Source organism: Eurosta solidaginis, chromosome 3, assembly GCF_040869045.1.
Source record: "Eurosta solidaginis isolate ZX-2024a chromosome 3, ASM4086904v1, whole genome shotgun sequence".
Classification (NCBI taxonomy): Eukaryota; Metazoa; Arthropoda; class Insecta; order Diptera; family Tephritidae; genus Eurosta; species Eurosta solidaginis.
The window spans coordinates 197927899-198069520 of NC_090321.1; the positions used below are offsets into that span (position 1 = coordinate 197927899).

At 38.6% G+C, this 141622-nt stretch overlaps 1 protein-coding gene and 2 long non-coding RNA genes across 6 annotated transcripts; 2 read left to right on the forward strand and 1 right to left on the reverse strand.

Moving 5' to 3' along the window:
* The first annotated feature begins 9003 nt into the window (after positions 1 to 9003).
* LOC137244864 (uncharacterized) lies at positions 9004 to 13615 on the forward strand. The gene is made up of 2 exons (XR_010951215.1): positions 9004 to 10535; positions 10605 to 13615. It is a non-coding gene; the product is annotated as an uncharacterized lncRNA (long non-coding RNA).
* Nop17l (Nop17 like) lies at positions 12543 to 82165 on the reverse strand. Of its 4 annotated transcripts, XM_067774525.1 has the most exons (7): positions 81910 to 82165; positions 81656 to 81829; positions 57305 to 58200; positions 51748 to 52423; positions 42908 to 44153; positions 31800 to 31920; positions 12543 to 13734 (listed from the first exon to the last, which is right to left on the reverse strand). In XM_067774525.1, exons 3-7 carry the CDS (start codon positions 57896 to 57898, stop codon positions 13489 to 13491), a joined length of 2883 nt encoding a protein of 960 aa, XP_067630626.1. In that variant the 5' UTR covers positions 57899 to 58200; positions 81656 to 81829; positions 81910 to 82165; the 3' UTR covers positions 12543 to 13488. The 4 variants fall into 4 exon arrangements, with proteins under 4 accessions (XP_067630626.1, XP_067630624.1, XP_067630625.1 ...); XM_067774523.1 differs by lacking the exon at positions 81656 to 81829 and having other exon boundaries at positions 81952 to 82165; XM_067774524.1 differs by lacking the exon at positions 81656 to 81829.
* Positions 82166 to 113672: 31507 nt separating this feature from the next.
* On the forward strand, positions 113673 to 118987 carry LOC137246898 (uncharacterized). The gene is made up of 3 exons (XR_010951735.1): positions 113673 to 113806; positions 113887 to 116742; positions 118279 to 118987. It is a non-coding gene; the product is annotated as an uncharacterized lncRNA (long non-coding RNA).
* Positions 118988 to 141622: the final 22635 nt, after the last annotated feature.

Genomic DNA, 141622 nt, shown 5'->3' on the forward strand with positions numbered 1-141622 from the left:
AAGTTAAATTTGTAACATGGAAAAAGTCACCAAAGTCGTTACATAATCATCTCTTGTAAAATCGATTATATCCGTCCCTACTATGGTAATTAATGCCAGAAATATGATTAACTCCATTGCCTGTAATTAATGTTAAGATTTAATGTTATCTTTATGTACTATTCTATTCCTATAATTGATTCTAACTTTATTTCCTAAATCTTCCTTTACCACTTGCTTTTTAAATCTAGGTTTTAGCTTATTTCTCTCCCCTATAATCTTTTCATATATAACATCGCCACGTAGGTTTCTATTTTCCCTATCTAACATTTTATTTTGCGCAGTCAAAAGCTTTGACCGAACTGCATCAAGTGGCACTTTATTAAAAAATATTTGAAATGGTTTTTCTTCTATTACTGAGTGAATCGTTTTATTGTATTGATGCACAGCACGATATATCGACTCAGCAAAACTTATTAAATTATATTCGTGTTTAATGCAACGCGCGATTTCTATTACGGTCGAATGCACTATTGCAACTTGTCCATTAGTTGTGCTATGACCTGGACTACAAAAAATAATTCTTATTCCTAATCTTTGCATTAAAGATTTAAACTGCATTGTAATAAGCCCAGGTTCATTATCAACCGTTATTTTCTTTAACTCAGGAAAACTTTGGATAACTTCCATTACTTTTTCCTCCAAATTAATTTTATCTTCAATTTGCTTTACTACCAAATATTTAGAATATGCATCAATGCAAGTAATACATTTCAAATGTTGAGCATAAAAAATATCAATATGTACTTGTTCTCCCTCTCTTTCCGGTATTGGAACTTCCCCAATTGGAATCTTTTTCGGATGCCTGTCGTATTTATTCTTGTTACATACTTCGCAATTTCTTGAATATTGTTTAAATTGCTTGTACATTTCGGGCCAATAGTACTGATCTTTGATTTGTTTTAAGTTTTCTCTATAATTGCGGTGTGCGCGATTATGAGTTTGTTATATAATAGCCGCTTGGTCCTCCCTATTAGTAATATCATTAGGGAAAGATCTAGAATGCATAAATTTTGTCGATGGGTAAGTTTCTCTTAAGACATGTTTAATTCCATAAATCACCTCTGGTGTGCAGTAAATTGCGGTAACAAATTTTGGATTCAAATATTCTGTCAAAACCGAAGGAATATTTTCAGGTTGACCATATTCGATCAAAAAGCGTTTGTTATTAAATGGAAATATGGTTTCCAAGGCTGTAATTCTAGCACCCTTATCAACAAGTATTTGCTGTTTGAAATGATTTAATGGTTTTTTTGTTGCAGCAATTTGATATTCATCACTACTTTCTGCAGAATGTTGTGTATTAGTTAAAGAGCCGCTTGAGTTACTTTCATCATTTTCCGACTCTGTTACATTATTTAAAATTTGCCGGGATAAAGCATCTGCAACCACTTTTATTGCACCTGGTTTATAAATAATTTTTGGGGAAAACTCCTCAATAAATGCCCTCCATCTTTTCATTTTGATATTTGGATTTCTTTCAGAAATTGTAAATGATAATGGTTGATGGTCGGTGTGAATCTCCAAAACTCTCACCGAATAAAGGTAATTTCGTAAATTCTTCAATGCACACACAATGGCAAATAATTCCTTTTCATTTGTCGCATAGTTTTTTTCAGTCGTTGTTAATGTTTTTGAAATAAAACTCACTGGTCTCCCCTCATGAGATAACACAGCTCCTACGGCTACATTCAATGCATCTGTTGTTAGAACAAATTTTTTTGTAAAATCTGGTTGTATCAATTCTATCTGCTGACACAACGATCCCTTTAGTTTTTCGCAAGCAGCTATTGCCTCTTGGTCTAGATTGACAATAGTTTTTTTTGATTTATATTGGGAGATTTTACCATATTCCCCTTGTAAATATTTTGTAATTGGTTTTGCTATTTTAGCATAACCTTCTATAAATTTCCTATAATATCCCAAACCTAAAAATCCTCTAACTTGACGTAGAGTTCTTGGTATTGGATAATTTTTTATTGCTTATATTTTCTTTGGATCGGTTTTAATGACCTTATGAGATACAATGTATCCCAGAAACTCAACTTCTTGCTGGATAAACCTAGAGTTTTCTAGAGATATTTTCATATGTGCCATTTTTCAGTACTTCTATTACCAATTCTAAATGTTTCAACTGATCCTGCAAATTACGTGAATATACTATAATGTCATCAATGTAGACATGACAAAACTTCCCGATATATTCATGCAAAATATTATTCATAGTCCGTTGGAATATGCTGGGAGCGTTGCGAAGGCCAAAGGGCATCCGCACATACTCATACTTCCCGTTATTAACGGAGAACGCCGTTTTTTCAATATCCTCTTCTCTCATTAATATTTGATGAAATCCAGATTCAAGATCTATCGTTGAAAAATACTTTGATTCCGCCAAATTTGTAAGTATGATCTCTGGATTCGGCATCGGATATCTATCCGGAATAGTTTTTTCATTTATTTTTTTAAAATCAATCACTAAGCGTAACTTAGGACTTCCATCCTTATTAATTGCCTTTTTTGAAACTACCCAACATGGAGAGTTATATGGACTCTTACTTTCCCTTATAATCCCCTTCTGCAATAGACTTTGGACTTCTTCATTAACAAAACTAGATATTAACAGATATTGCATATGGATATTGTTTGGACCAAATGGGTCTTTCCTCATCCATGCGAATTTCTGCTCTGACATCTGTGTTGAATGGTAAATCCAAATCAACATCTTCATGTTCTTTTTTTATAACATCAATTATCTTCTGACGAAGATTCTTTATATTGCCCTCTTTTGGGCTTATTTTATTATTTGGAATTTTGCTGGTACAATCTTCAGCTGGCGCTGTGGAACGTTCTTGTTCCACATTTGTTCTATTTTTTATATTATCTGTACTATTGCCGGTATTATTACCATCGGCTGGCGCTGTGGAACATTTTTGTTCCACAAAATTCACTTTATCAACCTCACTTTCTTTTTCACAACTGTGCTTCATAGCACTCCTTTCCCCAAATTCATAAATTTTTCCAATCCTCTTAACAATTAACTTCTGGTTTTCCAGATCCACTAAAGCGTTGACTTTCCACAATAAATTATAACCTATAAGGAGATCTGACTCCAAGTTATCAATTTCGTAAAAAATCTTCTTAACACCAAACAGATGAATTTCGTGGTAAAATCTTATTATTGTATAACCATTAATGGTTTTTATCCTCTTATAAATATCCCGTTCTTTTGGATTCCTATAAATTCCCTTCCTGATGTAACAGGATATTGCACCTGTATCTACTAAAATTTCAAAATCTTTTTTTATAGCTTAGTCATACAGATATATATATATGGCAAGCTTACTTTTGGCCTAAAAAATGGCCTTCATTAATATTATTTACTCGTTGTACTTTTTCCTGTGGTTACGCACTGACTTGCGCACCTCCAACTCTTTTATTAAAATTGTTGTTTTGCGAATCGTCTCTAACTCCCTGTGGCATATATCTATTACTAGGCCTATTCTCAATTTGCAGGGATGGATCTACATCCATTGGCTCTGTACGGGTTTTTTTTTTATTGTCGCCGAATATTGGACTATTTTTCTGCGGGTACCTCAAATTATTCTGAAACTCCTGACTTCTCTGATTATTATAAGGAAGTCTGTGGGGAGATGAATTAAAACTTTTCTGCGGGTGGCTTTGCGAATATTGCAAAGCAAATTGTGACCTCATTTGATTGGCATTTAACTCTTGAGCCTTTGCAAGGGCATTTGGCAAATCCTTCGGTGCCAAGGTAAACAATATTTGATCTAATGGGTGATTAAGCCCAGTTATAAAGGCCCGCAGAGCAGTGGCTCTGTTTTTAGAGTTTAGCTCTTTAGTTATGGGTGAGTTGTCCCATGAGTCATTATTGTCTTATTTATGAGAAGCGTCAACTTCTCGTTAACCTCATTATAGAAACCTATCAGGGATTTCGATCCCTGTCTCAGGACACTCATCTCCTGTTCGATTATATGACTTGGCCTTTTGTCAGCAAAGGTAAAGTCCAGACGACTTAAGATTGCGTCGAAATTCAAAACTGTTCCGTGATTGGTCAGTATATCATTGGCCTCATGGGTAATTTTATTCCTTAAAATTGTTAACGCCGCGAAATATTTCCTACTTCCCCTTGTGTACAAGGACATGGAATTATTGGCTGCTTCGCGCCAACTTACATAATTATTTATCTTACCCCCAAACTCAGGCAAAGATTTGATAACGTCTAAAGGTTCGTCACAATTTATATTTGAATCTATTTGTTCGGGTACAAACTCGGTCACAGCATCATTGGTGTTGATGGCCTGTATCTGTCGCCTCATTTGCTCTACTTCCGTTTGTAATAATGCCGTACTAGCGGCTATCAATCTAGATATTACATCCATATTAGTGGTACTATTATTACTATTTAATGACATTTTTGTCAAATCTTCTATCAAAGAATCCAGATCTATATACCCTTTTCAAATCTTCTTTCACAATCTTTTAGCACTTCATATAAATTTTATTTTTTAATTTTGCTTTATCTCTTCTTGTTTTGCCTTCACATTATAATCTTCTAATTTATATGTACATACATATAATTATTTATACATACTATGTATTAACATATACCTTAACTATTTTATTAATTAGCTTACGCTTCTTCGTCTTCGGATTCTCGTCCTTATATTTGATCCTTGTTCGCTTTGTGGATGAATGCTGCTGTACATATGTTGGTGGTCCTTTCACTTTCCCGAGCTACGTACTTCGCGTTTTTAGTTTTCTTGTAAGCTGACAAATATTTTTGGCCAATATTGCTTTCACTCAATCTTGTACGAACTTCCGTTTGTATATGCAAATAACATGTGTTGTTTTTTATACATATGCCGTTGTTTTGTATACAAATGCACATTGGTTTTCAGGAAAATAACGATTTTTCTTAATGTCCTTTAATCGAAAAGACACAACAAAAATTTGCTCTTCGGTCATTTTTTTGTTTGTTTTAATTTTAGAGTGTTTCTTTTTCTTTTCTCTCCTTTTTAGAGATACTTGTTTTATTTAAATTTTTACAGTGTTTTTTTTTCACTCTAGAGGACACGCAACCTTTTTACAGGCTATCACTGCGTGTCTCCTGGCAGGATCGCCAATTAAAGTTTAAGTTGGGTAAATTGAGTTTTTAAAAAACTCTTGCACTTTATTTCAATGCCGCTCAAAAAACTGACTAAGCTTTACATTTTACTCTTCTTTATAACTTACAAATAGTTTACAATAGGCATATTGAATATCATGCCTATCTTAATACGATACCTTAGTAATTTTACACCTGGCATTGCATCAGCTGGCTAACGCAATGTCTGTATGTGGGAATGGAATGTTACAATGGTTTTCGTAAATAAATCAAATAGCAACGTTTAAAGAATTTGTTTATATTTGCCTCCTGATTTGAGTGGAGTCATGTTCCTTAACTTGTATGTATTATGTGTTCCAAATATGAGCCAAATCGGACGCAAATACGATTTTTGTGAACATCTCGATCCTTGTCCCACCTAGCGGCGATTTTTCACAGGTCGCTTTCTATTCTTGTATGTATTATGAGTTCCAAATATGAGCCAAATCGGGCCACAAATACGATTTTTGTGAATATATCGATCCTTGCGCCACCTAGCGGCAATTTTTTTCATAGGTCGCTTTCTATTCTTGTATGTATTACGCGTTCCAACTATGAGCCAAATCGGACCACAAATACGATTTTTGTGAATATCTCGACCCTTGCGCCACCTAGCGGCGACTTTTTCTTATTATTGCATTGCCATCGAGTTCTGAACTACATATATTCTAAGTTTCAAGCTTATAGCTTATCGAGAAGTTACTTAAATTTCAATTACAAAATTCGTGCCAGCTAGCCAACCAGCCAGCCAACCAAGTCAAGTAAAACCGTTTAAAAAGGTAATGTTTTACAAGACGGTTCATCACCTAATTTTTAACAAAAATTTTCAAAATTGGTATCAAAAGACACGTTTCGACCTCCGTTCTTAGAATCCGAAAGCAAAAATTAAAAATTTCATTTCTGTCATATCATTTCGATTCAAATTTTCATGTGGTTGTTGTATTTTGCCAGATTTTTTGTACACACCAAAGCAGAAAGGTGTTGGACCCACCCAGGGTTATTTTTACAAATCGCGGCCGAAGGCCTCCAACGCAGAAAGGTGTTCTGTGCAAAAAAACTATGGATCGGGCCTCATATTTCGGACGCTCTCGGGGCCATTTTATGCGTTTTTGTAAATATCTTTCGATAGAAATAAAATCGAAACGTGTCTTTTGATACCACCTTTGATACTTTTTGATTATTATTTAAAAAAAAAAAATAAAAAATGGAAAGCGTTACCTGTTTTAAATTCATTTGAACAATCTTTATGATCAGCAATTTTGTACACATTTATAGAAAAAACAAGTTTTCAACCAAAGATTACATTGAACATCTTTTTGACCTTCTGGAGCGACATCCCGAAGTTGGACGAGGCAGGGCGCAGTTCGGATGCAGCCCAAATAGGTGAAATTATGTGAACGTGAGTGCGGTGCGTGAATGCGGTTTTTGTAACGCTTTGCTCTGGAGTCATTTGGGTTTTAATCCACTTCGCACAAATATGCTCCTCAATATCGTAGATGTTCTCCAGTCCAACACTAAAATCATTTTCACAGCATTTTTGATAGCTGCCTAACTAAGTTGAGTTGTAAACCGTAATAGGGGCATAATTTTCCTTTAAGCTGGAGACATTGGTGCTTTATCGGTAACCTTTTAACAGCTGATTCGACCAACCTTATGAGAATCAATGCAATCGATTATTGGTGCCGCTAAGGTCGTAACCGTATCGTAGCCAACCAATTGGGTTTTGGTTTACCGTCGTAACGATAAACAGCTGATTACGTTAGGGATACGGATACAGCGATACAACATACGGCACCAATGACTCCGGCTTTAAGGACTTAATATACCATTTAATTTTCATGAAAGGTATAATTACTTTTTTACTTCAATTTATATTCATATTTTAAAATCATACAAATGAAATCAGCTGATACTATTTGTCAGCGTTATTTATGACGTTTTTATTTCTGAACAAAATTTTACCTTCATGTTGCAATCTACAATTCTAACATTTGAAGTAGGTAACCTGGCGCCATGCAAAATGACTCTTTTTGTAGGCAATGAGACCCCTTCTCCTATTCAGTGGGAAATATTTTGTGAAAGAAACACACAAACTTAGAAGAAGGCTGAGAAGAGCCAAGAGGATGACACTATCTTCAAAAAAGAAAACGCCATTACTTAATTGGTGCTTAAACATTTAAACGATTTTGGCCAAAAAGGTGCGCCAGTCGTTCACCTCTGCGCTAACTGACGCCAATTGGTGATACCAACTGGTCTTTCCAGTGGAGTGGGGCCGCCCTTTTTTTGTAGAAGGGTTCCGAAAAGAATACTTTCTTAGCCGGATCATCATCTTTTATTCGCACAACATGGCCTAGCCGTCGTTGGACTATGTTAATGTTTGCGTAAAGCTCGCACAGCTCATTATTAAGTCTTTGTAAAAACTGGTCCATGCTTCTGCACCTTATAGTAGGACGGGTACGATAAGTGACTTGTAGAGCATGATCTTCCTTGCCAAGAGCGGGCTTTATTTTTAAATTGCCTACCTAGTCAAAAGTAGCATTTATTGGCAATAGTGATTCTTCGCTAGCTTTTAAAGCTAATGTCGTTGCTTGTGTTAATGCTAGTTCCTAAATAAACGAAGTCTTTTAATATTTCGAAATTATGGCTACCAACAGTGTCGTTATTGCCAATGTGCAAATGCGCTGCTTCTTTGCTTGATGACAGCAAGTACTTGATTTTGTCCTCATTCACCATTAAACCCATCTCTTCGCTTCTTATTCCAGCTTGGAGTAAGCAGAGCTTAAGACGCGGGTGTTCAGGCCGGTCATATCCATGTCGTCAGCAGTAGGTGTTCACCCTGTCTGAAATCTCTCTAATGGCTCTGAGTGAGCTGATGATTTTTCTCAAATGTCAAACCCAATTCAGATATAGCGGCATATAAAGGCAGACCCTTTTGGTGATGTCGAAGGCAACTTTAGAATCGAAGAAGAGGTGATGAGTGTCAGTCGTCTTTTCCAAGATTTGGCGCATAGTAAAAATCTATTTGATGGCAGATTTACCAGGTCTAAATCCGCTCGGTGGGCTTCAATCTTTCGCATAATACGCTTAACAGGACTTTAAATGCGATATTTAGAAGGCTGATTTCCCTACTTTTGGACTGGGCAAAGAACGCTTAGATTCCCATCGTCAGGCAGGCACCCGTCCGACCGTATTTTGCAGAGGCTAATAAATAGCTAAATAGCTTCGCAGGAATCCATAAGCGCCCGCGACCTTATTGTTTTTTAATCTGGTTATTGCTATTCCGACTTCCTCATAGCCGGGTGGGGAGCATTAATGCCATCATCATCGATTGCGGTATCGTGTTCATCATCCCTAGGCGGTACATCGCTGTCTCCATTTAGGAGAGCAGAGAAGTGTACACTCCGTAATCTAAGTACTCTCTGGACATCGGTTACAACATCGCCATTCTTACAGGAGCTGGCCCCGTATTTAAAACCTTCCCTCTGTCTCCGAATGTTTTGGTAAAATTTGCAGGCATTATACCTGGCTCCTCACACGTCTTTCTGTCTCTGCTTTTTGTTCCTGTAAAAGCGGTTCGCTTCCCTTTTCAACTCACGGTAGCTTTCACACACTTTCTTGTTGTGCTTGATTAGACGTAGCCCTGTAGACAGCGTCTTTTCTTTCGGTTGCAACGCGGCATTCTTGATCGTATCAGGTGTTTTTCCGTGGTCGCCGGCAACCAATTTTTATTTGGCGGCGCTACGAAGTGCTTTAGAGATATGCTCCCACTGTGCCTGCTTTCCGTCGGGCTGACTTGTGCTTTCATAGAGCAGCTGTGAGTATAGTTGCGCAATCATTGACAGTCTGTTGCGATTGCAGTCTTTCAAAGTCTAGCTTTCCTCGTGTTTTTTTGGTCCTTGCGTTTAGCAGCGCAGAGGTGGACGCGTATTTTGGCTGCGAAGAGATAGTGATCCGAGTCGATGTAAGGTCATGCGCACATCTCGATCTGATTGCATTTATTTCGATCAGGGGACAGCTAGGTAACTTGATGATGGATAAGACCATATTTCGAGCTCCGGCGAAGTCGATTAGCCACAGTCCATTATCAGGGGTTTCATTGTGTAGACTGAACATTGCAACCCTGGCTACAAAAACACCTTGTTGGCCCAAACTGGCGTTAAAGTCGCCAGGCACGACTTGTATATCATGGCGGGGGCAGCGCTCGTGTGTGCGTTCTAAGATTTCATAGAAACCGTCTTTCACCTCATCGTCTTTCTTCTCTGTCGGTGCATGGGCGCAGATTAATGATATATTAAAATCGCATTGCTAGATCCATATATTATTTTTTATACTCAGCTGAGCAGAGCTCACAGAGTATATTAATTGTGTTCGCATAACAGTAAACGGTAACGGCATAAACTAATCGAGATAGATATAGACTTCTATATATCAAAATGATCTGAGCGAAAAAAGAAATTCATTTAGCCATGTCCGTCCGTCCGTCCGTAAACACGATAACTTGAGTAAATTTTGAGGTATCTTAATGAAATGGTATGTAAGTTACTGTGCACTCATCTCAGATCGCTATTTAACATGAACGAAATCGGACTATAACCACGCCCACTTTTTCGATATCGAAAATTTCAAAAAACCGAAAAAGTGCGATAATTCATTCACCCCTATTCTGCATTTCGATTACGTTCCCGTTCTACGCTCCGCTTTAATCGAAGTTGGGTATTCTGCATTACGACGGAATCGTAACGAGAAGAGGAAGAGCAAATGATTTTTCGAAATCAGCTCTTTGTACGGAATGTGTGAACATTGGAACAAAATAAATTAAAGAAATTTTTTAAAAAACACTGAAAAACGTTTATATTTTATTATCCACGCCATTTTGTACAAAAAAAGCAATAGAATATATTGCCGCAATGTTATATCTTTTTGAGTGAAGTGCTTTCATAATTGTGTGTTTTTGTCGTTCTTTTGGCCAATTCCCTGCCGTGGCCACCAAGTTTTGTTAAAAAGGATTCCTGCACGAATATAGTTGACATTTTCTGAATTTTCCGGATGCTAATTTCATTGCACTGGCCTAAAATACTTTATGGAGATTTATTTATTCTTTCCGCAAGGATTGTTTACGTTTTCGCTTCACCTTCCTCTACTCCAGCAGCTTGCTTTGGCATATAACTGGACCCAACGAACAGACACAAATTATAGCTGTCTATTATACTGGAATCAATAGCCGCGGCATTATTTGTGGAGTTGGAAAGCAACACATACGAAAATGGCCAGGCGAGAATGGAAAGGTAATTTTGCGAGATTTGTGTAATCCATTTGAGATGAGTGACGAATGGTAAGAAATTGAACTTAAAGTGGTAAATTTTAATGACTTATTTTCTTATTTGGGTTCAAAAAACTTTAGACTTAATAAGGATGCTTTTAAGTATGTGTTAGATACTTTTGCGGGGCAAATACGCCCAAGGTCTTCGACATCGACATGTTATTTTTGACCTGGAAACATATAAAAAAACAATCTTCATCAAGCCTTTTACGTTTCTTAACAAGTTTTACTTACATTTTTGTAAAAATTCTGTTATAAATTAATAAAAAACTAAAAAGAAAATATTTTTCCGCCAACAAATTTGCAACTTAGAAAAACTGAAGTAAGATCGAAATGCAGAATACACAAAATCGAACGATTCGAAGTTGGATCGAAAGAGATTGGAACACAGAATACCAAAATTGCCAAATCGAAAAAATTCCAATCCATGTCGAAATGCAGAATAGGACTGATTATCAAAGACGGATAAAGCGATGATGCTTGTGTTAGGTGGGTTGACCTTATGACGCAGAATAGAAAATTAGTACAATTTTGGACAATGGGCGTGGCACCGCCTACTTTTAAAAGAAGGTAATTTAAAAGTTTTCAAGCTGTAATTTGGCAGTCGTAGAAGATATCATGATAAAATTTGGCAGGAAGGTTACTACTATTACTGTATGTGTGTTAAATAAAAATTAGCAAAATCGGATGAAGAACACGCCCACATAAAAAAAAAATTTAAAAGTAAAATTTTAACAAAAAATTGAATATCTTTACAGTATATAAGTAAATTATGTCAACATTCAACTCCAGTAATGATATGGTGCAACAAAATATAAAAATAAAAGTAAAATAAAAATTTCAAAATGGGCCTGGCTCCGCCCTTTTCATTTAATTTGTCTAGAATACTTTTAATGTCATAAGTCGAACAAAAATTTACCAATCCTTGTGAGGGCATAGCTTCTATGCCGGTAACTGTTTTGTGTGAAAATGGGCGAAATCGGTTGAAGCCAGTCCCAGTTTTTATACACAGTCGACCGTCTGACCTTCCTCTTGGCCGTTAACACGATAACTTGAGGAAAAATCGATATATCTTTACTAAACTTAGTTGACGTACTTATCTGAACTCACTTTATCTTGGTATTAAAAATTGGCGAAATACGACTATGACCACGCCCACTTTTTCGATATCGAAAATTACGAAAAATTTAAAAAATGCCGTAATTCTATACCAAATATGAAAAAGTGATGAAACATGGTAATTGGATTGGTTTGCTGGCGCAATATATAACTTCGAAAAAAATTTGTAAAATGGGCGTGACACCTACCATATTAAGTAGAAGAAAATGAAAAAGTTCTGCAGGGCGAAATCAAAAGCCCTTGGAATCTTAGCAGGAATACTGTTCATGCTATTAAATATATAAATAATTAGCGGTACCCGGCAGATGATGTTCTGGGTCACCCTGGTCCACATTTTGGTCGATATCTAGAAAACGCCTTCACACATAAAACTAAGGGCCACTCTCTTTTAAAACCCTCATTAATACCTTTAATTTAATACCCATATCGTACAAACACATTCTATAGTCATTGTAATTGTAATGTGGATCCAACGCCTCTAACACCCTTTTCATTATGGTCCACCCCTGTTGAAACAGCAAGTTTCCATGGACTCCCGTTAGAGGATATTGATGACAATTTGTGATCGGTCGCGGCTGTTAGGTGGGGCGAAGCACTGCTACAACAACAACAACAACAGTCACCCCTGGTCCACCTTTATGGCGATATCTCGAAAAGGCGCCCATCTATAGAACTAAGGATCACTCCCTTTTAAAATACTCATTACCACCTTTCATTTGATATCCATGCCATACAAACACATTCCAGGGTTATCCTAGATTCATTTTCCTAAATGGTGATTTTCCCTTATTTTGTCTCCAAAGCTCTCAGCTGAGTATGTAATGTTCGGTTACACCCGAACTTTGCCTTCCTTACTTGTTTTGTGTGACTGCTTTTAACCAAACCAAAAAAATGCATGAATTTTTATTTTAAAATATTTTATTAAAATTTTTCCAGTTAAGGTTTTCATAGTAGGTGCTCAAAATGTAAGAATATATAAAAACATGCATTATAGCAATTTATATAAAATTTTTAACAATTTGTATATATGTATTTGTATTTAGTATAATTATTAATAACCATAAACGTAAAGAAGTTTTTGTTTGATTTATAATCGAAAAAACGCAAATATGCTGAAACTAGTAGATATAAGTAAGCAGATAAAATTTTGAAGCTAAATAAAATATAATTAAATTTCATTTTATACTATGAATAATTCAACAATTTTTTGACACAAAAATGTGTGAAAGGTAACCGAATTATTCTTAAATGAGATGTACAATTTTGATAACCATTAAAAACTTTACATGCAATGTTAACAAGAGTAGATGCACATATATAGTAAGTGCATATTTGTGGGTGTGGGTGTGTGTGCTTATAATTAGGCTTAAAAGTTCTTTTGCACGTCATACGACAAATGTGTACTTTAAAAAACTAATGCATGCGTTTTTTTTCATATCTGTATAGTTTGTAATATTTTCAAATATTTAATATTCATTTCGTATCAAAGGTAAATATTTTGAGCACACAACTTTTTTAATAGACATTTTACAAGAAGTTCAAACTAAATGCTTTTAATATGCAGTTACGAATATATTTTGAACAGATGATATTTAAAAAATATATATAAGTATTTTATATAGTAGCATAATAATGTATTTATGTAAGTTTTCATGCTTGTATATATTAAGCATGTAGTAGATGTCGCTTTTGCACTGCTAACGCAATGCATTGGAAGATGATGATGGATGATAATTGATTAATAATGTGTGGTGTGGTGGCCTATATATATTTTGCTGAATAATTATTGTGTTTTGTACACTACGATTTTGTTGAGGTTGTTTGCTTAACTTCTAAATTTTTTACACTACATATCCATTTCGAACATCATAGAGTTCTTGTTTGCATCGATATCCGATGATTCCTCTGAATCCAGACGGAGACGTGTAATTTTATTCCCACTTTTAGCGTGAAGCTTCGTTTTGTTGTTAGTGCATTTAGTAGCCTCTGCTTTGTCAGGAGCATATTCCAATTTATTAGTATTATTATCGTTGCAATCACCAATGCTAGACTTTGATTTGAAGTAGTCTGTGTGGGAATCTAGGTTGATGGGCTGAAAAGCGAAAATAAAAACAACATTAGAATTATTTGAAATAAACTCTTTAAGTACTGTGACAAATATTCACATCACTAAGTGATACTAGCATCCCTAATTCGATACTAAACATCAGCCACTTGTATGTACGTAAACAAATCAAACATCATTTACACATGTACCTACAAGGCAGCAGAGAAATACTAACCATCAGCCGAAGTAGTACTCACATATACACATGCATATGGCTATGCGAGAGACTATAAACTACAAATATACATGTACATATATGGTTGGTAACCAAGCATGAAGTTCGCGAAGTTACTAGACCTTAGGAGAAATGGGTGGACGAGGCAACAGAGAGTATAAAAGCAGCGAAAGCTGAGTAGTAAGTAAACATTTTGTTTTAAACACGCAATTAGTTGTGAAAGAAGAGTTATTGTGAAGTACTCTCAAAGTAGTCTAATAAAGCCCATTTTGCATTATTGAATATTGGAGTTATTTATTCAATAGTTTAGCGATTCCAACGTTAGTAGAAGGTTACAAATAAGCAGAATTTCCCTAAATTCGTTACATTACATTTATATATTATGATGAGTTCAATTCGACCGCGCGAAGCATGTTTTTTTGTTGTTATTGTTGTGTTAACAGTCATTCGCCCCATTCAATGGGTGCGACCACTTACAAATTGTATCAAAGTCCTCTTACAGAAGTCCAAGGACATTAGCAGTATCAACAGGGGAGATCCATAAGAAAGTTGCTGTTAGAGACGTAGGTTCCACATTACAATTGAAAAGATGGTTGGTGTCATGTCAACGTAATGTCCCCAACGTTTGTCGAAATTGGGCCAGGGTGACCCGTATTTTCCTTGGTAGTCTGCTTTCTAGTTTAGGAGAGTGTTGTCAACAAATTTTTGTGAAAAATTGGTGGCGGATTAGGCAAAATGCCGCCGTCTGAATGCAAAGAATGCTTGGTAAAACTAGTGCAAATAGACGATGCGATTTCATGTTCGGGTGGATGTGGATTTTTTTCTGCATAAAATGCAGCAACATGAAAAGAACATAAATTAAACTATTGAGTGAAAATGCTAATTTAGAGTGGTTTTGCAATCAATGCTCGGTATGTGATACTAATACCAAATTTATTGAAATAAAACATTTGATACAAAGTTGTGATCAAAATAGACTAGGAAAGACAGAAATGAAGGATATAATTGAAGAAGCATTATTTCACAAAATACAGCAGTTGAAAGTTAGTCTGATGACTGATTTCAATTCACTGCTTGAACATAATGTAGAAATTAAAATTAATCAAATGAGAAAAGATATTCTGTCTGAGTTATCACAAACAATAGAAAATAATAGCGAAAAATTAAATGAAGTTTTGGCGGGTACCAGCCTAAACAACAACACAAATGTAAACAAAAAAATTACATATGCACAAGCAGCCTCACAAAGTGAAAATAGGATTGTTATTAAACGGAAAGACAAAGCAAAGAAAAATAAACACACCAAAGTAGCGCTTAAAACAGTCATCGAACCAACCGAATGTCATGTCACAGCAGTAAAAGAGATCAACAACGGTGGGATAGTAGTGCCATGCAAGAATAAGGAATCATGCGAACTATTGCAGAAAAAGATAGCGGAACAAATTGGGAATGAATACGATATGGAAAAAACAAAAGACAAGAGAGAGATTAAAAAAATATTTAAAGTTATAGGTTTACCTGAGGCTTAGCAGTGAGCGATTGATAGAATGTATTACAACACAAAATAGCATATGTGAGGGTAAACAATTCAAAGTTGTAAAGGTTTTTGAAAATTTCAGTCGAAGAGAAGAATGCTTCAATGCTCTTGTTGAAACAGATATAGAAACATACGAAAATATTATTAAACAAAAGAGAATTAATGTAGAATGGGACTCTTGCATAATTACTGATTATGAAAGAGTATTTAGATGCTTTAAATGTTTGGGATTTAATCACGAGGCGGTTGAATGTATCAATAAAAAAGCATGTAGTAGATGTGGAGGCAATCACGATTTCAGAGATTGTGTATCAAATGTATATAATTGTGTAAGCTGTTGTGAGCTAGTCCAGAAAAAATTTATAGAGACTGATGTACACCATGCTGCGTTTAGTAAGGAATGTCCAGCATATAAAAGATATATTCAAAGCAAATCCAAAACTAGAAAGTAGCAATTAAATAATCTAATTTGTCTTTATCTTAATATAAATAGTATTGTAAGTAATAAAAATGAATTAGAAAGACTGATCGAGATTAAAAATCCAGCGATAGTATTTTGCGCTGAAACATGTACCACAAATGTCGTAACAAATCAAGAGTTGAAAATAGAATCCTACAAATTAGTACGTTGTGACTCCCATAGTAGGCATACTGGTGGCGTTCTTGTTTATGTACATGATTCAGTTCAATACTGCGTTAAACATAATAAAGAAATCGATAAAAACTTGTGGTATATTTTTATCCAATTGAAGCACTTTAACCCAAAAATTCAAGTGGGTGTGAAATATCACTCACCCAGCACAAGCGATTCAGATTTTATAAACTATTTACGTAATGTCTTGGGTATTACTTGTGAAAATTCCGGAAACAATATTCTTGTAGGAGATTTTAGTATTAATTTAAATAATACATCCACATATAGTACACAACTAATTGATCTGTTTAAATCATACTCTATGTATCAAAAAATTGATTTCGATACTCGTATAACGGATATATCTAGAACAAAAATCGATTTACTATTTTCGGATAATAATGCTATTGTTTGCGAAAGGTTAGATGAACATCAAATAACTGATCGTGAAACAATCCAATTTAAAATTAAAAGTAGTCCACAATTAAAAATGAGAAGTATTAGAAAAATAACCTCATGGGAGTATTATAATAATGAATCACTTCTTAACCAACTGCGTCTGTGTGATTTCAGTAATTTTGACCATATTGATTTAGAGAGTAAGGTTTTGCTGATTAATAATAGCATTTTAAATATCATGCAAAATCTTACCAGAGAAAAAGTAGTGCATTTAAAAATACATAATAAATGCTATGACAACGAGCTAGCCAATATGAACAAATTCAAATTTGAACTTTTCAAACTGGCTCAAATCTCAGGAAACTGGGACGAATACCGGTATATAAAAAATAAATACAAACGGTAAAAATTAAAAAAGTTAAGTATATGGAATATAATATAAATAAAAATTGTCATGATAGCAAAATGATGTGGAAATATCTAAAACAGGCCATAAGTATGGGAAAAGAAGATACATCAATAAAGAAGATTGTAATAAACGGTCAAATATACAATGGCGAATCGGAAATTGCTGTCAACTTAAATAAATATTTTGTTGATAGTATTACTGATATTTGTAATAATATAGAGGTATTTGATAGAGAAGTATATATAACTAATCAAAGAAACTGCGTTTTTAAATTTATCAAAGTTTGATCAGATGACATCGCTGAACTTGTCAGTAAGTTCAAAGCTGTAAGAGGTGGAAAAAAATTGTTATCGGATGGTCTGGTGAAAGATGCAACCCCCTATTTAGGCTTCTTCTATTCTCAAGTGGCATAGTGCCTAGTATGTGGAAAACTTCAACAATTGTTCCCATAGAGAAAGTTAAAAATACTATTAAAGCAGAGGAGTTACCGCCCATAAATTCATTGCCCAGCGATGAAAAAATTTTAGAACTTGTGGTAAAGAACCAATTGGTTCAGTACTTAGAAAAAAATAAGATTCTTATACATCAACAATCAGGCTTTAGAAAAAATCATTCCTGTGAAACAGCATTAAATATGGTTTTAGCTGAATGGAAAGATGATCTTAGTAATAAAATGTCGATTTTAGCAGTTTTTGTTGATCTTAAAAGAGCTTTTGAAACCATAGATATAAAAATACTAGTGGAAAAATTATCAGACATAGGCATTCAAGGTTTAGAACTAGACTGGTTTAAAAGTTTTTTAAGAAACCAAAACAAAGAACAATCATTGGCTCATCGTTGTCAGATGAAGTGGATGTTAGGGTTGGGCTTCCACAAGGCTTTGTCCTAGCTCCAATTATATTCAACATTTACATTAATGATATTAGTTCAATAAAATTGTTTGCTGACGATGCATTAATTTGGATAAGTGGTAGAAATGAAAATGATTTAAGAAATAAATTACAAAGTGACTTAAATGCCCTTTATATTTGGTTGTGCGCTAACAAACTTAAACTTAATATCGAAAAAACTAAATACATGTTAATAACTAGAAAGAATGTTTCCGATATTGGTACTCTCAAAATAAATAATTCAGAAATTGAAAACGTAGATTCTATTAAATACCTTGGTATCGTAATAGATTGTAAATTAAAATTCAACGCCCATGTCGCTTAGATAACAAATAAAATAGCAACTAAAATATGGTTTATGCAAAGAACCTGCAAAAACCTAAGTAATTACTATAAAACCAAAGTATATCGATCCGTTGTTGAACCTTACTTTTTATATTGCTCTACAATTTTATTTGTTATGAAAGATTCGCAAATCGATAAATTGCAAAAAATGCAGAATAAAGCTATGCGATTCATTTTAAACAAACAATAAAAGATATGCTACTTAGTTTAAATTGGATGAGCGTGAAGCAACAAATATTTTTCTTTACGATGAAGTTTATATACAATATAAAAACCGGAAATTTACCTGAATACTTAAGAACAAATATTAGATTTAATTATGATGTCCATGGAAGAAATACAAGACAAAGAAATGATTTCAAATTACCTAATTATAAAACAGAATCTGAACAGAATAGTCTTTTTTACAAAGGGTTAAAATGCTTCAATGAACTACCTGAATACATAAAAAATAGTGATAATAACTTTTTTAAAAAAAGGTTATAAACTTACGTCAAATCTATGAGGATAAAATAAATACTAAGATCTGAGCTGGTTTGTGATACGTATTCCTAATTTATATATCTAATTCTAAAATTACAAATGTCCTCGTTTATATATATATATACATATATCTATTTAAACTGATGTACCTATTGTTAAACTACTGTACCTATTGTTAATTAATGCAATAATTTTTTTTTTTAATTGTATAAGCTAGGCTCTTCGAGTCGTAATAAATAAATGAAATGAAAATGTATATTGATAGAGGGGTTTACCGGGAGCGACCTAGCAAAGGTGTTTCCCAATTATGTGTGGGTTAGGCATAGGGCCTCCTTTTGCTTGTATGGATCAAATGGCTGCGAAGAAAGGCGCCGGATATCGTCATAGTGCTTACGGATACTTTTCCTTGTCCCTCTTTAATGTTGAGCAAGCCTGCAGCCTTTTCCACTGTGTGGTTTTATTTGAATGATTAAACGTCATTATATTTATATTGTGGCGAATATTGATATCACTAGGCTGTTAGTAAATAATCACGCAACAATAAAAACATGAAGCAGTCACTCGTATATACATGTACATATTAAAGCTAGCAACACCTATGTATAAGGCAACGAAGAGATCTCTCACACACACACACATGTGGTCATCAGCCGAAGTAGTTGCTCACACATATGACTATGAGAAACGCATAAACTTCAAATATACATGTACCAAGTAGGAGATTCTAGAAGGTGAAACGTCTAGACCTTTAGAGAAATATGCAGACGAGGCAACAGAGAGTATAAAAGCAGCGCAAGCTGAGGAATCAGTAATCAGTTTGATTTAAACACGCTATCAGTTGCGAAGTATAATTGTGAAGTACTACTCCCAAAGTAATCTAAATAAAGACCAGTTTGCAATATTGAATATTGGATTGATTTATTCAAAAGTTTAGCGATTCAAACGTTAGCAGACGGTTTCAAATAAATTCGTTACAATATTATACATTTAATTACATTGTACAGCACTCAGCTGAATATTAAATCAAACATTTGTTTTAGCAGATTGATCTATAAGCAAAAAGGAATTTTGCGGGTTTCGAAGACGCTTCCAAAGATGTTCGATATTAGGTATTGAACCAAACCAAAAGATTGGTCATCACTGGTGAAAATTGCATTATTCTAGGCGATTTTAGTGTCCATCATGATCTGTGGCTATCTGATCTACAAGCAGACAGTAGGGGTAAGATATTGGCGGATCAAATAGAGTACTTGGCGTTCTGCACGAAAAACGGGAGCTCCTAGTCTCAAAAAATGGACTGCAAATTATCTTCAGTTCAGGAATGTAAAATAAAACCACAGAGAAATTAAACAAGAGGTGTCCAGGATGATGTTCTATCCCCACTTTCGTTTAACTTTTATATATCGAAGCTCCTTTCCCCACCAGAATGAGTTATAACTGTGTCCTACGCCGATGACTGCACGATAATGACAACAGGCCCATCCATGACGAGCTAAACTATAAAATCAACTACGATATCCCTAGTCTTTCCAGTTTCTTCACCTCGCGAAATTGGGCACGGTCACCGATCAAATACGCGGCGACCTTATTTACAACGTGGTGACAAATCTCGGCAATATTGGCTATCCACGTCGTTGGCATCACGCTACCGACTGTTCTACATCCAAAATCACTGGTTTTGATGTTCGATCAGAACTTACATTTTGGCAAGCATGCAGCCGCATTGTACCTAAAATCCAGACACTTAATAAAATCCTCAAATCTCTTATCGGCAGCACTTGGGGTAAAGATAAAGAGACGCTCAATACCACATACAAAGCATTTTGCCGGCCGATTGCATGCTACGCGTCCCCGATATGGTCGCTAAGTTTAAAGGTTACTCACTGGAAGAAAATACAGGCCTGCCAAAACACTGCTCTAAGAATCGCCACGGGCAGTATTTTTATGTCCCCAGAACACCAACTACACAGTGAGGGGAGAGTACTCCCCATTTGGGAGAGAAATGAAATGCTGAACAAACAGTTTATATTGAATACCCAGAAACCTGGGCATCCCAACAGACATTTGAGTGGCGAGGCCCGCCTCCCAGGGACTTGAGAAGTAATTTCTGCAAGCATTATGGTGAAATACGGCACCTAAGAACTCAGCCGTATGTAGAAGAAAACACACAAAAAGGTGCTCAGTTATATAAACTGTGTCAGAACGATTTATTTATTAAAACAGCCGAACCCAAGGTTTGTAGTCTGGCAACACTTAAAATGATTTTTCTTCAATTTCCTTTATTGACTACAAAATAAGTTTGTCAAATAAAAAAACACACTGATACACTAACAACATATATTTTTTATTTGTGTCCTCAGTTATATCGACCAAGCGGGAAAGGCGTGGGTTCAAGCGCGGGGCTGTAAAGTGTCGAAGATTATGTGTAGGTCTTACAACCTTAGACTAACAAAGTTGCTTCTATCATTAAAAAGACAGAACTGTAGACTCATGACGGGTATTCTGACTGGACACTGCCTTCTGGCGTCACATGCCTTTAAATCAGGCTTGGTCAGTGATAGCAGATGTAGGAAGTGCGGGTTGGAGGAGAAAACGATCGAGGACGTTCTGTGCTCCTGCCCTGCACTTGCCAGGCTAAGACTCCAGCTATTAGGAGTGATACAGCTGTCAGATCTAGAAGCAGCAAGTGGCTTAAGTCCTAGGAAGCTTCTAGTATTTGCCAAGAGGACGGAGTTATTTTATAACATAGGTCCTGGTTTTTGATAGGGGTTTTTCAGTTTGGTCGTTAAAACAAACTTCTGGTAACACTACGGACTCAATCAGTCTATGTGAGTCCTCATGGACCGGCCAGTTCAACCAAACCTAACCTATATCCACAAAAAGGCGTTGGACCTTTATGCCAGAAATTGCCCGGTGAAGGAGTTTCCCTTCCAATTTGCGTCCTGCTCCTTTTAATTTTCCTTACAAATTGGCGGGACGGGACCTATTTGGAATTAGTGTCATTGACATTAATTCTCTTTCAAAAGCGCATTAATGTCAATTGACGTTAGTTCCATTGACACTATTGCATGTCAACTTCTCTTCAACTGTTTTGAAAATTTTTCATTTTAATAATTGAAGTATTTAGTGCCGAAAAATAATGAAAACAGTAAATAACTTAATAATTTTTGCTGACATTTCTGTGCACGCAGCTGTACACAATTCAGAAATAACACTGCCCCAATTAGCTATTAAATAATGCAGCCCCTGAGGTAATTATTAAGCCAATATTCAAAAAAACACATGTGCCAAAATAAAAAAATCTCTTCGCTCATTTACTCTTGTTTACATACATATATACATATGTAAATATTTTTGTGTACATAAATAGTGAATATTACATCTGCACAGACATAAGTAACACTAAATGTGATTCCTTCTTTTTGAAATAAATTTTACTAAGCAAATTTAGCAAAGGCCATGAGTAATAAAACAAAGAGATAAACAACCAAAAACAAAATGAAACTAAATAAAAGCTTATAAAAAGCGAAAAACTAAAGGCTTGCCCTTTTATTTATTTACAATGCGTACACATTTGCCAGGGCCGCATTAACAAGTAGGCAGAGTAGGTAGTTGCTTCGGGCCCCCAATTTTAGGGGGCCCCCAAAAATGAAAATAAGTCTAAAATTTTCTTACAAACATAAAATTCTAGAAAGTGAAAAAAAATATATAATCAGAACTGAAAATAAATTTTACTCAAAGAAATAAAACTCAATTGACCGCATTCAAAAGGCGACGACCGACAAACTAGACAAGGTTCCTAAAAAGGACATTCCCGACTCATTTGACAAATTGTATGAGCGTGCAAAGAAGTGTATCGAAGTGAAAGGAGAGTCTATTGAATAACAAAAAAGGTTTATAACCTTTCTTCAGTTGGAGGGCCATACTGGTGACAGTCTAGCGAATCAACTAAGACTTTAGTTTAGATATTCAAAATTGTAGAGGACAATAATATGACCACGGTGTGCAAGCAAGAATATTGAGCTTCAATGAGAATGCGATCTATGTTCCCTGTTCCGCGCATTCCCTTTATTTTGGTTGGAGAGCATGCTGTAAAGTGCTGTTTTTATGCAGTAGATTTTTTCGCCATTATGCAGACATTATATATTTTTTTTTGGCTTCCACCTATCGTTGGGGAGTATTAAAAAATAAAATAGACAATGAGAAAACTTTGAAGACATTGTCAACTACACGTTGGGAAGCACATTCGAATGAGACGAATGCAGTTTACGATTCATTTTATATCATATTAGAGGCTCTAGAAATCATTGCTGATGATGAATCACAAAATACTGATACTCTTTGAGGCGACGTGTCTCGCGAATAGAGTGCAAAAATTCGAATTTGGTTTCATGTTAATTTTATGGAACTCTATTTTGACTGTTATGCGTTCAGTGAGTAAGCCATTGCAAAGTGAAAAAGCAGATTTGCAAACGTGTGGTTTTTTGTACGGATTGTTAGAAGAGAGTTTAGTTTCATTCCGTGAAAAGTTCAGTGATTTCGAGGAAAAAAACAAAGCAATTATTACCTGGGGCCTACTCTGTATTGCGATGCGAAAGGCAGTACGATGCGAAAGGTAATTGGAACTCTGTAGCGCTATCGCATCGCCATCAATGTCGCTTTTTTATTTTTCGCTAATTTTTTGCTTGAGTATGCATCACTGACCAAACGTCAAAGAAAGAGAACAAAAGAAACAAGGCGATTACAATTTCGGCAAACGATTAATTTTTGTTGAACAAATTAAAAGTGGATTCTGGAGCATTATGGGACGATTTAAATGAAGAAAGGATTGATAGGAGGATTATAAGAGACAACTCCAACATTATGAGTTTCAGCGATCAAAGGTAATTTAAACGTTACAAAATTACTCATACATATACTATTGCTTTATGTTCTATTCATTAGTTTTGTGCAGAATTTTCGGCTTAATAAGGAAGCCTTTTTGTATGTGCTAAATAGCATTAAAAGTGAGTTGAAAACTCCACGGAGAGCAATGGCAGTTCCTGAAATAATAAAATTTTCTAAAACGTTGAAGTTGTTTTCGCGTTGGGAGTTTTAAGTAACACTTTGGCCAAATCTGGGTGTATTGCCATGAAGTCCACTAGGATTTCAAATTGTTGCTTTTGTTTGTTTTGTTTTTTGAGTTGTCCTATATATTTTTAAACGAATGTACAATGAATATAAAGATATCAATTTATAAAATCATCAATTAATACTTACATATTTGAACAATGCGAATGCCTATTACTTGTAGCATGAAAAATGCGAAAATGAATGCTGTTTGACATTCGCTTCCGCTATACAGAATGCTGGCAATGCGAAAAGGGATTAAATTTGCGAATGAGCAAAATGTGAATGCGAAAGTCAAAATATGCATGCGAGTGTCAAGATACAGAGTACCAATTTTGCGATTTCGCCTATTTTTTCTTTCGCATCGCAATACAGAGTAGGCCCCCTGGTGTAGGTTATACAGAAATCATAAAACGTACTCGTCGTAGAAAAAACCAACCTAATGACGGAAATGCTCTAGAAGTAGAATTTTCGCCTCGCGATGATTTTAGGACAAAAGGTTTCCTCGAAATCATCGACAATCTTTACAGTGAAATCAAACGACGTGCGAAAATGTATATGGAAGTTTCAGAGAGATTTGAATTTCTCATCTACTTTTCTCTAAGCGATGGAGACCTCCACGAAGCTATAAATAACTTAGTTCGTTTTTATTCTAGAGATTTGGAAGAATTTTTCATTGAAATGAAGCAGTTCCAAAGTTACGTGAACTCCAGATAAACTAATGCACAAAAAACTCAGAGTAATTTGTATAAGATTCTAATGGAAGATCAATTAGCTGATGTAATTCCTAACACAGAAATAGCTCTTCGGATTTCTTTAACATTAATGATCACAAATTGTTCTGCCGAATGATTCTTCTCGCAATCAAAAAGAATCAAAGCCACTGAAAGAGCTACAACGCAACAAGAGCGACTCGAGATGTTAGGTATACTTTGCATTGAGTCACATTTATTGAACAAAATCGATATTGATGATATAATTGATGAATTTTCCGAAAACAAATGTAGAAAACGACATGTTTAAAATGTAGATAGTAATTTTATTGATATTATTACATTGTGACAATAAAATTTTTATGAAAGATATGTTTATATTTTTTAATCGAAAAAAGAAGGGAACGGACGTGAAAAAAGGGCCCCAAAATGATGGTTGCCTAGGGCCTCGTTGAGGGTTAATCCGGCCCTGATATTCATATACATACATACATATTGATCTTGTTGCAGAAATTGGACAATGACAACTGGCATAATGCCAATAATATATTCAATTTATTTTTATCATTGTAAATCTTCACAAGTAGCGCAATTAACAGCTGATTGCTGGAAAGTCACACATTCACACGCTCACGCACAACAGACGCGCACTGAAGCAAAACACAGCACGTCCCCTATTACCATTACCACCAAAGAGGTTGAAGAAGCCATCGCATATGCTAAACCATCCAAACCAGGAGGCCGAACGGGATCTTCTAGTTGTATCTGCCCACTTGCGTCATCTCTGAAAAATGGATAATGGCGAGGGTGGTGCCTACTAAAGCCTGGGAAACCAGCTAACGTAGGAGGCTTTTATCGGCTAATATCTCTCCTATCGCCAGAAGCCAAGGCACTTGAAGCTGTCCTGCTTCCTTATTTCATCACAAACCTTCGTATGTCGGACCAGTATGACAGGGAGTGAGACCCGTTCTTAAAGACATATACTCTAAGTTGGCAGTTGAAAATAGTAACCTCCCCAGGAAGACGCGCGTCTCTCTAGCTCAACTTCGATACTGTAATAGGTTAAACTCTTACTTTCCAGAATCAATCCCGACATACCCAATGTATATCCCGGTTGTAATGTGTCGCCACATGACACCAACCATCTTTCCAATTGGAATGTGGAGACAACGCCTCTAAAACTCTTATATGTCTAGTCCAACCCTATTTAAACTGCAAGTTTCCTCGGAATCCCGTTGTGGAACATTGATAAAAATTAGTGAGGTCGCACCTTTTGAATGGGGCGAAGCACTGCTACAACGATAACTATAACAATGTCATGTTTTCCAGAGTGAGATAACAGGTAAATGAAACACCAACTATCTTTAAACTCCTTGAACTCATTGATTTTCTTTGTAACGTGTGAGCAAAATTTATATACCGTCGTGCCGAACAAAAAGTAACGCTTTCAAAATGTTTTACAAAAAATTTATTTCAAAATATCATCTTCGATTTTCTTTAATTTCGAATTGTCCTTCAACAAGTAAAAACCAGACATCTGGACACTCTTGCCAAAATTGTGGCAATTGTAGAAATATTATTTTGCATTGCATTGCGGCGGACGTCGTGGTGTGATGGTAGCGTGCTCCGCCTACCTCACCGAAGATCCTGGGTTCACGCCCCCGTCAAAGCAAAATCCAAATTTTGGAAACAAGTTTTTTCAATTAGAAGAAAATTTTTCTGAGCGGGGTTGCCCCTCGGCAGTGTTTGGCAATCACTCCGAGTGTATTTCTGCCATGAAAAACTCTCAGTGAAAACCCATCTGCTTTGCAGATGCCGTTCGGAGTCGGCATAAAACAAGTAGGTACCGTCACGCCAATTTGTAGAAAAATTAAAAAGAGCATGATGCAAATAGGTAAAGAAGCTCGGCCTAAAATCCCTTTGGAGCTTATCGCGCATTGCTTACATTTTTTTTTATTAATGTTTGAATTTCAGAATTTGTAAAATTACGAGTTCTTGATAGTGAACACATGGCTCAACTATAGGGTTGGCTCATCTCATCAGCTGATTTTATTTTTTTTTTTATTTCAAAGGAGATGGGAAACGTAAAATGTAACCAACTCCTTGACAATAATTTACAGCATTGGTGGTAAATTTTCTGTAAAAACATTGTTTCACATTACTTTGTTATTTTTTCAGTAAATGCATCTAATTTAGCGCATTATTTTCCCCCAACATACAAGAATTGCGAAAGTTTATGTTTTCTCTCCATTCCATTTCCTAACACCAACACCCCGATTTTTATAATCTGAACAAAGGTATGTTGTTGCTGTAGAGATGAGCCAACCATATAAAAAAAAAAAATAAATGTAAGGCGCGATAACCTCCGAAGAGATCTAAGGCCGAGCTTCTCCAACCATATAGCTAGGTGTTAAAATCAAACTGTTTCATTATTCCTCAGCTTGCGCTGCTTTTATACTCTTGGATACCTCGTTCACCCATTTCTCCTAAGGTCTAGACTTTTCGTGAGCAGCTGCTTATTTATGTCTCCTTTATGTATCTGATATTAACGTTTCTCTTCTAGTTATATGCGTGTGTATGTGTGAGTAATAACTTCTGCTCTTAGCTGCCGACTAAATATATGTATGTGAAATATTCTTGCTGTTAGCTTAGCGGTCTACATGTATGTGTAGCTGTTTACTTTGCTGTTGTGCATTTATTTACTAGCAGCACAGTAATGCATTGAAACTGCTAACATTCGCCACAATATGTATATGTGAAAATTATAGTCACATTAACTTTTATGATTTACTAGTTCTGCATTTCAACGTTTATTTTGAGGCTGAATTCGTTGTACAAACGTGCACGTCCTTGTAATCTATTAGCGTTTTCCTATCTGTAGAAAATCTAACCCTCATGTTGCACCCTAACTGTTGAACTAGGTCACTTAGAGCTATGCAAAATGGCTCTAATTGCAGATAATGAGACAGACCCCTTTTCTAATTTAGTGGATAATAGTTTTTAAAAGTAAAACACAAACACACAGGCATTGTGAATCTTACCAAAGTAGCGCAGCTGATCGGTGAAAATTCGCACATTCACACGCACAGTTCTCGACTCAGTTTCAAAAAGTTTCATTTGCACACGCTGTTATATGAACGCAACTGGTAATATTCTTGATAAACTTAATTGTCGATTAGCTGTATTAATGCCAAAAAAATGTTTGATTGTTATGCAAATTAAAAAATGCCAAGATTAAGTGAAAAATCAAAACTAAAACATCTTTACCTACTATGATATTCTTGTAAATGACTTGCTGATGTCGGAGATTTCTGATGAAAAGGACGGCAATTATGTTTGTATGGTTGCATTCCTTTCAGTTTACCGCGTTTACACAATGAAATGTGCGCGTAAATTTATACAAATTGTGTAAATGATTTTTCATACAAAATTTGACAGTTCTTTACGCTCTAGATAAATTTATACGTTTACACACTTTATAAGACATTAAAGGTTAAATGGGTCCCCCTATTATTTAGCTCAAATTTTAAAGTGAGATAATCCTTACGAATTTATGTATCTATAGAATATATAAGGCGCTTTTGTTGTTATTAAAATAATATTTTTATTTATATTAAAGCTTTTATCATTTTTTTTTTTTAACTTTGAAAAAACTCCGAACACCATTCCTTCATTATATATCATTCGACTGCCTATTTCACTGCCTTCTACTATATTCGCAACATAACCTCAATTTAAGCTGCCAAACTATATAGTAAACAATGCTTACAGGAGAGCTGGGAAGAATCAACAGGACAACATTATTTTTAGAAAAGAAAACCATATTATTTTATGACACTTATGTATTTCAGTATATTTGATAGTAAAAAAAAGCGATAAAAATGGTAACTATGCTCGAAAAATTATTTGACGGTTAAAAACCACAAACCACGAACAAGATTTTTTCTGATAAATCCGTTGTTTCCCCAACATCGAACACTTTTCTTTACAGTTTTTTCTTGCCTAAATTATCTGCTCAGTTAGTCTATATTCTGTTATATTTTATTAACTGAGTAATTTTTGAGTCTGTGCAATACACTGCCAGCAAACACGATAACAACCACACAAGGAAAGTACCAAATTATTTACCGAGGAGGCCGAGGACCACGAAAAGAACTCGTATTGGCATAGCGGTTCTCTTCCAATTTGGGTCGTGCTCCTTTTAGTTTTTTTCTACCAATTGGCGGATGTACATGTTTTACGCCGGCTCTGAGCGACATCTGTAACGCAGATGCGTTTTCACCCAGAAGCTTTTCATGGCAGAAATACACTCGGAGTGTTTGTCAAATCATTTCCAAAGGGCGAAGCCGCTTAGAAAAACTTTCTGCTAATTGAAAAAACTTAGTTCTAAATTTCGATGGGCTTTGCCTTGACTTGAACCCAGTCTTCGATGTGGTAGGCGGCGCACGCTACCACCGCACCACTTACTGAACTAAGACTTCAAAATACCTCTGAGGTAAAAAGTGGGAATATGACAGGGCATATGAAGGTAATAAGAAAAATCATAGGAACTCGTATTGAAACCAGAATTTTGAGGTGTCCATTGTGGACAGAACTCTTTGGGGAACAGAAAACAGCGGTCTGATTCATGGATGGATCCAAATTTGATGACAGAAAAAAGGGCGCTGGTATCTATGGGTTTTAGATATACGAAGAAGCTTATTCTTGAGGAGCTTTATGCCAGATAGCCAGGCAGCCTTAAACGCCTTCAGCCTTACACAATTCCTTCTAAGCTAGTGGATGAATGCATATGAGTTGTAAATGATCTGAGAGCCAACAACAAGGTTGTGTTTACGGGCATCAGGGACATGAAGTTAATGAACAAGCAGACTATCTAGCCAAGCAGGGTGCTTTAGCAGCATTTTATGGTCCAGAGCCCCCAGAGGTACGCAATAGGGAACCACAATTAGATTGGAAACAAAGCAGTTCAGACTAAACTGAATTGAATGCCCAGGGCAAAGGCAGTTTATACTCCCAGTAATGAGAGTATCAGCCAAACGCATTAATCTAAGCAAAGAGGAGCTCGAAAATGCGACGGGGTACTATACGGGACACCGATATAACCTAAGTAAAGGGCCTATTACGGTATACAATTCAACTTAGTTGGGTTGTAATTAAAACAACTCAACTTTCAGACAATTCAACTCCTGCTTGGTATTAAGAATTACAACTTATTTCAGTTGAAGTTGAATTGGTGCTGCCAAGCTAAGAAAGTGATGATTTGACAGATAAATGAACAGCTGATCAATTTGTGGCAGAAATTTAAGCATTTTCAAATGTGATTTTTTTATTAATATTATATGAAATCTATTTTATAATGGCGAAAATGTTGGTGATTGACATGTCGCGAATACGGAAAACATTCGCGTGATCATTCCAATCCCTTGGAACTACCAAGCACCAAGTAAGAAAATGTTTAAGTGACAAATAATGAGCTTCATATGAAGTTATTTTGCAGATTTGAAAGGAAGCATTTTACTCAGTACTAAACAAAATTAAGAACCATTTCCGCATACGTGTTCGTATTTTAAAATTATGCGCCACACTCCGATTCCTTGCTGACGGCAGCTATCAAATATGCTGTGGAAATGATTTTGGTGTTGGACTGGTTTTAGATATTATTGAGGAGCGTATTTGTGCGAAGTAGATTAAAACCCAAACAGAAAAAACTGTATTTACTCAAATGGGATTCCCAGGAGTAGTGATTAGTATCAATGGGACTCGCATAATTTCATCTATTTTGGCTGCATCCGAACTGCGACCAGCCTCGTCCAACTATGAAATGCCGCTACATAAAGTTAAAAAGTTATTCAATGTAATTCGTTTAAACGTTGTTTTTTCTAGAAATGTGTACAAAATTGTTGATTATTGTTTGATTAAAAAAGGTTTAACTACCAGCTTTAAATTTTTTGTTTTTTTTTGGTAACGTTTAATAAGCCCGTGCACCATCTAACTCTTATCAAAGGTGGTATCAAAAGACGGGTTTCCATCTCCGGTTTTAGGATTCGAAAGCGGAAATTAAAAATTTTATTTCTTTCGAAAGATATTTACAAAGACCCACAAAATGGCCGGAGAGGGTCCGAAATATGAGGCCCGTTCAACATTTTTTTTGCGCAGAACATCTTTTTGCGTTGGCGGCCGTTGGCCGCGATTCGTAAAAATAATCCTGGTTGGGTCCAACACCTTTCAGCATTGCTGTGTACAAAAAATCTGGCAAAATACAACACCCGCATGAAATTAGATTTTATTAGAAATAAAATTTTTAATTTTTGTGGTAATTCTTTACGACAGCATGACACTGTTAATACGTGTCCAAACATATCGAGAGAGGTATTAAACGACGCGTCTTGACATCAGTATTAATAATCCGAAGGCGGAAAATAAAAATGTTAACTCGTTCAAAAGATATTAAATAAAAACCGAAAAAAGACAACATTACAACAACCACATGAAAATCGCCAACTTCAAGTGAAAATATCTCCGGACAGAGATAAAATGTTTCTTTTCCGCCTTCGGATTATTGTTCTCGAGATTCATACGCGTCTTTTGACACCTCTCTCGATATTTTTGGACGCGAGACGTGTCATGCTGTCGTAAAGAATTACAATTTTTGTTTTCGGTTTCTTAAATCGGAGGTCGAAACGTGTCTTTTGATACCAACTTTGAAAATTTTTGTTTAAAATTAAGAGGTGAACCGTCTTCTAAAACGTAACATTTTCTCAAAACAACTGCAAAATTGTATGAGACAACTGCTAGTAAGCAGTTGTAAGATTTTGACCTCTTTGACAACTACACCAACACAAGGTTGTAAACGGCAATGCCACGAAAAGTTGTAATACTAGACAACTCAACCGAATTTTTTTTGACAGGTTGAGTTGTAATCTGTTATACCAAATTGCGAAATTTCAACCCAACCAGAGTTGAGTTGTAAACGGTAATAGGGGCATAAGTTAAATCTATTCGATACACAAATCTGTCGTTTTTGTGAGCAGGAGGATGAAACGCCGGTTCACATTCTCTGCGAATAGGTCGATCAGGCAAGACTGAGACTCATCCATATAGGTGGCATGACTCTTAACCCCTTCTAATACGGAGTAAAAATAACGGAGGTACTTAAATACATTAAAAGCTTCCACATGCAGTAATAGGCTGAAAGGTCAAGCACATTAGATCTAAATGAAGGTCGCATTGCGTCGTGCACAGTTTGCAATGCAAAGTGAAATCTTCTATTATATTACAACGAGAAATAACTATCACTTGGAAGTTTCGCTTAGGTTAGTGATGGGTTACATAAAAAAAAAGATAATATCTACGTACCTTACTATTTTCATCATAGTCAACAGAATCACCTTCGCTAAGACGACGATGTAAGGCCCGCTGTTTGCGATTACGACGTTTCTGGTTTTTCTTTCGTTGTCCCAAAATGCTAGAATTTAATCTAAAATATTGCATTAGAAAGTATGTATGTATGTATTTCGAAAAATATTTGAGATAAGTAGATAATTTATGTAATAAAATAGATATCAGTAAGACTCTTAGGATAGTGTATTGCGCATCCTGTATATTCCGTCTCGGGGCCATTAACATATTGGGCGCTTTCAGCGAACATAATTTTGTAGAGACTGTGACGAATATTAGTATCACTAAGTGATACTCACATCACTAATCTGTTACTAAGTAAATAAAGGCACAACCACAATAAAGTAAGCTGCCACTCCTATGTCCGTAAACAAACCAATCATCATCTACACACATACATACAAGGCAAAGGAGAGATACTCATAAACACATGTAATCATCAGCGAACTAGTACTCACATATACACACGCATATGGTTATGCGAGAGGCTATAAACTACAAATACACACGCACATAGCTGGTAGTAGATTCTAGAAGGAGAAACGCGAACAAGGCGGCCACCGTAGTGTGATGCTAGTGTGCTCCGCCTACCACACCGAATGCCCTGAGTTCACACCCCGGGCAAAGCAACATCAAAATTTTAGAAATAAGGTTTTTCAATTAGAGAAAATTTTTCTAAGCGGGGTCGTCCCTCGGCAGTGTTTGGCAAGCACTCCGAATGTATTTCTGCCATGAGAAGCTGTCAGTGAAAACTTATCTGCCTCGCAGATGCCGTTCGGAGTCGGCATAAAACATGTAGGTCCCGTCCCGCCAATTTGTAGGAAAAATTAAAAAGGAGCACGACGCAAATTGGAAGAGAAGCTCGGCCTAAAATCTGCTCGGAGATTATCGCGCCTGAAATTTATTTATTTATGCGGGCAAGGCAACAGAGAGTTTAAAAGCAGCGAAAGCTGAGTAGTTGGTAATAAGTTTCATTTAAACTCGCTATTGGTTATGAAGTATAAGTGTTATTGTGAAGTATCTCAAAGTAGTCTAATAAAAACCATTTTGCATTATTGAATACTGGAGTTATTTTTCCACCGGGCAGAGATGGCTAATCCGATCCCGCAATCGATGATGATGGAATATATGTCCCCCCGCCCGATTATGACGAAGTTAGAATAGCAATAACCAGATTGAAAAACAACAAGGCCGAGGCCGCTGATGGATTGCCTGCGGAGCTATTCAAGTACGGCGGCGAGGAGTTGGTAAGGCGCATGCAGCATGCCCGACGATTGGAATCTAAGTGTTCTTTGCCCAGTCCATAAGAAGGGGGATACTGCAAAATTCTCCAAACATCGTGGAATCAGCCTTCTTAATATCGCATATAAGGTCCTTTCAAGTGTATTGTGTGAAAGATTGAAGCCCACCTTGAACCGGCTGATTGGACCTTATCAGTGCGGCTTCAGACCTGGTAAATCTACCATCGACCAAATTTTCACAATGCGCCAAATCTTGGAAAAAAAACCCTTGAAAATAGAATCGACACACATTACCTCTTGGTCGATTTTCAAGCCGCCTTCGACAGCACGAAAAGGAGCTGCCTATATGCCGCTATGTCTGAATTTGGTTTCCCCGCAAAATTTATACGGCTGTGCAAATTGACGTTGAGCAACACCATCAGCTCAGTCAGAATTGGAAAGGACCTCTCCGAGCCGTTCGAAACTAAACGAGCTTTCAGACAGGGTGACCCCCTATCGTGCGATTTCTTTAATTTGATGCTGGAGAAAATTATACTAGCTGCAGAACTTAACCGCACTGGAACAATATTCTATAAAAGCGTGTAATTACTGGCAATTGCTGATGACATTGATATCATCGGCCTAAATACCAGTGCTGTTAGTTCTGCTTACTCCAAACTGGAAAAAGAAGCGGTAAAGATGGGTTTGATGGTGAATGGGGACAAAACGAAGTACCTGCTGTCATCGAGCAAAGAGTCAGCGCATACGCGCCTTGGCAACCACGCTACTGTTGGCAGCCATAATTTCGAAATAGTAAAAGACTTCGTTTATTTGGGAACCAGCATCAACACTAGCAACAACATCAGCACTGAAATCCAGCGAAGAATCAATCTTGCCAATTAGCATCCAATATATTTTGCCAACTGTATATATAGAATACATCTCACAAATTTGTGATTTTTTTAAAGTTATTCCTAATTAATTAAACTTAATAAACTTGATAGGCATGGATGGATTGCTCTTAGTAGTGCATCCATTTTTTAAGAATATATTAATACCACTTAATAAACTTGGTGGGCATGGATAGATTGCTCTCAGTAGTGCATCCATTTTTTTAAGAATTCATTAGTTTTGAAGATCTGTGATTGACTTTCTTTTCAGGCGCGTGAATTTAGTTGGTCTTGCTGACAGGGCTAGAATGAATGGGTTGGGGTGAGTTAGAAGCGTCGTGTTGTATGAAATAGCATACTTTTTGATTTCTTCAGCTATTGTTGGAACCTTTAGATCCCGGTGTAGCTGGTTGTTAGTCACATAGTAGGGTGCGTTTACAATCATTCTAAAAGTTTTCGATTGGAATCTTTGGAGAATTTCTATGTTTGAGTTTGCTGCAGTTCCCCACAGTTGTATTTCATATGTCCAAATGGCTTTTATGATGGCTGAGTAAAGCAGGACTTTGTTATCAACTGATAATTGTGAATTTCGATTCATAAGTCAATACAGATTAGTTTGATACCAAGGGCTCTTCTTTTGTTGAATATGTGGGTCCTCCAGGTTAATTTTCTGTCGAGGTGTATACGAAGGTACTTTGTTTCGTCGCTTTGTGGTATATTAATATCGTTGAGTTTAACGGGTGGGCAAGTGTTACGTCTGGTAGTAAACGTCACTTGAACGGATTTTGATTCATTGGGTTTGATCCTCCATTCTTTCAGCCAAAGGGTAATTGAAAAGTAAAGTCATCTCTCGGCAAACGAAAATCATACTCTACAAGTCACTTATCGTACCCGTCCTGCTATATGAGGCAGAAGCATGGACCATGACAACAGCAGATGAAGCGGCTTTGGCAGTGTTCGAGAGAAAAGTTCTTCGAAAGATTTATGGATCTCTACGCGTTGGCGATGGCGAGTACCGAGGAAGATTTAATGATGAGCTGTACGAGCTATACGCAGACATCCACATAGTCCAGCGAATTAAAACGCAGCGGCTGCGCTGGCTAGGCCATATTATGCGAATGAAAGATGATGCTCCGACCAAGAAAGTGTTTCCATCCGAACCCGACTATGGAAGCAGAGGTAGAGGGCGGCCCCACCCCGTTGGAAGGACCAGGTGGAAAACGATTTAAATTCCCTTGGTGTGACCAATTGGCGCCGGTTGGCGGAGCGAAGGAGCGACTGGCGCGCCTTGTTGGACGCCCATAACCGTTTAGACGGTTAAGCGTCAATTAAGTAAGTTATTTATTCGACAATTTAGCGATTCGAACGTTTGCAGAAGGTTGGAAATAAGCGGAATTTCTCTAAAATCGTTACAATACGTTACAAACATGTTTCCGTCAGTGGAATAATAAAAATTTGTTCTATGAACGGCGCGTTGAACCAACTGCCTAGTGAAATAATTATCCGTAAATTTGCAACTTCACTTTAATGTTATGAGAAAAATTGTATTCACAACCAACACTTTAAAATATCAAAGAACTGACAGACAGCCGGATAAACACGTAGAGCGAATGTAGCGAAAAAATGTATGCTCAGTAATTGGCCATAAAATCCCAGCAGTTGAGTGGATCAAAAATACTCAAAGGTGAGTTTAGAAAGTTATCACTAAATGACTGAGCAACTGTTGTGCTCGCTGAAAGCGCCCATTCAGTGCCTTGTTGTACGTTTTTGGACGACGCCTCATATTTCGTGAGGTGCTACGTCTTACGAAAATGCGCGACAAGGGTAGTTTCACATTTGACTTGTGCATGAAACTTTGTGAACCTTCAGTATACACTGATAATCACAAAATATTTTGTTCTAAGTTTTTATTATAAAAAGTCTGAGACTCGTCCTGACCCAATTAGTATTGTTTAAATGCCACCTTGAACTCGATACCTGTACTCAATTAAAAGGATAGTGGAAAGTAATTGAAATTATGAAGAATTATAGTATCACTAAGTGATACTCGCATCACTAAGCGGTTATTAAATAAAGGCACAACAACAATAAAGCAACCTGCCACTCTTGGTACGTAAACAAATCAATCATCATTTACACACATATGTACATACAAGGCAACGAAGAGATACTCGCAAACACATGTAATCATCAGCCGAAGTAGTACTCACATATACACATGCATATGGCTATGCGAGAGGCTATAAACTACAAATACACACGCATATAGCTGATAACCAAGTAGTAGATTCTAGAAGGAGAAACGTCTAGAAATTTGCGAAATATGCGGACAAGGCAACAGAGTATAAAAGCAGCACAAGCTGAGTAGTCTGTAATCAGTTTGATTTAAACACGCTATTGGTTGTGAAGTATAAGTGTTATTGTGAAGTACCTCAAAGTAGTCTAATAAAGACCATTTTGCATTATTGAATATTATTTATTCAACCGTTTAGCGATTCGAACGTTAGTAGCAGGTTTCAAATAAGTGGACTCCCCCAAATTCGTTACAATATCAAAAAAAAAAATATCGAGTGAAAGTACACAATACGAGCTCGAATTGTTTTCATTAAAAAGCTCAAGAAAACCTATGAAACTTAATCCGTCACCAAACCGTTACTTTCATATTACAACAACGTTGGATTATAATGAGCGTATTAATTGCATTAAAAAAATACGCTAAATTCATGTGCAAACAAATTGGCGAAATGGGACCTACTCCGAACGGCATCGCAAGGCAGAAGGCAATTTTCGCTGAGGGGTTTTTCGTGGCAGATATACACTTGCAAATTTTGTCTAACATCTTCCGAGGCGTGCCCCTTCTAGAAAAACTTTTATAAAGTAAGATATTTTATGGCGTTACCCCCTTTATCCCCAAAATCAAAATCCAAAAATGAAAATCCCCAAAATCTGAGTCCCCAACACGAAATCCGCATTTTCTGTGTGAAATAAATAAAATTAGGTTTAAAATCGCGGCGATGTTAACGTTCACTTCTGAAAGCACTACACACTTCTTCGTACGACAGCCAGTACTGTGGCGAATATTAGAGTTTCGACATGTCACTATTGCGAAGTAAATAAATTCTGCACACCCACAAAAGCAATGTAAGCAGATGAGACAACAAATAGCCACCAGAAACAATTTTAACATAGATATGTTGCAGGGACGAAAAATAGTGTGAAGCAAGCTTCACCAAACTCTAGTAGGTCACATTCACCACATACCACAGCAGAATTTGTTAAACTACCACTGTCTGTACAAATATTTGTAAACTTTTAATTCAGCTAATGTGTTCAGAATTTACATTTTTACACTATGAAACTACAATCAGTGTATTTTGTGTGCTTAAATTATCTTAAAACTTGTGTTAAAGTGTGGTGGAAGTGAACTACTAGAATTTTGTGAAGCTCCGCTTCTTTCCACCGAAGTTTGCGCCTGCAACATCTCTATCTTAAAATTGTCTCTGTAGCCATGCACATATCGCTCATTTACTTCAATAGTGTCATAACTCAAAAAATATTACTTTTGAGTTAATAACATATAAACTTACCTAATATCATGATCTATGTTGCATAAAAAACTTTGTGATCAGTTAAAAATTTACCACGTGCTATAAAAATGAAAATATGCCTTTATATACGCAACATATGGCAGTTAAAATCTTTGAACGGATCTCCTGGAAAATTGTGTTTTTTGAGTTATGACACTATTGAAGTAAATGAGCGATATGTGCACATCAGCTAAGAGCGTATTTGAAAGTACACCCAATAAACAGCGCAGATGAGCGCAACAAGTGAAGTACGCGAATACATTAACCCTCCGATTAGGGGTGAATAAATTCAACACATCTTAGCGTTGTCGTCTGGCCAGACGAAATTTGATACTTTGAACTTTATCCAAAAATATTTAAATTTTGAAGAAAACTCGTCGCACACTGTGATTACCCAGAAATAAGTTTGTATTTTTATTGATAAATTTTGAAATGAATACGAACTATGAGGTCTTATAGGCTTAAAAATATGTGACATAATCAACTTTGGTACAAAAAAAAAGATGAAATAAAAAGAAAAAAATATCGATTTCCGAATTATTATAAAGACTGCCTCTAAACTTAAAAAGTCACTAAAGATTTTTATGATCGGGTGAGTAGCAGTAAAGTTATACACGAAAATAAAGCCTTCTAGTCTGGCCAGACGTCACAATCTATCGGAGGGTTAAATTGTGAAGATCCACAACTATAGTGGGGCTGTTAATGAAGAGCATATAAAGAACAATTGCGTTTATTTATTCAACAGTTCAGTGATTTGTACGATAAGAACGCAGAACTATCGAGAATCTCCTAATATTCGCCACAATACTTATACCACTTTCACAGCGCTTTATAACAAAAAACCTTCTAAGGGGATGCGGTGAGGTTTTTCGTGAAATACGCTTGGTACTCAATATATTAAATAAGGCGTAGTACTGTTACAACAACAGCATATAAACAATACATTATTTTTATTGAATAAACAAATAAACACCGATTCAATTGCTTGTCTAAACTGTTGTCCACGTCACAAAACCTAGTTTGTAAATTGACTAATTAACGTACGAAGATGTGCCAGTATACATATATGTACATCTACGAGTAAAAAATTTGCAGCAAAAATGATTTGCAAATTTTATTTATTATTTCGATGACAGTTAGAAGTTATGAAGCTTTCCGAAACATTTCAAAATTTCTAAAAGTGCTAAGAATAATTTTTTTAATCTTTGAAATTTTTAATTTAAGTATTTAGACATGTGTTTGGATTTCACAGAAAAGTTCGCACATTCGAGAAGTCTTCATGAAATTCTTAATTGGAGTATTCAGAAACTTGTTATGCAGTTTTGCGAGAAATTCGGGAAGTTTTTTAAAACTTTTATGACATTTTAACTAAGAATTTTCAGAAAATGTTTATACAAATTTGTACACTGAAAGAAATGGTGCTAGTAAAATCAACAAATCTGTTCTGTTGTTCTTGACTTGAACGGAGATTCGGTGAAATTGATTGAGTTATGGTTAATTCGACCGAGTTCTTTGTCAAGCGAACAAATTAGTTTATTCATTTCAACAGAACAGAAATTGTCGCTCTTAATTTAACAAAATTCTGTAAAATTGACAGATTCCTAATCCGTCTAACTGATTTTTCTGTTAACACAACTGATCTTACAGGTCTTTTCAACAGCGAACAACAATCAATGCATGAGCAAATTTCAAAGAGAATTTTACGCTCACTGCACTCTCTACTTTGTACTTATGACGATGGTGCCACTTGTTTCAAAAAAAAAACACCAAAATAAGAAAACCAACAAATCGAAAAAACACACAGATTGGGAAAACAACAAAAAATAGTTTTTCAGTTATCAATACAAAAAAAACCTATTTTTGAATCTAATGTGCATAACACTGCAATAAATTATGCGATACCGGGACACCTATTTATCAGGTATAATTTTGCAACTTCTCCTCCAAGCGAAATGCAAAATTGCGCCCTCTTGTTGCAAAAGTTTTGTTTGAACGAACAGGATTTTTCCAAAATTAGTAACATTTTGTTCAAGTTTTTATGAATTTACACTCACGCGAACGAACCCAATAAGATAATAAAAAATATCATTTTTTAATGTTGATATTTCCGACAGCATAAAAGTTTGAGTTGTTTTGGAATAGTTTCAAAATAAAGTGTTACGATAATTAAGCTTGCCGAATTACATGTAAAGTTACTCCAATGGTGAATTACCTTTCAGCGATTTCATTCTTTACTTTTCTAGAGCTTAAAACTTCTCTATTTAAACTGTTATGTCAAACATTTATACTACAAGTTTTGTTCGAAAAAACCACGTGTGGCAACTCTATATGCGAGAGAAGAAATTGAGAATAAGCAGTAAAGTGACGCGCGGAGAAGTTCAAAACTATAACTTAAATAAATTATAAAAAATAAAATTTGGTGAAAGTGCGTTTAATAAAACAAAGTAATAAAGTGTATAATGTTTAATTGTAAAGTTGAAATAAACTTCTTGAAACCGACGCCAATGTGGTTTAACAAACGGTACATGCTCTTATTTTCGCTAGAGCATGTACTAACGCGTGTGTGAATATGTATGTAGCATATATACATATATATATGTAGCAAGCATGCGTATTTATGTATTCACATATTTACGTATATGTATGGCAACATACTTTCGTACAAAGCTTTCGATGGTGATTCGGAACAAGTTTTGTCTATTTGAATTCAGATTTAAGTTATTATTATTTTAATTAATATTACTAAATATAGCAGTAAAATCATTAGAAATCAAATGTACTTCTGTGTTTAAGCGACTTAAACTATGAACATTTTTCGTTCGTTTGTTTCAGTAGCCATTGAGTGTGCTTGTAATTCTCAACTGGTTAGTGAAATATTCTAAAGACATAGTTTGAGTTTTTTAATTAAAAGCGAGGTTCTTCGGATGGTGTGCTTATACATCAGAGCCCAGTGCTCGCCTCCATATCACACTTTGAAGGGGTTCTTCAAATAGAAGATGAGGTGGCTCATTAGAGCGAAACCTCAGAGTGCCCAACTCTCGCCCCAAATTAAATAAATAGAGGTTTTTCTTGTAGAAAATGGGGTGCCAATACCTCAGAGCCGTCCCGTGCTCGCCTCCATATCACATTTTAAAGGGTTCTTCAAATAGAGGATGAGGTGGCTCAGTAGAGCGAAGCCTCAGAGCCCCCCAGTGCTCGCCCCCAAATTAAATAAATAAAGGTGTACTGATGCTATGCATCCTCCCATGACTTAAATACACCAATAACACTAAAACTACCCAACTCAATAAATGGAATACATTAAATCAAAAACCCCATAAACTCAATACAGTCCATTAATAATAATAATTTATAAATTTAAAAAAAGGAATGCTTGGTGGGAGTTGAACGCGCAACCCCGGGCGTTTGGTCGGGTACGTCAGCCACTGTGCCACGACTCATACGCTTACAAGCACATAAAATTACTCATTTATAACTCTTATTAAACTGCTCGCCCTCAATTGCCCAAAGCTTAGACACTTCTGTGTAATTTATACAAATAAAAAGAAACTACGTAAGTTTAAAAATATATTTATCCGTCTTTTATTTTTTTTCCACAGGTATTAATGTCAAAAAACAGAAATATCTGTTATATCAATAGATTTCACTGTCAGTGCCATTTCGACAATAAACACTGTTAATTTAACAGTTTACGCTGGTTATTTCGAATGAACAGAAATCCCTTTCATATTAACAGTTTTCATTGGTATTCTTAGACCGACAGTAATAATTGTTAATTTAACAAAACTATGGGTAAAGTATAATGAAATAACTTTTTTTGTTTATTTGATTATTAATACGATCAACGGCGGCCACCGTGGTGTGATGGTAGCGTGCTCCGCCTATCACACCGTATGCCCTGGGTTCGCACCCGTGCAAAGCAACATCAAAATTTTAGAAATAGGGTTTTTCAATTAGAAGAAAATTTTTCTAAGCGGGGTCGCCCCTTGGCAGTGTTTGGCAAGCGCTCCGGGTGTATTTCTGCCATGAAAAGCTCTCAGTGAAAACTCATCTGCCTTGCAGATGCCGTTCGGAGTCGGCATAAAACATGTAGGTCCCGTCAAGCCAAATTGTAGGGAAAATCAAGAGGAGCACGACGCAAATTGGAAGAGAAGCCCGGCCTTAGATCTCTTCGGAGGTTATCGCGCCTTACATTGTTTTTTTTTTGAACGGTCAATTACGAATCAACGATTTGTGCGCAGTTGATTCAACATCTTGTTGCGATGGATACAAATTTATAGAAATTTCGGTTGAAGAGACCCGTATTTCGGTTGATTTTGCCAGTCTTTTTCTTTCAGTGTAGTTCATTGGATTTTAGTCCAACAAATTACATGTTTGAAATTTTGCTTTGATTTTCTACAAATTTTTACCAAAGGGTGTTTCGAGTTTTCTTTCATATAAAAGATAAAGATTTACACACTATGTGTGGAAGGAAGAACAAAAATGTCAGGAACCAATGTGAAATTCGAGAGACTTCAAACTTGTACTTGGTTAGACAAAACCTAATTGGGTACAAAACATCCCTCGGCATAGTTTTAAATACAGAATTCAGTAAAGTTTTTTTTAAGTTAAAGAAGAAAATTAATAACCGACATTTTGCAAATAAATTTGTTTTTTTTCGCTGCGATTTTTTAGTCTCATAATGTAATTTATATAATTTTGCCGCCAAACACGTTAGTGCTTGTCAAATAGTACTTTAATTTAATTTTTTCTGACTATTCCGTTTTACAACTAATATAAAAGCTACAAGTATATTGTGACGAATATTATCATTACTAAGCGATACTAGTATCACTAAGCCGATACTAAGCAGCAACTCGTATGTACGTAAACAAATCAATCATCATGTACACACATACATACAAGGCAGCAGAGAGATACTCACAAACGCATGCCATCATCAGCCGAAGTAATACTCACATATACACACGCACATGGATACACACTACAAATATACATGTATATGGCTGGTAACCATGCATGAAGTTCACGAAATTATTAGACCTTCGGAGAAATGGGTGAACGAGGAAACCGAGAGTATAAAAGCAGAGCAAGCTGAGTAGTCAGTAATCAGTTTTGATTTAAGCACGCTATTGGTTGTGAAGTTAAGTGTTATTGTGCTCTACTCTCAAAGTAGCCTAATAAAGACCATTTTTCATTATTGAATATTGAATATTATTTATTCAACAGTTTAGCGATTCGAAAGTCAGCAGAAGCTTTGGATTAAGCGGAATTACCCTAAATATTAAAGTATGTACTGACAAAATACTCAGTTTACTTCAATTGATAAAATTGTATGCATGCAATTAAAATATTCGAATTTAGCTCACCTAAATACTTGCTCCTTGATGACTTCATTAAATCTAACAGTCTTTTTACAACTCTCCGAAAGTCCATTGGCGACATTCTCCTCCGGTATGTCGCTAAACGATTGTGAATAGCGTAAACTGCTCCCTACACCCCCATCAACCGAACAAGAAAACGACGAATATTCATCAATCGATGAACAGCTGTCTGATATTGAAGGACGTGGCGCGTAGCGACTGTAGCGTTTCAAAATGCCCTTGAATGAGGGCGGTAAAGTCGAACCAGTGCTACCAACAGCACTATCACCACTTCGACACTCTGAATAGCTGCGTTGTTTTCTTTGTTGCATAATACTTGGTACTGCCATTGATTGCGAAGTTGTAGTTTGGTGTGTTTGAGTTTGCGCCTGTGGCGAAATCGCCATCCTGTCCTCCACACGTTCTGGTGATGAGTTATCATCATTTGGTGAATTTAATGAATTATCCTTCAAACTTTTAATAGCCTCTTTAAGCAATTGTTTTTGATGCGCTTGTTGGTGTTGCTGTTGTTTGTGATACATTTTAATATCATCACACACTGATTCGGAAAGTGAACGACGTTTCTTATTTTTCTTCTTTTGTTTTTTATTAATCTTTTTTGTTGCGGTTTCGTTTGGATGCATGAAATCCTCATCTTCGGTAGTGTTAGCCGTACACGCAGAATGAATTTCGTTAGTAGGCTTGATTTCTATTTCTACTGAGCGTTCGCACTCGGAGTGTTCAACTGAAATATCTAGTGATGACGAAAGTAAAATAGGAGGTGATGGTGGCGATTTTTTACGTGATTGACGTGATTTATTAACCAATTTTAGTTTTCCTTGTATACGATACTCTTTCAAATCGTTGGCATCAATACCGACCAAAAAGTTTTGTATACTTTCACATGAGGCAATCAAATTCACATTTAAAACAACATTGTTTTCCCAGGCCTCAGCCTCAGCCGAAGAAATTTTCGTATCATAGCCTTCAGGCAGACGAAGATAGAAAGCATAATGAGTCGGGAAATAACCGCTACCAATTGATGCAAACTGGAGATGTATATTCTTAGCATTTTTCAGTATGGCTATTGAGTCCGGTTGTACATTGCGCACATGCAATACCAGCGACATAACATTGTCCAAAACATTACAATCAAATTTGGTGGGTAGCTGATACTGAACTGTTTTTTTAAGGAAATTGGTAGCTGAACTTGTTAGTACTAACGGCGATTCTGCTAGAGAACACTCCAGTGCTATATTAATTAATAAAAATGTGCTTACTTAAATTAGGTTCACAACGGAGACATCAAAGAAAAATACAAATTTAAATCAGGAGTTGTAGCTAGGGGTGGGAATCAGGGCCGGATTAACAAGTACGCAGAATGGTCAGTTGCCAATTTTCGGGGGCCCCCGAAGAATGAAAGAGTTCAAAAATTATCTTACAAACATAAAATTCTAGACAGTGAAAGAAAAATATAATCATAACTGAAAATAAATTTTAATTAAAATTAAAATTGACCGCATTCAAAAGGCGACGACCGACGAACTAGACAAGGTTCCTAAAAAGGGCATTTCGGACTCCGTTGACAAATTATATTAGCGTGCAAAGAAGTGTATGAAAGGAGAGTATGTTGAATAATAAAAAAGAATTATCTCAAAATGTACACTGGTTGCTTTTATTAGTCATTGCAAAGTGAAAAGACAGATTTGAAAATGTGTGCTTTTTTGTACGGATCGTTAGAAGCGAGTTTAGTTTCATTCCGTGAAAAGTTCAATGATTTCGAGGAAAAAACAAAACAATTATTACCTGGCCAAGGTTATACAGAAATCGTAAAACGTACTCGTCGTAGAAAAAAACAACCTAATGACTGAAATGCTCCAGAAGTAGAATTTTCGCCTCGCGATGATTTTAGGGCAAAGGGTTTCCTCGAAATCATCGACAATCTTCACAGTGAAAGTATATGGAAGTTTCAGAGAGATTTGTATTTCTCATCAACTTTTCTCTAAGTGATAGAGACATCCACGAAGCTATAAATAACTTAGTTATTTTTTATTCTAGAGACTTGGAAGAATTTTTCATTGAAATCAAACAATTCCAAAGTTCCGTGAACTCCAGATACACCGAAGCACAAAAAACTCATAGTCATTTGTGTAAGATTCTAATGGAAGATCAATTAGCCGATGTATTTCCTAACACAGAAATAGCTCTTCGGATTTTTTTAACATTAATGATCACAAATTGTTCTGCCGAATGATTCTTCTCGCAATCAAAAAGAATCAAAGCCACTGAAAGAGCTACAACGCAACAAGAGCGACTCGAGATGTTAGGTATACTTTGCATTGAGTCACATTTATTGAACAAAAGCGATATTGATGATATAATTGATGAACTTTCCGAAAACAAATGTAGAAAACGACATGTTTAAAATGTAGATAGTAATTTTATTGATATTATTACATTGTGACAATAAAATTTTTATGAAAGATATGTTTATATTTTTTAATCGAAAAAAGAAGGGAACGGACGTGAAAAAAGGGCCCCCAAATTGATGGTTGCCTAGGGCCTCGTTGAGGGTTAATCCGGCCCTGGTGGGACTATTCAAATAAAAAACGCTTTCATTCGACAGGTATTCACAGTTCGAATAATATTTATTTGAATATTTTAATCGTATATTCGAATGCCCTACATCACTATTCGAATACCTTACGCTAGAATAATAATTTGCAAAATAACAACCAATACCACGATCAGCGAATTAGTAAATATACATATAGTATGTACGTACACATATACCCAACAAACATTTATAATAGAGAACGATTAAAAAACGAATCGAATTCTAATGTATTTCGCTAAGGTAAAATATTAGAGCACAATTTGCGAAATTGTCGAGAATTATTCTCGACAAATGGGGGACTTTGTTCTTGATACTGCGTAGAGTTAGAATTTTAATCGAATTCCAACGTCAATTTCTAATTGGTTTCTAATGTGAATTTTCAATTGAAGCGCAATTAATTCAATTTTCATTGTTTTATTCTAACAAAAAACTTGTAATAGGTTATAAGCTTATATACTTGATATTGTGACGAATATTATGATCACTAAGCGATACTACCATCACTAAGCCGATACTAAGCAGCCACTTGTATGTACGTAAACAAACCAATAATCATGTACACACATACATACAATGCAGCAGAGAGATACTCACAAAGACACGCATATGGATACAAACTATAAATATACATGTATACAGCTAGTAACAAAGAAAAGACCTTAGGAGAAATGGGTGAACGAGGAAACCGAGAGTATAAAAGCAGAGCAAGCTCAGGCATGACTAAGCAGTTTGATTTAAACACGCCATCAGTTGCGAAGTGAAGTTTAATTTTGAAGTATAATTGTACTACTCCCAACATAGTCTAATAAAGACCATTTTGCAATACAGAATATTCGAGTGATTTATTCAACAGTTTAGCGATTCGAACGTTAGCAGAAGGTTGCAAATAAGCAGAATGTCACTAAATTCGTTACAATCGTTTCAAAGACTTATTTTTATAATTGAAAGCCTAACCGAAACGAAATTTTCGTTGTCACTTATTTCTTCAGTATTTAGCTCTGCGTTGATTTGAAATATGGATAAGTGCACATTTTCCTCATAATGCCAGTCAAATTGCATGCCAACATTTACGCACTTTCGATCTTTAACTTTTTTTTTTCATTTTCACTTACTAATATTATGCCAATTTCACACAGAAACTTTATGAAATAATTAGCCAAGTTTTCTACATTAAAGCCCTAATCGAACTCAATCTTCCATACAAAACACAAATTCTTAATTATCTCATTATTGCTTTATTGAATGCCTAATCGAGTGAAAAATCCAGTCGGTTTTGCTTGGTGCTTCGAATTTCATTGTCAATGTAACAAATGACAATCAAAAATAAATGATTTTCAATAATTTACGAAAAATCGAAAAACATAAAAAAATTAAAATTTAATTTTCGCTGCATTTTCTGCAAAAGATAATGACTTTTTCGAAAATAGGCACATATTTGGTTAGGTGCAACATCTATGGGTAGTTGCGCATGCATTTTATTTTGATTGTATTTATAGCTAGTATAGTTTTAACTATTTTTTGTCAAAACGAAATATTTTTTTGGGGCTGCTGACAGATGTTCGCTTAATGAAGCAAAAGGTCCTGTATGAAAAGGAAAAGTTAATTATTTCATTAAATAAAAGCGGTATTAACTATCACAAATGAAAACTGATTTTGCAACTACCAATAATTTGGCACAACTTTCCACGATTTTTTAGTCTTTCTCTAATCGAAATCTTACCAATTTTTCTCTACCGTTACAAACTGTGCTTGCTGGGTATGCTTATAAGTACAAGCGACATTCGAATAGAAAAAAAGAATAGCGGTATTCGAATAGAAATAGCGGAATAATTTTTTTTTTTTTATTTATAAAAGCTTATACAATGTTTATCAAATCGAAAAAAATTATACATAGTTCGAATATGTTTTCTAGTGAAATTCTAATGTGAATTGAATTTGCAATAGTTCTTTTATCATTCTCGAGTCGATTACTGGTGTAGTTTTCTAACAATTTTCGCAAGTCGAGATTATACTAGTTATCTAACGTGCCCACATAAAAATTCTCTAAGGTTAGAGACTGTGTTTGCAACAGACACTGAAGTTAGATAAATATTGAAGGAATATTAGATTACTTCCCCTGTTCTCGAATCTCTTATCTTAGAGTACGACTCTGAGAGTGCAGAGGAAGTTAGATAAATATTTAAGGAATATTAGATTACTTCCCCTGTTCTCGAATCTCTTATCTTAGAGTACGACTCTGAGAGTGCAGAGGATGGCGGTAATGCTCACCAGCGGTGTCCTTCCCTCTACTCCCACCAAAGCTCTTGAAACCATATTATTCCTTCTCCCAACTGATCTATATGGTAGATACTGTGCCTCCTGCAACGCGGCGAGTCTCAACGCTATCGAACCATGGAGGGATTGCAGGTTTGGTCACACCCGGATCCTGAAGCAAGTCCCTGAAACCTTCTTGAAATTGGACCATACAACATCGCCCCCTTGCTGGGACAACAAATTTTCCACAAGAATCCCAGAGAGGAACGAGTGGGCAAACGGCGTAGAGCCGGGATCACACGAAATCTCCGTTTTTATAGATGGCTCTAAACTAAACAACAGAGTCGGCAGCGGGATATTCTCGGAGAAGCTCAATCTAAGCGAGAGCTTTCGCCTACCTGATCACTGCAGTGTTTTTCAGGCTGAACTCATAGCTATCTGGGAAGCAGCCCGCTATCTTGCTAACCTGCAGGTAACCAATTCTAATTCAATTTTCTCTGACAGCCAAGCTGCCATAAAATCCCTGCAATGCAGTAACACCTCGTCACTAGTGGCATTGAAGTGCAGAAAAACCCTCAACAAACTAGCTGAAAATTGCAACCTAAGCATAATATGGGTTACTGGCCACTGTGACATCTCAGGAAACTGCGCTGCGGATGAGCTAGCTAGGGAAGGCACCAACTTGCAAACAACAGCCCTCCTCTAAACACTTTCAAATACCACCTGCGATCTCTTTTCACGGATCAGGCAAACGCCAGATGGGCGAGGGAACCTACATGTAGTATATCCAAGCAAATCTGGCCTAAGCTGGATGAAGAGATCGCGATCGGTGATATTATTAAACCGTATCTCTATAAGCCCACTAGTGGGCCTTCTTACAGGTCACTGTCTCATGGGCACTCACGGTGCCTATATGGGCCTGCAGACAAATGACTTCTGCCGCAGCTGTAGGGACGAGGAGGAGATAGAAAGCGTTGAGCACTATCTGTGCCACTGTCCCGCACTGTCAAAAACCAGGTACCAATGCCTCCACAGACACTCTTTTGGGTGCCTTGCGGAGCTTGAATCTATAAACCCAAACGATATCTTGCGTTTCATTAGGCAAACGCGCTGGTTTAGCCTCACTGGGGTCTAAACTGTCCTCTTCTTCGAAAGTAGGGTAATAGGAAATAGGGGCCCCGCGTGGTAGCACAACGGGCCACAACGGCCTACGTGAGTCTCCGCTCGGACAGCGGAGGCAGCCACTCTAACCTAACCTAACCTAGAGTACGACTAGAGAAACAATGGAGAATCATGACATTCTCAAACAAAAAGGAACCAAATTATAAAATCGAGATAAATTACAGTTCTCCAATCAACACCAAATTTATTTTTCTAATGGTATTGTCTTGTGAATTGAATTTGCTATAGTTCTGTTGACATTCTCGAGTCGATTACGGGTGTAGTTTTCTAAAAAATTTTCGAGTTGAGAACGTAACTCTTATGTAGGCGGCATTGCCTTTTACGTATGATTTTTATACTCAGCTGAGCAGAGCTCACAGAGTATATTAATTTTGTTCGCATAACGGTTCCCGTAACGGCATAAACTAATCGAGATAGATATAGACTTCTATATAACAAAATGATCTGGGCGAAACAAGAAATTCATTTAGCTATGTCCGTCCGTCCGTCTGTCTGTCCATAAACACGATCACTTGAGTAAATTTTTGAGGTATCTTAATGAAATTTGGTATGTAAGTTCCTGGGCACTCATCTCAGATCGCTCAGAACGAAATCGGACTATAACCACGCCCACTTTTTCGGTATCGAAAATTTCGAAACACTGAAAAAGTGCGATAATTCATTACCAAAGACGGAAAAGGCTATGAAACTTGGTAGGTGGGTTGACTTTATGACGTAGAATAGAAAATTAGTAAAATTTTGGCGTGGCACCGGCAACTTTTAAAAGAAGGTAATTTAAAAGTTTTGCAAGCTGTAATTTGACAGCTGAGTATGTAATATTCGGTTACACCCGAACTTAGCCTTCCCTACTTGTTTGGTTTGAATTTTGATCAATTGAAGTTATTTACAATACCTGGTTTAAAATAAGCCTAACACAATAAATGTGCTACAACTTGATTTTCCCGTTATAAATTATCATGTTAATAAAAGTTTAAAATCTGCTTGAAATATAAGTCATCGTCGTAGTCTTAGTCGTAAGCGAAAGCCATATCATAAGTATACAAGCGTTATAGAGATGGCGCGTATTAACGTGAGCATAACAGCTCATAAGAATGAAAATATATCAGTGTGGAAGTGCAAATTGGTATTTGCGGACATGCGTTTTGGCATAAATACGTAGTAAGGTATTGCCATAGGAGCATAAAATAACATTTACGTATTCGTAGTTCTAGACGTAGCCATAATGGCAGTTATAAGCGGCAGGTAACAACATAAGCAAGCAAGTGTAATACCGTGAGGCGCTTGAAGTTGAAGCGTATAAATGTAACAGCATATTAGCTTGAAAGCGTAACTAACGTACATGCGTACGTCCTATATAAAACTACAGTCGGAAATATTGGTCGTAAACCAAAAGAGTCACAACTCCAAAAGAAAGTAAAATCGTGTTTTTGGCATAAATTGGTACAAAAAACATCACGAAGTAATTCATATGTATTTTTCCCCTAATATCTTCAACTAAAGTACTGTCATATTTCTTTAAACTCTAGTAATTTTTGAGCTTTACTGAAACATATAAATAGTGAGTGTGCCTGATTTTGACCGCACTTTTTTCGACTACCTGCTTAAATTTATCCTTAAAACACAATTCCATTTTCTGCAATACCTGCTATATTTATCGAAAAATTTAACAGGCAGTCAATCCACCGATAAAATTTGTATTCCACAGCGCCATCCATTGTCATTATACCCAAGAAACAGCTGATTACCACGTGCAATATTTTCATTTCCGGTTTCACGTCACTGTTTCCGGCTTTATATTAAGTTTTTGAATTATTTCACTAACGTTTCAAGAACTATGTATTTCATTCTCTGTTCTAAGCTTTTTAGCTCGTATTGCCTTTTTGTCACAAAATTCAAATAGTTTGCAAGCAAAATATTATTAGTTTACAATTGATTTTGGCAAGCTCTTTTATATCCATTTTCAGCGCTGCCACACTTCTTCTAAAATTTAATAAATATTGTGACGAATATTAGCATCACTAAGCTGCTACTAAATAAATGAACAACAACAATAAAGCAGCCACTCTTAGGAGAAGGCGACGATGAGATATCTCATCTCACACATACAAATATGTAGTCATCAGCCGAAGTAGTTACTCACACATACACACGCATATGGCTACAAACTACAAATATACATGTATATGGCTGGTAACCAAGCATGAATTTCGCGAAATTACTAGACCTTAGGAGAAATGGGTGAACGAGGAAACCGAGAGTATAAAAGCAGCGCAAGCTGAGTAATAAATAATCAGTTTTAATTTAAACACGCTATGGGTGGTGAAGTATAATTGTGAAGTAGTACTCCCAAAGTAATCTAAATAAAGACAGTTTGCAATACTGAATATTGGAGTGATTTATTCAACAGTGTAGCTATTCGAACGTTAGCTGAAGGTTTCAAATAAGCGGAATTTCCCTAAATTCGTTACAATATTTAACAGGGCGTTGAGGAAATGAAATCGAATTTATCATGTCGACAAATATATCTGCCAGTTGGGTAATTCCAACATTAACAAGCAGAGGAGAAAACGGTCTTAAAAGTCTTACTCACACTGCTATTTCTACTGCAACTGCACATTACACTGCTTTTTAACTCTATATGGCCCTGTGCACTATCTCTATTTAAATTTTTTTATTTCGGTTCCGATTATATGATCCCAACTAATTCGCCGCCTAATAAGTTAACTTAAAAAATGCCTTATCTTTTAGTAGTAAGGATTTATTTACTCACAATATTTTTTACTATTAGTCTTACTTTTCTCTAGCACGTCACACAATTCCTCCACAGGTGATTCGCTGCTTAAATGTAAATGACCCTCCTCGCGAATATCACTCTCCACTCCGCTATCCTCACGATTTATTTGCAAAAGTGTATCATGCATAGCGCGTTCTTTTTCCGAATTATTTTGTACAACTGGAAGTGTGATTAACAATTGACGCTTATCAGTATCGAAACGCGCTGAGCCGTGTTTATCATCCACAGTATAAGGAAGTTGTAAATTGAGACGATACTTGGCGCCAGGACGATCGCTTACCAAGTACAATGATTTAGAAGTAACTTCTAAATTGCACTCGGCTGTCGATTTGAGTAGCGGCAATTCGATTTCAATGACCAATTCACGTGGTATTGTCACATTGAGCTTAGCATCCAGTTCATAGGTGTACTCGGTGAGATCAACATCGCGACGATGCTTAATTACATAACGTGGTATGGTGAATTCAGGTTTCTTAACTGCTTTTTGTGCTTCCATTGGTATTATTTTGGGCATGTCAGCATCCCTTGCAGGTTTTGCCGGTGAAATGCTATCAAGAGGATGCGGTTCATTAGCATCTGTCGGTGGATTTTTCGATAATTTTCGTATCACAATTGGGCGTGTCATGCCCTTAAATTGTAGTTTTGGAAATTTTAAGTTCGTTCGATCCAAATTTACCTGAATAGGAAGAGACGTAAGCGATTGCATTCAGATATTAAAAATACTGTGTAAGAGTGATGGAATTTTCGAAACAATCGTACTTTTTAAAAACAATGGCCGCTATAAAATTACTTCAATACGCATACCTCATTTTCGGTACCTTAAAGCCAAGCCACTTAAAGCAATAATTTTTTTTTCACTTTCGAAATGTAAGTGTAGCTCAAATCTTAGGGTTTGTTAAACACGAAACATTGGAAGGAATACTTGCATCACTTTGAACTGGGCGGTACATGGGCAATCGGATGGCCTACGTCATGAAGTGACCTCGTGTGCTCATTAGATCTATAATATATTATCATTTTCATAACTAGTTTGACAGTTTCATGTTTAAAGCTTGAGTGAAATTGGTTTTTGATCAGTGATCGTATAATATGGGTTGGTATTAAATTATATTTTTCTGCAATACGAGTTCATGTTCATTCCTGCTCGAGCGCCATATATATTGTGACGAATATTAGCATCACTAAGTGATACTCATATCACTAATCTGATACTAAGTAAATAAAGTCACAACAACAATACAGTATACACTCTGGTGTACATCAAATCAATCATCATTTACTCACATACATACAAGGCAGCGGAGAAATACATACTCACAAACGCATGTCATCGTCAGCCGATGTAGTACTCACATATACACACGCATATAGCTACAAACTAGTAAAATATTCATGTATATGGTTGGTAACCACACATGCAGTTCACGAAATTGCTAGACCATAGTAGAAATGGGTGAACGAGGAAACCGAGAGTATAAAAGCAGCACAACCTGAGGCATGACCAATCAGTTTTGATCTAAGCACGCTATTGGTTGTGAAGTTAAATGTTATTGTGAAGTACTCTCAAAGTATTCTAATAAAGACGATTACGTTAGCAGAAGGTTTGGTAAGTGGAATTTTCCTAAATTTGTTACAATATAAAAAGATTTGGATGTTTTGGTAGTAATTTTCGAGTTAATATTATTGAGTTCGCTACCATTTCAAGCTTTTTTTTCGATACATCTATTTAAGGTGGAAATTCCATCATTACAATTTACAGCTGTGTGTACAGAAATAGTGGTGGTATTTTATTAATATTGTCACGGATATTAGCATCACTAAGCTATACCATCACAATATTGGAGTTATTTATTCAACAGTTTAGTGATTCGAACTTAGCAGAGGATTGCAAATAAGAGGATTTGCAAGTAAATTCGTTACAATATATTCTTATTTTATTTGTTATACCTTTCATGAAAATGAAATGGTATATTAAGTTTGTTATGAATCTCAAAATTGTAAGTCCTTAAAGGAAAATAGATAGACCCATCAATAACTATACCGAAATGATCAGGATGATGAGCTGAGTTGATTTAGCCATGTCCGTCTGTCTATTAGTATGCAAATTATTCCCTCAATTTTTGAGATATCTTGATAAAATTTGGTGAGCAGGTATATTTAGGTGTCCGATTAGACATTTGTCGGAACAGACCGGGTCGGACCACTATAGCATATATCCCCGTACAACCGATTTTTAAGAAAAGTATTTTTGTCATATCTTCCTCAATTTATCAGACTGAAGCCTCAAAATTCACCATACGCTTTCGTATATTGCACATATGGATGAGATCGGTCGTATAAATAGCATATATCCCCCACAACCGATTGTTTAGTTAAGAAGCTTTTCGTAATTACTATCCCATTGTAACAGCTAGAGGCTTTAAATTTCAACGAATGCTTACGTATAGAGAATTAATTGTTGTCTGAAAAAATTTTATAGATCGGTGGTATATATAGCATATATCCCATACAACCGATTTTTCAGATAAGATACTTTTCGTAATATTTGCCTCATTTTAACAGCTAGAACCTTTCACCATACGCTTGCGTATATAGCATATATTGTTGTCTGAAAAAATCATAAAGATCGGTCGTATATATGGTATGTATCCCACACAACCGATTGTTCATATAAGAAACTTTTCGCAATTTCTACACCATTTTAACAGCTAGAATGCTTACGTATATAGCATATATTGTTGTCTGAACAAATCATAGATATCGGTGGTATATATATTATATACCCCATATAAACTGTCCTTTCTGCCCCTTTTTAACGGCTAGAAGCTTCAAATCTATCTCTGAATTTTTATGGCCCAGCTAATGTCAGAGTGTATTGAATTTAAGCTCAGATAGAGCGTTTTTGAAACAACCGAATTCTGAGACAGGGCGCTTAGCAGCGAGATACTCCACTCAGCAGTAAATTTTGAAACCCTTGCAAACTTCTTGCCAAAACGGGTCCTACAACGTGGAGGAGAGGGTGAAGAAGGCCTCGACGGCACTTTATGCATGTAAAAGAACGCAGGGGTGTACGTGGGGTTTATCGCCCTCTCTTTCTCATTGGGCGATTGTAAACCCTATCTTATACTATGGAGTTCTTGTTTGGTGGAAAGCCCCAAAAAAAAATAGCCAACCTCAAAAATTATAGGGGTTATGCAAGCTATCAATGCCGACAGACATTTTTCTTGTTTTCTCTATTAGATTAATCGAATATTCTAATTATCTGAATGCTTTAATATTCGATTTTTAGAATTTTAGAATTCGTTTAGTTAAATAATTACTATTGTTGTTGTTGTAGCGATAGCTACTATCTCATCCATCTCGGGGACGATTTAGTATGACCACATGAAACCTTCAAGGTCATAATGCCCCCCCCCCCCCCTCCACCACCCCCTAGATCCATGAGGAACTTGGGATTGCCAGAGTTAAGGAAACGGTATATTGAAACTGTTGCGCTACACAACCCCTTAAATCAATTTGGTATTTTTGTCGCCTCTTACGACAGGCGCACCTGCTCCGAGTATATTCTAAGCCCCTAACCCGCTGGGGGGTCGAATAATAACTCGTTGTCGATTATTCGAACAATCGCTGCTGAAAACTCAATATTTTTAATATTAAACCAATGTTTGTATTTGCTACTCCGAGCAGCAGTAGCAACTAAAAAAAATATTCTGCTACTGCTACGGCACTGAAAATTAATCATTTATAGAGTAGAACCATTGCATAAAAAGTGATAGTCATGCACTGGCAGTGCCATGAGCTACGTCGCGTTTTAGAGCGCAGCAAATAGCAAAACAATAACTAGGAATGATATTCTTTTTGTAGCAGAGTTGTGGGATAGGTAAGGCATTGCCTTCCGCTGTCATTTCGGTCACTCCCAGAAGAGTTTAGGGACTATTTCGTTGTCATTTGGCGACGGTTTTCGGCGCCATTCGGGGTCATATCGGAATGATTGAAGGGACTGTAGAAATCGTTTTGGGATTACTTAAGGGTTCTTTCGGGGCGATTTCGGGGTCAGTTCGTGGTCATTTCTTGATGATCTTGGGGATTATTCCAGGGTACTTCCATGGTCATTTATACCCACATAGTACAGCAGCTGCTTTCTCCAACGGCTTAAACATTTTACCTTAATTACTCATTTCATCTCACTTGCAGCATCTCAGGTTTCTTTGGTCATAATATATACATATGAGGTTTCAATTTTGTTCTCTCTTACAAAACGCTGTTGCTGTAATGCTACATGCATGCTAATGCACTAAAGTGTCCGGCTTATCTTGCCACTATTTTTGTTATCATTTAATGATAGTTCAGGACTATTTCTAGAAAGATTTAAGGAATGGCGGAACTGAAATTAGATATTGTAGGGATGGGGTGAGTTAGCACACTTATGGTGTGAGACAAAATTTTAAGAAAAATAATACTCAATTCAAGGAAATTAGTTATTGACTATATCATGTCTATGTTATCTCAATTTTCAGAGGGAAAATTTAGAAACGAGAAAATTTCCAAATGCGATATCTCAGCGAAAAAAAAAATGATATTTGAGCAAACTCAGCGCCATTTGAGAGAAGATTTGTATTTAAAGGTGCCATCCTTTAATTTTGATGAAAGAAAACATCTGCAAGGCTACATAACCTCAAATATGGGTAAAAACGGTGTTTTTTGCAGTTTCAGGTTAGGATATAGAAAACCAGAGCTGATAGAGCAATTCTGAGGCCAGATTTGGATTCAGAGCATCATAAACCTTCGGAAATATATAGTCTGGTTTCTGGGTCTGAATGTTGGTTAAATTTTGTCGGCCTGTGTAATCGACCTATTCGAATATATTCAAGATCAGTCTAAGCCTCTTCCTCTCTTATTTCATCACCGCTCTGCATTTTCTAGTTTACTTTAATTGACTCATTCAATTTCCCTGTGACTCTTGCTCTTTTTCAATTCTAACTTTCACTATTACTCTAAACTTATCCTTATTCCGAATCGTTTTGTTAATCTCTTTTACTACTTTGTCTCAAGCTATTACCCTTATTCTTGCTTTTACTTCCACTCTCCATTTTCCTTTTGTTCTCTTTGCATTTCCGACTTTACTCCAACTTTCTCTACCTTTTCTTCCCATTTCCTCTGTTTTATATCTTTTTTTAATATCCCCGTTTCCGATGTGGAGATATATCGAGTTTGGCTTTTCCGCACATTACCTAACTAAGGTAGAAACAAAGTAGCAAAATATTACAAAAAATGTTCCCTCCATACTACTCTAAAATTCATGACCGGATTTGAGGGCCGTCAAATTTTTGTTGTTGTACTACTGACTTCACCTGTCGATTTTATTGATATGATCAGTACTTATTTTCTTTGTTGTTGATGTTACTAACTCCACTTATTTTCTGGAACTGGGATGAATTCGCTTTGCCATCACCTTGTACAGATTGTTAAAATTTGTTAATCACTTTAGGTGCTATTATCGCGTTCGCAGCTGTGTATTTCTATGTACGCCAAATTTATAGGACAAGCTTTTACTCACCTTGAATTCTCGCTCAACAGCGTCCAGCGCTGTATCTATCAGGCACTTACGAAATGCAGCATCTTGATCCGACAAATATAGTGCATCTGGGTGAAAAATTACATCATATACGCGACAACGCTTACTATGTGCATCCAAGTCGTCACGTGGTGGTGCCTGCGCCAATGGAATTGCCCAATTAAGTCCCCGATTTCCTGTTTCCGGATGAAGGCACACTTCATTCGTTGGGCGTGCCACTTCACTACTTTTTGCCACATTTACAAAACACTTTGTCACACCATCGGCAGAAGTTTTAATCACAAAACCCGGTTCAGGATTAATAAAGCGTACGTCCACACCGCGTTCTGCTTCAAATTGTTTAATTTCTTGTTCGTAAAGTTGCCGATTTTTGGGATCATGAATCTCTTCGCAATAGTCCAAAAATAATTTACGAAATTCTTCTTTTTTAAAAGCATCTTCGATGCGTGCAAATTCATCTTTTGTTATATCAAGATATTCTGTAGTACCGCCGCCATCCTTTTGGCTTTGCTGCCTTGGAGGCGGCGGGCAAAGTTTATTGCGCACTGCGGAGTTTTGAGTCGTAGATTCTGACATTTTTATGACACAGATTTTTTAATTACTTACTTCGTAGTCAATGACTCAATTCTTAGTTGACTAATTTTACAAATGTTATTAAGGTGATATAAAAAAAATAATAATTTTCTTTTATCAGCACTTTGAAATGATTTGGTTATTTGAATTCTATTTTTTGCGTTTTTTAGTGAATTTGCTACAGCAGAATTATGATTATTGGATTAAAGTTTCGAAATTCGTTTAAGCTTTAGTTTTTTTTTCATTTGTACAATACTTGAATTTCACTTACATGCACACTTTTGGTAATGTAAATAAAAATGAATCTGAAATAAGAAAAACCACTCCATTAAAGATATTTATTTATGTATTTATTAGTCTACAAATTTAACAATTAATCAGACTAAATATAACTACGGATTACAGAATAAATTACAGAAGCATACACAGTGAGCAAAATTATATTATAAAATATGTATGTATATCTTATAACTTCAAACGAGCAATTCTTGTATATTCGTATATTTGTATGTTTGAATAGCCGAACCATATATGTAATACTCCTATATTGCTACAAAAGGCTAGGTACATTCCCAAATATCACAGTGCCGATATATTGCTGTTTAAACGTTTTTGTATTCAATAATCGAATGTACCTAAATTAAAATTTTTTCTTTTCACACTTATGCTGCTACAATCACAAAAATTTTATAGGCTGTCTTTTTTTGATTTCGAATTCAAAACACATTGCGAGTATTTTCTATTAGCAATATAGGAGTATTACATACATATATGAGCCGAACGATCTCGGGAACGGCTCAACCGACTTAAATGACATTTGGCACAGCGATAATGTATCATCTTCTAAGACTTTATACCTAGGTGTTGCCACTCAGAATGTTTCATAATGTTGCCACCTGTTCGAAATTAAAAGAAAATTGCATGAGATATGCCGATATGGGTATCAAACGAAAGGTATTTCACTCCGCATTACAATAGGGCATTTAGGAGTAGGGTTGCCATTTAGGGTTGCCACCTATTCGAAATTAAAAAAACTTGCATGTGATATGCCGATATGGGTATCAAACGAAAGGTATTTCACTCCGCATTACAATAGGGGCATTTATTAGTAGGGCTGCCATTACGGGTTGCCACCTATTCGAAATTAAAAAAAAATTGCATGAGATATGCCGATATGGGTATCAAACGAAAGGTATTTCACTCCGCATTACAATAGGGACATTTTTGAGTAGGGTTGCCGCCTATTAGAAATTAAAAAAATTGCACGAGATATGCCGATATGGGTATCAAACGAAAGGTATTTCACTCCGCATTACAATAGGGCATTTAGGAGTAGGGTTGCCATTTAGGGTTGCCACCTATTCGAAATTAAAAAAACGTGCATGCGATATGCCGATATGGGTATCAAACGAAAGGTATTTCACTCCGCATTACAATAGGGGCATTTATTAGTAGGGCTGCCATTAAGGGTTGCCACCTATTCGAAATTAAAAAAAAATTGCATGATATATGCCGATATGGGTATCAAACGAAAGGTATTTCACTCCGCATTACAATAGGGACATTTTTGAGTAAGGTTGCCATTTAGGGTTGCCGCCTATTCGAAATTAAAAAAATTGCACGAGATATGCCGATATGGGTATCAAACGAAAGGTATTTCACTCCGCATTACAATAGGGCATTTAGGAGTAGGGTTGCCATTTAGGGTTGCCACCTATTCGAAATTAAAAAAACTTGCATGTGATATACCGATATGGGTATCAAACGAAAGGTATTTCACTCCGCATTACAATAGGGGCATTTATTAGTAGGGCTGTCATTAAGGGTTGCCACCTATTCGAAATTAAAAAAAAAAATTGCATGAGATATGCCGATATGGGTATCAAACGAAAGGTATTTCACTCCGCATTACAATAGGGACATTTTTGAGTAAGGTTGCCATTTAGGGTTGCCGCCTATTCGAAATTAAAAAAATTGCACGAGATATGCCGATATGGGTATCAAACGAAAGGTATTTCACTCCGCATTACAATAGGGGCATTTTTGAGTAGGTTTGCCATTTAGAGTTGGGGTAGTTAGACGAAATAGTACTCTACTTACTCATATTCTATTAAAGCTTTAAAGGAGAACATTAAAGTTAAAAATCTTCGTAAAAAAATCTTAAACATGATTCGACTTAATTTTCTTAATTTCACATGCGCTAATAAATTTGAAATGCAATATTAAGGCACCGTGGCAAATTCTAGCAAAATATATTTAAATGCATATTTTTGGCAAATATGAAATGAAAAATTGCAATTTCTCACAGATTACTATTACAAAGATTTCTTACCATAGCAAAAAGATATCTCACCATGGTAATTTGCCACCGTTGAACACTAGACGCATATGTTCAATTTGAAAACGACATCTAACCATTTAACTACTTACCAACAGATGGCGCTTAGGGAAGTAAGTTGACATTTAATTAAACTAACTTCGTGAAATTTACAAGTTTTTGGAATGTCATTAAATTGTGAGACTTTCATAGTGTATAACTAAAAAAATGTTTGAAATTAATAATTCGGCGCATGAAGATACTCGACCTAAATAACTTAGTTCTCGATTACACTAATTGTCATAAACCCCTTATACTATAGGCTGGAATTACCCATTTCAAATTTTTCATTCCAGTTCATTTTGTGGTTAGTGTTTGATATGTTTTTGAAATCTATTTTTAAGGAAATCTAATATTGGTAAGTAAAAATATATAATATATGTACATATAAAAAAAGGAGAGTTTGATTAAATATGACATGCAGAACAAAGTATGTTATGCGGCATACTCGAAGATTGCCGAGCAAAGCTCGGCCGCCCAGGTACTATATTATTAAATAAGTTGTCGGGATGGACTGTGAAGCCGAGCAACAGAGTTGATTAAGAGTGCTGTCGGAATGGACGTGATTTCGAGCAGCTGATGTACATTTAACACACAATAAGTAGGGCTGCGATGCGTGGGAGGTTGGAAAGGACGTGATTCCAAGCCACCCACCCGAATCAATTCGTATTTATTTATTAATCTTAAGATTGACAAATCTTATGCTTATCAATCTAAATACAAAAGAATTTGCAAAACAAAAGAAATAACAGATTTAGTTTAACATGTTAATTCTGAAACAGTTATGAGTTCAACACAGTGAGCATATATGTTGGGAAAAATAGCAGGTTCGCTTTTAAAAATTATAAAACTTAAATAAATCTTAAGAACCCAAAATTATGACTGTGTACATATTACGGATTTATCCACTATCTGTTAACACATCGAATTGCTTAACAAAAGTCTGAGCGTCAGTTTGCACAATTGTCCAAAAAGAGGAATATGGAAGTAGACCGTTGAAGTGTGTGAGAATACTGTTGCAACAATATTATGCAGTTGCGGATGAGATCAGTTTCCCAATCCATTTTATTTTTCCCTCTTTTCCTCTTGCTCGTCCTGCTTTCACTTTTATCTTAGCCTTGTTGTTAATCTCTTATTCCTACTTTTTCTCAATCCATAACCCTTATTCTTACCGATTTCACACAGAAACTTAATCGAATTACAAGTTTGTTTAATGAAATAATTAAGTTCTTTTCACACAGGGCCATTTGCTTCATTAAGCTAACATTTGTCGGCAGCACCTAAAAAATATTATGCTTTTAGAAAGTTGTTAAAATTAGTAGGGGAGCCGACTACAAAAAACATGTTACATGTTTTATTTAAATGGGACCAGTATAACTAATTTACTGGTATGTGGGGCAACCTCAAACCGTAGATTTGCCAGATCCTAGCTTGGCAGAATCGTGGTAATTCATCGATGAAAATTCAATTTTTGGCGAAAATATGTTACATAGTGTATTCAAATAAAATTTTCAAATTATGAAAGCTGGTAACACCCCGACCCCAAAAGTACCGACTTCCCACCTTCCATCCTGGAAGAAACCCTTGGCAAGTCGGTTCAAAGGACACGGTATGCTTGAACTATGTTTTATTCCGAAGTCATACTACTCGGATTTTGCGGATTCTTTCTTTGTGAGTTAAATTAAGCTCAGCAATAAATGTATACGAAAATTACCCCGAGCGCTTTTTGAGAAAATTAAATTTTAGTACATCATCATGTAATATGAATTACACTGTTTGGCTGTGAAAATATCCTCTAGGCGATTGTTTTTTGCTCCTGGACTAAATGGATAGCAGCCGTTTCCTCCTTAGCTATTAAGGCAATCAAAATAAAATGCATTTTTGAAACAGCCATATTATCTTTTGCTGCAAACGCAGCGAAAATTATTTTTCTTTTATTTTTTTGGGGTTTTTCTATTTTTCGTGAATTATTCAAAATAATTTATTTTTGATTGTTATTCGTTAAATTGAAAATAAAATCCAAACCAACAAGCAAAACGTTCTAGATTTTTGACTCTATTAGGCATTCAATAAAGCAATAATGATGAATTTCATATCAAAACCGATATGCATTGAACCCGACCCCCTCAGATTTTGATGAAATTTTGCATACAGGTACACTTTACCTATGTGCACAGCCTCATTTTAATAAGTTGCATTTTTTGAAAAATTGTGGGCGTGGCAAAGTGTCAAAGTTGTGAAAAATGCGTGAAATATGACGGTGCGCTGTGATAACTACGGAATGGCTCAACCGATTTCAAAGATCATTGTACCATTGGAAAGGTATTCAGATCGGCTTTCGAAAACATACACTGTAAAAAATTTCTAATACACTGAAACAATTTTTTTTCTATAATAAAATTTTAAACTTGAAAAAACTTCAAAGACCAAGCGTTTTAAAATAAAATATATTTTTTTTAGAAAGGTCTATTTAATATATATAACATATCCAAAAACTAAAATGGCGTATTTTTTCTTTTTTTTTTTATATAAAATTTTGTAAGTAAATTCCAGGGGCTGAAACTGTTATTCCTTTTATAATATAATTCCTTGCAAAACTATTAATTTTGGACTTTAAACATATTTGGATCAAGATAAAAATTATGTATTTTTACAGCTTTTACTTTTATACGACAGTTTTTTGACCAGGACTTTTTCGACTCCGAAAAAAAAAAATTATTATTTTCCGTCCCTGGTAAATTCATCTCTCTATATTTTGATATCATAGTGCTTTTGAGCTGTGATAACTACGGAATTGCTCAACCGATTTCCAAGATCTTGGTACCATTGGAAAGGTATTCTAATCGGCTATCGAAATCGTACATTGAGAAATTTTGTATTACACTGAAAAGCATTTTTTTGTTTTTAAATGCTTATCTTTGTAATTTTTTCCAAGTTTAGTTTAACAAAAAACTAAAAAAAAAAATGGTTTTTCAGCGAAATAAAAATTCTTACAGTATATGTTTTCGAAAGCCTATTTGAATACCTTTCTAATGGTATCAAGATCTTGGAAATCAGTTGAGCCATTCCGTAGTTATCACAGCTCAAAAGTACCTATTACCGTAATTTTGCACAACTTTGACACCTTGCCACGCCCACAATTTTTCAAAAATGCAATTTCTACAAAACAAGGTGGTGTTTGTATAGGTAAAGTGTACCTCTATGCAAAATTTCATCAAAATCTGAGGGGGTCGGGTTCAAAATGTGCCTTTTTTCATAGGCTTTGATATGAAATTCATCAAATGAGATAATTAGGTAATTGTATTTTGTACGGAATATTGAGTTCAATAAGGGCTTTAATGTAGAAAAATTTACTAATTATTTCATTAACCCTCTATGTGAAATTGGCATTATGTTTACTCTCACTCAAACCTTCTCTTCCTCTTGTTCCCTATTACTTTTCCGACTTCCTTCCAACTTTCCCTACCTTTCTCCATATCCTCTTTTCTTTTTTTTCTGGCGCGCCAGTCGCCTTTTCGCTGTGCTAACTGGCGCCAATTGTTAACACCAAGGGAGTTTAAATCGTTTTCCACCTGTTCTTCTAGCGGAGTGGTGACTTTCAGCTTCCGTAGGTGGGTTCTAATAAACAAATACTCACTCGCATAACATGGCCTAGCCAGCGTAGCCGCTGTTTTAATTCGCCGGACTATGTTGATGTCTGCATTAAGCTCGTACAGTTCATCATTAAATCTTCTTCGCCGCCTCATCTGTTGTTCTCCGTGCTTCTGCACCATATAGCAGGAGGGGCATGATAAGTTACTTGTAGAGCAGGATTTCCGTCTGCAGAGAAAAACTTTACTTTTCAATTGCCTACCTAGTCAAAGGTAGCGTTTATTGCCAAGAGTAATTCTTCGCTTTATTTCAAAGCTGAGGTTGTTGCTTGTCTTTGGCTGGTTGCCAAATAAATAAAGTTTTTGCTATTTCGAAGTTTGGCTGATAACAGTCGCGTGATTGCCAAGGCGCAAATGCGCTGACACTTTGCTTGACGACAACAGCAGCAAGTTATAGTCCATTTATTGTTGTATTAACGAATTCATTCTCCAGAGCTTTTGCAGAGTGTTATCGATGCTGATGGTCCTTTGCCGGATATAGATCCGGTACGTTCCGTTAACAAGCACCATTAAGTTTCCCGACCATCTCGGGAATTAATATTGTGACGAATATTAGAAGCACTAAGTGATAGTCACATCACTGATCTGATACTAAGTAAATAAAGCCACAACAACAATAAAGCAAGCTGCCACACTTATATGTACGTAAACAAATTAATCATCATGTACACACATACATACAAGCAGCAGAGAGATACTCACAAACGCATGCCATCATTAGCTACTACTTCGCTCACATATCCACACGCATATGGTTACACACTACAAATGCACGCCCGTACGGCTGATGACAAGGTAGAGGATTCTAGAAGAAGGAACGTTTAGACATTTGGGCAGAGAATTTAAAGCAGCAGAAGCTGAGTAGTCCGTAATCAGTTTGATTTAAGCACGCTATCTGTGGAGAAGTAGAAGTGTTATTGTGAAGGTAGTATAATAAAGACCATTTTGCATTATTGGAGTTATTTATTCAACAGTTTAGTGATTCGAACGTTAGCAGAAGGTTGCAAATAAGCGAAATTTCGCTGCAATTCGTTACAATATGACCGCATTAAATCTTCTAGGATTTCGAAAGCTCCGAAGCCATAAAGCTTTGTATTGCTCTTATTAACCCTTTGAATCCCTTCATGTGCCGTAATTTTCGCTTTGCGACTTTTTTTGACCAATCAAGAAGTCGAGAAGTCTTAACCTTCATAAAGAACCTATGCTTTGCTTTAAAGCTGTTATCAGCATTTTCTTGAAAATAGAAGAAACTACTTCATTGTACACTCTTTATAAGCCATCTTATTAAATTTTTTGCATTTTTTATTACCACTATGATTAGCTTCTGATATTTTCCTTGGAAGTGATCTGCATCCGCTTGAACATTTCTCAAACTTTTCGATAAAAATATTAATTTACAGCTTATTACTCGCCGTGTTGCAAAGGCGCAGAATATAAAAAGAACCCTCGTATTACAAATTACCGCCGTGGTGTGGCGGTAGCGTGCGACCTGCCTACAACACCAAAGGCTCTGGGTTTATGACCCGGCAAAAGCAACATCAAAATTTCTAGATAAAAGTTTTTACAATTAGAAAAGAACTACCAAGCGGGGTAGCGTTCGGCCATAGTTTGGCAAGCACGCCGAGTATATTTCTGCCATGAAAAGCTACTTAGCGAAAATGCATCTGCTGGCAACTGCCGTTCCGAATCTTCAAAAACAGACAGGCCCTGTCCCGCCAGAAAAATATAAAAAGTAGGACGACACAAATTGGAAAAGAAGCTCGGCCTGAATCTCCTCGGAGTCATATCGCGCTTTGTATTTTTTTTATATTATCTTTTTCACATTATACATCCAAAAATTAAAGATCAAGTGAGCGTGTTTGTTTGCAAGATTTTCACATATTTTCAGTGGTTCAGACGTCGATTGGGTGCCAATTCAATAGGTCCGTGGCATACAAATACTGCATTACCTCTTCATTCTATTATTAATTCTCTTCTTAATTAGATGTATCACCCTCAAATATTTAGAACCGTGAATGTTTATCAGCTAATATGTACTTTCAATTCATCGTTTAAAAAAAAGCTAGGTAAGTAAATTTATAAAAAGGTTTTTCTTAAATTCTCAGCAATGTTTTATTTTGGTAACTGAGCAACGAAGTAATTCGAAGGACGTAAATGCGCTCGTATTTAAATATATACATATTTATATAGCTTTATCAATATTTTTGTAGTTGCTTGTTAGCTAAGCCCATAAAATACTAAATTTGTTTCATTTGTAAGAGAACCTCACTAAGGAAACTAGGCTTTTGCTTCACGCGGCTACCCAATTAAGGCGCGACGAAAGTTTCAGATGGAATTCACGCATCGAGGCTGCGTCCATGTGAGGCATGGAATTGATGCATCCGCACAGACAACAAAAATTACGTGCGCGGCTGCTCTGGATCTATTTCGCCAGCCTTAAGCTTATATGTTTATTTATTGTTCTGTGTTTTGTTAAAGGGCCTGGCAAGGTTGACATAGTCATAACACCAAAAAGTTTTTATTTGTTAAGAGTCGTCACTCGATACTTTGGCAAATTACTCGATGTTTTCTCAAGGTAGTCGGTCGCTGTTTTTTTTTTTTTTTTTTTTTTTGTCAGATACTTATATTTATACAAATGGCTTCTATACATTTTCGGTGTGTATTTGATTTAATGATTGCATTAAATTAAATCCTTAATTCTCTTTCCAAAAATTGGATGTAGGCAAATTTCAATCAATTCGTTAGCTACGGTATGGTTATGGCCAGGGCATTATGGTATGGCACCATTGACCAGTTACATTCATTTCCATAAGGTTGGTAGGATCAGCTGTTTTATATTGTGACGAATATTAGTATCACTAAGTGATACTCACATCACTAATCTGATACTAAGTAAATAAAGGCACAACAACAATAAAGTAAGCTGCCAGTATTGGTACGTAAACAAATCAATCATCATTTACACGCATATGTACATACAAGGCAACGAAGAGATACTCGCAAACACATGTAATCATCATCCGAAGTAGTACTCACATATACACATGCTATGCGAGAGACTATAAACTACACATATATAGATGTACATATATGGCTAGTAACCTAGCATGAAGTTCGCGACGCTACTAGACCTTAGTAGAAATGGGTGGCCGAGGTAACAGAGAATATAATAGCAGCGAAAGCTGAGTAGTCAGTAAGCAGTTTGATTTAAGCATGCTATTGCTTGTGAAGTATAAGTGTTATTGTGAAGAACTTTCAAAGTAGTCTAATAAAGACCATTTTGCATTATTGAATATTGGAGTTATTTATTCAACAGTTTAGCGAATCGAAAGTTAGCAGAAGGTTTGGAATAAGCGGAATTTCACTAAATTCCTTACATTATGGATGGACAAGTTTGCCACTGGCTTAAAGGCCAATTAATCGTGATTTATCCATAACCAGGTAAAACAGCTCATCGAACCAACCTTATGGAAATCAATGTAATCGATTAATGGTGCCATACCATAACGTTAAAGCCATAACCATACCATAGCCAACCAATTGGTTTTTGGCTTTTCGCCATAGTCATAACCTAAAAATATTTGAGTTTTACTAAGAGACTTATTTTTTGGGGTATGTGTTTGTAATTTTTTGCGTTTTCTTCATTTTTATGAAATTTTCACGATTTTTAGGTTAGGGCACCAATAACTGATGCCAATTTGATCTGGATAAAATATTGTCACGGATAATAGCATCACTAAGCTATACCATCACTAAGCGATGCTAAGCGATATTTACGTCAATAATCAAATCATGTATACACATATATAAGGCAGCCGAGAGATGTCACACACAGATGCATTTACTTATACGCCTATGTGTGCGCGGGAGACTGTAAACTACAAACATTCACATCAATAATTCAATCTTTATGTATCTACATAAACGAATAAATAATTGCGTCTACACATATGTACCAAGTACGAATACGAGCAGCGGAGAGTCAATGCGCAAACACATGCATATATCTGAGAATTTTGAGAGCTACTGGACTAGTAGATTCTGGAAGCGCCTAAAAGATGTATAAAATTGTGCAATTTTAGTTATAGCTGAGAAGTTTGAGAGCTCATGGACAATGCTAGTAGATTCTAGAAAATGGCGAACGAGGAAACCAAAGAGTATAAAAGGCGACAGATGTAGAGGCGCTGTAATTCAGTTTGAGTTGAGCTATCAATCAGTTTGCTTAAGCACGCGATCTGGCGGCCAATAGTAGAGTTTCATTTGAGTTATCAATCAGTTTGGTTATTAAGCCAGCGAGTAGCAAAGTATAAGTGTTATTGTGAAGTACTTTAATAAAGGCCATTTTTCCATTATTCAATATTGGAGTTATTTATTCAACAGTTTAGTGAAATAAGAGGATTTGCAAGCAAAATTCGTTACAATTGGTGTCAGAAGAGGAATTGTTGAATAAATTCCAGAGGACAACAAGGACATGGCAAAGTTCAATGAATTGAAGATCCAGCAACTAAAGAAGGAGTTGGAGAGCGGCGTTAAACTTGAACTTCAGGCACGGCTACGAGAGGCAATGGAAGCGGAAGGAATTGATGTGGAAGAGTATGACTTTCATCTTGATGGCGAGGAAGTAACAAAAATTGAAGAGAAAAACGAAACATCGCAGACAGTTACGAGCACAGACTTGAACATGATTTTGGCTGCAATATCTGCTCAAGCATCGACAATGTCATCACAGATGGAATCCCAAGAGACACGAATAACATCGAAAATTGAAGCACAAGAAACGCATATGTCAGAAATGTCGACACAGATAACATCCAAGATTGAAGCACAAGAAACGCGTATGTCAGAAATGTCGACACAGATTACATCGAAGATTGAAGCACAAGAAACGCGTATGTCAGAAATGTCGACACAGATTACATCGAAGATTGAAGCACAAGAAACGCGTATGGCAGAAATGTCGACATAGATTACATCAAAGATGGAGACACAACTGAAAGAACAAGAGGCACGCATAACAGTACAACTCGAAGCGCAAGAGGCGCGTATATCATCAAAACTCGAAGCACGTATGGACGAGAAAATAACGCAGTTTGAGGAAAAAATCGAAGCCGAGGTGGATGCTTTGAGAGGTCGTATACAAGAGTTGCAATTAAACTACGCAGCTGTTTCAGCAAGCAATACAAAGGTAAAAACACCATCCTTTGACGGTTCTGTTCCTTTCCAGGTCTTTAAGCTACAGTTTGAGAAGACCGCAGCAGTGAACAACTGGAATGCGGAAGATAAAGTTGCTGCACTATTCGTGGCATTGAAGGGGCCAGCAGCGGAAATTCTACAGACGATTCCCGAAGGAGAGCGGAACAATTATGAAGCATTGATGGCTGCTGTAGAATGATGTTATGGAAGCGAGCATAGAAAACAGATATTCCAAATTAAGTTGCAAAACCGCTACCAAAAAGCAAATGAGACATTGCAGGAGTTCGCTTCAGATATTGAAAGATTGGCTCATCTTGCAAATGCGGACGCACCCGTGGAATACACTGAAAGGGTAAAAATCCAGATTTTCATAAATGGCATACGGGACGTGGAAACGAAGCGAGCTACATACGCAAACCCAAAGCTGACATTTGCTGAAACGGTATCACATGCATTGACTCAGGAAACGGCTTCACTATTGAGTAAACCAGCATACAAAGCTCATCGTGTGGAAGTGGAAAGACCAGATTGGGTAGACACTATTTTGGAAGCACTGAAGGGATCACAACAGAAAAATTCCGGAGTTATTAAATGTTTCAAGTGCGGCAACCCAGGTCATATTGCACGACATTGCGGCAGCGGTCCCAATAGCTCCAACAATGTGGGTGGTCATAAACGCAGAGCAGAAGGTGATGAGCAAATCTCCAAGACCACTCAATCGTTAAACTAAATCGAGTCAGCCGCAAGGGGCGACAGCTGGCTCCCGCAATTGAATGCCCCATAATCTCTATCTCGCAGATTGGAAGTAGATCGAGCAATCTTACTGTTGGAGGACATGTGGACGGAAAGGAACGGTTACTGACTGTAGATACGGGTGCATCTCATTCCATCATTCGAGCGGATTTAGTCAACAAAAATATAAGACCATTGCTTGGAGCAAGATTACGTACAGCCACGGGAGAGGACACCCAGGTAATTGGAGAAGTAGAATGTGAAGTCGCAATTGGGAACGTCACGGTAGTACACAATTTTATAGTGGCAGAAATTGTTGATGAAATCATAATTGGAGTGAACTTCTTAATCGACCAGGGCATCAAGATCGACATGCAAAGCATGACGATGCGATATAAAAACATGGATGTACCACTTAATTTCGGCTACGAGAGAGGCTACAGCAGTAAACGAGTGCTGGTGGAAGAGAGCAAATACCACCAAAATCCGAAGCAGTCATCTGGGCAAAGGTTGATGGAGATTGTGGGACAAACAAATTGTGGGTTGTCGAAGCAGCAAACAAATCAGCACTAAACATACTTGTAGGAAAAATCATGGCTATGACAAAACAAGATGGACGTATTCCGGTAAGAGTACTCAATGAGTTCAAGTCACCACTCAAACTGACTAAAGGAGCTATTTTGGGAAGATGCCAAGAGGCTGAAGTAGTTATTAACTGTGAACAGCTCCAGGAACACGTTTCAGCTAGTAATACTGATCTTTCAAATGACATCACGGCATGGATGCAGGGGCTAGAGGAAGCATATCAGAGTAAGGCAAAACAACTGCTCCTAAAGTACGCGAACATATTTGACCAGGATACTTCTAAACCAGGCCGCACCAACGTTGTGAAACATCAAATTGACACTGGAGATGCGAGGCCGATCCGTCAAGCTCCACGTAGTGTTCCACTGGCGAAGCGGGAAGTTGTGAGTCAAATCATTCAAGAAATGAGCGACAGCGGCGTCATCGAACCATCAGCTAGTCCATGGAGCTCACCGGTAGTACTTGTAAAAAAGAAGGATGGAAAAATGAGGTTTTGCGTGGACTACCGGAAGTTGAATGACGTAACGAAAAAGGATATCTACCCATTACCAAGAATTGACGACACTCTGGACTCGCTATCTGGTACGAAATGGTTTTCCACGCTGGACTTGAAAAGCGGTTACAGGCAAGTGGAGGTGAAGGAGGAAGATAAAGAGAAAACAGCCTTCAGTGTCGGTGATGGTCTTTGGCAATTTACAGTGATGCTTTTTGGACTTTGTAATGCACCATCTACTTTTGAGAGACTCATGGACCAGGTACTGAAAGGACTACATTGGAAAACATGCTTGGTGTACCTGGACGACATCATCGTATTGGGCAAGAACTTTGATTAACATCTTAAGAACTTGGAGGAAGTTTTCCAGAGAATAGCTGGCGCTGGTCTGAAGTTAAGTCCCAAAAAGTGTGCGCTGTTTAAAAAGGAAGTCAATTATTTGGGTCACAAGGTAACGACAGAGGGCAACTGCACTGCGAACGAAAAAATAGAGGCTGTAAAGGATTGGCCAAGACCACAGAACCTACATGAATTGAGAAGTTTTCTTGGGCTGTGCACATATTACCGCCGATTTGTACCAAATTTTTCCAGCGTAGCCCATAGCCTCCATGAGCTTACAAGAAAAAACAAAGCTTTTGAATGGAAGAAGGAGCAAGAAGTGGCTTTCCAAACATTGAAGGAGCGTTTGTGCACTGCCCCAATGTTAGCATATCCGATTCCAGGAGCAACATTTATTCTAGATACAGATGCGAGTGGATATGCTATTGGAGGCGTTTTATCACAACTGGTCGATGGACAGGAGAAGGTAGTTGCATATTACAGCCGTTCGATTGGAAAACCAGAGAGGAACTACTGTGTTACGCGGAGGGAGCTGTTGGCATTGGTGGAGTGCATTAAATATTTTCACAAATACCTCTACGGCCAGCGATTCCGTGTCAGGACAGATCACGCAGCGTTGAAATGGCCTCTGCAGTTCCGTAATCCGGAAGGACAATTGGCACGGTGGATGGAGCGACTACAAAGCTACGACTTTTCCATTGAGCATCGAAAAGGTAGTACCCATGGAAATGCTGATGCAATGTCACGAAGACCATGTAGTCTTGAATGCAAGCACTGCTCAAAGGCCGAGGCTAAAGAAGACATTATAGATGTCCGGCTAATGACTATAACGTGTACGGATGAATGGGAAAAGGAACAACTAAGAAAGTGTCAGCTAGAAGATACAGATCTCTCACATGTTATGCAAGGGCTCGAACGAAACAAAAGACCAAGCAGAGAGGAGATGTCAGCAGAGAGTCCCATTGCGAAGTCATATTGGGCACAGTGGAAAAGTTTAGAATTGATATCCGGTTGCTTGCATCGAGTATGGGAGAGTGAGGATGGTCAATGCAAGAAGAAACTGATAGTTGTTCCCAGAAAGAGGATTCCTGACGTGCTGAGCGAGCTGCACAATGGTCCAAGTGGAGGTCATCTTGGAATCACGAAGACACTCGAGAAAATTAAGCAGAGATTCTATTGGGTTGGTTGCCGTCAGTCGGCCACCGAGTGGATTGCCAATTGCGAGGTATGCAACAGAGCGAAAGGGCCCAAAACCCGAAGTCATGGCCAGATGAAGCAGTATATTTCAGGTGCACCATTAGAAAGGATCGCCATGGATGTCGCAGGTCCATTTCCTACTAGCAACCGCGGAAACAAATACGTACTGGTGGTTATGGATTATTACAGTAAATGGCCAGAGGTATACCCAATCCCAAACCAAGAAGCAGAAACAGTAGCAGAAGTGGTTAAAAACGAATGGGTTGCAAGGTATGGTGTACCAATGGAGTTACATTCTGACCAAGGCAGGAATTTTGAATCAGCTGTGATCCAAGAAATGTGCAAGAAGTTGGGCATTCGAAAAACACGGACAACTGCATTGCATCCTCAGTCCGATGGTATGGTGGAAGGTTTCAATAGAACATTGGAGGAGCATTTAAGGAAAGTAGTAGACAAGTACCATAAGGACTGGGATACACACATATCATTATTCTTGATGGCCTACCGATCGGCAGTACATGACACAACGGGCCAAACTCCTGCAAAGGTAATTTTTGGCAATGACCTTCGACTGCCAGCTGATTTGAAGTATGGGATAGATGCCGATGCGGAGAGGAATGTCAAGAAATCCACTGGTGTCTTGGAAGAAGAGCTGAGAGAGATACACGATCTGGTAAGGCAACGAGCAAAGATTATGAGTGACAAGATGAAAGCGAGGTACGATAAAGCAATTAATTCGGAAGGGTTTCAGGAAGGAGATTTGGTGTTGCTATACAACCCACAACGAAAAAAAGGTTTGTCCCCGAAATTGCAGTGTAACTGGGAAGGCCCATACAAAGTTGTAAAACGAATCAACGATGTAGTGTACCGCATACAAACCACTACCAATGAAAGTGATTCATTTGGAGAGATTAGCAGCGTTTAGATCGAGATTTGTCTGATCGGGTCGATCAGACTTAGGTGGATGGCAGTGTCACGGATATTAGCATCACTAAGCTATACCATCACTAAGGCGATGCTAAGCGATATTTACGTCAATAATCAAATCATGTATACACATATATAAGGCAGCCGAGAGATGTCACACACAGATGCATTTACTTATTCGCCTATGTGGGCGCGAGAGACTGTAAACTACAAACATTCACATCAATAATTCAATCTTTATGTATCTACATAAACGAATAAATAATTGCGTCTACACATATGTACCATGTACGAATGCGAGCAGCGGAGAGTCAATGCGCAAACACATACATATATCTGAGAATTTTGAGAACTACTGGACTAGTAGATTCTGGAAGCGCCTAAAAGATGTATAAAACTGTGCAATTTTAGTTATAGCTGAGAAGTTTGAGAGCTCATGGACAATGCTAGTAGGTTCTAGAAAATGGCGAACGAGGAAACCAAAGAGTATAAAAGGTGACAGATGTAGAGGCGCTGTAATTCAGTTTGAGTTGAGCTATCAATCAGTTCGCTTAAGCACGCGATCTAGCGGCCAATAGTAGTTTCATTTGAGTTATCAATCAGTTTGGTTATTAAGCCAGCGAGTAGCAAAGTATAAGTGTTATTGTGAAGTACTTTAATAAAGGCCATTTTCCATCATTCAATATTGGAGTTATTTATTCAACAGTTTAGTGATTCGAACTTAGCAGAGGATTGCAAATAAGAGGATTTGCAAGCAAAATTCGTTACAATATGGTTACGACTATGGCGTTAGGGTTAAGGAAGTTTAATTGGCCCTTTAAATCGTGTTATGTAATCTTTACAAGCCGACCTAATATAAATGACGCAAGGCATTTTCTGTCAAAAATGTCTCATGCACATACAACTTGTATGAGAGCAACCCAAATTGAATTTGCTGCGTGAAAACCTAACTCGATTTCCAATTTTTGTTCTGCGTGACATTTAGATCTGACGTTTGCACACATGCTTTACATTGTCGCAAAGCATGCTTATTTGGGTTAGGGCAAAAAACGACGGTTGTTTGGGTGCGCCAAAAAACGCAGTGCGGTTTTATTAGGTTGGCTTGTTACAAACAATTTTTTCGGTTTTATATTCACATTACTAGGTATAAAGTTGCTTTAAATTCTATTCTTTTTACTGTTTTAAAATAGTGGATATGCGAATAGCATTGCGAATAATAGCCTAGCTTTGCCTATAACGTTTTCTTTTCTGAAATAAATTGTTGCCTAAGTAAATGGTAACGCCTTAATAGAGTTACTCCTACCCACAGAAAATTTTCAACATTTATAGTGCATGCAAAGAACATAAATGGCTACCCCGTGTATCAGCTAATTCTCACAAACGCGCTGTCAATAATAATAAAAATTCATTAGCAATTATTTCCTTCATTTCCGAAAATAAATTGTCACGATCAGCTGGTTTAGCAGAGTTGCACTGCCATACCGCCTTTTTATGCAGGGTAAAAGTGTAACGCGTTTGCGTTGCGAACAGGCAACAATTCTCACAAAAGAACGAAATACCCCGCAAAGGCGTTACCTGGTTTTTAGAATAGAACAAAATATATTTACAACCTTTGCGCGGCGTACAAAAAGCGTTACACTTTTTCCAGAAAAGAAAATGCTTTTAGTGTCCTATGCAGGAGCCACAACGGTTTTAACGTGGTGCACATTAATGCGGGCAGTTTAAATGGTGAAAAGATGGACGTAGTTAGAGCAATATTTGAGCGAGACTTGGTTTAGACCTGAAATACTAGATGCCCATTTCGATATTAAGGGCTACGTACTCTATAGAAAAGGTTAAGAGAGGTGACATGTACTGTAAAAAAAACACCTAAATTCTCTGATAATATCAGGTATATCTGGTAACGCTACTGAGAACTTCCTAGTTGAAGTGTCTAGCTCATTGTCCTTTTGTCGTGCGTCAATAATGTTGGTCTTGATGTGGGTAATTTGTGTGTCCCCAAAATGTGTGGACATAACTGCTGTCCCAGCCTTCTTGACTACTTCATTGTGTCCGATATGTCTACCGTCTTAAAGTCTGACCAAATATCTCTTATTTCTAACCATGATCTTATTTTTCGTTCACTTAATATAATGTTTGATATTAACAGTGTAGTAGCTAGCCCATCCATCTCACCAGATTATCGTCGACTGGATGTGAATAACTTTTAGGGGGACATATCCAACATTAATTCTGCATACCCCCAGTATTTGAGTTAGATGCATGAAAAGCTGAGATTTTTTTAATGAAACTATTATATACCTCTATACAACTACCCAAGCGACACAAATTGGCGTGCTCATAAACTTATACGAAATGAGACCACAGGCTATATCAGGCGTGTGAAATGCTAGTATTACAGTAAAATGTTGGATAAATCGTTACCGATTCATGTTTTATGGCGTAGTTTAGAAAACCTACGTTTGCATGTATGTAGGTGAAGTTCTGATTGTTCCTATAATCCGACAGACCTCAATGAAGCTTTTGTAAGTCGAGTTAATCCGTCTTGTGTTAATACCTGTTTTGACAAACTGTCCTGTATCTGTGGTGCCTGTTTGTCAAGTCTCTGAGTTAACAGCCGTCTCGAAAATTGATGTGGTGAGGTGCATAAATAAAATAAAGTTCGATTTGTGAAAAGTTACCACGGTGAGACCCATTGCGAAAACAAGGTCTGCCAGCTGTCCTGGTGAGTTTCGACCTGTCGGCATCTTGCCAGCACTTACGAAAGTCTTTGAGATATTGTTGTCGGAACATATTTAAGACCACGTTAACAAATACCAGTCAGGCTTCCAATAAAAGCACAGCTGCTTTACGGCTGTCTTAAAAATTTTAGACGATATTAGGGGACCTTTGACAAAATCCAATTGACTTTATAATTCCTACTTGACTTTTCAAAAGCCTTTGACTCTGTGAATCGGGACATTCGTTGCTTAAAATTAAAAAATTGTTTTGGTTTTAGGGATTCCGCAACGCGGCTCATGCAGAGCTATCTGACGGGTAGATCCTGGCGTATCAAAATTGGCTCCCAAGCTTCAGGTCTAAAACCACTACTGGCTGGGGTTTCCCAAGGTTCCACACCCCGGGCAAAGCAACATAAAAATTTTAGAAATAAGGTTTTTCAATTAGAAGAAAATTTTTCTAAGCGGGGTAGCCCCTTGGCAGTGTTTGGCAGCGCTCCGAGTGTATTTCTGCCATGAAAAGCTCTCAGTGAAAAACTCATCTGCCTTGCAGATACCGTTCGGAGTCGGCATAAAACATGTAGGTCCCGTCCGGCCAATTTGTATAGAAAGTCATGAGGAGCACGACGCAAATTGGAAGAGAAGCTCGACCTAAAATCTCTTCGGAGGTTATCGCGCTTTACATTTATTTTTTATTTTATTTTATTAATTACATATTTAATGCATGTTCATATACATTAGGGTGGGTCAAATTTATTGTTGAAAAGGCACATCCAGTTTCTGAATCTATGGGTCATACTGAGTAATATTGCACATGGGACCATAGGTCTGAAATGAATTTCGAGCCTCGATAATTTTGTTAGAAAATTTTATATCCCAATCCGAATAGCGGCTCTCACAAATAAAATACACGAAAATAAATGTCAAATTCGGATTCGGATTAGGATATAAAATTTTCTAACAAAATTAGGGAGGTCGAAATTCATTTCAGACCTATGGTCCAAGGGACAATATTACTCATTATGACCCATAGATTCAGAAACTGGATGTGCACCTGAAGTTATTTTCCCCATTTTTCCCCATACAATTTGACCCGCCTTAATATACATGCATATGCTGATTATGTTCAGCTATCTATCGGAAAATCATGAGGGGACAAATGTTTTATGCTCAATGTTTAATAATGATTTAACATCCATCTTTGAACGGGCCAGGAAAAATGAGTTATGCCTAAACAGCGAGAAGTCGTATGTGTTGCCTATATCTAAAATATAATTACTTTCTCAAAAATATTCTGCCCCTGCGAGCTGCCAATAAATGCCTCAAATTAGTTTCAAAGTTGACCAATCTTGACTTTGGTATTAACATAACGCTGACTTATGATGATCATGTGAACTCGTTGGTTAATAAAGTATACAAGCATACAATATCTTAAGAATCTTACGAATGTTACGCGCTATGTATTCGGGTTAGCTAGATTTGATCATATATGATGCTGGAGAACGCGCCTGCTGGGCTGTGAAATCTTTGAGTATCTGAATGCCAGAAATCCATTTTCCTTTGTCGATTCATCATGTATGTATAAAGAGCCAAGTTCCCTCTATGACAAGTTGGTCTTCTCCAAGTCTGCTCTAATCAGCGACTTGATGGTGCCAACTTGTAACTATTTAACAACTGGACCGCGATTTTTTGTCAATTCTATGGAACTCTATTCCAGTATCCACTCGTAGTAGTCTCAATAAAAGCATCTTTAAAAATGTTCTTTATGCGTATTTTAGTTAAAATCGTCATGTTTCATGAGTTTTCGGCATCAATATGAATGAATGTAGCTACTTATTTTGTCAAAAAACCAATCGCTTTTGGAACTATTGAGCCCATAAATAGCACAAAATTCTGAACCTATCCCGTTTCGATTTTGCCGTCTAGGGTTATATGCCGCGCTCCCCCTTGCCACGCCTTTCTTTTTCTGGGCAGACCGTAGCTAATGTTGGAGCACATAAATAGAACATAATTCCCACATTTAAATTTTTTTGGTTGACCTAGTGCTTATGAGGGGCGGGGTCTAGCTGGACGTCCAGCTGGACCCCCCACTTTTGAAGTTTTAAAAAAATCATTAAAAGTTGTCAAAAAACCGAATTCTTTTTGGCGCTATTGAGCACATAAATAGCACATAATTCCCAAATTTAAATTTTTTTCTTTGGCCTAGTGATTACGAGGGGGGTCTAGCTGGACGTCCAGCTGGACCCCCCACTTTTGAAGTTTTAGCTGGACGTCCAGTATATTAAGTTCCAGCTGTACCCTCCACTTTTGAAGTTCAAAAAAAACATTAAAAGTTGTCAAAAAAACCAATCGTTTTTGGAACTATTCAGCGCATAAATAGCACAAAATTCTGCACCTATCCCGTTTCGATTTTGCCGTCTGGGGTTATATGCCCCTTGCCCCTTTGTTTTTCTGGACAGGCCGTAGCTTATGTTGGAGCACATAAATAGCACATAATTCCCACATTTCAATTTTTTCGTTCGACCTAGTGCTTATGAGGGGCGGGGTCTAGCTTGACGTCCAGCTGGACCCCCACTTTTGATGTTTTAAAAAAAACATTAAAACTTGTTAAAAAGAACTAATCGTTTTTGGACCTATTGAGCCCATAAATAGCACAAAATTCTGCACCTATCCCGTTTCGATTTTGACCCCCCACTTTTGAAGTTTAAAAAAAAACATTAAAACTTGTCAAAAAAAAACGAATTGTTTTTGGAACTATTGCGCCCATAAATAGGACAAAATTCTGCACCTATCCCGTTTCGCTTTTGCCGTCTGAGGTTATATGCCCCGCTCCCCCTTTGCCGCCCCTTTCTTTTTCGGGACAGACCGTAGCTTATGTTGGAGCACATAAATAGCACATGATTCCCACATTTAAATTTTTTTGTTTGACCTAGTTCTTATGAGGGGGGAGGGGGTCTAGCTGGACGTCCAGCTTGACGGACCTGCTTTATGGCCTTAATAATTTATTTTAAGACTTCGGGCCGGTTTTTCCGTGCGAGTTTAAAGTACAGCTAAACTCGCACTGAAAAACCGGGAATTAGGGTTAAAATTTATGGATTATCGAGTTATAAAAATATGTTAAATATCGAATGCCCTTCTGCATATGTCTGTAAATGCTACCAATTACAGAGGCTGTAAAGAACAATTTATTTGTTTTTTGAGTCTTTCTTTTTATATCCAGATTGATTATGTCAAGGCGGACTAACATAAAGGCCTTGGTCGCTTTGCTTCTCTTTGACAGTAACTTAACATAACAATAGAATCCTTGTCACATCTTTGCTTTGAGGACCATCGCGTCTATTTAAATCCGCCTTGAGAACCTAAGGATTTAAAAAAAAGGCTCAACTCTTAACCGCCAGCGGGTTAGGGAGATAGAATATACCCGCGGTAGGTATGCCTGTCGTAAGAGGCGACTAAAGTACCAAATCGATTCAATGGGTTGTGTAGCGCAACCCTTTCAGGTTGTCAGCGCAATAAATAGCTTTTCCAAACCCAATTGTCCACCTCACCTATCCGAGGCGAATCCTGTTTCATTAACCACCTAGGCTCTGGCGACTTCGAACTTCTCATGGATCTAGGGGGTGGGAGGGCGGTATGGCCTAGATGGTCGCATGTGGTCATAACGAATCGTTCCTGAGATGGTCGGGCTTGGTGCCGGAACGTACCGGATCTGCATCCGGTGAAGAACCATCAACATCGACAACACTCCCCTAGACCTTCGGGGATTGTCCTTATCGCTACAACAACAAAAACTCAATCTTACTATCTGCTTCTGCGTCATTCGCATATAAGTTCCGGAGCAACATCCCCTCATATGACAAGGGGCGCACAGAAGCGCTTCTGATTTTAAACAAATCAGTTCTATCGTCCCTGATAAGGGTTCTAACAGGACATTGCTTAATAGGCACGCATGGTGCTAGAATGGGGGTAACGATCTTCGACTATTGTCGCAGCTGCAGATGTACAGAAGAGGAAGAGTGTCCAGCACCTTCTCTGTCATTGTCCAGCGCTTAGTAGGCGTAGGTTGGCCATCCTTGGTAAACCTTGGCACGGACGTTTGTCGTACGAAGCACGTTTGTCGTACGAAGCACGTTTGACCGAACTCTCAAGCCCGTAGAAATCAATGTGTGCGTCTGTGTACATGTACATAACATATTTGTGTGTGTATTGTTTACAGATAAGCACTGTTGCCATTGGCCATTTTGCAAGCATGCTTATGTAACCATCAACTTTTTCCAATTTAATTTTTGATGTTGGAAAAGGCTGGAATTAATATTAAATAAAGATAATAGATTGCATATTTGTAATCTGCACTTTTACATAATTATTTCGAATTATTTTCACAATTTTTCAAACTTTAATTAGATGTTTTTGCATAAAACTGCAAACGGTCAAAAATTAGCGCACAAAAGTTCACCAGGCAACTCTGTCTATTGAGACAGCGATCAGCTGACACGTTCTTACGGAAAATATCAAAATTGTTTTCATTTCTACGTTCCAGGCTATGTACGTACGGCGTTGCACGTCGGTGAGTTTTCGTTTACATTGCACACTCATAAGATAGGTCGTGTCAGCTGACACGTGTTTTCTACGTACGTTCGTGGGTAACTGCCGCATATTTCGCATTGCTTTAGTGATAATGCGGCAGTTACCCACCGACGTGTGCCGTACGTAAGGACGTTTGTCGTACGAAGCACGTTTGACCGAACTCTCAAGCCCGTAGGAATCAATGTGTACGTCTGTGTACATGTACATAACATATTTGTGTGTGTATTGTTTACAGATAAGCACTGTTGCCATTGGCCATTTTGCAAGCATGCTTATGTAACCATCAACTTTTTCCAATTTAATTTTTGATGTTGGAAAAGGCTGGAATTAATATTAAATAAAGATAATAGATTGCATATTTGTAATCTGCACTTTTACATAATTATTTCGAATTATTTTCACAATTTTTCAAACTTTAATTAGATGTTTTTGCATAAAACTGCAAACGGTCAAAAATTAGCGCACAAAAGTTCACCAGGCAACTCTGTCTATTGAGACAGCGATCAGCTGACACGTTCTTACGGAAAATATCAAAATTGTTTTCATTTCTACGTTCCAGGCTATGTACGTACGGCGTTGCACGTCGGTGAGTTTTCGTTTACATTGCACACTCATAAGATAGGTCGTGTCAGCTGACACGTTTTGGCCGCATAAAGCCGGAGTCATTGGTGCCGTATGTCGTATCGCTGTATCCGTATTCCTAACGTAATCAGCTGTTTATCGTTACGACGGTAGACCAAAACCCAATTGGTTGGCTACGATACGGTTACGACCTTAGCGGCACCAATAATCGATTGCATTGATTCTCATAAGGTTGGTCGAATCAGCTGTTAAAAGGTTACCGATAAAGCACCAATGTCTCCAGCTTAAAGCCGGTCACTACGTACATACATATACAAAAATATTTTGATATCGTCTGTAATATTAATGGGATAAGCTCTTATGCCACGCACAACTATTTACCCCAAATCTATACATTTGTACCGCTATACATATTTAATCCATACAACTTGATTGGTCATGAATGAAACTAACAAAACCCGGCAACCTCTTCATGTGCCTATGGATTACATGTTTGCATACAAGTTTGACGAGCGATGTCAATGACGTTTGCACTAGTTTTCTTTGATATATTCTCTATACCGAATGGGAAAGAGAATAATTTGTTTTTTAATTATTTATATAAATATATTCATATGTTAATACAAGCAAATTACCAGCTGACGTAGTAATAAATATGTCCAGCTCCTATAACTTACACTTGGACACGCTCCACCAGTTATAGGAACAAGTTTCACTTTACCGAAAATTATAAGGTAATTTTTTACCTTACCAATTATAATGACTTTTGAACCACCTTTACAAAATATTGAAGTAATTATTTCAACCTCGTGTTTCTTATTGCGCAGCGGCTTCTTGCAGTTCCATCGGCAATTTTTGTTTGACGTTGCTTTTTACGCTACTTTCATCTGACGTGTAGTTTGTGTTGTTTTATATCGGCAGCGAGGCAATCATACGTTTATATCAGATAGAGGTGAAGGGCCAATTAAACTTCCTTAACCGCAACGCCATAGTCGCTACCATACCCATATCCATAACCATCTCCAATGTGATCGATTAATGGTGCCTTAACTTAAAAATCGTGAAAGTTTCATAAAAGTGAAGAAAACGCAAAAAATCACAAACACATTCCACAAAAAATTAGTCGCTTATACTATGTCTCCACCGCACCGAAATTAAGTTTATTTTGGTAGTATGATTTCGCAAATTACATTCCTGTCCACACGATTATACTTCTTCTCTTGCATAACTTCATATGACATTTGTTTTCGCTTTGTTTGTATGTATGTATGTATGTTTTTGAATTGTTTGTAAGTATGTATGTTTTTGAAATTTGAAAGCTAGTGCCGGTAGACCATCGATTATTTTGTGTAAATTGTAATCAACCACAGTCGCTCTGTAAATTGCACCTAACTTCGGCCTAATTTCGATGAAATTAAGAATTCCTAATTACGTTTGACAGTTTTCACATAGCGAAATTAGCTAATTTCGGCTGAAATTAACAATCTTCCGAAATCGACTAAATTTCTGTGCCGTGGAGACATAGCGTTAGTCAAAACGTATCCAAAACAATAAATAAAATCTACAAAAAGTTAATAAGTTCTTTAACTGAAATATTTTTAGGTTATGGATATGGCGAAAAACCAAAAACCAATTGGTTGGCTATGGTGTTGGTTATGGCTAAGGCGTTATGGTATGTCACCATTGACCAATTATATTGATTTCCATAAAGGGCGAATTAATGGTGACTTATAACCTTAATCCATAACCAGATAAAACAGCTGATCGAACCTAGCTTATCGAAATCAATGTAATCGACTAATGGTACCATACCATAACGCTAACTCTATTACATTGATTCCCATCAAGTAGGTGTGATCAGCTGTTTTATCAGGTTATGGCCTTATTGTTATAAGTCGCAATTAATTCGCCCTTAAAGCGGGAGTCATTGGTGCCGTATGTCGTATCGCTGTATTAGTATCCCTAACGTAATCAGCTGTTTATCGTTACGACGGTAAACCAAAAACCAATTGGTTGGCTACGATACGGTTACGACCTTAGCGGCACCAATAATCGATTGCATTGATTCTCATAAGGTTGGTCGAGTCAGCTGTTAAAAGGTTACCGATACGGTTACCGATAAAGCACCAATGTCTCAAGCTTAAAGCCGAGTTAAAGTTGACATAGTCATAACGCCAAAGTCATAAACATATTTTTACTTATCCATATCAAATATTTTTAGGTTATGGATATGGCGAAAAACCAATTGGTTGGCTATGGTATGGTTATGGATTTAGCGTTATGGTATGGCACCATTAATCGATTACATTGATTTCCATAAGGTTGGTTTGATCAGCTGTTTTGTTGGGTTATGGTTAAATCACCATTAACTGTCCCTTAAGACTGGTTGGAGCGGTGGTTTTATTTGGATATGGATACGTCAAGTTTAAACGACCCTTAACACACTGACTGACTAAGTGTGATATCTTATCTGTCAACTGCCTGACAGGATGTTCAATATGGCTACTTTTTAGCGTTTTGACAGGGTGTTCAATATGGCGGCGCATATCTTCAGCGGGTGATAGAGAGAGATGCAGAATGAGATAGCGATATTCAATTACAAATCAGGTGATCCAATCATTTTGGAATTTTGACGTCTATACAGAAGATATCACAGTTAGTTATCATTCACAATGGAACCCAGTGGAACATGATTTTGAAACTGGACCATGGTTCAATTATGTACAGGTTGGCTCATCTCATCAGCTGATTTTATTTATGTCATTGCATGGTCGAGGGGATTGTCAAAAGGAGATGGCAAACTCAAAATGAAACCAACACATTGGCAACATTTTACTTACACATACAAAAACTGCTAAGTTTTATGTTTCCATTCCATACAATTCGCACCAACACCAATACACAGATTTTGACAATTTGAACAGACATATTTTGTTGCTTTACAGATGAGCCAACCTGTATATAGTTGAACCATGCACTGGACGAAGTGTTAAAATTACGGTGTTGCTGTCATCGACATCGACGCAGGGAAACAAAAAAAGTAGCAGAATATAAGATATGGGTTGCTGTGATGGTAACTTTTTTGAACAAATTTAGTATGAAAATGTAAAGTGCATCTATATGGAACCAGGTATCTGAAGAAGCGTACTTATGCCAACATTAAGAACAAAAACCCGGGTGATAAATTTTTCTACCGTTCAAAAGCTCTCCGCGAAAAACAGTTTATAACAGTGATTGGCTGCCAAAACATTTCCAAAAATGTGTAAAGAGGTATGAAAAGACGCGTTTTGTCCTGATATCAATAATCCAAAGACGAAAACGCGTCTGATAATGCCTCCCCGACGGGTTTGGTCGTGTTTTAGCAATCGTCCCCGCTAATGAAGTATCACAACAAACTAAAATTGTCCAAAACATATGGATTTTAAGTGCTCGTTTTAAAATAAATAAGTGTATTTCTTTGTAATTTTACATTTAAATGTTTACACACGTTTTGATCAGGTGACCGTAGTTGTGAACGGACAGCTAATACATATCTTTCTTGGCCTTTACAATGGCCACAGCAAATGTCAAATTCTTCTTCTTATGATTTGCTTGCAACAAAAGCTGGGAGATGGCTACTTTTCCATGTCAGATGGTACCAGTGTCGCTCATTCTACCGTTCTCCATAAAAATACGTGCAATCTACTCATATTGCATAAGATTGTGTAAAACGCTTCTATGTATATGAAAAACTGCTTATGTGACGGGGCTTTTATGAATTTTTTGGGCATAAAATATGTACTAAAAAGTGCGTCTCCACTATTGTTTACTTTCGATTATAGTATGCGTTATACGCACAAATCACACACAGAAGATTGCGCATTCACGATTTCAAAATTGCTTCGTTCTGCGCATCTACGTCACACTTGACTGCTTGAGCGAATGAAAGAAAGAGAGAAAAAACAAGAGATAAAAGCCCCCGTTACTGATACTTAGCATAGACTTGACTTGGCGTAAACTTGGCAACTTATACGATTATACTCCACTTGGCGCATAAAATCTGGCATCATAATCAGCGTTGAAATTTATTTTTAAATAAATGTCAATTTGTATGACAAAATGTCAAAATGAAATGAAAACAAACAAATGGCATCTCAAAATGTAAACGTCACTTAGAACTTACATAGAAAATCAAAATTCAACAGACTTCTAAGTCAAGTTAAGTTTTGAGTAATCAGTAACATGCAATGTTCATTTAACAGAACTGTAAGTGACAGTTCGCAAGCCAAGTCAAGTCTATGCTAAGTATCAGTAATGGAGCCTAGAGGAAAATTATGTAAAAATTGCCCATTAAAACAGCTGTTCTTTTGTTTACATGCGCAATGCGCAATCTTGTTTGTTTTATTTGTGCGTTATACGCAATGACAGAAAATGTTGTTTTTTAAACGGTTTTATTTAGCTTGATTTGACAGGCTGGCTGGTTGGCACGAATTTTGTAATTGAAATTTAAGTAACTAGGCGCAAGGATCAAGATATTCACAAAGAAAGAGAGAAAAAACAAGAGATAAAGGAAAACTATGTAAAAATTGCCCATAAAAAACAGCTGTTCTTTTGTTTACATGCGCAATGCGCAATCTTGTTTGTTTTATTTGTGCGTTATACGCAATGACAGAAAATGTTGTTTTTTAAACGGTTTTATTTAGCTTGATTTGACAGGCCGGCTGGTTGGCACGAATTTTGTAATTGAAATTTAAGTAACTAGGCGCAAGGATCAAGATATTCACAAAAATCGTATTTGTGGTCCGATCTCGCTCATATTTGGAACACATAATAGATACAATAGAAAGCAACATATGAAAAAAATTGCCGCTAGGAGGCGCAAGGATTGAGATATTCACAAAAATCGTATTTGTGGTCCGATGGCTCATATTTGGAACACGTAATACTCTAACGAATTTACTTGCAATCCTCTTATTTGCCCTTTTGCTAAGTTCGAATCACTAAACTGTTGAATAAATAACTCCAATATGTAATAATGCAAAATGGCCTTATTAAAGTACTTCACAATAACACTCAAACTGTGCAACGAACAGCTTGCTTAATAACCAAACTGATTGATAGCTCAAATGAAACTCTACTATTGGCCGCCAGATCGCGCTTGATAGCTCAACTCAAACTGAATTCCAGCGCCTCTACATTTGCTGCCTTTTATACTCTCTGATTTCAACGTTGCATCTTTTAGGCGCTTCCATTTCCAGAGTCTTCTAGTCCATCAGCTCTCAAAATTCTCAGTGTTACTACAATTGTATAATTTGTATAGCTTCTTTCACACCCCATGCGCTTGTATATGTGACTGACAATGCCACAATTATAATTGCCTACATTTAGGAGCATCTCAATAAGATGTCTGCATGTGTTTGGGCATCTCATCTCCGCTGCGTGTACATACATATGTGTAGACATAATGATTGAATTATTGATGTGAATTCACGTCACTGTTTAGCATCGGCTTAGAGATAGCAGCATTCTAAACGCTGCTAGCATCGCCAAATGTACCACTCTTCTATTTCGTGATTTTCCAATTGCTTGTATGCGGTAGATGACATCACTGATCGTCTTCACAACTCTGTACGGGCCTTCCCAACTGCACCGATATTTGGATGGAACACCTTTCCACCGGTAAGGGTTGTATAGCAGTACCAAATCTCCCTCCCGGAAACCTTCCGAATTATTTTCCTTGTCGTACCTGTGTTTCGTCTTACTGCTCATTATCCTGGATCGTTCCCTCGCACTCTGTTGCTTGGCCAATGAACTACTTCGTAGAGCTTGCGCTTGACGGATTGGCTTCGCATAATCAGTATCGTTCCCACGTTTCACAACAGTAGTGCGCTCCGGCTTGAAACTACCCTCGCATTCTTTCTCGGAAATTCGTTGCTTCGTTTTCCTGCGTCTTTTAGGTTTTGTCAATCCCAGTGTTTCTCTCGCAGGTACTTTTGATTTTGCTTTATTTGGCCCATTCGATCCATCAACCTTTGCTCGATCTACTTTCCTTGACTTTCGTGGTCTCTGTCGAATCTCCTCCACCAGCACTCGCTTATTGCTGAACCCTTTTTCCAAACTGAAGTTAAGTGGCACATCTTGGTTCTCATAATGCATCACCCTTCTCTGCATATCGACTTGATGTCATGGTCAACCAAGAAATCCACTCCTAATATAACTTCATCAACAATCTCCGCCACAACGAATTTGTGTAAAACCATGACCTTCCCAATTAAGACTTTACAGATCACTTCTCCCTGGACTTGGTTATACTCGCCAGTGACCGTACGCAACTTTGCTCCAGGTAACGGTTTCATTCTCCTGTTGACCAAGTCAGATCGGATCAAGGAATGAGATGCGCCCGTATCTACAGTCAGTACACGTTCTTTACCATCCACATTCCCTCTGACGGTAAGACTGCTCCATTTTCTACCAATTTGCAACACAGATATCACAGGGCATTCAACAGCTGGATCTAGCTCTCGTCTCTACCTCTTACTCGCTCTTGCTCATCTCTTCCAGCTTTGCGTTTACGGCCACCCACATTGTTGGAACTATTAGGACCAAGATCGCAATGACGTGCAATGTGACCGGACTTCCCGCATTTGATAACTTTTTCACTCCGCTTTTGCGATCCTGTCAGCGCCTCCAATATTGCGTCTACCCACTCTGGCCTTTCTACTTCCACACGGCGTGCTTTGAAAACTGGCTGTCACAAAAGTGAGGCTGTTTCCTGAGTCAGTGCATGCGATACTGTTTCAGCAAATGTTAGTTTTGGATTCGCATATGTAGCCCGCTTCGTTTGCACATCTCGTATGCCATTTATGAAACTGGATTTTTACCCTTTCAGTATATTCCACGGGTGCGTCCGCATTTGCAAGATGAGCCAATCTTTCAATATCTGAAGCAAACTCCTGCAATGTTTCATTTGCTTTTTGGTAGCGGTTTTGCAACTCAATTTGGAATATCTGTTTTCTATGCTCGCTTCCATAACGTCGTTCTACAGCAGCCATCAATGCTTCGTAATTGTTCCGCTCTCCTTCGGGAATCGTCTGTAGGATTTCCGCTGCTGGCCCCTCAATGCCACGAACAGTGCAGCAACTTTATCTTCCGCATTCCAGTTGTACACTGCAGCGGTCTTCTCAAACTGTAGCTTGAAGACCTGGAAAGGAACAGAACCGTCAAAGGATGGTGTTTTTACCTTCGTATTGCTTGCTGAAATAACTGGGCGATTTAGTTGCAGCTCCTGTATACGACCTATTAAAGCATCTACCTCAGCCTCGATTTGTTCTCAAACTGGATTATTTTTTCGTCCATACGGGCTTCTAGTTGTACAGAGATCTGCGATGATACCTGTGCTGAAATGTGTCCCGACATTTCGGATATACGTGCATCCTGTGCTTCAATCCTGGATGCTATTTGTGACAACATTTCGGATATACGTGTCTCCTGTGTTTCAATCCTGGATGTTATTTGTGACGACATTTCGGATATACGTGTCTCCTGTGATTCCATTTGGGATACCATATATTTCTTCTGTTCTGCCAGTTGAGTTTCCATCTTTGATGTAATACGTGTCTCCTGTGACTCCAGTTGGGATGCTATACGTGATTCCAGTTGGGATGTTATAATTGTCCTTTGTTCTTCCAGTTGTGATGACATGTTGGTGGATATTTGTGATGACATTTCAGACATTTGTGCCGATATTGCAGCCAATATCATGTTCAAGTCTGTGTTCGCCATTGTCTGCGGTGTTTCATTTTTCTCCTCCAATTTTGTTGTCTCATCGCCATCAAGATGAAAGACATACTCTTCCACGTCAATTCCTTCTAATTCCATTGCCTCTTGTAGTCGTGCCTAAAGTTCGAGTTTAATGCCGGTTGTATTCAATCCACGGCTCTCCAACTCCTTCTTCAGTTGCGGGATCTTCAATTCACTTAACTTTGCCATGTCCAAGTTGTATTCGAAGTCTTCTGAATTTATTCAACAATCCCTCTTCTGACACCAATTCTAACGAATTTACTTGCAATCCTCTTATTTGCCCTTTTGCTAAGTTCGAATCACTAAACTGTTGAATAAATAACTCCAATATGTAATAATGCAAAATGGCCTTTATTAAAGTACTTCACAATAACACTCAAACTGTGCAACGAACAGCTTGCTTAATAACCAAACTGATTGATAGCTCAAATGCAACTCTACTATTGGCCGCCAGATCGCGTGCTTAATCAATAACTGCTTGATAGCTCAACTTAAACTGAATTCCAGCGCCTCTACATTTGCTGCCGATTATACTCTCTGATTTCAACGTTGCATCTTCTAGGCGCTTCCATTTCCAGAATCTTCTAGTACATCAGCTCTCAAACTTCTCAGTGTAACTACAATTGTATAATTTGTATAGCTTCTCTCACACCCCATGCGCTTGTATGTGTGAGCGACACTTCCACAATTATAATTGCCTACATTTAGGAGCATTTCAATAAGATGTCTGCATGTGTTTGGGCATCTCATCTCCGCTGCGTGTACGTACTATGTGTAGACATAATGATTGAATTATTGATGTGAATTCACGTCACTGCTTAGCGTCGGCTTAGAGACAGCAGCATCTCTTAGTTTTGCTAATATTCGTAACAATACATACATCAATAGAAAGCGACCTATGATGTCCAATTGGCTCATATTTGGAAGAAATATTACATACAGTCCGGTAGAAGTGACATCAAAATATTTTGGAATTGGAGGAGGGACAAGCATACGTGGCGCAGTGTCGAGTAAAGGCTTTGGAAGGATTATGCATTGAGGACTTAGATTGTAACAAATTGTCAGGAAAGAGTCCTTGTAATAATGAGTCACTAAATGAACTAAATAGAATGAGAAATAATAGGCAATTAAATAAAGACTAAAAACTTGAAAAAAAAAAAATAAAAAAAAAATTTTAAGTTAAACGGTTTTATTTAAAACAATACTTACATGAAGTATTAATAATACTAAAAGCTAGAAAATAATTAGGTAGGTCCTGGGTACTAGTCATCACACTCCTCATTAATCTAGGGCGTTATACTGTTTTCACACAGACGGCTTATTGAATAATAAAGGCAGATTTCTACATTAAGACTCTTGAGCTCAATCTTCCCTACAAAATTCGAATCTATAATTATTTCATTAGTAGCTAATCGAATGCCTAATGAAGTCAAAAGCACAATGCAACTCTGTTGGGAGCATTCAGTTTCTTAGTTTTTGGTGTGTTCAGTGCTTAAAAATGTCATTTGTCAAAGTAAATGTCATTGTCTGCATGGCAGAACGATACAAGGTGGCCGCATCGAACAGCTGATTATAACCTTTTTTTATTTGATTTGATACATCAACTTCCGGCGCAATACGATTTTGACATTTGTCCACCGAATTTACAAAAACAAAGTACATGGAATTCTTATTTATGTATGTAGGTATGTCACCATGCTGCCACCTTGTATCGTTCCGCCATGATTGTCTGTCATATCCTCCTCGGTCCTTGTGTGTAGCCCGCTGGACACTTTTTAGGTGGACATAGAATAAACAATTTAAAATTAATTTTAATTCGATCCAACTTTGTGGAAAGCTGGACATCTGAAGTTTACAATTGAATCGTTTTTTTGTGCTTGCATGACAACCCTGTCGTAATACAATCCAATAAGTGAACAGTTATTCGAAAAAAACAGGTGTTCTCTTTGAATGTACTTTCAATTACTATTTTAGCTTTATTTCTTCAAATAAAGTTTAATATTTTATTAAAATCAAGAGAAACATACTTCATCTATTAGGTAAGTAAGAAATCTTTCACATAAATTTATACCATTCAAATATAAATGCTGTTTTTTAACTGTTCAGTGGGCTGGACATTTGGTAGCCATCATGTCGAAAAAACGCTTTACAGAAGAAGAAGTGATGGAGATGCTCATGGACAGTGATTTTGAAGGTTTGTCCGATGACGAAGACATGGATTTCGTTCCTAATCGTTCAAATATGAGTTTTTCAAGTGATTCCGATTCTGACCACAATCCAGAATCTGATAATGAAGAAGACAATATTGCTGAACATGAATTTGTTGATGTAACTCTTCAAAACAAAAAACCGCTCAAATGGCTAGCCAAAGAATTTGACGGGGCTAACTCCTGGTGTAACTCCTGGCTTCTTTATAAAAAAAGACAAATTTTAATTTGGTGCGAAGAAGTCCGAGTTGATGGACCTTTTAGATTTTAAGATGTACGTAGGAGAATGTTTGTTCGCATATGCTGGTAAAATAGGCCGTAGTGACATCGAAGCCCAAGAGGATGTCCCCACAAAAAGAGCTAGATCCATACAGCCACTACCCCCAAAAGATGTGAGAAGGACCGAAAGCGGACATTTGCCAATCTGTGGTGTCCAGGACAAAAACAAATTTATGAGATGCCGTAAGGAAGGATGCAACCAAAGGTCCAGATTCAAATGCGTTTCTTGCAATGTGTTTTTGTGCATTGCTAGCGATATACACTGTTTTATGGAATTCCTTTCATAAGAGATTAGTATTACATCAACCATTACTGAAATTAACTTAATGTTTTGAAATCTTTCTATTTTAAACTATTCGTCCTTTTTTTGAAATACTTTTTAGTTTAAAACGGTTTTTTGTTTTTCATTGACCTACGAGCCAAATGTCCAGCTGGCTGCACCTGCCAGTGCTAATAATCCTTATATGTTACAATAATAAAATGTGAATTTTATAGTTAATTTAGAAGAATATAACCTAAAAAATATAAAAAATATTGGTTTTTCACTTATTTTAGCCTCGGGACTGAGGAGGATATAGCATTGTCATTTTATTCGCTTGACATTTCATCCTTCATACTAATCGAGCAGTTACTGAGAAAATTGCAAAGACATACCTACTTCAAACTCGCACTTTAAAGGACATTTATTCACCACATTACCAAATCAAAACTGCGAGCATACCTCCAAGCTCTTGAAAACTTTCCATATTCATATCCATATAAAACAGCTGATCCACGGAAATCATTGCAATTAGTACATTTTTTAGGTTAAGGCACTAATAACTGATGCAAATCGATATGATATGGTTAAGTAAAGATATGGTATTATGACTATAGCCATCATCCGGTGGCAAGATCTTGAGCCAGATAAATAATTTTGCATGTAAATGCAACAACGATTTGAGCCAGATAAATCCAAATAGAAGTCTGGTTCAATTTGTGAGCCAGATAATTTGTTAATTACTTGTATTTAGTTTGGCAACCCTACCTTTATTAAATCTACTTTTTCAAAAATTGATGTCGCTGTTTAGCCTTTCGCGTATGAGTTAAATGAAAAACAGCGGCGACATCTGCCCATCACATTTCACGTGTGCGAAAATATCACGACCTCTGCTTCTCAAGTCTCCCAATGATCCAGAGCATTCCCGTGAGAATTGAGCGTCATCCGGAGCTGTAAAACTCACTGGATGACGGCATATGTCAACTTTGTCTTAAGATTTTCGATATCATGAACAATATTTTCACTACACCGATAGGAAAAAGATCCGGTAATCCGTTACGTTTTTTCACCTTAATATATTTTATATACAAGTTACACGCATAGGTACCATAATACGGCACACCCTACGATCACGTTGCTAAGCATGTGACTTATCTAGTTCAACAGAATAAAGTCGCTGACGCGGCACACGCGCAACCATCGATCAGGTCACCTTACATTAGCTATGGGAATCGCACGCTAAGCATTTCCTGTTTACACAAGCGAGCAGTTCTGGGTAAAGCATGGGAACTGCAATGTAAACATTTTAGTTAATCTAAGAATTTATTTAAGTAAGTTACAACGTATGTTGAGGGCAGTAGTTAATTAGCGTGCAAGTGGCACGAATAAAGAAGTTGTGACGTTAATCTAAAATCGTTCCTTGTTTCATTTCACAAGTATCGGAGGACAGTGAGTTCTCCGCACCTTTAATTTTTTTACATCTCCCACGAGACGGGAGATAACTGGCGCCCGAGCTTCGGAGTACAGGGTTCGCGTCGCGTGTGTTAAGTGAAAAGTGCACGAAGAAGAGAGAAAATTTAAAATTCTCCAATCTAACAGTGAAAAGTGAAAGAGAAAGAGAGAAAATTGAAAATTCTCCAATAGAATCCTCAAATGAGATATTGGATTGTGTAGGTCACACGTATATTTTCTTACAGTTCTTATCTTTTCAGCATACCTAATCATGAACGCCGACGAAATGAAGAAGTCGCTGACTGAAATGAATGGCGCCGTGAACGCCATCCTCGCTCAGCTGAGGAGATTCGAGGAACGCCTCAAAAGCGTAGAATCGACGAACGCTGACGAGTCCATACAAGGACTTAGCCAAACCCTAGATAGACTAGAAAGTAGGGTAGAAGAGGTTCATCGGCAATCTGTCGATAGTGAGGCAACACCAGTAGAAGAGCCTCTTGTGACTCCTCAGTCGGAGGAGGACCTCAAAGAAATAGCAAGGTTACCAGATTGTGTGAAAGAACTTCAAGTGTTTGATGGATCTCGGGAGGACTATACCTCCTGGATCCATAGTGTAGAACAGGTTTTAAGTGATTATAAGCCCGTTCGGCAAAAGCCAATATATAGGGCAATTTTAAGGCACATAAGATGCAAGATTAGGGGAGCGGCAGATGCCGCCTTGGTGTCTCACAATATTTTAGATTCGGATTGGAAGAAAATCAAGGAGATTCTCTCCTTGCATTATGCGGACGTTAGGGATATCGAAACCCTTGATCAGCAACTTACTCTCATGACCCAGGGGCGGCAAAAGTTGTCCGAATTCTATGCCCAAATAAACAAGCAATTGTCACTCATGATAAATACAATAAGCACTGATAAATATGTGCACACAGAAACGGTTAAGGCATTGGCCGAGGCACATAGATGAAGAGCCTTGGATGTCTTCATCAGGGGGCTAAACGGCGACTTGCCGACCTTGCTTCTTATGCAGAAGCCAAAATCCTTACCTGAGGCATATTCGTCATGCCTCACGTTCATGAACGTGGATCGGCGAAACGCTATTTACCGCCCCCCACAGGTATTAAACAGAAGTGGCCGAATGTTCGGCGATTCGTACCAAACTCCATCACAGCGTTATTTTCCTCGCGGCAGCACAGACTACTCTGGCACACCGCAGAATCCAGCCCGAACCATTCAAGGTACAATAATGCAACCCACTCCAATGGGAGCTTTATAGACCGACATCAAAATCAGAGGGGATTCAACTCCCCATACGCCAGGTCAGGGCAAACCAGGAATAGCCACCAATCTGCGCAAAGCTGGCGCAACAACAGTGACCCCCACGGCTTTAAGAGCGGATGCCGGTGCATCCTCTCAAACCCGCCAGACAGGAAATTCCAGGTTCTCTAGGTACGACGGGCCAAGGAAAAGTCAGTTTCCAACAAAATTCTCAAACAACGAAACAAACAAGAAACAAAAATTGTTTCATTTGGTGGCCGTAGACAAAAGTAGGGAGAAGATGCCTCCAATGAACAAAAAGATTCAACAATTGACCAACTAAATTTTACAATGGGAGCCTCGTGTCCGGCGTACCATATTTAGAGTACGTCACTCAGGGTCAAGGTATATTAGAGTTCTTAGTTGACACCGGCGCAAATAAAAACTACATTAGCGAGCGCGTAGCTCGCTCCACTACCCCAGTGGAAAAACCATTCCATGTAATCTCGGCGGGGGGTAGAATCAAAATCGACAAGAAGGTTTGCGGAAACTTTTTTCAGTTTGTTGGTAGGGATCTGCCGACTACATTCTTTGTCCTTCCCGGTCTAGAATCATTACCCTCATCCTTAAACCAGACATCCTCCTGCCCCTTAAGCGAAAGACTGCGCAACAAGTTAACTCCATTAATATAGTCATCCCCCTTGACAACTATGTCACCGAACATACGAAAAGCAAGCTATATGGAATATTAGAAAAATACGAAACTTTATTCGGTCCAGTCGACCAATCCACGGAAATTCAAACCAACCTCCAGGCTGAGATAAAAACGGTAACCGAAAACCCCATTTACACCAAAAGCTATCCCTACCCCGTCAATATGCGTGGAGAGGTCGAAAGACAAATTCAAGAACTGCTTTCACAAGGCATCATCCGTCCGTCAAAGAGTCCCTATAACTCCCCCCTATAGATTGTCCCAAAGAAATCCGGCTCGGATGAAGAAAAGAAATACCGGATGGTCATTGATTTTAAAAGGTTAAACGCCGTAACGATTTCCGATACATATCCCATCCCGGACATCAACGGGACTATTGCCAGCCTTGGCGAAGCCAAATATTTTACCACACTGGATTTAACGTCAGGATTCCATCAAATCCCAATGAAAAAGCGTGACATCCTTAAAACGGCATTTTCCACCATGAATGGAAAATATGAATTCCTACGACTTCCTTTCGGGCTAAAGAATGCGCCCTCTATCTTCCAAAGAATGATAGACGATGTCCTCAAAGAATTTATAGGTCGAATTTGTTTTGTATATATCGACGATATAATTATCTTCAGCAAGGACGAGGCCACCCATTTGGAGGACATCGAAACAATTCTTTTTAGACTACTAGACGCGGGACTCAAAGTTAACCTCAAAAAAACACAGTTTTTAAAAAGAAGCGTTGAATTTCTGGGTTATATAGTAACCTCCGAAGGAATCCTGCCAGATCCTAAGAAAATAAATTCGATAAGAAATCTGTTGCCACCCTCAAATCTAAAAGAGCTCAAAAGTTTTTTAGGTTTAACTTCTTACTATAGGAAATTTATTCGGGACTACGCCAAAATCGCGAAACCGCTCACTAACCTCACAAGGGGTGAACACGCACAAGTTAAGGCTACGCAGTCCAAAAAAGTGCCAATATCACTAGACAGGGACGCCCTTAGGGCATTCGATGACCTTAAGGAAATGTTGACAACCTCAGAAGTCCTAACACTTCCCAACTTCGAAAAAACCTTTAACTTAACAACAGACGCCTCAGACTACGCTATTGGCGCGGTATTGTCGCAGGACTATGATGGTAAAGACAAGCCAATTGCGTTTATATCGAGAAGCTTAACAACTACAGAATGAACAGCTACAAATGAAAAAGAGATGCTCGCCATCGTTTGGGCGTTAGACAATCTGCGAAATTACTTGTATGGTGCCAGGAAAATACGTATATTCACCGACCACCAACCACTAACTTTCTCCCTCAGCAATCTCAACTACAACGCTAAGCTGAAGCGATGGAAAGCCCGGATCGAAGAGTACAATTATGAACTCATCTACAAACCCGGAAAATCTAACGTCGTGGCTGATGCCCTTTCTCGTCTAAAAACCCAAGTAAACCAATTGACGGATTCAATGCCGCCCACATCCGAGGTCGGTAGTCAGAATGCAACCATGGGATCAGGTTCCGATATAGTCCATAGCGCAGAACAGGATAACACAGACCTGATCCCCTTCGTGGAAGTACCACTAAATGTTTTCAGAAACCAAATTGTGTTCGGGGGCAGACTTCAAATCTACGAAGAACCGCACTCTGGACACTCACGCCACTACGTAGGGATAGAAAACATTAGTGAAAACGAACTAATTAGCATCTTGAAAGAAAAACTGAGCCCAAATGTCATCAATGGTATCAAAATACCGGAAGATCAGTTAGGTCTATTACAGAGAGTTTATTTAGACCATTTTACCAACTATAAGGTACGAATAGCGCAAACCCTTGTGGAGGACTTAAGAAATCCAGATAGTGTGTGTGAAGCAATAGCAAGGGAGCACAAGAGGGCTCACCGTAATGCCACGGAGAATAGGAAACAACTTCTTGAGCGTTGCTATTTTCCCAAGATGAGCAGTCAAATTAGGAAATATGTACTGGCTTGTGAGACGTGTAGACTCAGTAAGTACGACAGGCACCCCCATAGGCCAGAATTACAGGCTACACCAATCCCATCGCGACCATGCGAGATCCTTCACTTAGGTATATTCGAAATTCAAGGAGAAACATTTTTGAGTTGCATCGATAAATTTTCTAAATTCGCAAAGCTTTTTCACATCAGAAACAAAGGAACCCTGCACCTTAGGCAAAAAATAGTGAAACTTCTGCACTATTTCACCACCCCTAGAATTTTAGTCACTGATAACGAACGCGGATTGATTAGCCCTGTTATACAAAGCTTGTTAGAATCTCTAGGAATTCAGCTTTACCGCACCCCAACTCAGAGGAGCGAGGTGAACGGCCAAATCGAGAGATTTCACTCTACGTTACTTGAAATTTTTAGATGCCTAAAGGCGGAGACTGAAGCTCTCGGGACCAAGGAACTTGTTATCATAGCTGTAGATCGCTATAATAATTCAGTCCACTCGGTAACGAACAAAAGACAAACAGACATATTTTTTAATCGCTCACAAGCCTCCAACTTCCAAGAACTCCTTGACCAGAGCAGAAAAATGAATATCCAAATTAAAGCACTATTGAGGGAAAAGCAAATGGCTCAGATAAAAAGACACAATAAAAAAAGGATGCTACCGGAGCGTTATGACGAAAATGACGTCATATACGTGAAGGATAAGCAAATAAAGGGGAAGCAAAAACCTCTATACAAGAAAGAAATCGTTTCAAAAGACAATAAAGTTTCAGTCACCACACTTAGTGGGAAAAAAATTCATAAACTCCACATTAAAAATATAAAAAGAAGGGGACAAACTGCCCCCACACAATAAAACAAACAAACATACAAAAAACATGAAAAGAAATTATAAAAGATCTGGCACCAAGAGGGAGTTTATCTAACAAGAGCGGGCTTGTAAGTGGGACAAATCGTGCCTTAGTAGGCTTGTAGTGCCATCGAATTTGACAAATGGCTACACTACTTCCAAACGGGATTCTGGCGATCTCCCCATAGCTTGTTCGAGAAATGTTAACACCTCTGGTCCAGGAAAAAAAGAAAAATTTGAGCTTATGCGCCTAATCCGCTAAGCAAATATTTATTTAATTCTCTGCGCCTAATCCGTAGATGAAACAGAAAAAATTTGAGCTTATGCGCCTAATCCGCTAAGCAAATATTTATTTAATTCTCTGCGCCTAATCCGTAGATGAAACAGGAAAAAATTTGAGCTTATGCGCCTAATCCGCTAAGCAAATATTTATTTAATTCTCTGCGCCTAATCCGTAGATGAAAAAGAAAAAAAAAAGAAAAATTTGAGCTTATGCGCCTAATCCGCTAAGCAAATGAATATTTAATTCTCAAAAAAAAAAAAAAAAAAAAAAAAAACTTAAGCTTATGCGCCTAATCCGCTAAGCAAAAATAAAACAAAATTTTTTTTTTTTAACAAAAACAAATAAACAAATAAAAATAAAATTAAAATATTAATCCAAAGAAAAGAAGAAAAACGAAAAAAATTGTTAACAATGAAAAAGGATACAAAAAAAAAGACAACCAAAATTTTTCACCTTTTTATTTTTCCTAATTTTTTGTTCCCTTTTTATTTTTGAAACCCTTTGTAATAACAGTATAAAGCAAAATTTTTAAATTTTATTTTAATCTTCCCCACTAATCATAATTTGTAAACCACCGACACATTAACAAATTAACATCGCTAGAAAGGCGAAAATCCTAAACTAAAACAGTAACTAGTGTTGGGAACTATCGAATGAATTCAACTATCGATAGTTAGTTACTGAATGATTTTAACTATCGAACGAATATTTTCATTCATTCATTCATTCATTTAATTTGTTCTTTAGCTTGCCAGGAGCCAAAAGAACAATTTCTGGATTGTTTTAGTTACCCCTCGGGGTAGCTAAAGAACAAACCTATATAAGACAAAAAACGTCGTGTTCCAATGAAACGAGATCCAGATACGGCTAGAGATTTAACATGCAAATGCGACAACAATGTGAACCATATGGATCAATTTGTTGTTGCATTTGCATGTTAAATTTCTATCCGTATCTGGATCACGCTACATTGGAACGTAACAAAAACGTTAAATATGACTAAAATGGTGTAAATTGTGCTTCAAGTAAATAATGAAAATATTCAATTTAAATGCCTTTGTTACATGTTATGCAAAGCGCGTGAATGATATGCAAATGACCTTGGTTCGCAACCCACAGAGTTTTTTGGTCTCCCCAAACCTGTGGGGAGATTTTATGCCTCTACAACAACAACAACAACAACAACAGGAAATAAGGTTACTTAAAATGGATTTTTATCTGTATTATTCAAATCTGTTTCAGAGGCATTATTGATTGCCTTAACTTATACATAAGCTACTGTTTTTTTTTTTTTTCAAAATTCAGGTCACGTTTAATTAATATAAAAATTGCACATTAAATTGCACTTATAAAAGAAACATAAAACAAATATTTCAAGCACTTAAATACTAAAAGTCGCTATGGTTGTTCTAGCCAAAATCGGATAGTGCATGAGGGTCTATATTAAATTTTCGCCGCAGAGATGGCAACTGATTGTGTTATTAAACCCCTAAAAAAATTGATTGTAAAGTAAATAATACAAGTATGTACATTGAGTTGACATGAAAAATACCTTCAATGTTTAAATTGCTGTTCAAAAATATTATCATATCTAGTTTATCTCGAGAAAACTCGTTCTGACGGAACCGATGTTGCGGGTATACATAAATATTTTTTCGAAAGCATATATAGTTCCGGAAATGTTGGCTGGCTACGATTCCAATAGTCTAGGGGATTATTTGAGCGATCAACAAAATTTTGCCTTAGATATTGCTCCAACTGAATATTTGCATTGACATTGGGCGCGTTTTGACAAATTGTTTTTGCTTCAGCAACTTTTTCATCGAGAAGGTCCCAGAGAGATACTTCGCTTTTATCGACCGATACTTCTCTTGGGGTGTTGGTAGAAACACTTGTGTTTTGTTGCCGTATTAGGGAAGTTACTTCTTCCACTAGCCATTTTGTTGTATTATTTGCATTAATTTCGTTACCGAACGCAATTTTTTTAAACCAAGGATCTAGGAATGTTGATTTGGCGAACATTTTGTCAGACTCCAACTGCCCTAATCGTCTCCAAACTACCTCTAACAATCTGCTCTTCAAACTTTCTCCCTCTACAGTTTTCATTTTGCGATTTCGTACTGCGTATTGAAGCCTCTGATTAGGGGCACTACCAGTGACATCGTGGGATAATTTTCTCCTGACAATTCGGTTGTCATGGCCTCTACGGGCTTGAAAAGATTAGTGTAGTCCAACAATGTTTCCCATTCTGATGAATTGAGGAAATCAGGAGCATTTGGTAAAGAAGTTATTATTGCAGAGAGTGGTTCTTTTACCAAGCATATGCGCTCCATCATTATAAGGGTGGAATTCCACCGGGTAGGGACATTTTGTTTTAACCTCAGTTCAGTAACGCCCATTTGCTTTTGCATATTTTTTAATTTTTCCGTCGCTTGAGAACTATGGTTAAAGTAAGTGACTATGGCACGGCACTTGTTTATGAGCACAGTAACTTGTGGAACAGCTTTGATGGCATCAATTACACATAAATTTAATGTATGCGCTACACATGGGTGGTGGTGCTTCTGTAGCATTTCAATTATATCCTTTTTAATATTAGCCCCGTTATCACATACTACAGTAACTATTTTGTCAAAAACGGACCACTCATCAAATATTAACTTCAATTCTGTAGCTATATTTTGGGAGGTATGATTTCCTAAGATTTCCTTTGTTGATAAAACTGCAGAAATCATTTTGTTATCCCGAACGAAATGACTAGTAACTGACAAAACAGATTTTTGACTATCAGAAGTCCACATATCAGTTGTAACTGAAATATGTGTTACAATGTTGAGCAAGTCATGCAGTTTCTTTCTTACTTCATTGTATTTAAAAGGTAGCATTGTATTTGATAAAACTTTTCTGTTTGGCAAGGAATATAATGGCTGAAGCTTTTTTGTATATTCTACAAATCCTACATTGTCAACGATGGAAAGCGGCTGCAAGTCTTTTGTAATCATCTTTAAAACAGATTCATCAATATTATTTTTTTCTTGCTCTGAGAGCTCAGAACGTGTGCTGGTAACAAATAATTTTGTTTGAACAGTCCTTCTCAAACATCCACTATTGGAAATGTCTTCGGTAGGTACTGATAACGAACTGCGCGCTGCACTCCCTGCAGTAGTTGACGAAAGAGAAGTGGAACTACGTTCCTCTTCTGAAATTACTGGCGCTATTTCTCCTGAAGTTAGATTCCTATGTTCTGAGGAAGACGGATGCTTACGGCGTAGATCGTCATTTAAATTTGATGTGTTGCCAGAAAATTTAAAAATTTTTTTGCATATATGGCATTTAACTTCATTGCCATTTTTGGTAAAAAACTACCAAACAGAAGATCTCTTCAATCCAGGCCGCATTATAAATATCTACACAAATTAAATCGTTAAAATCACTTCCTCAGTTAAAAATATTTAACAATTACCACGCTTAAAACGTTTGTCGATTAGGTTGACGTATGCTAAATTTATTTTAATATCTTTTTAACACTGATATATGCACAGCAAAAATTTAAATAGAACGAATGATTCGAAGAAATAGTAATGAGCGAATCATTCATACCAAAAACTAGTAGTTCGATAAAATAGTAATGAACGAATCATTCATACATAAAACTAGTAACTCGAAAAAATAGTAGTGAACGAATCATTCATGCCTAAAACTAGTAATTCGAAAAAATAGTAATGAACGAATCATTCATACCTAAAACTAGTAACTCGAAAAAATAGTAGTGAACGAATCATTCATGCCTAAAACTAGTAATTCGAAAAAATAGTAATGAACGAATCATTCATACCTAAAACTAGTAACTCGAAAAAATAGTAGTGAACGAATCATTCATACCTAAAACTAGTAATTCGAAAAAATAGTAATGAACGAATTTCAAATGACTATCGAAGGAATGAAAATTATTGAACTATCGAATAACTCGATAGTTTTCATTCGATAGTTCCCAACACTAACAGTAACGCTAGTTTAATGATAATCAATCTAATATTAAGAATTCCGCTTACTAATAATACTTTCCTACTATAAATAACATTTTTTTCTTTTTTATTAAATAGATAACCGTAACTTAGTACTTAGAACATAACAACTACTAACTACATTAAATTAGAATTAACATCTTGCGTTGCAGATTCCCACTGCTGGCATCAGCCATCAGCGCACTACACATATTCAACTACAAGGCCCCAATAATAACCATCCAGAGCGGGGATGGGTGGATCATAGGGGGCTCATTCAAACTCATACACGTCATCGACCTACAAAAGTACACCACGATGGTGACTCAAATGGATAAATTAGCAAGTCATCTAATCAAACGAACCGACGAGCAACTCTTAGCCCAGCACTACATCAACCAAACACTCGAACGACTCGAAGAGTTGATGGGAAGCACAAGCAAGACTAGAGTCACCCGATCCATTGACTGGATTGGGTCAGCATGGAAATGGCTGGCAGGATCGCCTGACGCAACAGATTGGAATAACATCCTCCACAGCCAAAACCAGATAATAGCGAACAACAACCATCAATATAAGGTCAATAGAAAGCTATTCACAACCACCGAAGAAGTATTGAAACGAATTGAAGAAGTGGTGAACCGCACCAACTACGTAGTAAAGGAAACAGAAGGAATCGAATTCGAGCAAAGCGCACTTCGCAACATCGTCCTCATTCGTGAAGAGGTCAATGAATTTGTGCGAGCATGTCAATTGGCAAAGCGAGGAATTGTTAATACCAACTTGCTAGACATAGACGAAGTGAACCAAATCCTATCCGAAACAGAAACCCTCCCATACCAGAATGTAATTGAGGCAATCGAATATGGCCAACCATCGGTCCTCACAAACGGGACACTTCTACTCTAAGTCCTATCGATGCCGAAAGTGACGGCCAGTAAATACAATCTTCTGATTACCCGCGCTGGAATCTACGCTGGTAAACAAGTGGACTTACCGTTCGACAGAATGCTGGTCAATCAAGAGGAGATATACGGGTTGACGAAGGATTGCATGGTTATCGGCTCATCCACAGTATGCAGCTCCGAGTCCTTGATTGCGCTGGAAGAAAACAGCTGCCTGCCACGACTCTTAAAAGGTGGGGCTGCTAGTTGTCAATTTATTAGACGAAACGGATCCCGTATAGAGCTGGTAAACGAAAACACCATTTTCATTTCAAACTACCAGGGCATAATAAGGAGCAACAATGGCACAATTACTATTAATGGCACATACTCTAATGGTCGCTATCAAAATTAATGTCAAACATTTTCATCGCCTACAGTTCGCGACCAAAAACTTGTCGCAGGCGATAAAATGAAATGCTAGTTCGACGAATGGATGGCGCTGCTGTTGGTATTTGATCTAACTTATAGCGCACTGAACGTACTATAAACCACAGCTAACTTCAATAGAGACTTTCCAAAAGAAAAAAAGATATATATATAAAGAGCGGCAATTTCCGAGGCTATAAAAAGGCTGAACACCTAACAGTTACCCTTTTCTTCGGACAACCGCCAATTCATCGCCGAGTACCTGATTCAATTGCCGCCTTATTCGGACTTTAAAGTCCCACTTACGAATTCCCAGGTATGTATACATGAAAGTGAAGTGTAAAGTGCCAGGTTGTTGCATTCACTCATGCACATCCCGTTTTTTTTTGTTACAGTGCCATAGAAATTGCAGTGGAGGGAAGAACCACACCCGACACCCAAACTATTACATCCACGACAGGGGTGGGTGTGGATACATTTTTATGACAAGTGAAAAGGCCGAACACGAAGCAACCTATAACGGGGCAGCAACAGCCTTTTGCTTCTGTGCTGTACAGGCACCACACACATATGTACCAATGTACAGTCCCCACTGCGTCTAGGTGTTGTACGGTACCCATTCAGGCCGTTGCCATCCAATCAGGTGCAAGATAAATCCCAGCTTAATAGCCAGAGGCAAGAGGACAGGATAGGGGGCACCAGCAACCATTCGCACTAAACAAGAGTAGGGAAGAATAAGTGGAAACCGTTAGGAAAAGATTTCAAACGAAAACGCGATAGAGTGCGGAAAGTCTAAATATATATAGCCAAAGAGATTTGTGGCAACCAAAAAGAGTGACAGTAACATCTACCGAACATTAGAAAACAAAGAGTTGGGACAACCAGACAAAAAAGAAAGAAATATGTCGAAGATTAGTTAAGTTAAAAGTGTGAAGTAAATGCGAAGGGTATTATTCAATGTATACTCGTAATCAGTTAAAAAAAAAACATCCGAAAGAGTTGAGTAACTACAAGAAAACCAATCACTTATACCAGCTAGTGCCTATAAATAATCAGTGTAAAAGTTGCCGGTCCTATTGTATTCGGTGTTGTTGCCAATCCCAACCCCCTGCCTAGAAAAGCAAGCGCAAAAAGAAATCTCAATTAAATCAGAATCAGATTCAATCAAGTAAATGTTCGTATACTTCGCTGCGGACATTCAAAGAAGATATACCTAGATAGATAGAAAACTACGGTTTCTATAGAACTGTGAAGTTAGGTTTTTTTTTATGTAACGAAAGAAAATGAAATTGCTAATAAGTGCCACCAGCTGATTCAAGCTCCGACCGACCGCAACATCGCATAACAACTACAACGATGGAAGGCCTTTCAACGCTGCAGCTGAACGCGAATTTGTAAGCACGTAAGTTATATATTTTCTATCTAATTCTTTCGTTACCATTTGTATTCAGCCGATCCATATCGCCGTAACTATGTACGTCTGCTGGCAACCATTTTCCTTGCCTAAAGTTCATTTGCTATAGTGTTTGAAATTTTCAATTTCCAGTAATGCTGATTGGCATTTTCATAAATCGTGTATTCTCGCTCTAAGCTCACTCGCCCTCGCTTAGAATAGGTACTGGTGTCCATACCTACATACCTACATACTTACAAACGTACATATGTCGATTTGGTGACAGCTAAACACTTACATAAAATTCGGGAAAACCTTAATTGAAAACCCAACCGAAGGGATAAAATTCCACATCGAGTTGATAATTGGTAAAGAGACATTGGCAGTTGTATTCGATTTTTTTTGTGTGGCTTTGATCCAATTGATCTAGTTGGGATTGCCTTTGCTTTTTTATGCAGAACTCGCTTTGAGTGGGAAACCCAAATCCATAGAGAGATAAGAGTTTAAACTTCAACAATTTTTATTAGCCCCTTGTAAAGCCCATAAGTATGTAGGAGAAAAGTTGTTATTATTAAGAATCAAATCATATAGTTGAAGTTTCTTGATATTTGAAATTACGAGGGTTACTCGTCATACAAATTTGTGTAGCTAAGTTTAGTAGTTAGTAATCATTGTTTAATAAAATACCAATATGAATTTAAAGTTGTCAAGAAAACAACCTATCATGTGTTAAGTCTTTTTGTTAGTTCCTGGTAGGCATGGCAACATAGAAAGGTAAGAGAAATTAAAGTGGGTATCTTCCAAGGCCCGTTTAGATGGAAGATCATGGTAGGGTAGGGTGCAGAATGCAAGAGTCGAATGTCACCTTAGACCTTGCACCCTAATACACACTCCAAAGAGGGAAGTTTCAAATATTCTTAAATCAATTTTTTTATGTGACTTCATCATGACTTGGTATTTGTTTGTTTAAACCGAGGAGGTTTCTCCCTTCTTCGGTTCTGCCCGGAGTTCTATAAAAATAAATTTTATGTAACTGAGGTTGAGGATCGGCAAAAACCCACCCCACGCCGAAAGAGCTAAGGCACGAGAGAGCTCCATCCGCCGAGACCCCTTCAACCTTTTGTAGTCGAGAATGCTAGGAGTCTAGTTCAGGTTTTGACACTAGCTTGCATTCACCTACATTCAACTAAATGCTCCTGTGATCTCACCTTGCCACATCCCGTTGTGCTATGTCCCACCGGTACCAAAACACGTTACCTCACCTACATCTTTGGCTTCCCATTAAGGAGCCAGCGAGCACAAAGATCACATGGCCTTCGATATAACATTACATAAATTTTTGGCGCCCAACGTGGGGCCTAGCTAACGGTTTAAAATTGAGTTTTATAAATAGGGAAATGTTGGGAACGATGTATTAAACCACATAGTGCTGTTAGGTACTATTGGAAAACACCGTAAGAATATATCGTTAGCAGTCACACGCCTATTTTGGTGCGGCAGTAAAAACCTTTTCATAGCGTTGTATCTCACTTGCCGATGTTGTGTTGATGGATTTCGTCAATCTTCCGCAGGCGTAGATATAAGAGATTTTAGGGAGTCAATAGGTCTACGATGCTGGTTATTCATTGGGGATACCATGCCGAGAACTTATTTAGGCTACCCTAGTAATTTCATCAGCTTGAGTTTAATTATAGAAAATTACCACCGACTATAAAATTATGATACGCGCACCATAATTGCTCGTTTGTCTTCCTATGCAGTTGATAAGTCAGTATCCTACGATGGTTCTACTTAGGAATACTATCCTGTACAATTCCAGAATTTTGCGAATTTGGCTAAGATCGGATTCCAAAACTGATTGCGATAGGGTATAATTTTCTGGGCGGAGACCTTTCGAATATTGACGGAGTCAATTGGCATAGATGTCGATAGGTTTCTTGATCATTTGCCTCCAACAAATATAGATTTTGTTGTTGTCTGGAACTTGTGCGAAGCAAGATATGCTTGTACTTGCCGAATAGCGAAATTTTTATAAAGTTGGAAGTCAACGATTTGGTACCTTTCGACTATTAGTTTCAATAGCTTCTTTATACCTACTTCCATCTTATCTTTAGTGTTGTATTAGAGTTTTTCTTGCCTTTTTGTGGTTGTATGCCAAAACCAGGAATGCTTATATATTATATCAAATAAATCAAATGCCCATAGAACATAGCCCGCAACGGAATCAACCGTCAGGTTCTGCCCCTATGAGCCAATGTGCTATATGTGAACAAAATTTAGTTAGTACAGAGCCATGCTATGTGCTCAAATGCAAACATCTATTTCATCTGCCTTGTTTAGACGAGTGGACCGAAGGTAATCAAAGTTGTTTTACCTGTTCCCAACCGATTAGTCAACAGGAGCTGAAATCCCGTAAGCGAAATTGTCCACCTGATACCAAAACTACGTCTACGACAGCTGCAGAAGCTACGCAAATTGTAACTAGAAACATGGCTAGGATATTGAACCTAGGTTCGTCGTCAAATACCGGTGAAGTGCCGGAATTGCATAATTCCGATGCCAGTGGTATGCAATCATCTGCTTTAGATGCTAGTAATAGCGGGAATCAGGGTGAAGGCCCACCTCAAAGACAATCTATAAATAGAAGAAGAGGCAGGCCAAATGAAAATTCACGTCAGAATAACAACATTGATTACAATCGTATCCAACAAATGATCGAACAATCAATAAACCAATTTATGTCCTCTATGAATATGCGGGCAGGTACCAATCCTTGCCCGAGTTCAAGTCCCGGAAATACGCAAGGTTTAGTAGCTACAATACATGAAGCCCCGTCATCCATGGTCTCCTAGGTTTTTCTTAGGAAAATAAAAAATAAAAAAAAAATGGAACTTGCAATTCGATGGATCCCCGGAAGGTTTAGGCGTGGAAGAATTCATTTATAGGGTTAAATCACTCACAGACGAAACGTTAGACAGCGATTTCACCGCCATGTGTAAGCACATACACATTTTATTTGTTGGTAAAGCACGGAATTGGTATTGGAGATACCATAAGCAAGTGAACCGCGTTATCTGTTCCCAACCGATTAGTCAACAGGAGCTGAAATCCCGTAAGCGAAATTGTCCACCTGATACCAAAACTACGTCTACGACAGCTGCAGAAGCTACGCAAATTGTAACTAGAAACATGGCTAGGATATTGAACCTAGGTTCGTCGTCAAATACCGGTGAAGTGCCGGAATTGCATAATTCCGATGCCAGTGGTATGCAATCATCTGCTTTAGATGCTAGTAATAGCGGGAATCAGGGTGAAGGCCCACCTCAAAGACAATCTATAAATAGAAGAAGAGGGAGGCCAAATAGAAATTCACGTCAGAATAACAACATTGATTACAATCGTATCCAATAAATGATCGAACAATCAATAAACCAATTTATGTCCTCTATGAATATGCGGGCAGGTACCAATCCTTGCCCGAGTTCAAGTCCCGGAAATACGCAAGGTTTAGTAGCTACAATACATGAAGCCCCGTCATCCATGGTCTCCTCGGTTTTTCTTAGGAAAACTGCGGACATAATGCAAAAATGGAACTTGCAATTCGATGGATCCTCGGAAGGTTTAGGCGTGGAAGAATTCATTTATAGGGTTAAATCACTCACAGACGAAACGTTAGACAGCGATTTCACCGCCATGTGTAAGCACATACACATTTTATTTGTTGGTAAAGCACGGAATTGGTATTGGAGATACCATAAGCAAGTGAACCGCGTTATCTGTTCCCAACCGATTAGTCAACAGGAGCTGAAATCCCGTAAGCGAAATTGTCCACCTGATACCAAAACTACGTCTACGACAGCTGCAGAAGCTACGCAAATTGTAACTAGAAACATGGCTAGGATATTGAACCTAGGTTCGTCGTCAAATACCGGTGAAGTGCCGGAATTGCATAATTCCGATGCCAGTGGTATGCAATCATCTGCTTTAGATGCTAGTAATAGCGGGAATCAGGGTGAAGGCCCACCTCAAAGACAATCTATAAATAGAAGAAGAGGGAGGCCAAATAGAAATTCACGTCAGAATAACAACATTGATTACAATCGTATCCAATAAATGATCGAACAATCAATAAACCAATTTATGTCCTCTATGAATATGCGGGCAGGTACCAATCCTTGCCCGAGTTCAAGTCCCGGAAATACGCAAGGTTTAGTAGCTACAATACATGAAGCCCCGTCATCCATGGTCTCCTCGGTTTTTCTTAGGAAAACTGCGGACATAATGCAAAAATGGAACTTGCAATTCGATGGATCCTCGGAAGGTTTAGGCGTGGAAGAATTCATTTATAGGGTTAAATCACTCACAGACGAAACGTTAGACAGCGATTTCACCGCCATGTATAAGCACATACACATTTTATTTGTTGGTAAAGCACGGAATTGGTATTGGAGATACCATAAGCAAGTGAACCGCGTTATCTGGTCAGACATATGCAGTTCACTTCGCCAACAGTATAAAGATTATAGATCCGACTTTATGAGCAGGGAGATGATTCGATCTCGCAAAAAAAAAGTCGGTGAGTCCTTTTCTGCATTTTACGAAGCAGTGGCTTCCTTAATCGATAAACAAAGTGTTAAAATTGACGAGGAAGAACTGTTAGAAATTTTACGAAATAATATGTTACCTGAGATTAGACAGAAACTGTTGTATCAGCCCATACATTCAGTTGGTCATTTACGGCGCTTAGTAAAAATGGGAGAGAATTTGAACTACGAACTTAATCGCCAACCGGAGGGTCATAGCAAATCTAAATCGTTGCCAAATCGCCGCCAAGTATGGACGATTGAGGAATCTGGTCCCGAAGTCACAGCTGATACTCCACCGGATGTGGAATTAGCAGCTCTTCAGAGTGCGCAAATAAAGTGCTGGAACTGTGAAGAGCTAGGCCATATTTGGGAGAATTGCTTAGCGGATCGCCGTACTTTTTGCTACGGATGTGGCACTCCTAATGTATATAAGCCTCAGTGTACAAATTGCCTCAGGAAGCGTTCGGAAAACCGACAGGCGGGTGCATCCAAAAACAGCTGGGTGCCCCCGAAACCATAAAGAAGTTTAATCTCAACTCTACACCGAGTAACCCAGAAAAAACTACTGATTCGAAGTTCGGGCTACTCGCCCCTAATTTTATTCCCTTTCATCTTCGTTCATATACAGACAGACTGCAAAATTATACATCAGTAACGAACCGAATTTTTCAGAATGAAAAACCTATAATTCGAAAACGTACCTTAAGATTAAAAGCATTTTACGATAACGTTAAAAGAAGCCAAAAGTTACTTCTATCTACCCTGTTTAGCAATCACAATGATATGCGAACCTATGCAGAAGTATCTTTTCTAAAATATAGCGAGCTTGGGTTACTAGATACCGGAGCGAATATCAGTTGTGTTGGTTCCTCGCTTGTGACAAAAGAGCTATTAAGCTTTCCCGAATTCAAAGCTATTCATGCTCATGCCAAAACGGCTAATGGAGACAACCAAGAGATCATAGGAGTACTCGATGTGATACTGAAATATAAAGCGGTCGAAAAGCCTATGAAACTCTATGTAATACCTTCCATTAAGCAAAGACTTATATTAGGTCACGATTTTTGGAAAATTTTTGAACTTGCCCCAAATATAATTAACTCACTAGAGCAAAGACAGAATGTAGCCCAGTCTAAGGAAGTCGATGCATATCCTTTGAGTCCACAACAAATTCAACAATTGGAAGTTGTCAAACTTATGTTTCCCAACGCCAAGGAAGGATTAGGTCGTACATCCCTGATAAAACACCACATCGATATAGGTAATTCAACACCCATTAAGCAACGTTTTTACCCTGTAAGCCCAGCGGTAGAAAAACTTTTATACCAAGAAATAGATCGTATGATAGCCCTAGATGTAATCGAACCATCGGTAAGCCCCTGGAGTTCACCTATGCGATTGGTTATCAAACCGAACAAAGTACGTCTATGTCTGGATGCTCGTCGGCTGAACGACGTGACGAAAAAAGATGCGTATCCACTGCCCAGCATAGATGGTATCTTTTCCCGGCTTCCAAGAGCTAATATTATCACCAAAATTGCCTTAAAAGACGCGTACTGGCAAATCGAACTTAGTTCCGAATCAAAGCATTTAACTGCATTTACGGTCCCCGGCCGTCCACTTTACCAATTTAAAGTTATGCCTTTCGGGCTTTGCAATGCGCCGTCGACGATGTGTCGTCTCATGGATAGCATTATTCCTCCAGATCTCCGGAATTGTGTATTTGGGTATCTGGATGATCTATGCGTGGTATCAGAAGACTTTTCTTCCCATCTAGCAATACTCGTGAGATTGGCCGAACAATTTCGCAAAGCCAATCTAACTATTAACATTGAAAAAAGCCAATTTTGTGTTACTTCCGTTAATTATCTCGGCTATATCATTGGTAGCGGAGGTATACGCACAGATCCCTCAAATGTATCTTGTATTTTAAGCTGGCCATCACCCAGAAACCTGAAGCAAGTCAGAGGATTCCTCGGAGTTTGTGGATGGTACCGCCGGTTCATACCGAACTTCGCCGACCTCACTTGTCCCATAACCGAAGTATTGTCTACAAAGAAGAAATTTGTGTGGACTACGGAAGCGCAGCAGGCCATGAATAAATTGAAAGAAATTTTGACCTCTGCCCCAATGTTAACTAACCCCAATTTTGCGAAAAAGTTCTATTTGCACTGCGATGCGAGTGACGTTGGTATTGGGGCCGTATTAGTACAATTATCCGAGGAAAACGAGGAAAAACCAATTGCGTATATGTCGAAAAAACTTAGTCGCGCGCAACGTAATTATAGCGTCACTGAGCGAGAATGTTTAGCCGTGATTACGGCCATTGAAAAATTCCGATGCTATCTGGAACTGCAAGAGTTCGAGGTAGTTACCGATCATTCAAGTTTGCTTTGGCTCATGCGTCAACAGAACGTTTCGGGCAGACTCGCGCGTTGGATATTTCGCCTTCAACAATTTAAATTTTCAATCTCCCATCGAAAAGGGAAAGACCACATTGTCCCCGACGCTTTGTCGCGACTTCAAGAAAATGAAATCGCAGCACTGGACATGGGTCCTGTGGTAAACCTTGAATCGGATGCGTTTTTGGATGAGTCTTATGTAGCTTTGAAGACAAAGTTTCAAGAAAACCCAGAAAGGTTTCCCGATATCAAGACGGTAGACCAATTCATATATATTCGTACGGAACACGCTTCTGGAGAGGATAGGCAAGAGAGGAACTCCTGGAAATTATGGGTTCCAGAGAGACTTCGACGGGGTATTCTTATCCAGGCCCATGACAGGTCTACATCTTCGCATGCGGGAATTCAAAAAACCATAGAGAAGTTACGCCGTTATCTTTTTTGGCCAGGGCTGGCAAAAGATGTCCGTAATTATGTTCGAACTTGTGAAATATGTAAAGAGAACAAAGCACCAAACTTCACTCTTAGGCCACCCATGGGTGCTCACAGCCCTACGTGTCGACCTTTCCAGAGGATATATGTCGACCTGCTTGGACCTTATCCGCGCAGTAAAAATGGGCATATAGGGTTACTGATTGTGCTTGATCATTTTAGCAAATATCATTGGATCCACCCGCTAAAAAAGTTTACTTCAGTCGCCATTCAGAAATACCTTCTGGAAAACATTTTTCATAGTTTTGGCGTACCAGAGATTCTGGTCAGTGACAACGGAACGCAATTCAAAGCCAATGATTTTAATGCCTTCCTGATGGAACTGGGTATAAATCATGTCTTTACGGCCCTGTACTCGCCGCAAAGCAATGCTGCGGAAAGAGTTAACCGGTCGCTGTTAACAGCAATTCGGTCATACTTAAAACAAGACCAGACAAGATGGGACGAACATCTTACAAGCATCTCATGCTCGTTAAGATCGTCTTTGCATCAAACGTTGGGTTGTTCTCCGTATCGCGCGTTGTTTGGCTTGGACATGATCACCCACGGTGCTGATTACAAACTACTAAAAGAACTTAGCTTGTTGGAAGAACCGATTGCTCCTCTTTCCCGATCCGATAATCTAGCATTAGTACGAAAAGACGTTCAAGTGAATATTCGTAAAGCTTACGAACGCAATGCAAAGCAATACAACTTGCGTTCGAAGCCAGTTAGTTTCAAGGAAGGCTAAGAAGTTTATCGAAGAAACTTTGCCCTTAGTAAGTTTTCACAAAACTTTAACGCCAAATTAGGCCCGCAATTCCTCAAATGCCGGATCCGCAGAAAACTTGGTAATTGCTATTACCAGTTGGAAGATTTGCAAGGAAAAGACATTGGTACATATCATGCCAAGGATATCCGAGCCTAATTCCCTCTAATACTTCTATCAAGCTACCGTATTATTGGGTTTTGTAATGGTCGCTATCAAAATTAATGTCAAACATTTTCATCGCCTACAGTTCGCGACCAAAAACTTGTCGCAGGCGATAAAATGAAATGCTAGTTCGACGAATGGATGGCGCTGCTGTTGGTATTTGATCTAACTTATAGCGCACTGAACGTACTATAAACCACAGCTAACTTCAATAGAGACTTTCCAAAAGAAAAAAAGATATATATATAAAGAGCGGCAATTTCCGAGGCTATAAAAAGGCTGAACACCTAACAGTTACCCTTTTCTTCGGACAACCGCCAATTCATCGCCGAGTACCTGATTCAATTGCCGCCTTATTCGGACTTTAAAGTCCCACTTACGAATTCCCAGGTATGTATACATGAAAGTGAAGTGTAAAGTGCCAGGTTGTTGCATTCACTCATGCACATCCCGTTTTTTTTTTGTTACAGTGCCATAGAAATTGCAGTGGAGGGAAGAACCACACCCGACACCCAAACTATTACATCCACGACAGGGGTGGGTGTGGATACATTTTTATGACAAGTGAAAAGGCCGAACACGAAGCAACCTATAACGGGGCAGCAACAGCCTTTTGCTTCTGTGCTGTACAGGCACCACACACATATGTACCAATGTACAGTCCCCACTGCGTCTAGGTGTTGTACGGTACCCATTCAGGCCGTTGCCATCCAATCAGGTGCAAGATTTCAAACGAAAACGCGATAGAGTGCGGAAAGTCTAAATATATATAGCCAAAGAGATTTGTGGTAACCAAAAAGAGTGACAGCAACATCTACCGAACATTAGAAAACAAAGAGTTGGGACAACCAGACAAAAAAGAAAGAAATAAGTCGAAGATTAGTTAAGTTAAAAGTGTGAAGTAAATGCGAAGGGTATTATTCAATGTATACTCGTAATCAGTTAAAAAAAAAAAACATCCGAAAGAGTTGAGTAACTACAAGAAAACCAATCACTTATACCAGCTAGTGCCTATAAATAATCAGTGTAAAAGTCATTGCCGGTCCTATTGTGTTCGGTGTTGTTGCCAATCCCAACCCCCTGCCTAGAAAAGCAAGCGCAAAAAGAAATCTCAATTAAATCAGAATCAGATTCAATTAAGTAAATGTTCGTATACTTCGCTGCGGACATTCAAAGAAGATATACCTAGATAGATAGAAAACTACGGTTTCTATAGAACTGTGAAGTTAGGTTTTTTTTTTTTATGTAACGAAAGAAAACGAAATTGCTAATAAGTGCCACCAGCTGATTCAAGCTCCGACCGACCGCAACATCGCATAACAACTACAACGATGGAAGGCCTTTCAACGCTGCAGCTGAACGTGAATTTGTAAGCACGTAAGTTATATATTTTCTATCTAATTCTTTCGTTACCATTTGTATTCAGCCGATCCATATCGCCGTAACTATGTACGTCTGCTGGCAACCATTTTTCTTGCCTAAAGTTCATTTGCTATAGTGTTTGAAATTTTCAATTTCCAGTAATGCTGATTGGCATTTTCATAAATCGTGTATTCTCGCTCTAAGCTCACTCGCCCTCGCTTAGAATAGGTAGTTGGTGTCCATACCTACATACCTACATACTTACAAACGTACATATGTCGATTTGGTGACAGCTAAACACTTACATAAAATTCGGGAAAACCTTAATTGAAAACCCAACCGAAGGGATAAAATTCCACATCGAGTTGATAATTGGTAAAGAGACATTGGCAGTTGTATTCGATTTTTTTTGTGTGCCTTTGATCCAATTGATCTAGTTGGGATTGCCTTTGCTTTTTTATGCAGAACTCGCTTTGAGTGGGAAACCCAAATCCATAGAGAGATAAGAGTTTAAACTTCAACAATTTTTATTAGCCCCTTGTAAAGCCCATAAGTATGTAGGGGAAAAGTTGTTATTATTAAGAATCAAATCATATAGTTGAAGTTTCTTGATATTTGAAATTACGAGGGTTACTCGTCATACAAATTTGTGTAGCTAAGTTTAGTAGTAATCATTGTTTAATAAAACACCAATATGAATTTATAAAGTTGTCAAGAAAACAACCTATCATGTGTTAAGTCTTTTTATTAGTTCCTGGTAGGCATGGCAACATAGAAAGGTAAGAGAAATTAAAGTGGGTATCTTCCAAGGCCCGTTTAGATGGAAGATCATGGTAGGGTAGGGTGCAGAATGCAAGAGTCGAATGTCACCTTAGACCTTGCACCCTAATACACACTCCAAAGGGGGAAGTTTCAAATATTCTTAAAAAAATTTATGTGACTTCATCATGACTTGATATTTGTTTGTTTAAACCGAGGAGGTTTCTCCCTTCTTCGTTTCTGCCCGGAGTTCTATAAAAGTAAAGTTTATGTAACTTTTTTTTTTGCTTCTGTGCTGTGCAGGCACCACACACATATGTACCAATGTACAGGCCCCACTGCGTGTAGGTGTTGTACGGTACCCATTCCGGCCGTTGCCATCCAATCAGGTGCAAAACAAATCCCAGCTTAATAGCCAGAGGCAAGAGGACAGGATAGGGGGCACCAGCAACCATTCGCACTAAACAAGAGTAGGGAAGAATAAGTGGAAACCGTTAGGAAAAGATTTCAAACGAAAACGCGATAGAGTGCGGAAAGTCTAAATATATATAGCCAAAGAGATTTGTGGTAACCAAAAAGAGTGACAGCAACATCTACCGAACATTAGAAAACAAAGAGTTGGGACAACCAGACAAAAAAGAAAGAAATAAGTCGAAGATTAGTTAAGTTAAAAGTGTGAAGTAAATGCGAAGGGTATTATTCAATGTATACTCGTAATCAGTTAAAAAAAAAACATCCGAAAGAGTTGAGTAACTACAAGAAAACCAATCACTTATACCAGCTAGTGCCTATAAATAATCAGTGTAAAAGTCATTGCCGGTCCTATTGTGTTCGGTGTTGTTGCCAATCCCAACCCCCTGCCTAGAAAAGCAAGCTCAATTAAATCAGAATCAGATTCAATCAAGTAAATGTTCGTATACTTCGCTGCAAAAGAAATCTCAATTAAATCAGAATCAGATTCAATCAAGTAAATGTTCGTATACTTCGCTGCGGACATTCAAAGAAGATATACCTAGATAGATGGAAAACTACGGTTTCTAGAGAACTGTGAAGTTAGGTTTTTTTTTTTTATGTAACGAAAGAAAACGAAATTGCTAATAAGTGCCACCAGCTGATTCAAGCTCCGACCGACCGCAACATCGCATAACAACTACAACGATGGAAGGCCTTTCAAACGTTGCAGCTGAACGTGAATTTGTAAGCACGTAAGTTATATATTTTCTATCTAATTCTTTCGTTACCATTTGTATTCAGCCGATCCATATCGCCGTAACTATGTACGTCTGCTGGCAACCATTTTCCTTGCCTAAAGTTCATTTGCTATAGTGTTTGAAATTTTCAATTTCCAGTAATGCTGATTGGCATTTTCATAAATCGTGTATTCTCGCTCTAAGCTCACTCGCCCTCGCTTAGAATAGGTAGTTGGTGTCCATACCTACATACCTACATACTTACAAACGTACATATGTCGATTTGGTGACAGCTAAACACTTACATAAAATTCGGGAAAACCTTAATTGAAAACCCAACCGAAGGGATAAAATTCCACATCGAGTTGATAATTGGTAAAGAGACATTGGCAGTTGTATTCGATTTTTTTTGTGTGCCTTTGATCCAATTGATCTAGTTGGGATTGTCTTTGCTTTTTTATGCAGAACTCGCTTTGAGTGGGAAACCCAAATCCATAGAGAGATAAGAGTTTAAACTTCAACAATTTTTATTAGCCCCTTGTAAAGCCCATAAGTATGTAGGGGAAAAGTTGTTATTATTAAGAATCAAATCATATAGTTGAAGTTTCTTGATATTTGAAATTACGAGGGTCACTCGTCATACAAATTTGTGTAGCTAAGTTTAGTAGTAATCATTGTTTAATAAAACACCAATATGAATTTATAAAGTTGTCAAGAAAACAACCTATCATGTGTTAAGTCTTTTTGTTAGTTCCTGGTAGGCATGGCAACATAGAAAGGTAAGAGAAATTAAAGTGGGTATCTTCAAGGCCCGTTTAGATGGAAGATCATGGTAGGGTAGGGTGCAGAATGCAAGAGTCGAATGTCACCTTAGACCTTGCACCCTAATACACACTCCAAAGGGGGAAGTTTCAAATATTCTTAAATCAATTTTTTTATGTGACTTCATCATGACTTGATATTTGTTTGTTTAAACCGAAGAGGTTTCTCCCTTCTTCGGTTCTGCCCGGAGTTCTATAAAAATAAAGTTTATGTAACTGAGGTTGAGGATCGGCAAAAACCCACCCCACGCCGAAAGAGCTAAGGCACGAGAGAGCTCCATCCGCCGAGACCCCTTCAACCTTTTGTAGTCGAGAATGCTAGGAGTCTAGTTCAGGTTTTGACACTAGCTTGCATTCACCTACATTCAACTAAATGCTCCTGTGATCTCACCTTGCCACATCCCGTTGTGCTATGTCCCACCGGTACCAAAACACGTTACCTCACCTACATCTTTGGCTTCCCATTAAGGAGCCAGCGAGCACAAAGATCACATGGCCTTCGATATAACATTACAATACGTAATTCAATTCAACAACGAGTCAATCAAGATTGGCGATCAGGAATTTTCCAGCAATGAAGCTGTTACCGCACACGCCCTCCCAGCCGTACTTTCTAACATAAAAAACCATACCATGAAATTCAACTTGGAGTACATCCACGACATCACAATGGAGAATGTTAAGTATCTAGGCTATGTCAATGAAAAAATCAATTTTTCTATCGTTACAGAGGCTATCTCGATTTGCGCAATAGCCCTTATTGCCGGAACGCTGTGGAGATGTTACACAAAGAAACTAGACCTTCCACCGGTTCAAATTCCAACGCATTGGACGGGAAACATTAGCATAAATAGGATCCCCAAAGGCAAATCTGCACCTGCATTTTATCGCTCAGATCCTAGCCTGCCAGTCACAAGCGTCAGTACTAAATCATCACCAGAAGGCCGCAATCACTCCTTACAAAATTTCTCCCCCTCACGCTTTTCGACATTTGATCTACGAGACGCAGATCTTTAAAGGGGGAGGAGTTACACGCATAGGTACCATAATACGGCACACCCTACGATCACGTTGCTAAGCATGTGACTTATTTAGTTCAACAGAATAAAGTCGCTGACGCGGCACACGCGCAACCATCGATCAGGTCACCTTACACTAGTTATGGGAATCGCACGCTAAGCATTTCCTGTTTACACAAGCGAGCAGTTCTGGGTAAAGCATGGGAACTGCAATGTAAACATTTTAGTTAATCTAAGAAGTTATTTAAGTAAGTTACAACGTATGTTGAGGGCAGTAGTTAATTAGCGTGCAAGTGGCACGAATAAAGAAGTTGTGACGTTAATCTAAAATCGTTCCTTGTTTCATTTCACAAGTATCGGAGGACAGTGAGTTCTCCGCACCTTTAATTTTTTTACATCTCCCACGAGACGGGAGATAACTTACATATACATAAGTATGCATATATAGTTTTATGTCTGTATAATACCAGCCCTTTAAGCCTTGGAAACGATAGATACGTATGCATAGATGCATTTACTTCGACTACTAGCCGGCTTTTTACACATTTATGTGACTTTTCATTACACCATGAGTTCTTTTACCCAATATTTATTTTTTGTTATTTGAAAATAGTATAAATAATTCCGATATGTATTTGCTTTCTAACGTTTAATTAAATTCACAACCAATTGCTTCGAATTGATATCATTGTAAATTTTACCAAGTAGCGCAACTAACAGCTGATCGGTGAAAATTCGGACATTCACACGCACAGTTCTCGACTCAGTTTCAAAAAAAACTTTAGATTATTTAATTCAAATTTTAAAGTGAGATAATCCTTACAAATTTATGTATACAGAATATATATGGCGTTTTTGTTGTTATTAAAACAATAGTTTTATTTATATTACAGCTTTTATCATTTTTTTTTTAACTTTGAAAAATTTCCGAACACCATTCCTTCATTATATGACATTCGACTGCCTAGTCCACTGCCTTCCACTCTATTCGCAACATAACCTCTACTTAAGCTGCCAAACTATATAGTAAACAATGATTGATATATTCAACCACTCACCAGTCCATTGTAAATTTTACCAAGTAGCGCAACTAACAGCTGATCGGTGAAAATTCGCACATTCACACGCACAGTTCTCGACTCAGTTTCAAAAAAAAAAAACTAGATTATCTAACTCAAATTTTAAAGTGAGATAATCCTTACGAATTTATGTATATAGAATATATAAGGCGTTTCTGTTGTTATTAAAACAATAGTTTTATTTATATTAAAGCTTTTATCATTTTTTTTTTAACTTTGAAAAAACTCCGAACACCATTCCTTCATTATATGACATTCGATTGCCTAGTCCACTGCCTTCCACTCTATTCGCAACATAACTTCTATTTAAGCTGCCAAATATATAGTAAACAATGCACCAGTCGATTCAATTGACTACGTACAGGGCAAATATGATAGAAGAGAGCTCTGGCACATGACTGGTTAAAACCCCGCCACATAAGCAGTATTTCATATAGATGCGTTTACTTTTTCTTATGCATTCCAGTAACATCTAAAAATCATGTAAGATGTTGCGTTTGTAAATATGTATGGGTTGGATTTTATATAAGGTGCCCCGATTTTTAAACTTTTGCTGATTTGTAGGGGTAGAGGGGGTCCTAAAAATCACAAAATTATCATCCGCAACTCTAGGAAACTCTTAGTTTATAAAATATAAGTTTTTTAATTTCCAAATTTAGTAAAATTTCAACTTAAGTCCTGCACTTAAAATTCGGGTCGCACATGTCGATAGCGGTATCAAAAGACGCGTATTTGCGTCATTGATAATTTTGTGATTTTTAGGACCCCCGCCACCCCTCGAAAAAAAAAAGTTGGAAAATCGTGGCACCTTATTCTAAATATTCCCCATCCATATGTATTAAGGAACTTGAGACTTGGCAATGAAGTTTAGTTTGCCTTGGCCATTCACATAAAAAATTTTGCGAAACATTCTAACTATACAAGAAATGTACTTTCCAACATATTTTGTGTCTTATTTATCTGTTAAATTGCGGTTTTCAACTGTGAAAAATATTAGAAAAGTTACCAACGAAAGTGCAAAATAATTTCACTTGCAAAATGTGCCAGCACCCTTAGCCAAAGCAAATGTCAAATTCTTCTTCTTATGCTTTGCTTGTAACAAAAGGTGCAAGTTGGCTACTTTTTCATGTCAGATGGTGACAGTGTCGTTTAATATACCCTTCTCCATAAAAATATGGGCAATCTGCTCATAATGCATAAGATTGAGATAAACGCATCTATATCCAACACTACTTATGTGACGGAGATTTAAGGTAAATTATACTCAAAGGCAGATACGGCATATACTTAAGCGGCAATTACCCACCGACGTGTGCCGTACGTACGGACGTTTGTCGTACGAAACACGTTTGACCGAACCCTCAAGCCCGTAGGAATCAATGTGTGCGTCTGTGTACATGTACATTAGGCATATGACTTAAATATTTCTTGGGAAAAAATATATATACATGGCATCACGCACTGATTTTTGATTAATAAAGACGGGTTATGATAATAATTTACCTTATTTTTCTAAAAAAGTCCCGCAGGGAGTACATTGAATGTTTTGCATGTATGTACATATTAGCTTGAATATATATGTGCTTGACCAGAACAAGAAGTTGTAATTACAATCCACCAATGTTTTTCAATCTTCACAAAGTTTATTTATTCATATTCCAATAAATATTCATATATTCAATTAAAATTATATTACTTTCAATTAAAATTAAATTACTGTTATAATACTTTCAGCTAGCATTTTGCTACTTGTAACGTCATCTTAAAATCATTTATAGTATTTCATGGGAAAAGCTACAATTTAAACGGGATCCACAGTAACAACCACATTCATCGTTTTTCGCATTTATAAGCAATTACATATATGTAAAAACAAATTTATGAAATAAATAAAAAGTATTAACAGAGATTTAAGTGGTAAGTGTGTCTTATATCTGCGCGAAGTAGAGTCGAATCAATAACATCGCGCTTTTTATTTTGTTTAGAAAATGTGATAACAATGTAAAGAAAAACACCAAAAATTGGAAAAAATTTGATTACATTTGAAAAAAACAAAACGAAGCGGCGATAAATACTAAATATTGAAAAAAGTTTGTGTGAGCTATGTAAGATTCCCAAAGAGGCGGTTATTTTCGGGAGATATAATGCTTTGGCCAACACCGAAAAATCTTCTAAAAATAGATTTAAAACAATTTCAAAAGAATTAATCGATTTGTGGAACAAACTCAATTTTCCGGCAATGGCAAAATCTTCGGTGGAACGGAAAACTGTGAAGCTTCTTGGGCACTACCGCAAGTTTTTGAAGTATCCGAATTGTAGAAATATTTTGACGGAGTTTGGCTAAGCGTTTGACATTACAAACGAGAAGGGCGAGTGGCTAAGCAAGGAAGACAAAGATTTATACCAAATTCAAAAAAGGTCTAATGGAGAAGTAGGATACACTACAAATAAAAAAACTAGAGTACATCCCTCTAAAATTAAGCGGGTGCAGCAACAGCAACCTAGTGATGATGAGTGTTCAGTAGGTAGATCAGAGTCAGTGATTTCAACAAATACTGAATACCAAGAGGCTAGCGAGTGCGACTACTACGATCAGCCTGAAAAAATGTCAAAAAAAATCACCTACAACTGCAGGCGTTGTTTTAGTAACAAAAGCCAATGTAAGTTGTTATGGAGTCGCATTTACAGGGAAGTAGTAAGGAAGGCGGTCGGCATTATGTGGTGGTGCACAGTGGCTAGTCATTGTCGGCTGGGGTGGGTCTTTGCCAACCTTACTGTTCCTGCGCCATAAACAGAAAAAAAGTCATATCATGCCTATTCAAAAGCTGAACTGTCAAAAGCGCAGAACTAATTCAAAACGCTTATAAATTCTCCTTAAAACGACATCCGGTCGAACCGGTTGCCACGGACATACCGTTAAACATTCAAAAATTTAAAATTCAAAAAAAAAGAAGCTTCAAAAACTAAACGCAAAAAAAAAATTACCGAACCGGACATGACCGGTTACTAACTCTAAAAACAAAATTCAAAAAAAAACTGCTGAAAAATAAAAAGCAAAAAAAAAGCTGAAAATGATAATGAAAAAGAAAAGCTCCGAATATATATAGGGGGCGCCGCGGGTGTTGTTGCGACGCCCGGTGCTTAGCCCACCCTCAAAATCCATGGCCACCGACGCACCTATTTTTCAATGGCCCCTTACCTGCTTTACCCTATGCCTTCTAAATAAATGGCGACGCCAGCATTCCCATTTTAAATACTTATTTATTTATAATTCATTTCAATGAAGACTTAGGCAATATATCTACTAAGACTAACTTTATAAAATTTTTTTTTTTTTTTTTTTATTTAGTGTAAGTTTTGACGTAGTCATATGAAGTGTATCTAGTTATAAATTAAAGTTTAATTATAAAACAAAAAGAGAAAAACGTGTGCTAATTTATAATTTTTAATTATAAAATTTTTTCCCTTTACGGTTTCAGCGTTTATAAACCAAAGTTGTCTTACAAAAAATTGTCGAAGTCTCAAAACAAACTATTCATGACTTTGCGAATTAGTCATTCAAAACGACAATCGGTAAAAGTTAAAAATTTTGTTTTTCTCTTCTTCTTTGCTTCTCCTCCAACGCTTGCATTTACATTTTCCCCTCAGCCAAAAAATAGATAATAAAATTTGTATATATGCCGATATAAATGAAACCAAATATCTTACCCTATCAAATAATAGCTACATATATATAATAAGGATTAAAAGTGAAAAATATGTGCATCCTTTTTTTTTAAATTGTATGTGTGAGCTGTACCTAACTGGGCTGAAGCTAGAAAATCTCTGGTTTCAATTTTAAGGTGAAGTATTTCTATTTTTATTAATATTTTGAAACCTTTTCTTTGAAAAACCTTTTTTTGATTTTATTTTTATTTATCATTTTAATTTTATCATTATTTTATCGCATATTTCTTTCTAATAACGTTTTCAAGTTAACTTATGATCTTTCATCATAATTCAGTTTTTTTTTTTGTCTTAGTTATTTGTATTCCTTTCTTTTAATTAAATTTAAACCTAACTTGGATCCACTTAAAACGTTAGGTAATAATATATATTCCCAAAAAAAACTAAAAGCTATCGATAACAAAAAAAAAATACAAATTAATCTTCCATAATCAGTTTTGAATGTTGTAACATAACAGCTAAAGCAACATTTTAGTTGAAGAATTACGCGGAAATATCCTGTCTTTGAATTGTATAATACGGTTTGTATGGATGAATGCATATCGGTCTATATGCGTATAACGCAAGTGCTATAGACTTTAAGCTCATCAACGTTCTTACGCCTTTTTACAGCATTTATCTACTCCTTTTATTACTAAGTTACGTTTAAAGTTCATGTATATTTACGTACTAATATAATTCTCATGCTTCAGCGTTTGACATCCATTCTTTAATTATATTTACTTTGGTTTAAAATTTAATAATCCGAGATTTTCAAATTCGGTATACCGTAAATATTTACGCTTATATTTTCATAACTAGATAGCGGAAAAAGTTCAATACTTATTGGCCGTCAACGGCAATAGTGTTCGCCTTTCAAAAGTGCGCTTCCTTATAATTTAAGTATATTCAAATGAACACGCCCTAGGCGTCATATACGTACGTAGTGTATGAAGAATAAATTCTTATGCGAAAAGATTAAATGCAGTTCATATAATTTGATGTACTTCCCTTTCTACGATTTTGCATATACATACATTTATGTATATTTTAAGTGGTCAAAAAATTTGTCATAAATTCATTAAATTGAATAGAAAGAAAGTTGAATGTGCAAATAAATCCGAAAAAGAAAAAAAACTCGCCTTAAGTATTAAAATTCACACAAAAAAGAACAAATTTATTTAAATGCTTAAGTCCACTCATATATCATAGTGGTCTATTCCTGACCTCCTTTTTCGGCTTATTTTAATTTGCAAGATATGTATATGCTACTAACTACTTGGCGGCGACTCACCCGGTGGCTGGTACTTACATAGCCGGCAAAAGTCCGTACCGTGGGCCTCTGCCGGCGTGGTTACTGGTGATGTTGTTTTTGCTGATGAAGTCGTTGTTGTTGTTGTAGCGATTAGGTTACTCCCCGAAGGCTTTGGGGAGTGTTATCGATGTGATGGTCCTTTGTCGGATACAGATCCGATACGCTCCGGTAACACAGCACCATTAAGGTGCTGGCCCGACCATCTCGGGAACGATTTATATGGCCACATTGAACCTTCAGGCCATCCCTCTCTCCCCACCACCAAAGTTCCATGAGGAGCTTGGGGTCGCCAGAGCCTCGTCTGTTAGTGAAACGGGATTCGCCACTCGAAGGTGAGGTTGACAATTGGGTTGGAGAAGCTATATATTGCGCTACACAACCCCTTGACGACGCCTCGAGCACTGGCTGGTGTGGGAGCTATGAAGCCGAACGAGGTTCGTTCGGGTACTGGTTTCCCTGCCTGCGATGGTCCCTAGGGCATTTAGGAGTAAATACACCCTTATACCCACATTTAGAACAAAAAGGATTTTTAATGGGTTCCTCACAATATATATAGGAGTGGCCCATTGCCTGGCAATTCCAGCAGTCCGGTCTCCTGTTGCGTCGATAGTCCAGCGCCTCTATCTGCGGATCCATTTCGCCGTCCTCGCCTTCCATCCTCATGTCCGGGGTTGTCACGCGTGCTTCGTTTACATGCCGTCCTGGGTAAGTGGCTCCCAACAGCTTGCTTTCTTTCAGCACTTGTTCACCTCTGCGCGCTACATCGCGTAGATCATGAAGGGTCCTTACATCTGCGTTGACAAGCATCAGCTTAAGGCTACTGTTGACGTTTCTTTTTATTATGCCAATCAGTAGAAGCTCCGACATGGGTTCTCTTAAGCGTGCGTTCAAGGAGATTATGTCCGTGTGGAACACGTCATACCACTCACTTGCTTTTTGCTTTCGCATGGAGATCTCCATCATGATCTCGTGGTCAGTTTTCAAAGTGCCAAACTCTCTTTTCAATGAGTAGCACAAAAAGGCATATGTCGCATTTGGGTTTTGTTTCGTGAACAGCTAGTACCATTCTTCGGCCCGCCCGGAAAGAAACAGGTGGAAACTAGCCATTATTTGTTCGTCCGTGCATTGTGTGCGCTCACACAAGGTGTTCAGTTTAAAAAGGAAATCGGCTACGCTCCCAGTGCCGTCGAACGAGATTTTCCACTCCTGCGGTTTCACTACTATGCTGCTTGGAGTCGGGTACATTGGTGGTACTACTGTTGGAAGTGGGTTACGGTCCATCCTATTTGCGTTCCGGTTTTGATGAATTGATTGCTGCGCGGATTCGAGAGCGGCGTTGAGCTGGTCCATATTGGTTCTGATTGACCGCATATCTCTCCGCATTTCCTCCTGCGAAGCCTGGAACAGTTGGTGTAGCACGTCGACCAACGAGCCTCCACGAGTAGCTTCGTCCTGCATTCCTGCGTAATTTGCCCGGTCACTTCAGCTGCAGCTTCACCGGCAGCTTCTCTTATATTTCCCATTCCATAATTAGGTGGTAAAGCACCAGCTCCATCTGGAGCGGAGGTCGACATATTGGTCATTAGCCCCGAGATATCATGCGCGTTTAATAGGGGTGCATTCGGATTACTGGTGCTTCCAGGTCTGTCCAGTTTATCGCGAGGGTCATTCAGGTCCGAGCCCATATTTATTACTGCGGGATCTCCGTATTGTCCCCCTACTGGGGTGTGCACCACCAAGGAACGCTTGGCCTTGGAGAAAGCCCCCCTATTATTACCGCCCCGGTTCTGGTTTCCCCGAAAGCTTCCCGCACTCCCGAACGGAGTATTTTAGCCCGGTTGGCCGTACGACTGCTCGCGTGACATAGTCCGGTGAAAAAAAAAAATGTAACTAGTTATGTGGTAGTTGATAAAAAAACTTTTGCCGCGTAATGCAGTTAGGGGTCAAAAAAAAAGGTCAGAATTCCCCCTTCACCTTATACCCTAAACGATGGGTTGGTTTAAAAATAAAAAAATTATATATAGGTATAAAAAAAGTGCGCGAGGAAATACCAAAAAAAAAACTCGCAAGCATAAACACTAAAATAGCTAGCCGTATCTAACAAAAAAAAAGTCGAGGCTGCACAAAAGAATTGATTAGTTATATATTTTGTATAGTCAATGGGAATGCTGATAGGTCGATTCCTCCAGAAGGCACAGGGTAGAGGCAAAAAGAAAACACAAATCCATTCATACTTTTCCCTAGTGCTCCCAACCGCTATGCGAGGGGGTCTTAAGGCCCCCTCCGAGACTGGTTGGGGCCACTAGGGTCACTCTAGGAACACACGGGTTGGTCTCAACACGCCCAGCCGCAACGCAGGGGCAGTCTCCAGAGGCTTGCCCCTGGGACTGGTTGGGGGTGTTGAGGCCGCCCGTTCATTCTCACTGGACACCCCTCCTGCCTCCGCCGCAATGGGTGGAGCGGTTTCGGAACCGATCCCCAGTCTGGTGCGACAGGAAGGAGTGCCACTCTGAATCCCAGCTCAACCCGTCACAATCCAGGTGGTATTCAACCTTACCACCTGGGACGTGGGATGAGCTGGGGTCCTTTCAACACATACACACACGCACTCACACCAACGACACAAATTCGGCAGAAAAAAAAATTTAACATTAAAAAAGAAAAAAAATTCCAATTAGCGGACAAAATTATTCCTAGCCGACTAACGGACCACATTCCGGGAAAATAAAAACCCCAAATCTACAAAAAAACTAAGTGCGTTCAGCACTGCCTCTTCGGGTGAATACAAAAATCCGGAGGTCACGACGTGTAGTCACATGGCGCCTTCGACTACTGCCCCCGATGACCAGCCTGGACAACCTGATCTGTCAACCATCCCACCGCAACGTAGGTGGCAGCTCCTGTGGCTGCTCACTCGGACTGGTGGGATGGTCAACTTCACAGGTTGACCCGAATGACCCCCGCGGCCAGCGCCTCAGGTGCCACGTTGGGCGCCATCTGTTATGGTATCGCATTTACAGTGGAAGCAGTAAGGAAGGCGGTCGGCATGATGTGGTGGTGCACAGTGACTAGTCATTGTCGGCTGGGGCGGGTCCTTGCCAACCTTACTGTTCCTGCGCCATAAACAGAAAAAAAGCCATACCATGCCTATTCAAAAGTTCAACTGCCAAAAGCGCAGAACTAATTCAAAACTCTTATAAATTCTCCTTAAAACGACATCCGGTCGAACCGGATGCCACGGGCAGACCGTTAAACATTCAAAAATTTAAAATTAAAAAAAAAGAAGCATCAAAAACTAAACGCAAAAAAAAATTACCGAACCGGACATGACCGGTTACTAACTCTAAAATCAAAATTAAAAAAAAAAACTGCTGAAAAATAAAAATGCAAAAAAAAAAGCTGAAAATTAAAATGAAAAAGAAAAGGGCCGAATATATATAGGGGGCGCCGCGGGTGTTGTTGCGACGCCCGGTGCTTAGCCCACCCTCAAAATCCATGGCCACCGACGCACCTATTTTTCGGTGGCCACTTACCTGCTTTACCCTATGCCTTCTAAATAAATGGCGACGCCAGCATTCCCATTTTAAATACTTATTTATTTATTATTAATTTCAATGAAGATTTAGGCAATATATCTACTAAGACTAACTAACTTTATAAAAAAAATTTAATTTTTTTATTTAGTGTAAGTTTTGACGTAGTCATATGAAGTGTATCTAGTTATAAATGAAAGTTTAATTATAAAACAAAAAGAGAAAAACGTGGGCTAATTTATAATTTTTAATTATAAAATTTTTTCCCGTTACGGTTTCAGCTTTTATAAACCAAAGTTGTCTTACAAAAATTTGTCGAAGTCTCAAAACAAACTATTCATGACTTTGCGAATTAGTCATTCAAAACGACAATCGGTAAAAGCTAAAAATTTTGTTTTTCTCTTCTTCTTTGTTTTTCCTCCAACGCTTGCATTTACATTTTCCCCTCAGCCAAAAATAGATAATAAAATTTGTATATATGCCGATATAAATGAAACCAAATATCTTACCCTATCAAATAATAGCTATATATAATAAGGATTAAAAGCGAAAAATATGTGCATCCTTTTTTTTTTTAAATTGTATGTGTGAGCTGTACCTAACTGGGCTGAAGCTAGAAAATCTCTGGTTTCAATTTTAAGGTGAAGTATTTCTATTTTTATTAATATTTTTAAACCTTTTCTTTGAAAAACATTTTTTTGTTTTATTTTTGTTTTTATTTTTATTTATCATTTTATTTTTATCATTATTTTATCGCATATTTCTTTCTAATAACGTTTTCAAGTTAACTTATGATCTTTCATCATAATTCAGTTTTTTTTTTGTCTTAGTTATTTGTATTCCTTTCTTTTAATTAAATTTAAACTTAACTTGGATCCACTTAAAACGTTAGGTAATAATATATATTCCCAAAAAAACTAAAAGCTATCGATAACAAAAAAAAAAAAAAATGTACAAATTAATCTTCCGTAATCAGTTTTGAATGTTGTAACATAACAGCTAAAGCAACATTTTAGTTGAAGAATTACGCGGAAATATCCTGTCTTTGAATTGTATAATACGGTTTGTATGGATGAATGCATATCGGTCTATATGCGTATAACGCAAGTGCTATAGACTTTAAGCTCATCAACGTTCCTTACGCCTTTTTACAGCATTTAGCTACCCCTTTTATTACTAAGTTACGTTTAAAGTTCATGTATATTTACGTACTAATATAATTATTATGCTTCAGCGTTTGACATCCATTCTTTAATTATATTTACTTTGGTTTAAAATTTAATAATCCGAGATTTTCAAATTCGGTATACCGTAAATATTTACGCTTATATTTTCATAACTAGATAGCGGAAAAAGTTCAATACTTATTGGCCGTCAACGGCAATAGTGTTCGCCTTTCAAAAGTGCGCTTCCTTATAATTTAAGTATATTCAAATGAACACGCCCTAGGCGTCATATACGTACGTAGTGTATGAAGACTAAATTCTTATGCGAAAAGATTAAATGCAGTTCATATAATTTGATGTACTTCCCTTTCTACGATTTTGCATATACATACATTTATGTATATTTTAAATGGTGTTATTTCAAAAATTTGTCATAAATTCATTAAATTGAATAGAAAGAGGGTTGAATGTGCAAATAAATCCGAAAAAGGAAAAAAACTCGCCTTAAGTATTAAAATTCACACAAAAAAGAACAAATTTATTTAAATGCTTAAGTCCACTCATATATCATAGTGGTCTATTCCTGACCTCCTTTTTCGGCTTATTTTAATTTGCAAGATATATATATGCTACTAACTACTTGGCGGCGACTCACCCGGTGGCTGGTACTTACATAGCCGGCAAGAGTCCGTACCGTGGGCCTATGCCGGCGTGGTTACTGGTGATGTTGTTTTTGCTGATGAAGTCGTCGCTGTTGGTGGTTGTGGCGCGCGGTATTGGCGCACTGGGTCGGTACTGTTGGTGGTTATGGCGCGCGGCCTTGGCGCGCGGTGTTGACGCTGTTCGTAGTGGTGGCGCGCGGTATTGGCGCGCTGCGTTGGTACTGTTGGTAGTTATGGTGCGCGGCCTTGGCGCGCGGTGTTGACGCTGTTGGTGGTTGTGGCGCGCGGTCTTGGCGCGCTGGGTTGGTACTGTTGGTGGTTATGGCACGCGGCCTTGGCGCGCGGTGTTGACGCTGTTGGTGGTTGTGGCGCGCGGCCTTGCCGTTTTGGCGTTATTGGTGGTGGTGGCAAACTCGGCGTCGAATATAAGGTGTCTTGGCCACGTTACGATTTAGTGTTTGGCGCTTCTCAGCTTCACCATTAATTTTCCTCAATTATATTTAATATCCCCCCCACGCCTTCGACAGTATCTCTTTGTTTTGTGATTAGTTATATCTTTATGTAATCAGTTCCTCGGAGCCATTTTGGTTACACTATGAATGGAATTTTCCCATGCAGTTAATATGCTAAACACCCAGAATTTTGTGTTGAATACACATCTCGAAACATTCATTTAAAAAGCAATCATACAACTAGCGAGCACTGTTAAATCTCCAAACCAAAATTACACCTTAGTTATATAGCATACACCAAATGATTTGCACAATTTATTTCGGATTATTAGCAATTTATTTCTTTGGTGGTGAAGTATGCGGTCTAGGAATCCGCTTTATAGTGTCAGCGTGTTGCTCGCAACCACTCGCGACCACAATGCTTCAATCGTTGAAGCTCATGAAAATCCTTAATAATAGCTCCTCCGCCCTATATGCCTTCATGCGATTCAGGTGTATCAATTAAAGGCAGTGGTATATTTTGCACAGGTGTGAGGACCAAATATAACACCATTAATTTGGCCCGCACAAAACGACCCCACATCATATTCGATACAGCACTAACACAACAGCCAGTCACAAAAGGCTATAGCAACAGACCAACCAACAAGTTCAATATAGCATACATCATATTCGATACAACACTAAGACAACAGCCAGTCACAAAAGGCTATAGCAACAGACCAACCAACAAGTTCAATACAGCATTGACACAACAGCCAGTCACAAAAGGCTATAGCATCAGACCAACCAACAAGTCTCAGCAACACAACGGGCAAGCACAACACTTTAATGCCAACACAACAAACTAACAAATCTCAACAACGCAACGAGCGTTCGCAACATCGAACAGCAACCATGGCAACGCAACCATTTGAGCCAGCAATACCAAACAAAGCAATAAAAGGAGCAACACAGCAGGACAGAAGTTCGTTAGCACGGAGCTGTGGCCGTGACCAGAGCTACTTGTGGAGCGTCCCTTGAAGTTGTCGGTTCTACCATGCGGACAGGTCGTTTCACAGGAATGTATCGGTTATACCACCAAACACCGCTTGAGACTTCGCCAGCAACGGCACTACCACAGTAACGCGCACCCGCGAACAGGCAGCGTCCGCCCGCCTGCGCCGACAGTGACAGCGTCACAAACAGTGCTACGCAAGCATATACGTTGGCCGCAACAACACTACGCAAATATACAACGCTAGCCGCAACAGCACCATAGCTAATATATACGCTGGCCGCAACAGCACCATAGCTAATACACTACGTTGGCTTCAGTACCGCGCCGATCTACTACGCTGACTACGACAGCGCCCCGATAATATACTGCGTTGACACAGCAAAGTTACGCAAACCTACTGCGTCAACTGTACCAGAGTTACCCTCGTGCCGAATCACGGAGCTGTGGTCGTGACCAGAGCTACTTGTGGAGCGTCCCTTGAAGTTGTCGGTTCTACCATGCGGACAGGTCGCTTCACAGGAGTGAGTCGTGGCCTCAAGTGGTGAATGTGTCGGTTATACCACCAAACACCGCTTGAGACCTCGTGAGCAACGGCACCACCACAGAGACGCGCCCCGCGAGCAGGTGACATTCGCCAGCCAAACTACCACGCTGGTCACAATCGCAAACATACTACGTTGGCCATAGCATTACGCCAATCCACTACCCCGGCCACAATCGCACACACACTACGTCGGCCACAGCGTTACGCCAGCCACTACGCTGACCGCAACCGCACCACGCTAACGTATTACGTGGACCACATCACTACGCAAACATACGACGTTGGCCACAGCATTGCGCCAACATACGACGCGGGTCACAACAGCGCTACGCAAGCACATTACGTTGGTCACAGAACCACGCTAGCCACAACAGCACTACGCACACATACTACGTTGACCACAGCTGAGTAACGCAAATACACGACGTCAACCACACTAGGGTTGCGTACATACACGCCAACGCAAGGCGTCACCGAAACACGTTTTACACGCACTCAGGCAACGACCAGCCGGGCGTCCTAACGGGACGTTCCTAACGGGACACGCACGCCGACGCAGGGCATCACAAAACACATTTACACACACACAAGCAACGACCATCGAGGCGTCATAACCGGACCCGAGTACCGTGGACCCACCACGCAGTATAGAGCAAGCATACAGTGAAACGAAAACAACAAATATTTCTTCTTTTTATTACGTAGAATTTTTCATTTTAATTATAGTGTACATACATATATAGAATTAGAGAAATAAATTGAATTTATATGAAAACGATTTGCACGGTGTTCCAAATCTACAAATCTATTGTAAGCGAACCTTGGACACGGCGAGTATACCCCTAGCACTTATTGAAGAAGCGCCGGGACGGGAGAAAAGCTTCGTTACAATTGGCGCCCGAGCAGGGACCCTGCAAATCGTTACCACGTCAGAAGGAACATTCCTGACGAGAAACCTAACCACAAAATGGTCGACCAGATCAATACCACGTGGTTAGACACAATTTCAAAGGAGCAGCTGATATCCATCACACAGGAATTGGGTATTGAGCAGACAGTTACCACCCGAGAAATCCGAAAGCGCATAGCAGCACTGGCCTCAAAGGCAAATACGGACTCGGAAATCCACGAAAATTTTTTATCCCTACAAGGCACCTACAAGGGAACTACGCACATGAGCGACGTAAATGAGGTTAAGACACCGACTCCGTCGAACGGAGGAGGCACACCGAAGGTCGCCGTTACAACAGTAGAACATACTCAATTCGCGTTTTCTCCCAGGAATACAGTACCCACACAACAGTACTTACCATCAGGAATAGCGGTACCACCCAACGGTACATCTCAGGCACCTCCCAGGAGTACAGTACCCACACAACAGCACGTACCATCAGAAATTACGGCATCATCAACCGGCACATCTCAACCCACGCAACCGTACTTACCAGCGGGAATGACGGCACCAGCCATGAACTATACATGCCAGGTAACTCAAGCACCGACCGTGGTGTTCGCGCCCATCATCGACCAGGTAAGAAAGTGGTCCGTAAAGTATGAAGGTGGACGGGACCCGTTAGCGTTCATCGAACGGTTAGAGGAGTTAGCCGAAGTATACGCGCTAAACGTGGACCTCCTGCCAAAAACCATGCCCGAGCTACTAGGGGGCGCCGCGCTACAATGGTACCGCAATAACAATGCTCACTGGGGAGTGTGGACAAGCTTCAAAAAGGATTTTTTACGTTTATTCCTACCAGTCAGGTACTTCGAGCGGCTCGACGACGACATAAGCCAACGAAGGCAGCACAACAAGGAGAGGTATAAGGACTACGTACTAGGAATCCAGAGCTTGATGAGACACGCAGGGTACACCAGCGAACAGCGGCTGGAACGAATCTTCCGTAACAGCCACCCCGATTACCAACTTTACATCCGTCGGAGGGACTTCACTAATCTCGCAGAGCTCCTGACACTTGCCGAAGAATACGAGAACATACGCGAGGACTATCGCAGGTCATCAGGCGGACATCACCGCGAAGTTACGCGACACATCGCCAGTGACACAACCCTGGTGCCACCATCAAAACCTGCAACACAACCACCACCACCACCGAGCCTAACGAACCGCACGCCTCCAGGCAATCAGAAATACAACCCCAACGGCGTATGCAGGAGATGCGGCGAACGGAGGCATGACACCAATAGGTGCCGAAACCAACAGAAAATTTTTTGCTGGGAATGTGGCCGCAACGATATACGAACCATCGAATGCTGCCGCCGACGTCAGGGAAACGACAGAGGGCTCCACGAAGAAGAAGGCGCCGTGAGCCCAAGGGACCTAGCGCCGAAACGGCAGTAACGATACCCAAGGAACCCAGCGCTGAAACGGCAGTAACAATGTACCAAGAGCATGGTCGCCTCTACGCCGTAGCCAAGCTCGGCGCGGAATCAGCCGAGGCGGTCATCGACACAGGGGCATCAAGAAGTTTCGTCTCGAGCAGCTTAGCAGAACGTGTGGTGAACTCGGGAAGCGGAGAAATGGTGAGAGTGGCCATCAAAATAACGATGGCAAACGGGACTAGCACTACCATCTTCGACGCCATAAGGACTGAGGTACGCCTCGGAGAAGCGTCACTCCACACAGTTTTGCACGTCATGCCCGGAGCAATCGACGACATCATACTGGGCTTAGATACGCTAGGAAGCATGGGAGCCACCATATCATGTGGAGAAGGCCACCTCGTGCTAACCAGACCCCTTGCCCAGCACACACCGCATCCTGGAGACGCGCCAGAAACTATTCAAAGTACACTATCAGCCAGAACGGATATCGCCAGGTACGACAGCCCTGGGACTATTCCAAGTTCAATGTAATCAAGAAAGGATATCGCCAGGTACGACAGTCTGGGACTATTCAACGTACACCATCAGCCAGAACGGATATCGCCAGGTGCGACAGCCCTGGGACTATTCCAAGTTCAATATCATCAAGAAAGGATATCGCCAGGTACGACAGCCCTGGGACTATTCAAAGTACACCATCAGCCAGAACGGATATCGCCAGGTACGACAGCCCTGGCATTATTCAAAATTCAACAGCATCAAGAACGGATATCGCCAGGTACAACACCCCGGGGACTAATCAGAGTATAACACGAGCGAGAAAGGGTAACGCCAGGTACGACACCTCTGGAGCCCCATCTGGAACCATTCAGAGTGTAACAGCACCGAGCAGTAGTAACTTCAAGCACGACGGCATTATGCAAAACAACGACGACGACATACAAGAAGAAGCGGAACGAGTGCGCGGTTTTCTGGCAAAGGAACTCCGAAAATTCGAGAGCATGAGTGGAGTGACGACAATAGCCGTTCACAAGATTGTCCTGACGGACGAACGCCCCATCAAGCAACGTTACTTCCAACGCAACCCAGCCATGCAGACAATCATCAACAGCGAAATTGACGAATTGCTCCAGAAAGGATGCATCGAGCCATCCTGTAGCCCACACAGCGCACCGATCGTACTGGCCAAGAAGAAAAACGGAAAGTGGAGGTTATGCGTGGACTATCGGCAGCTCAACGCCCGATCCGTACCCGACGCATACCCCTTACCCATAATACAACACATCCTGGACAAACTACGACGAGCGAAGTACATCAGCAGCTTAGACTTGAAGAACGGCTACTGGCAAATACCACTGGAGCCCAAGAGCCGGCCCTACACAGCTTTCACAGTACCGGGACGCGGATTATTCCAGTGGCGCGTTATGCCTTTCGGCCTACACTCTGCACCCGCAACGTTTTAAAGAGCACTGGATCAGGTTATTGGGCCTGAAATGGAACCCCACGCCTTCGCATACCTCGATGACATAATCGTCATAGGATCCACTGTGGAGGAGCACAATCGCAATCTGAGAGAAGTAATGCTACGACTCCAGCGCGCCAACCTCAGAATAAATCCGGAGAAATGCGAATTCTTCAAGAAGGAAATCCGATACCTAGGACACCTAGTAAGCGACAAGGGAATTCACACCGACCCCGAGAAAGTCACGGCCATTAAAGACTTGAAGCCACCAACGAACGTCCAACGAACGTGAAAGAGGTACGCCAATATCTCGGCATAGCATCCTGGTACCCACGTTTCGTACCCGACTTCGCCACGATCAGCCAACCACTCACAACCCTGCTGAAAAAGGGCAAACACTGGAAGTGGGGGCCGAACAACAGGAGGCCTTCGAGGTCTTAAAACAAAAACTCACGGAAGCACCGATACTTGCCTGCCCGGACTTCACCAAGACCTTCACCTTACAAACGGATGCCAGCAATTTCGGGCTGGGTGCCGTATTGACACAGGACCTGGAAGGCGGAGAACGCGTGATCGCCTCCGCCAGCAGGAAACTCAACAAGGCGGAAACCTACTACTCGCCCACCGAGAAGGAGTGCCTCGCGATAGTCTGGGGAATACGCAAGATGAGGCCATACTTGGAAGGATACCGATTCAAGGTAATCACGGACCATATGTCTCTAAAGTGGTTAAACTCCATCGAAAGCCCTTCAGGCCGTATAGCACGATGGGCCTTGCAGCTTCAACAACACACTTTCGACATCGAGTACAGGAAAGGGAAGCTGAACCTGGTAGCGGACACACTATCACGGCAGCTACTGGAGACCGTACGCCTAGCAATGACAACAGAGCCACAATGCGAGTGGTGGCACAAGCGCGTCGGCGAAGTACGCACTAACCCCGAGAAATTTTCTGACTACATGATACAAGATGGGCAACTGTACCGCCATATTTCCTGCCGGTCACACGATGAGGAAACGGTCCCTTGGAAATTTTGTGTACCAACACCACTGCGACAACGAGTGTTAGAAGAAAACCACAACATCCCAAGCGCTGGACACATGGGCATCCGCCGGACGGTAGCACGGATTGCCAACCGGTATTACTGGCCCGGCATGTTTCGGGACATCAGTCGATATGTACGGCAGTGCGAGTCTTGCCAGAAATACAAGGAGGCACAGCAAAAACCAGCAGGAAAGATGCTCACACAGGTGGCCCAAGAACCATTCGTCACGGTATGCGTCGATTTCGTCGGACCACTCATATGATCCACACACGGGAACACGATGTTATTAGTATTTTTCGACCGCTTCAGCAAATGGGTGGAATTGGCCCCCATGAGGCGTGCGACAGCAGAGGGCCTTCGCCGCGCGTTCAGAGAACGCATCCTAGCAAGATTTGGTGCTCCCAAGATACTGATATCGGACAACGGCGTTCAGTTCACCAGCATAATGTGGCAGCGTTACCTCAAGGAAATGGGGATACGACAACAATTCACGGCGCCCTACACACCGCAAGAAAACCCGACGGAACGGACGAACAGAACGGTAAAGAGGATCATAGCGCAACTCACCAAATCACAACACAACAAATGGGACGACTTTCTCCCAGAGATCGAGCTGGCCATCAACACCAGTGTAACCGCGTCCACAGGGTACAGTCCAGCCTTCCTCGTACAAGGACGGGAACCGCGATTACCAGATGCATTGTTTGACGAGGTCAACCTGGGGACGGGCACAGCCACCACCACGGCAGAAGAAAAATCCGACAGAATGCAAGAGGCATTCAGAATAGTGAGGCAGAACATGGGACGAGCAGCGGCAGAACAAACACGGCATTACAATCTACGGCGGAGAAAATGGACCCCCGTAGTCGGCGAACTAGTGCTCGCAAAGGAACACCATCTCTCCAAGGCCGGGGAAAATTTCGCGGCAAAGTTGGCCCCCAAATATGACGGACCCTACCAAATCCTAGGATATGTATCCCCAGTGATACTCAAAATACGAAAACCCAACGAAGGAAAGGAAAAAACTGTCAACATCGCAGAACTAAAAGCATATCATACAGCAGAGATCATCGCGTGAAACCAAACAAATTCAGGGGAAAACAATTTTTTTATATTATTAACTAATATCAAGGACAATCAAGCGCCGGTCATTCCAACGCAAACCACCGAGGTGACAACATCGTTTTCTTTTGCTACGATTTTTTTTTTCACAAACCAATAATCTACAATGGAGAACTATAACGCTAGACTAACCAACAGCGCCAAGCGTATGCGCCAGCGCTACGAGGAGGAGGAAGCAAAACGCCCGAGGGCCGTATTGCTGGAAGGAGTTACAGGCGCCGACGTCAGCCACACGCGTGCAACCATACGCGCAAACAGGTACGCTGAAGCCGAACACATCATTACACCATTAAACACTACTGGGGCAGACGTCAGCCACACGCGTGCAACTATACGCGCAAACAGGTACGCTGACGTCGTACACGGCATTACACCATTAAATACTACAGGCGACGACGTCAACAACACGCGTGGAACTACACGCGCAAACAGGTACGCTGACGTCGCACGCATCATTAAACTACCACACAATCAACAACAACAGCAATCAACAACATCGACTGTGGCGTCTACGTAGCCGAGAATATGGAGAGGGTTTTACGATACACAGGGAGCGGAGAAGGAATGCCCGGACTGTGTAAACAGCCGTTCACGGAGGAAATGGCGATCAAGAAGCGCATAGAAATGCTGGCACAGTTCCTACGAGACGGCCGAAAGCCCAAGGAAACCATACAAAACACTACCACCACATACCACTCTCACGCAGCTCCACAACTAAGCACCGAGGACAACACCCACCCCATAATACCGGACACCAAAACGAAGCCACACACGACAACAGAAGACCTCCAAGTAATAACCATCGAGGCTAAAGACGCAGATGGACCAATGCTGGACCGATTCCCGGAGATAGCAGGGGAGATACGGGACAAACTCCGACGCATCGCCGAAGGCAGAACCCACTCCCGAACACGATTCGTGACAGAGAAAAACCGGGTTACCATAATGAAAAGCAAGGCGCGCATACGTATACTGAATACCGGGGGCTCACTCTCCGAAGTGGGGGGGGGGGGGGGGGGGGGGAGTGTGAGGACCAAATATAACACCATTAATTTGGCCCACACAAAACGACCCCACATCATATTCGGTACAGAACTAACACAACAGCCAGTCACAAAAGGCTATAGCAACAGACCAACCAACAAGTTCAAAATAGCATACATCATATTCGATACAACACTAACACAACAGCCAGTCACAAAAGGCTATAGCAACAGATCAACTAACAAGTTCAATACAGCATTGACACAACATCCAGTCACAAAAGGCTATAGCAGCAGACCAACCAACAAGTCTCAGCAACACAACGGGCAAGCACAACACTTTAATGCCAACACAACAAACTAACAAATCTCAGCAACGCAACGAGCGTTCGCAACATCGAACAGCAACCATGGCAAAGCAACCATTTGAGCCAGCAATACCAAACAAAGCAATAAAAGGAGCAACACAGCAGGACAGAAGTTAGTTAGCACGGAGCTGTGGCCGTAACCAGAGCTACTTGTGGAGCGTCCCTTGAAGTTGTCGGTTCTACCATGCGGACAGGTCGTTTCACAGGAGTAAGTCGTGGCCTCAAGTGGTGAATGTGTCGGTTATACCAGCAAACACCGCTTGAGACTTCGCCAGCAACGGCACTACCACAGTAACGTGCACCCGCGAACAGGCAGCGTCCGCTCGCCTGCGCCGACAGTGACAGCGTCACAAACAGTGCTACGCAAGCATATACGTTGGCCGCAACAACACTACGCAAACATACAACGCTAGCCGCAACAGCACCATAGCTAATATATACGCTGGCCGCAACAGCACCATAGCTAATACACTACGTTGGCTTCAGTACCGCGCCGATCTACTACGCTGACCACGACAGCGCCAGCAAAGCTACGCAAACCTACTACGTCAACTGTACCAGAGTTACCCTCGTGCCGAAGCACGGAGCTGTGGTCGTGACCAGAGCTACTTGTGGAGCGTCCCTTGAAGTTGTCGGTTCTACCATGCGGACAGGTCGCTTCACAGGAGTGAGTCGTGGCCTCAAGTGGTGAATGTGTCGGTTATACCACCAAACACCGCTTGAGACCTCGTGAGCAACGGCACCACCACAGAGACGCGCCCCGCGAGCAGGTGACATTCGCCAGCCAAACTACCACGCTGGTCACAATCGCAAACATACTACGTTGGCCATAGCATTACGCCAATCCACTACCCCGGCCACAATCGCACACACACTACGTCGGCCACAGCGTTACGCCAGCCACTACGCTGACCGCAACCGCACCACGCTAACGTATTACGTGGACCACATCACTACGCAAACATACGACGTTGGCCACAGCATTGCGCCAACATACGACGCGGGTCACAACAGCGCTACGCAAGCACATTACGTTGGTCACAGCACCACGCTGGCCACAACAGCACTACGCACACATACTACGGTGACCACAGCAGAGTCACGCAAATACACGACGTCAACCACACTAGGGTTGTGTACATACACGTCAACGCAAGGCGTCACCGAAACACGTTTTACACGCACTCAGGCAACGACCAGCCGGGCGTCCTAACGGGACGTTCCTAACGGCACACGCACGCCGACGCAGGGCGTCACAAAACACATTTACCATCGAGGCGTCATAACGGGACACGAGTACCGTTGGCCCACCACGCAGTATAGAGCAAGCATACAGTGAAACGAAAACAACAAATATTTCTTCTTTTGATTACGTAGAATTTTTCATTTTAATTATAGTGTACATACATATATAGAATTAGAGAAATAAAGTGAATTTATATGAAAACGATTTGCACGGTGTCCCAAATCTACAAATCTATTGTAAGCGAACTTTGGACACGGCGAGTATACCCCTACTACTTATTGAAGAAGCGCCGGGACGGGAAAAAAGCTTCGTTACACAGGTTCCACTTCACCAGAAACTCGTCGCGTTCAAATGGTTCAGTCGTGGGTGTATAATGTACAGCAGGTCCTCTACTATTGAATCGGTTTACTTTCGCCAGCCACGTAGCATTTGGGGACGCCTTTTATGAAATAGAAACATAATCATTACCTCAGTTTTTGCGATGTGGCGTGTGCCCTGCCAAATTACAATTTTCGTTTTAAGCCAAAATTATTACCTGATTACAACGATTGAAATAACCTTTCTACGAGAAATTTAGTTTCCTTCCAATCACTTGACGATGACCAAAATTGGCACACATTTCGTTTTGATACTTCACTTCTTCTTTGAAAAGATTTCTTTTTTTTCAACCATCACCGACGCTTGCCATTAACTTTATAATCATTCAAAATGGCCTACCAAGCCGATAAAGAGAGAAAAAAAAAAATTCCACTTCTTATTGCGGCTGCGGCATGGAAAGGCTCCATTTTTATTTAACTGTGACTGCCATTATTGTGTGGTTCGACCATATGGTTGGCCCATCTCTACCGCAACACATACTTTTTTTTTCCCAGGCTGTCAAAATCTTCGCGTTGATGTTAGGCGAAAGCGTACAATTTCGCAACTTTTGTGTGTTGTGGGAAATTTGTACGCTTAATTAGCTAACAATTGATCACCGCGCGTTAAATAATTGCCAATGTGTTGTTTACATTCTGCGCTTTCCATCTCCTTTTGA

Bases quoted from the DNA above. Each gene is read 5' to 3' on its own strand.
- Nop17l (XM_067774523.1), bottom strand. From the start codon at position 57,898: ATGTCAGAATCTACGACTCAAAACTCCGCAGTGCGCAATAAACTTTGC. The intron at 31,921-42,907 runs GTGAGCTAAATT...GCAATATTTTAG, and splicing joins ATCAAGGAGCAAGTATTTAG to ATTAAATTCTAGCATTTTGG. The intron at 13,735-31,799 runs GTACGTAGATAT...TTCGCTTTTCAG, and splicing joins ACTATGATGAAAATAGTAAG to CCCATCAACCTAGATTCCCA.